General features: G+C 43.1%; 4 protein-coding genes, 1 long non-coding RNA gene and 1 pseudogene across 56 annotated transcripts; 5 read left to right on the top strand and 1 right to left on the bottom strand.

The window, feature by feature from the left end:
• Positions 1 to 28,537: 28,537 nt before the first annotated feature.
• On the bottom strand, positions 28,538 to 41,681 carry SKA1 (spindle and kinetochore associated complex subunit 1). The gene is made up of 7 exons (XM_058692086.1): positions 41,529 to 41,681; positions 40,845 to 40,943; positions 38,171 to 38,295; positions 36,271 to 36,368; positions 33,250 to 33,387; positions 29,645 to 29,814; positions 28,538 to 28,857 (listed from the first exon to the last, which is right to left on the bottom strand). The coding sequence occupies exons 2-7, from the start codon at positions 40,930 to 40,932 to the stop codon at positions 28,709 to 28,711; spliced, it is 768 nt and encodes a 255-aa protein (XP_058548069.1). The 5' UTR covers positions 40,933 to 40,943; positions 41,529 to 41,681; the 3' UTR covers positions 28,538 to 28,708.
• A 110-nt stretch (positions 41,682 to 41,791) lies between these two features.
• LOC131490075 (uncharacterized) lies at positions 41,792 to 52,907 on the top strand. The gene is made up of 3 exons (XR_009250934.1): positions 41,792 to 41,882; positions 44,685 to 44,721; positions 52,671 to 52,907. It is a non-coding gene; the product is annotated as an uncharacterized LOC131490075 (long non-coding RNA).
• A 2,797-nt stretch (positions 52,908 to 55,704) lies between these two features.
• LOC131489579 (probable RNA polymerase II nuclear localization protein SLC7A6OS) lies at positions 55,705 to 60,695 on the top strand (annotated as a pseudogene).
• A 13,101-nt stretch (positions 60,696 to 73,796) lies between these two features.
• CXXC1 (CXXC finger protein 1) lies at positions 73,797 to 79,584 on the top strand. 3 transcript variants are annotated; one of them, XM_058692136.1, is made up of 15 exons: positions 73,800 to 74,165; positions 74,945 to 75,063; positions 75,164 to 75,264; positions 75,566 to 75,801; positions 75,893 to 76,093; positions 76,509 to 76,535; positions 76,613 to 76,858; positions 77,023 to 77,130; positions 77,302 to 77,486; positions 77,779 to 77,986; positions 78,066 to 78,176; positions 78,300 to 78,349; positions 78,488 to 78,584; positions 78,902 to 79,054; positions 79,138 to 79,584. In XM_058692136.1, the coding sequence occupies exons 1-15, from the start codon at positions 74,163 to 74,165 to the stop codon at positions 79,282 to 79,284; spliced, it is 1,992 nt and encodes a 663-aa protein (XP_058548119.1). In that variant the 5' UTR covers positions 73,800 to 74,162; the 3' UTR covers positions 79,285 to 79,584. The 3 variants fall into 3 exon arrangements, with proteins under 3 accessions (XP_058548120.1, XP_058548119.1, XP_058548121.1); XM_058692137.1 differs by lacking the exon at positions 76,509 to 76,535 and having other exon boundaries at positions 73,797 to 74,165; XM_058692138.1 differs by lacking the exon at positions 73,800 to 74,165 and having other exon boundaries at positions 74,944 to 75,063; positions 75,566 to 75,640.
• A 978-nt stretch (positions 79,585 to 80,562) lies between these two features.
• On the top strand, positions 80,563 to 94,734 carry MBD1 (methyl-CpG binding domain protein 1). 50 transcript variants are annotated; one of them, XR_009250935.1, is made up of 18 exons: positions 80,563 to 80,778; positions 82,204 to 82,338; positions 84,752 to 84,866; positions 84,928 to 85,124; positions 85,212 to 85,294; positions 85,445 to 85,485; positions 85,858 to 86,004; positions 86,100 to 86,228; positions 86,401 to 86,475; positions 86,614 to 86,733; positions 86,816 to 86,884; positions 87,465 to 87,632; positions 87,989 to 88,288; positions 88,382 to 88,519; positions 88,871 to 89,005; positions 89,092 to 89,153; positions 92,024 to 92,342; positions 93,827 to 94,734. XR_009250935.1 is itself a non-coding variant. In XM_058692106.1 (18 exons), exons 2-17 carry the CDS (start codon positions 82,229 to 82,231, stop codon positions 90,333 to 90,335), a joined length of 1,929 nt encoding a protein of 642 aa, XP_058548089.1. In that variant the 5' UTR covers positions 80,563 to 80,778; positions 82,204 to 82,228; the 3' UTR covers positions 90,336 to 90,367; positions 93,827 to 94,734. The 50 variants fall into 50 exon arrangements, 49 of the variants coding, with proteins under 49 accessions (XP_058548089.1, XP_058548090.1, XP_058548091.1 ...); XM_058692106.1 differs by lacking the exon at positions 92,024 to 92,342 and adding an exon at positions 90,296 to 90,367; XM_058692107.1 differs by lacking the exon at positions 93,827 to 94,734 and adding an exon at positions 90,296 to 90,367 and having other exon boundaries at positions 92,024 to 92,159.
• Positions 94,735 to 107,288: 12,554 nt separating this feature from the next.
• CFAP53 (cilia and flagella associated protein 53) lies at positions 107,289 to 132,462 on the top strand. Its single transcript, XM_058692139.1, has 6 exons — positions 107,289 to 107,398; positions 115,401 to 115,704; positions 119,640 to 119,858; positions 126,694 to 126,910; positions 128,753 to 128,855; positions 132,066 to 132,462. The coding sequence occupies exons 2-6, from the start codon at positions 115,525 to 115,527 to the stop codon at positions 132,292 to 132,294; spliced, it is 948 nt and encodes a 315-aa protein (XP_058548122.1). The 5' UTR covers positions 107,289 to 107,398; positions 115,401 to 115,524; the 3' UTR covers positions 132,295 to 132,462.
• Positions 132,463 to 142,986: the final 10,524 nt, after the last annotated feature.

Raw genomic sequence — 142,986 nt, forward strand, 5'->3', positions numbered from 1 at the left:
AAAAGTAGTACTCATTTCGGACTCCTCTTGATGGTGTTACTGCTTAGTTGAAACATTAAATACCCTGCTCTGTGGAGAATCAATCTTAAAACGTGCCTCCCCCGAGAATGTCCACTGTGCAGGAAATGGAAGCAGTTTTCATTTCTCATTATTTGCAACGTCATTACATTCTGTTCTTTATTTCTTCAGAAAGTCTCCAGTCTCACTTTTCTTTCCCCAGTTCTGGCCACCACCTCAATCGAGACCCTCATTGATGCATACTTCGATTACTTTTGTAAGCTCTGGGATAGAAACTTAATGAAGAGGGTAGGAAATATTCTTCCAGGAGATCAAAAACCTTACAAGCTTACAAGGTGCATTGAATTTGCCGATCATTGCTGTAGACCAAGTGGAATGTTCTGGTCGTCTAGGATTAGTTGAACATTCTCCAGGGAAAAGACAGAAGAGAGATCCCCATCCCTAACCCCCATTCCCCACCCGCAATAGGTGCTTCTAGCTAGAGAGCATCTGTCAGCATCTTGGCTCAGGGCATTGGAGAGGAAGCAGCAGATGAAATCCGAGGAAAAGAGCCTCATCTTGCATAATCTGAGGCAGGCACTGTACCCAGGCAGGCTTCCTGGGCTGCCTTTGCAAATGCCCTAGGGAGATAGGTCATAGCCCTCTATATGTGAAACAGTCTCACTCAATATTTAGAAATCGACTCACTTTACGCTGATCCAAACGATGTAGATGAAAACTTTGCCAAAATGCAACATGGGACTTGGCTGTATGTTGAAATTTCACATTTTGCCACCAACACTTAAGTCAGACTCAGTCAGCATTCCATATAAAGTCACTTGGAATTAAAACACGGGATCTGGACGCCTGGGTGACTCTTGACTTGACTCAGGTCATGATCTCACAGTTGGTGGGATAGAGTCCTGTGTTGGGCTCCTCACTGGGCACGGAGCCTGCTTAAGATTCTCCCCCTTCCTCCCCCTCTATCCTTCTCTTGCTCGCACATGTGCTCTCTCTCTCTCTCTCTCTCTCTGTCTCTCTCTCTCGAAAATAATTCTCAGGTCACCTGGGTGGGTCAGTCAGTTAAGCAGCTGACTTCGGCTCAGGTCATGATCTCATGGTTCATGAGTTCGAGCCCCGCATCTGTCCTGCTCTGTGTTGACAGCTCAGAGCCTGGCTCCTGCTTTGGATTCTGTGTCTCCCTCTCTCTCTCTGCCCCTCCTCCGCTCACACTCTGTCTCTCTTTCTCTCAAAAGTAAATAAACATTAAAAAAAAAAGATATTCTCTAATTCCAGATTTTCTCTTCTCGATCTTTTACTTTAGAACAGGGGTCAGCAAACTACAACCCATAGACCCACCACCTGCTTTGGTAAATAAAGTTTTATTGGAGCACAACCAAACCCACTCATTCACATTTCCTCTGTGGTGACTTTGGCTCCAATGGCAGAATTGAGTCATTGGTACAGAGACCTTATGGCTCACAACCTAAAAATATTTACTATGAGGCTCTTGCCATCCTTTGTCCTAGAACTACCAAGAGACTCCCAATAAAAAACCTAAATGTTTTTAAGAAAACCTAAATGCAATACGCAGGGCCACAGGCCCAGAACACGGGTTTTGACTTCAGGCCAACTTAAATCCGGGGTCGGTCCCTTACTAGCTGTGGAATCGCATAAATGAGCAGCCTTGTCCTTCTCTGCTCAGGTTCCAGCCATAAGTAACATACATCCCAATTCAAACAGGCTGAAAAGCTTCTAAAAGATGTCATCTCGTATGAAAGGAAGTCTAAAAGTAAAACAGCCTTCCGGGGTTAGTGGATTCAAAGACTCAGCACTAACTCGGAGCCCCAGGGTGCTGCTGTCAGTGATATCTGCATCCTTAAGCTAACAGCAGTTCCAGGCAACAACCTAGACTCAGACTTCTGGAAGAAAAGAACCCCTCTTTCCCTTTGGTTCTCTCTTGAGAACAAGAACAAATCCCCCAAAGTCCAACAGCTGGTCTTCCCTCATCTGTCACTGGCAGCTGCCAGGTCACACGGCAGTGGTTATGGGTTGCTGAACTACGACATTAGTTTAATTCACAGTCTCATTCGTTCTTTTTAAAAAATTTTTAATTTATTTTTTATGTGTTTTTTTGAGAGCTAGAGAGCAAGCTGGGGGAGGGGCAGAGAGAGAGAGAGAGAGAGAGAGAGAGAGAGAGAGAGACAATCCGAAGCAGGCTCCAGGCTCTGAGTTGTCAGCACAGAACCTGACGTGGGGCTCGAACTCTCGAACTGTGAGACCTGAGCCGAAGGTGGACGCTTAACCGACTGAGCCACCCAGGCGCCCCTCGTTCTCATGTAAAAGCTTGGGGACCAGTCTGGAAACAGTGGATCAGGATAGAACGGGATATAATAGGAAGATCTGAATGCCTCGGAAACATCCAAACCCAGCAGAAGGCGCCTTTCCTTTGCCTTCCGATGAGGTTATTTCTGCCTTGCCTGAGGATGCCTGAAGATGATGGCTGAGGTGGGTAACTTGCAAGTAGGCTCATCCTCCTCATGATTTAGCTCAACCACCCCAATTTTTTTCTAGGCTTTTGACTAGATTCCAGCTTCCAGTACCAGCATAGCTTGAGATATCACTCTAAAGACAAATCTAGGAGGAGCACACACCAAAAGATATGCAAGATATTGCCAACGCTTACTTTCCTTCTTTTTATTTATTTTTTTTTTTTTTTTAATTTTTTTTTTCCAACGTTTTTTATTTATTTTTGGGACAGAGAGACAGAGCATGAACGGGGGAGGGGCAGAGAGAGAGGGAGACACAGAATCGGAAACAGGCTCCAGGCTCCGAGCCATCGGCCCAGAGCCCGACGCGGGGCTCGAACTCACAGACCGCGAGATCGTGACCTGGCTGAAGTCGGACGCTTAACCGACTGCGCCACCCAGGCGCCCCAACTTTCCTTCTTTTTAAAAAAAACATATTTATTTTTTGATAGAGAAAGAGAGCACTGTGGGAGCAAGGGAGGAGGCAGAGAGAGAGGAAGAGAGAGAATTCCAAGCAGGCTCCGCGCAGTTCGGAGCCCAACGTGACTCAGGGCTTGATCACATGGAACTGTGAGATCATGACCTGAACCGAAATCAAGAATTGGATGCTCAACCCACTGAGCCACCCAGGTGCCTCTGCCAATGCTCACTTTCAAAAACTCGCAGAGTATGGGTTTAGACCAAGGAAAGAGAAACTTAATTTTAGATCAGGCTGAATTTATTGCTATTTGGGTGTACCAGAAACCCTGAATTCAATATTCCAGGTTGAGCATCTGGAAGTGATTTCAGTTGTGCTTTCAATTAATTGACTGATACCTGGGCTCAGGGGTGGCCTAACTGCAAGGTGTTGAGACGCCAGAAATTTGCTGGCATACCTGTAGGTCAGTGCTTCTCGAGCTTTAATGTGCTTACGAATAGCATGGAGGTCTTGTGAAAATTCTAATTCTGTAAGATCTGGGAGAGAGTCCAAGATTCTGAATTTCTAACAAGATCCTAGGTAGGTGATGCCAGTATTCCTGGTCCTTACATACTTTGAGTAGTAATGATACAGAGAAATGATCCAATGCCTTGGGGGATATAGGAAAGTTGGAGTGGATTTATTATGGGCATCCCACTCATCCATCGTCTATGTGCCTTAAAAGAACCTACAATACATTCCCTTAACCAAGCTTTTGAGAATTATGTTGGTGGAGTATTGCCATAATCTTCAAAAGTAGCCATAGGGTCTATTCTATACAGGCTGAGGATGCTGGGGGGAGAACCTCAGATGGACACGAGTTTCTTGGTTTTTATGACAATGTTGGAATTCCAGGGTAGATGAAATCTAGGAACAGTATTTAACTCCTAGAGGTAAAGTGGAGGAGTTGCTGAATAGGATATGGGACTAAAGTAACAGAATAGTCTTACTCATGGGGATCTTTGGCAATGGTCATTGATTATAAGCAGCTTAGAACTTGAGTAGATGGTCAGTCTACTTAGTTCCTTATCGATCAATATAACAAACAAAATCTAAGTCTGATGCACAGAGACCTGAGCACCTGTAGTAATAGTTATAACTATTTATGGCAATAGTCTTAGCTCCTGTCTTAAGTCAAGTTCTCGGAAGCAGACCCTGAAATGAGGATTTCTATACAAGTTATTCACTAAGGAAGTACTCCCAGGAGAAACTGGTAAGAAAAAAGGAAGGAAGCATGACAGGCAAGGGAAATAAGCCAAGCAAGGTGCCTGATCCCACAGGGAAGTCTGGAGTTTAAATTATCTCAGAGCTTTTTCTTTGCTTCAGGCAAGGAAGCTGGGCTTCACACCCTTGCTCCAATCAGTCATTGACTGGGAGTCCCATGAAGGAGGGGATCATGAGCTCCCAGGCACCCCAGCTTTCTGTGCATGTGGCTATAGTGGCTCCAACAGCTAAAGAGCAGATGTCTGAAGAGCGTTGTAGGTAATGGGATGTTAGAAGCAGAAGAACCCAGAAACCAGGGGAGGGTGCACGGAAATTGTAAAAGGGATCCAGGGGGATATGGGTGGACACAGAATTTCTGCTGTAATACCGCATCCCACACTTAGTTAATTCACAGACTTAGAATGCTCTGAATGAAGGGACATTGCAAGGAAAAGATCCCACAGACCAACCAAAGTACATACTTCAAGTGTTCCTTTCATTCTTGTCCAGAGGAAACTGGGGCCACTTACCAGGGCAAATGGACTTTGAGGAATGGCAATTATCCAGCTTCTTGGGGATTATCAGACACAGGTTCTGAGCTGACACTATTTCTATGGTCCCAAAATACTACAATGGGTCATCAGTCACAGAGGGCACTTGTGATGATCCGGCACTGAGAACTTTGCACCGAGTCCATCTCCTGGTAGCTCTAGTGAGACCCCCAACACTGGTCAAGGTTATTTCCCCATTCCTGAGGGTAGAGTCTAAATAAATAGACTCTATAGTGGGCACAAGTTCCACATGGACTCCCCTGTCTGAAGAAGAAGGGCGATTATGGCAGAAAGAAATGAAAGGAAGCCCTGGAGCTCTGTCTTCCTTCCCAAACTATAAACCAAGACTAATACTGCTCCCTGAAAGAACTGAAGATCTATTGAAAGACTTGGAGGTAGTAACCACATATTTGGTTAATATAAAAGATGGCTAAGTCTTAGAAAAATGAAGCTAGCTTACGCAAGTGATGCAGCAATTGTGGCTGGTGTTCCAAAAGCTGTTTCTATCAAAACAGATTAACACAGTCTCCATGACCTGGTATGTAGTATTGACCTGGTGCTTTGTAAAAATATATTGAAAGAAAGAAAGAAAGAAAGAAAGAAAGAAAGGAAGGAAGGAAGGAAGGAAGGAAGGAAGGAAGGAAGGAAGGAAGAAAGAAAGAAAGAAAGAAAGAAAGAAAGAAAGAAAGAAAGAAAGAAAGAAAGAAAGAAAGAAAGAAAAGGAGAGAGAGAGAGACAGAGGGAGGGAAGGAAGGAGGGATGGGGAAGGAAGGAAGGAAAGAAGGAAGGAAGGAAGGAAGGAAGGAAGGAAGGAAGGAAGGAAGGAAGGAAGGAAGGAAGGAAGGAAAGAAGGAAGGAGGAAAATGCCAGGACGAAATTGTTTATCTTGTTAGGGACTGCAGTACACTTTCACAATTTTATAGAATGTCCCGCATTCTGGATTTGTTTAAATGTTTCCTTGTGGCTGTGTTGCTCAGACCCATTTATATGCCACAGCTCTGAGAGGGCCCACACTGAGAGAAGTCTCATCAGCCAGTCCAGGCTGCTGTACCGCAGCTCTGCCATTTGGTCCTTTGGCCAAGGAGATCTAATGACTGTGGCAGATCGGCATGCTATAAGGAGCCTATGACAAGCCCAAGGGGACACGTTTAGCCACAGTCCCGAAAGGTTTTGAAATAAAATCATGCCCTGTTTAGAAAGTAATTATTTTCCTTTTGAGATACGGTTCCTGGATTGCTGCTATACCTTGGTAAATGTTGAGTACCCGGTTGCCATGTGACATAGAATGTGTGTTGCTGCTCATTGATTGGGTGTTTTCTGATACATCAAACATTAAAGAAAGTCGCATGTGCCCAGAGCACTCCATCAACAAGAAGGAACAATATATGGTAGTCAGTCTCTAAGATGACCTCCAACGATTCCAGCTCGGATATTCATGCCTTGTGTAGTCCTCTCCCACACTGCATCAAGTTTGGTCTGTGGGGCCATTGGAATACAGCAGAAGTGACGAAGCTAGGTTATAAAAGACATTGTGATGTGCGCCTTGTTTTTTCTCTTGGATCCATTGCTCTGGAATAAGCTGCCTGCCACGTAATGAAGACACTCAAGCATCCTATGGGGAGGCCCGCCTGGCAACCAACTGAGGGTTCCTGCCAACATCAAGGGAAGACCTGAGACCTCTTGCCCTCAGCCATGTGAGGAGCCCTCAGGGAAGTGGGTCCTCCAGGCCCAGCTCAGCCTTCGGATGGCTGCAGCCCTGTGGACACCTGGAGTACAGCTTTGTGAGAAACCCTGAGCCAGAACCATCCACCTGAGCCGCCCCCACGTTCCTGACCCTCGAAGACTATGTGAGATGAGAAACGTTTGTTGTCTTAAGCTGCCGTGTTTTGGTGTAGTTTGTTAGGCAGCAATAATGGATACACACTGTCGTGTTATTAGAACAGGCCTTAAATCACACATAATTGTCGTGAGGAAGCTCACATTCCCATGGGCCTATGCGTCACTACTGCCTCCCTCAACGGATGGGGAGTTTCCTAGAGAGTTGGAGTTTTCAGAACTGTCTGCATGTTACGTAGGTACCAGTGGAGTGACATAATGGGCCGTGAGGAGACAATTCCTCCTGACGGGCAGAACTTAAAGCTGCACATCTCACTGTCTTCTTTGCCTTGCAAACCTGCCTTGTAGCTAGAAGACATGTCAACCAGTCTCTGCCATGTGGACACAGCAGAGTGGGTATTACTTAGCAACGAATGCCAGAGAAACAGAATTCCATTCTCGTGTAGGTAGTGGCAACAGGGGTGGCTGTGTCCAGTTTCCAGTGGTCACAACAATGTCCAGTGCCCAGTACCGATGGTACCAGTGATACCAGCGTAAGTGGTATATTTATGGAACAAGCTCCGTGGAACTATTTTGGACATGGTTACTGGACTTGCTCCTAGAGCACTCTGGGATATCCTGTAAACTACTCAATCTTTTAATAAATTCCTTTTCAGCAAAAATTGGCCCAAACTGGTCTCTATTGTTTTGATTTAAGAACCCTATGTAATAGATTGGCTATAATTTATTCCTTCCTATCACTACAAGTTTTGCCACAGGGCCTTTGCACCTATTTTCTTCCACCTGCCTAGAACATGCTTTCTTCTTGCTTCAGTCAGTTATTTACTATTCATTCTTAGAATCTCAGCTAAATTGTGCTTCTTTTCTTTTCTTTTTTTTTTAAGTTTGTTTACTTTCGAGAGAGAGTGAGCATGCATGAGCAGGGGCAGGGCAGAGAGAGAGAGAGAGGGAGAGAGAGAAAATCCAGAGCAGTCTCTGCACTGGCAGTGCAGAGCCTGACGCGGGGCTCGATCTCACAAACCATGAGATTACGACCTGAGCTGAAACCAAGAGTCAGATGCTTAACCAACTGAGCCACTTAGGTGCCCCTAAATTGTGCTTCTTAAGGAAGGCTTCTCTAGCCTATCATCAAATATTCTCACAGTGCCATTTACCTCTTCTTCTCATTATTTATCACCTTTACACGCATTAATGTACATATCCCCTTTAGCATATAAACTCCCTGAGAAAAAGGACCATATCTGTTTGGGTCACTATTATATTTCCAGGGACTAGTCCTGTGCCTGGAGCATAATAAGTGCACAACAAGCATGTATTGAATGAACAAATGAAAGAAAGAAATTGAAATGGTTTCCCCAAACTTTCGATGGATTATCACAAGAAATGAATGAGCATATACATAAAGCAGACATCAGAATTCCTGGCACAGAGAGGTAGATCGGTAGATGTCCACAGAATTCTTCCTGGCTTTTCTGCCCCCATTCCTTGCACTCAGCTCCAATCCCTTCTTGGTCTTCAGCTCTATTATCTAAACAGGTGAAGGATATTTTATGAATCCTCGAAACACAGTTGATCACACATACGGAAGCAACTAAATGGTGAAAACGTTGGTTACTCTGAATCCTCTGTAATCAACACTAAATTACTCAACGGACAAAGACTCTTTCAATTCTGTTCTACCTGCAGAAAGAATCCAAACTGTTCTCAGAGTTCTGGCTTGTTACAGCTATTACTGTTCTTGATGCCTCCACGTAAATTACATGCCTGTAGCGCTTTCTAAGCTTAAGAAGTGCCTTTTTGTTCTTAGGTTCATTCACACAGTGTAGGCTTGTGTGCAGACTTCTCCGTCCCCCTCACTGATAAATTTATTCAGGGTCGCTTCTTGTTCTTAGCTTGAAGTACCAATTAGAAGCTGCTTTGGGCCGGCTGATATAAGCATACGTGACTAAATATATACAGTTACATGAAGATTTACAAGGGAGACTGATCCAGGCAAAACGCCTGAGCACACATAGGGTGAACTTGCATGTTGGCACGGTCTCATCCGCCCACACGCAGCTTCACAGAGATGTTGCCATGGAATTTCTTTGACAATGAGAAAGACTCCCTGTCTGCGCGCTATTGTTCTTCCAGAGATTCTCCTGCACTTGCAAGTTCTGTTTAAATGTCAGGCCCCCAAACAAGGCCCTTAACTGCTTTATTATTCACTTTTGCCCTAACTGAACACAAAACCACCAGCCAAGAGTACGAGCTCATCAAAGGCATCCGTGGGGGAGATACTTGCCATTCAGAGAATTCTAATGGCTAGGTTCTGTTCATTCACTCTATCTTTTGTTAATTCAAAAATGGCAAAAAGCGCTTTTTTTTTTAAATCTGCAAATTTCTAGTCCTCCATTCAGTTTCATTTTGAAGACTAAGGCTAGGCAGAGGATCTAAACTACGTTTGCAAGGAAGCAGCTCAGTCCAAATTGCATTTTATGTAACTCACCCTAATTAGCCGGCAAAAGTGCTCAGCAAGGAATCCAGCTGTTTCGCCAGAGTGAACCTTTTGAAGTCTTCCCTCCCCAGCCCCGCCGAAATTAGAGCAGTCACCCATTTTTCTGTCACAAAAACCAGACATGTAACATTCTGTGACTTAGTCTTCCCACCAGTGTAGGAGGAAAACATAATAAAAGGAAGTCGTTTATGCAGTAAAGAACAATCTAGCAGCACTGAGAGTAAGACTCGCCCAGACTAATCCTAATTCAGTTTCTTTACCCCAGAAAATCAGTGCGCAAGATCAGGACCTTACTCCGCACCCTTATGGGTCCAGGGAGCTGGCAATAGATTGAGGGCCTGCCCCGATGATGGCATCGTAAAATCGTTGGAATCCAGCCTCTCTGAGATGCTGTACTGAAGTTTTATGAGGTGTGTGGGTTTTTTCTTTTTATATCCACTTCATCTGCAAGATTTATTTGCTGCTGTAGATCAAACCAGGACCTTACTGAACTGAGACCTGAAAACAGCAATTTAATCAGCCTTGCTTCCAGGAGCACACTTTTCTCTTTTGAGGAAAAAAGAATTTATCTTCATTGAAACAGGAGAGCGAATTGACTTTGAATTGGTAAACTTGAGTTCTGGTCACAGTTGCATCCACCGTCTAGTGGAGGCTTCAGCCAAATTACTTGTCCTCTTATTTGCAAAATCGGAGTTGGATTAGGTAATCTCCAAATATTGGAAATTGGAAGGGAATTCTGTTAGGCCAAACCTGATACACCTAATCTGTCCTAGTGAAATAGGCATGAATCAGACACATGACTTCAGAAAAACAGTAAATGACAGAGATGCCTGAATGTCCTATGCCCAGCGACAGGTCTACAAACATTTAATGAAGAGCTCTTCTGTGCTTGGCACTTTCATAAGTGGCTTTGATTCAGCTTGTTTTCCTTGTGGTCACCAGAAAAGGACGCTGAGGACCCCAGTTTTGCCCATGGCATTTATTACTGTTAAGCTCTCCAGGCCTGGTCTCTCTAGGACGTCTTAGCATGGAGTGGCTCTCAGTCCAATATATACCCTACAGACCCAACTCTCTGGGTTCAAGTGTGTTTCCTTTGGCTCTTCCTTCTCATTGGGCTCAAGTGTGCAACCACCTAACTGCCTGAGCCTAGCTGGCCTTCGGGCACATTCAGTGGGGGTGTTAAAAAATATTGAACAATTGGTAAAACCAATTGACAGTCTGCCCAGTGTAAACAGCTGAATGTCAGCCCTGAGTTTATGCTAACCTTGCACGATGCAGCACCATGTCCCGGGGCCTTTGCACATGCCATTCACCCTTCCTGGAATGAGTTGTCTCCCCTCTTTACCAAACTGTTGCCTACTGACTCACTCAGATGAGATGAATGCAATCAAGGAATGAATCCTATGCAGGGTACATTCATTTTCTATGCAGATTCATTGTCCTTGGTCTTCTTTCTGCAGCAGCAGCATTGATTAAACACTAGCAGTATGCATGACATGGTAACATTTATATTTGTAGTTCTCTATGTGGGCTGGGAATGAGAGGAGTAGCTTAGCAAAATTTCCCAGAGATTCCTTGGTTCCCTCACCTCCACCTCCCCTGCCAAAGAAAGTTATTAGTTTGGCTAGGCATGAGCTCTCATGTCAATGAATTTTGTGCATAGATCAATCGATGCTACTGAATTCAGGTATGCTTCATAGAATAACACTGATACGCTTTCAAAAGTGGTTTGTAAGACAAATGTTTCTGACAGCAATGATCATTTCCCATTGGTTTTCACTGGAATTTTAAAGTGAATGTTGCCACTGAGAAAACACTAGTCTCAAAAAACAAGTGGGAATACTATTCAACAATTAATTATAAAGCCATAAACTAGACGATGCCATTTATGTGACATTATGGAAAAGACAAAACCTCAGGGACAGAAAATAGATCAGGGGCATTTAGGGACAGGGAATTAACTTCAAATGGGCAGGAGGAAACTTTTTGGGGCAGTAGAAATGTTTTAAATTTCCATTATGGTAGAAGTTACATGGCTGTACGTAGCTGTTAAAATTCGAAGAAAGGTACACCTTAATTTACTAAGGTATTTGATCTATACTTCAGTAAACCTGGCTTACAAAAATAGTACAATTTAAAAGTGAAATAAAACTCCAAAACTTTCATGACTTTCTAGATAGAACAATACCTGGAGGTAATGAAATTGCCCTTTTTTAATGGGCACAAGTGTCCCCAAGCTCAAGAAGCACGACATCTTATGTGACGCTCCCTGCCAGGGCAGTGTCTGTGAAGGGGTGGGGTCTGGGAAAGAGGGGCTTGGCCCCCCAAAGCCAAGTCAAAGGCCGCACTGCTGTATGGTCAGGCCCAATGTGTAGGACAGGGATGGGGGAATAAATTCTGAGCTGAAGGGTAGGAAGCAAAGTATGGGGCGGGCTGGACAGAAGCACAGAGAGATCCAGATGCCAAGCTGGACATTGGGCAGAGCAAAGAGAAGTGATGGAATAAACTGAGAATCAGGATGAAACTGTGGCTCTAAAGATGTAGAAACCAGAGAATCCTGTTGCTCGAAAGAAATCCGTGCCCCACTGATTCTCTACTTCATCAGATTCACACAAACACACATTAGAATGAGGACAGGACCTTCTTTATTCACCACTGTATCTTTGTCACTTAGAATAGTCTCTGGCATATGTTAGCAACTTAATATACATTTCTTGGTGGAATGAATCATCCATATCATGTGGCGGGCAATAAATACAGGCGTTAAAACCAGGGGGCTGGAGTTAGCAAGAGTGGGTTCAAATCCCAGTCGTGTAACCTTAGGCAGTTTGTATAACTTCTCTGTGGTTCTGTTACTGATCCACGCAATGGGGCTAACACATCGCGGGCTCATACTGGGGACTGAGATGGGAACCTGTAGGTAAAACCAGTGCCCAGCAGGCAGGATGCACCAGGAAAGGTCACAAGTGATCAGTTACTGCAGCCCCAATCTAGCCCACAGATACGGATATGACCCACACAGAAAATTTTTAAAATACTTAATTAGCAACATTAATAAATCGGTAACTTTTACATAAATATCTGGATCTTGGGCTTTCCTTTATTTTTTACTTAAAAAATTTTTTTTAAGTTTATTTATTTATTTTTGAGAGAGACAGAGAGAGAGAGAGTGAGCTGGGAAGGGGCAGAGCGAGAGGAAGAGAGGGAGAGAGAGAATCCCACGCAGGCTCATGCTGTCATCTCAGAGCCAGACGCGGGGCTCAAACTCACGAACCATGAGATCATAACCTGAGTGGAAACCAAGAGTCGGATGCTTAACCAAATGCGCCACCCAGGTGCCCTCTTTTTAATAACTGAGCCTGCCTTCCCCCAGGGCAACCATAAACTGGTTCTCACGTAGAGACCCCTCCCTTTAGACAGGGCAAGTAGAGACCCCTCCCTTTAGACAGGGCAAGTGTTGTCCCCCTTTTGTGTTGTCCCGCCCACTTCCTTGTGACACCACCTACCTGGACGTTGTGGAAATGTGTTTGCACACCAGCAATAAATGGCAGTAGTATGGTTCATGTTTTTATGATTGCACTTTAATAAAGTGCATTTTGAATGGCTTTTCTTAAATTTTCATGACCACTAGAGGGCAATACAGATACAATTTTTTTTAAATAGCCGTTAACATTTTTTAAAACATTACACATATTTTTAAATATATGAATCATTTTCATAAATACTATTATATCTTTATGTACACACATATACAGAAAGAAGGTTTTTTTAATGAGGACAATGGTGATATGTGACAGGCCATTTTTATTGTTAACATCATCTGATGCAAAGAAGAGAGGAGACACCAATAGGACCCAGCAGAGACCTGATACCTGAATAACTGAGACTCACCACCTAAGTAGTTAATATGGAGGAAAAGCACAAAGAAACATCTCTTTGCTGTGGTTCCAGTCTCCTAGAGCAGGGAATTCCTACGTTTACTCCCCCCCCCCGATATTATGGGAGTGTCCTGCCCCATTTCAAATCTATATGCTATATGACGTTTGGCTGGTTACTTAGCCTTTCAGTGCAGTGTCTTCTGCATCAGTAGAATGAGGATTATAGGGGCACCTGGGTGGCTCAGTCGGTTGAGGGTCTGACTTTAGCTCGGGCAGTGATCTCACGGTTCATCAGTTCAAGCCCCGCATCAGGCTCACTGCTGTCAGCACAGATCCCACTTCGGATCCTCTGACCCCCTCTCTCTCTGCATCTTCTGCACTCATTCTCTCTCTCTCTCTCAAAAATAAAAATAAAAAGAGGATTATATGAATTGATATACTCAGCAACAGCTGCATGGAAGAGTGTGTGATCCCTGCGATCTCACAGACCCCCTTCCCTCTCCTCAGAAAGGCCTCATGCTTGGGATTTAACGCCCCTACCTCATCACCCTCTCGAAATTCTTAATAATTTCATCTTTGAGTTTGCATTTTGTAAGTGAAGTCTCATGGGACAATGGAGCAGGTGCCAGGGACTTGGAGCCTCCGTCCACACATAGTCCTGCCTCTCACAGGGAGCCCAGGATGGGTCCTCTGCCACCTGCTCCTGGCCCCGGCCCCTAGGACAATGACAACAGTGAGATAGTGGGAATGTGTCCTGTAGGAACACAAATCATAACAGCCCAGCCTTCGCGGTCAGGGAGGCGGCCTCCATGCTGAGTTCTGAACCGCACCCAAGGGAGGCTCAACGTGACTGGTAACCAGAGAGTGAGGAGTCCTGGAAAATCAGGCCGGGGGTGGGGGCACAGCCTGGAATCAATCTGTTCTAAGCCAGCCACTGCTGCCCCCAAAAGTACCATTAACTCTGGCAAGAAAAACTGGACTCAGGCGGAATCACAAAAGGTTTAGCACTTCCCTCAAGATTAAGTATATCTGTAGTACATGGCTCCTTGGTGGATCCTTCTAGATGATCAAACAATCTATGCAAGAAATTATATATTTTTTCTTGTGTATTTACTTATTTTGAGAGAGAGCACAGCAGGGGAGGGGCAGAGACAGAGGGGGAGAGAGACAATTCCAAGCAGACCCCTCGCTGTCGGCAAATGGTGAGATGACACTTAGCAGACTGAGCCACCCAGGCTTCACTGTGCAAGAAATTATCTTTGATCAAACTACTAATGATCTCAAGGGAGCATAAACCATATCCATTACTGGGGAAATAGAAATTTGAGAGAAATTAAAAATCAGATCAACATTAAGAAGGTAATAACATTTCAGCTTTTTTCATTATCATTTTAAAGTATTCATAAACTCCTATGACTCAATTGAGAATTCTCTATAAACTCATGTTATCACTGATGGTATTATAATAAGGAAAGCAGTAATAAGTTTATATAGCTTAAGATTTTTTAAATTTATTTATTTTGAGAGTGAGAGAGAGTGTGTGCATGAGTGGGTGAGGGGCAAAGAGAGAGAGAGGGATAGAGAGAGAATCCCAAGCAGGCACCTCACTGTCAGCACAGAGCCCCACGCAGGGCTCGATCTCACGAAATGTGAGATCGTGACCTGAGCTGAAACCAAGAGTAGGACGCTTAACTGACTGAGCCACCCAGGTGCCCACATAGCTTAAAATGTTTTACTTTATTTTTTAAAGTTTATTTATTTATTTTGAGAACGAGAGGAGAGAGACAATGAGCAGAGGAGGGACAGAGAGAGAGGAAGACAGAGGATCTGAAGTGGGATCTGTGCTGAGAGCAGAGAGCCCACTGTGGGGCTTCAACTCATGAACCGTGAGATCATGACTTGAGCCAAAGTCAGATGTTCAACTGACTGAACCATCCAGGTGCCCCAATGTTTTAAATAACTAACCTGAACGGGGAAGAAATCCACCTCCCCCTGCATTTACATGAAGTATTAGTTTTATACCAAATTCACCTATCAATTATTAAGGCAATTCTCTTTAATTATCCCTTTCTGTTTTGCAATGGTAAACATTTTAAGAAAACATGATTTTAATTGTATAGTTAAATCTAATATCCATGACTTTTCATTTTATTTCTCAGTTCTACAGAACCTTGGTAAATAAATATTAGTAAATGACAAAGTTAGGAAAATGTACATTGAAAATCTTACCTAGATTTATAAAAAATAAATTCATAATGCTTCTTCCTACTCAGGTTTACCTCCACAGCCAAGTTTTTTTCAAACAACTATTTTTTTTTTAATGTTTATTTTTGAGAGAGAGAGAGAGAGAGAGCGTGCACATGCGCACACGAGCAGGGGAGGGGCAGATAGAGGGGCTTGAGCTCATGAACTGTGAGGTCATGACCTGAGCCGACTTGCACTGCAAGGTCATGACCTGAGCCGAAGTCAGAGCCACAAAGGTGCCCATCAAACAACCATTTAAAAACCCTCTCTTTTGTTGTATCACGTAACCGATGTGTACTGACTGAATCTCAAATTCACCTTAACAATAGGAAGAATCACCTTATAGATGTTCCGAAGCTAGAAAGATTTAGCGACATAGCTTACAGACTTTTTTGGAAGCACTCCAAATGCCTAACAATAAGGAACTAATTAAGTAAATACATCATATGAGAAAGTATGCAGTTATTCAAATAACGTTGTAGAATAGTATTTAATGGCATGGAAAAATGTTTATGATCTATTAAATAAAAAGAACAAGTTATACCTTATTGCACAAGACTCTTTTTATACATTTAACAAAAAGAGCTGGAAAGAAGTAAGACTGGAAGAATGTATCCCCATTTTGAAAAGTGGTGGCCTTCGGTGTGGGGGTGAATTTTCTAATGACTTTTCTGGTTTTCTTTATTAGTTGCTATGCGTAAGGCACGACGTGTGGTACATTAAACCATTTCAAAGTGCATTGCTCAGCAATGGGTCATACCTGAACTCTTAGTCAACAATTTGCAAATAACTTATGATTTATCCTTTTAAAAAGTTAGAGCAGATTCGTATTTATGCCTACAATGACTTTCCTGCTCACTCGCCTTCTTTTTTTTTTTAAAGTATTTGTTTTGAGAGAGAAACAAGTTATAAGTTTATTTATTTCTTTTGAGAGAGAATGAGAGAGAGAGAAAGCACAGGAGGGGCAGAGAGAGATGGAGAGACAGAGAATCCGAAGCAGGCTCTGAGCTGTCAGCACAGAGCCCGATGTGGGGCTCAAACTCACGAACCAGGAGATCATGACCTGAGCTGAAATCAAGTCAGGTGCTTAACTGACTGAGCCACCCAGGCACCCTTCACCTTGCTTTCCGTATGTCCTCTTAAGCAGGAGAAAAAAAAATGTGGATACAGGATACAGTTGGAGGTTGGACATATCCCTGGATCCTCCCTGGGCATGCGTCCTGCACAGGGATGTTAGAGACCGCCCTGTCCCTTCTGCTTGAATCCCCTCTTCTCCTAACTGCTCTTAGGCCTTGGCCTATGTATCGCTTCCTCCAGGAAGCCTTCTTTAATCCCCATACATATATGTCAGGTGCTTCTGGGTGTCTCTACAATATCCTCTACACACAATCAACTCATTGATCGCATGTGTTTTTTATATAAGCTTCATGGAAAGGAAACTGGTATCTTCTTTATATCACTGATGCCCAGCCCCTAACATACCTGAGTCAAAGTAGATGCTCAGTAAATGCTTGTCAAGTGGATAAGTAGATCCCTCTTGTCTATCAGAGCAGAAAAGAGATAGAGGGCCATTGCAGTGAAGTTTCTGCCAGAGTCCTCTACAGACGCCGAAATGGCTGAAAGGGGCACAAGGGAGCACATCTTGGAAGACCAAGGGATCAGATCACATGCAGTCAGGAGAACAGGGCTGGGTTCAGGAATAGATACAGGATGTGCCAAAGGGTAGAGAGAAAAGATGATTCCAAGACAGCCAAACTAGGAGGTCCAATCGGATTAGGAAAAGAAGTGAGTAGCCAAGAAAACTGGGCCAGTTTCTTTCCATCCTTATAAATAATCCACATGATCCCTTATAGCAGAGAATAGACACTTCCCCATCTGAGATTACAGCCACCTAGAGGATGTCTTATCAATATAACGTGAGATTTAACCCTTCATAAAATTAAACATTATAGCCCAGCAAAGATCTTGGGGCCTAGTCTCCTAATGTTGCAAACAAATACTTCAAAAACAAGAAGACTGTTTAAAAACAAGAAGACTTTTCATTGTGTCTCTGCCCCAGCAGCATACGCAAGCAGAAAATCACACCTGGCACATGGATTCCCAGCCCACAGGGGCAGAATACTGCTCTTTACTGAACTCGAAAGGGTGCCCTGGGCCCCAGAACCAGGAAATGTAGCAGTTAACGTGGCATCGAGTCTCTTCTGACTCAGAGCAGGTCAAGGAGGGATAAAGAGCAAATTCCCTTGTCACTCCTCCCCCAGGACAGAAGTCAGCCCAAACTCACAAATGGCACAGGTGTTTGTGAATACCCGTCTCTGAATCCAACCCCACCTCCAAGGAGAACCTCAGAATAGGAGAGAACCACCCACCTCCACGCCCTGCCCACACGGAACAGCAGAGGCTTGGGTGTTTCAACTCAGGGAAGCCAATGATTGTACGCTTTCTCATGGTCTCTAACTTGGAAAGGATTATCAGAAGTGAATCACTATTTCTAGCTTATTAATACCAACAGCTTCTTCTGATAACACTCTTCTCTAACAAGAGAGCTCTGGCAGGGGTGCTGTCATCAACAAAAGTATAAACAGGAGCACAACTCTCTTGATATTCTTCCAAGCTCTGGAAACAGGCCAGAGTTAAGTTTAGGTCTATAAGTGTCCCACTTGAAGAAAATCCTAAACCCAAAATACAGATGTCTGAAACAGAGAACTGTAGTTTTTGTTACCTTCTACTCACAGAGCACAGCAGGCCCATGACATTTTGGATTACTAATGATCAGGGAGATAAGGGGTAATACCTACATTCTGAAAGGCTACGTTGGGACACCTGGCTGGCTCAGGCAGTAGAGCACGGGACTTCTAATCTCAGGGTCATGAATTTGAGCCCCATGTTGGGTGTAGAGATTACCTTAAAAAAGTAAATAAAAGGCTACCCTGCCGTTCTCATCAAAAAGGTCCAGAGATAGCTTCCTAGGTTCCGATTCCAATAATGGAGGAGTAGGACAATGGGCTAACTCTCCCACAGATAACAACTATAAACCCTATTCAAAATATTTTTAAAACCAGCTATTTGAAAAGTCAGGAAAATGGCCCAAAGCAGGCAAAACTAGAAAGAACATGCCCCTCAAAAAAAAGGGGGAGGGGGTTGCCCTGGGTAAGATCGACATTCAGACAGGTGTTAACCAGCTATCTGCAGGTAAACTAAAATCCAGGTAGAGAGCTGCAGTTTTACTTAATGGTTTGACGTATCAGAGGAAGGAAGGATTTGGGGAATTCTGGAGCAGCTGGAAATAGAAGGGTGAGATCCTGGAAATGAAGGAACCAGAGAGGGGGAAGTCCCCAAATCGATTTACACATTCCAGTGAAATACTTGCTCTGCCTGGGGGACAGGGAGAGCTTCCAGGAGCACAAGGGAGAGCAGCAGCTGGGAGGGTGACCGAGCTGAGTAAAGCCATCAGTCGCTACCCACAAAAGGGGAGACGAAGTGTAGACATCAAATCCCGCTAAGTCAGGGGGTTTCATCAAACATTGCTGGCTTTCCATTGAAACAGCAGAGGGCCTTAGGGGTAAATAGCCTGTGTCCCAAGACTGATGAATAAACAGATGGAAACACGCACACAGTGGGAATACCAGAAGGCAAAGAAAAAAAGGAGTGTGAAATGGCACCACTCACAGAGTTTTCCTTCCCGAGTGGGGAAATACCCATTTCTTCCCTACTGTGTATTTCTCTTCCCTGTATGTCTTCTTCACCTTTACCAAGAAGGCTTCCCTTCTGACACTCCTAGTCACCAAATATATGAAGGTCTTTCCCCACACCAGGCAATTCTCTGTGACACCAGGTGGGTGTCCTACAGTTTAAATTCTGGCACCATCTACCCAGAGATGGCATCAGATTCTACAGGTTAAGGGCTCAGTCCCACAAGACTGCCCTCCCCTGACCACACACACACACACACACACACACACACACACACACATTTCACACACTAGTTGCAAGTTGCAAGCTAAGGTTGTTACCTCAAAATCATAACAGTAACCATGTATTGGCTGATCACAGCTTATGGGCAAATGAATGAAATGAATGACAGCAATGTTCTATGAGACAGGAGGGGAAAATTGGGAATGTAAAAGGTACCTGCACTACCTGTGAACAGCAATTATGTTATTTGGGACTGGACGTCAATTAATTGTAAAAATATATCACAAATTCTAGTGCAACCACTAAGACTATTTTTTTAAACTTTTTAATGTTTATTTTAGAGACAGAGAGACAGAGGGAGTGGGGCAGAGAGAGCCAGAGACAGAATCCTAAGCAGACTGCAGGCTCTGAGCTGTCAGCACAGAGCCCGCCTCGGGGCTCGAACCCATGAACCACGAGATCATGACCTGAGCCGAAGTGGGATGCTTAACCGACTGAGCCACCCAGCACCCCACTAAGACTATTTTTAAAAGAAGTATGATTTCTATGCTAAGAGAAAAGAAAAAAACCAGAATCATAAAACGCTCAGTTAAAACCAGAGAAAGAGAAGATTAAAAAAACAAGAAATGAGGAACAAATGCAGCAAATAGAAAATGGTAACAAATATGACAGATATTAATCCAAATATATCAACAACCATTTTAAATGTGAATTGGCTAAATACACCAGTTAAAAGGCAGAGATTGACCAGACTTAAAAGAAAAAAAAAAAAAAAAAGACCCAACTATACCTTGTTTACAGAAACTCACTTAGATATAAAGACACATAAAAAAAAATTTTTTTTAAGGGGGCGCGCCTGGGTAGCTCAGTCAGATAAGTGTCCAACTTTGGCTCAGGTCGTGATCTCGCAGTTCATGAGTTCAAGCCCCACATCGGCCTCTCTGCTGTCAGCGCAGAGCCTACTTTGGATCCTCTGTCTCCCTCTCTCTGCCCCTCCCCTGCTCACGTGCTCGCTCTCTCTCTCTCTCTCTCTCTCTCAAAGATAAATCAACCTTAAAAGAATTGAATATAAAGACACGAATAGCTTAAAAGTAAAGGGTAAAGATACACCTTGCTAACATGAATCAGAAGAGACCTAGACTAGCTATATTAATTTCAGGTGAAGAAACAAGAAAATTTTTCAGAACAAGAAAAATTATCAGGGAAACAGAGGAGCGTTAATGATAAAGAGGTCAATTCTCCAAGAAGACATAACAATCTACAATGTATATGTGCCTAACAGGGCATCAAAACACACAAGGCAGGAACTGATGGACCGGCCAGGAGAAACAGACAGGGCCACAGTGGTAGTTGGGGACCTGTACACCTCTCTGTCCGTAACTGGTGTATGCAGAAGGGACATAGTTGAGCTAAACAGCAGCACCAACAAACAGGATTTAATTGACAATGCTTCATCACACAGAATGCTTCATCACAACACTGACAGATTACATACTCTTCTCAAACTCATGTGAAACATTCACCGAGATAGACCACAAGCTAGGCCATAAATCACACCTTAGCAAATATAAAATAGAAGTCACCCAAAGAATGCTCTCAAGCCGCCATGAAATTAAACTCAAAATCGGTAACAGAAAGGTAGCCGGAAAATCCCAAAACATTTGGAGATTAAACAACACCCTTCTAAACAACACACAGGTAAAAAAGGAGTCTCGAGAGAAATTCGAAAATATTTTGAAGGAAGGAAAATGAAAATACAACTTAGCAAAATTTGTGGCAGGCAGTGTAAGCAGGGCTCAGAAGAAAACGTAAAATGGTACAGCCACTCTGGGAAGCGGTTTGACAGGCTAAAAAAAACCAGCAACTAAATATGCAGCTGCCATGGGATCCAGCAATTGCACTCCTGGGAACGGCACTCCCAAGTAAATGAAGATTTATGTTCACACAAAAAACTACTTGACTGTGTACGGCAGCTTAATTCATGAGAGCCACAAACTGGAAACCATGCAGATACTTAAACAGGTGGAATGATTCAAGAAAGGATGTTGCATCCATATCATCTACACCATGGAAAACCACCCAACAATAAAAAGGAACACACTGTTGATATATACGATAACCTGGATGAATTTCCAGAGAATTATACTAAGTGAGAAAAAAGCCAATCTCACAAGGTTTTATACTACGTCATTCTTCTCTATAACATTTTTTGAGATGACAAAATTATAGAAATGTCAAATGGATGAGTGTCACGGGCTAAGAAGGGGGAGTGTTGGGAGGGAAGCAAGTGTGGCTAGAAAGGGCAGTAGTAGGGATCTTTGTGGTGGTGGCAATGTTTGTATTTTGATTGCATCAAAGTCAATATCCTGGTTGTGATCTTGCACTATATCCGTGCAAGACTTTGCCATTGAGGCAAAGACTGAAGGCTAAAATCTCTCTCTGTTATTTCTCACAGCTGTATGTGAACCTATAATGATCTCAACATTAAAAATTTAAGAAAAAAAGTGATAGGGGTGTGAATTACACGGGTATATGCACTGGTCAATACTCACTGATCTATATTCTTAAGATGTGCGCACTTTACTGTATGTAAATTGACGTACAGCCTTCTAATCATACCATAATCTCTCATAAATATTTTTATGTGTGTTCCTTAGAGATTTATCTTTTTTTAAGTTTTAATTCCACTGTAGTCAACATACAGTGTTATATTAGTTTCAGGCGTACAATATAATGATTCAACAATTCCATCACCCAGTGTGAGCTCATCAAGGTGTCTCTTAATTCCCATCACCTGTTTCATCCATCTCCCACCTACCTCCCCTCTTGAAACCCTCTGTTTGTTCTCTATAGTTAAGAGTTTGATTTTTTGGCCTTAGAGACTTAATTTGACTTTAACAGAGTTCAACTGACATTATATTGAATTATTTCTACTTTCTAATCATATGCATGGTCTTGGCTCCAGTTTGAGTAACACTGTTTGAAATATATCAAGGAGGATTCCTTAATAGCTTGAGTAACACTTTTTTTTTTTTTGCCACTTGTATTAATAGATATGTTTTGGAACAATGACAATGGTTTATTAGGAGATGGGCTGTTTCATAAAAGAAATATTTAGTATTATGAAACAAAACTGCATGCTATAACATATAGTTCTGTTCAATATGCCACCATAATGTCATTTATGATTAGGTATAACATTTATAAATTGTGAAATCTTACAAGTATTATCTAATAAGCAAAATAAATTAGAAAACAATATCTGTGCTGAGAAAGAATTATCAGGGTTTTTAGTTTTAGTCAGTGAAAACTTCTTTTTATTACTCAACTAGTAACTTAGAATTTTAGTATTTCTTTTTTTAAAATGTTTATTTATTTATTTTTGAGAGATAGTTGGGGGGGGGGGCGGGTAGAGGGGCCGAAAGAGAGAGGGAGACAGAGAATCTAAAGCAGGCTCCGAGCTGTCAGCACAGATCCTGACATGGGGCTCAAATTCCTGAACAGTGAGATCATGACCTGAGCCAAAGTTGAATGCTTAACCAACTGAGCCACCCAGGTGCCCCAGGGTGTCATTATTTCTTGAAGCTTAATATTCACAGATTCTTTGCTTAAAAGATAAGATTTCCATGTAATTATCAGCAAATATTTTTTATAATTTTTTATAATCCAGCCAGCCAGAATATCCTTTAATTTCAACACGAATGTATTTCCCAGAAGTAACTGGGAATATTAGAATCATAGAATATTAAAATTGGAAGGTCCTGAGAGAGATTTTTGTTCAACCATCTCTCTATATACAAAAGGAAACTGAGGCATGAAGTCCCTTACCCAAGCCACAAACTCTTTAATGTGCATTCAGAAATATTTATTTAGCACCCTCTACTGTAAAGCCCTATTAGATTGGCTGGGGACATAGCAGTAAATATTAGAGACAAAAACTCCTGGCCTTAGGAGCTGATATTCTCGTAGAGGAGAAAGACAAAAAATCGTTAACATACATAAACCATCAGATACACATACATGCTATAGAGGAGAATAAAGCAGGGAAGGGGATGTATTGCAGAAGGGAGATGTAATTTTAGACATAGCGTGGCCTGAGAAGGCCTAAATGATCAAATGATTTCAGATTTAAAGGTGAGAAGGAGGGGGTTCACATGGGTGAAGGGTGAGGAGCTTTCTGGATGGAGGCAACAGTCAGTGCAGAGGCCTGAGGGAGACTCCTATTTGACCTGTTCCAGAAATAGCATGGAGGCGAGAGAGGTGTCTGAGTCACAGAGGGGTGCAGGAAGAGGCTTCCAAGTCTTTGGAAGGACTCAGAAATGGGGAGCTATTCAAGGTTTTTGAGTGGCAGAGTGACCTGCTTTAACATTGGTTCAGTAGAGAATAGACAGTAGGGAGGCAAGAACAAACACAGAGACCAGTTAGGAAGCTTTGAATTAATCCAGGGGAGAGACGATGCCGTTTGGGACCAGGGTGGTCAATACGGAGCTTGTGAGAGGGGGTCAAATTTTTGAAGGTAGAACCAAAAAGGAGGAAATGGCCGACGTAGGACCAGAACCCAGGTTTCTGATGCCCTAGTTTTCTTTTTGATGCACCGTGTTGCTGGATTATTTTGTATAGTCCCAAGAAATCATTGGATATCTGAGTCACAATAAGGATTATAGTTGCAATTTTTCATATGCAGCTTAGGCACGGCTCACAATCATTCTGGCAAGACGTTTGTAACTGGAAATAACTCACATTTGTCCTGTTGGTCCATCAGAAAGAAGAAAATTTTAGTTGCCTGCACTTTTTGAGTTGAACTGATCCTAGACTTATGGTGAAACATTCTGACATTATATGCCTCCTAGCGTGGCATAATATGAAGTCGACAGGACTGCCTATGAAATATTATTGTCAAAGACTTAATCATGAATCTAATTAAGACTTTAGCTCTATCATCCAGTTTATAGGAAACACAGGGGATAGAGACACAAGCTAAATATCATCATAAAGAAACGATCAGACATCCAGATATAAATAACCTGGTCTCCTAAAAACAGTCCAGTAACAGAAAACAAAACCCAAACCAAAACCACAGGGGGAGCCTGTTCTAGCTTCAAAAAGACTTAAGAGCATAACCAAGGATAAACCATGAACCTTGATGGGTGTCTCACATCTTTATTCATTTATCAGTGGACACTTCAGTCCCTTCCATATCTTGACTGTTGTAAATAGTGCTGCGGGAAACATTGGGGTGCACACATCTTTGTGAATTAGTGTTGTTTATTTTCTTTGGGTAAATATCCAGTAGCGGAATTACCAGATCATAGGGTATGCCTATTTTTAATTTGAGAAACCTCCATACTGTTTTCCAGAGTTGCTGGACCAATTTACATTCCCACCAACAGCGCCCAATAGTTCCCTTTTCTCCACATCCTCGCCAGCACTTGTTTCTTGTCTTTTTTATTCTAGCCATTCTGACAGGTGTCGGGTGATACCTCGTCGTGGTTTTGATTTGCATTTCCCTGATGCCTAATGATGAGTATCTTTTCATGTGTGTGAAGACATGGGTTTCTTGAATTATGCTGGATGTAAATATTATGTTTATACACAAAACAGTGTATTTGGCATCTTGCTTATGCATGGAGAGATGATACACGTATATAAGCTTGATATCTGAAAAATATATCCCTTTTCATGAACTTTTACGTGTTTTCAAATAAGCTTAGGCAGGGCACACCCTCCACAGGTGATTGATGGGGACAGATTTTCATTTCCAATGCAGGTTTAACTTAATTATTATGAGCCCACTTGCTGCCTTTTCTCACAACTGTAGTGCAATTTCAGACTAATACTTTCATCATCTCTTGTTGTATGATCAATTATGCAAAAAAAAATAGTGTCTTTAAACCACTATAATTTATTTTTCATGATTTCTTCCAAGCCCTGAATTCAGTCAGAGCACAGTAGGGGGCAGCTTATCTTGACTCCTTGATGCCGGGGACCTCAGCAAAAATCACTGGGGGCTGGAATCATGTGTTCACATGACTGGTGGTGCTGGCAGTTAATGTGACCTCACCATGTAGCCTTGGCTTTCTCCCAACATGGTGACAAGGTTCCAAAGGCACACCTCCCAAGAAAGAGACAGATGGAATTCATATTGTCTTTAACAGCTAGCTTGGAAATCGTGCAGTGGTATTTCCTCTCCATTCTATTGGCTGAAGCTACAAAGATATGTCCAGATTCAAAGGCAGGGTACAAAGATCCCGCCTCTTGATGGAAGTGTTGATAACACATTGAAGGAGTATGTGGGATGGAATATGGAATTATCCCATCCATCCATCTTTGGAAAACACAATCTGCTACAAGTAGTGACAGCTAGATCTCTTCCCTTAAAGTTACATTTCACCCTTTGTCTTAGCAAGTAAGACAAACACCAGATTCACATCCAGAGACACAAATCGGATGAAGCCAAAAGGATCTGAGGGGACACCTATAATAGTTAGGAAATGTGAAAGGGGACAGAGTATCCTAAGGAGAGGTGAAACAGGACAGAGGTTGATCAAATGTACCCTGAACACTTTTAACTACTGTGTTACCTAGAAAAAAAAAAAATGTGTTATCTATGAATAACTAACTTAAAAAACAACAACAGAACTTTTAAAGGAACAGAAGAAAGACTTTATCACATAAAAATTGGTATCTCGGGGCACCTGGGTTGGCTCAGTCAGTGAAGCGTCCAACTTTGGCTCAGGTCGTGATCTCTTAGTTTGTGAGTTCAAGCCCCGCATCAGGCTCTGTGCGGATAGCTCAGAGCCTAGAGCCTGCTTCATATTCTGTCTCCCCTTCTCTCTGCCCGCCCCTCCCCATGCTCATGTTCTGTCTCTGTTTCTCAATAATAAATAAATGTTTAAAAAAAAATGTCTTTTTAATTAGTATCTCAATATAGAAGCCTGAGCAAGGTGCTGGGTCTCTGTTGCCTAGCCCTCTCCTCCCAGGGCCCACAGGCTGGTGGGTCTAGGAGGTGTGAGGCCAGGCCTCAGGCTCCGTGGCACCCAGCTGGAGACAGCCAGCCGGAATCTATTGCGCACCAGGCCACAGGACCCGTGGCAGAGAACTGTGGCAGAAGGGGCAAGGCCCAAACTTCTGGAGAGCCATGCTGTGGGGACCATGGGCTGCAGGGGAAAGGTGCTTAAAGACGCAAGCTACTGAAGAGAAGATGGAGAGCAAAGGGTGAGGAGTGAATCTGAGGGCAGAGAGACCCAGGACCACAAGATGCATCCAAACTTAGATTTTTAAAAATGTTATTTTTCAAAAATACGGAAGTCGAACAAACCTGTCATTTTTTTTCTGAAAATGAAGTTCAAGTAACAGAGGTTAGTTCTTGTTTGAAAATCAATGTCTTTTTAAAAAAAATTTTTTTTAAAGCTTTATTTTTACTCATTTTGAGAGAGAAAGCACGGATGGGTGAGGAACAGAGAGAAGGAGAAAGAACCCCTAGCAGACTCCACACTGTCAGTGCAGAACCTGATGTGGGGCTCGAACTCACGAACCCTGAGATCATGACCTGAGCTAAAGTCAGATGCTTAACCGACTGAGCCAACCAGGTGCCTGAAAATTAATGTCTTTATTCTTCCTTGAGGGACAGTTTACCAAATGTATGCCCAAATTAACGTAACAAGTTGATTACATGCTAATGATTAACATAGAGACTAACTGCTCCCCTCAGTATCCATTCTACAAGAATTAAACACATTTCTCGACAGTTCACTATGAGTTTCAGGAAGAGATATTTCAAGCAGATAAAATGTTTTTTACGGAGAAAAATGATTTATAGAGAAAAATCAAGCAAGACTTAAAGTAAAAGATAATGCCATTGTTTTTAAAGCAAGACATGAAAAATTAAACACATCTGCATTTAAATTAGGGAGGAAGAAAGGATAACAGTATGTAGTGCCCATAATATACTCCGTGGTCATCACAGTGACAGTGTTAACCAGGCCACCAAGACTTGGGGGTCATTTTTCCCTCTGCTACAAGGATAGACCTGCCAAGCAGATGGCCGAGACCGGGATGGTTAACTTTATGTATCAACTTGACTGGCTGTGGGGTGCCCACATCAAACCTTATTTCTGGGTGTGTCTATGAAGGTGTTTCCAGAAGGGATTAGTATATGAATCAGTGGACTCAGTAGACTATCCTCCCCAACGTGTGCGGGTATCATCCAATCCGTGGTGGACCTGAATACAAAAAAAGGTGAAGGAGGAATTCACTTCTTTCCTGCCTCATTGCTTGAGCCACAACACCTTGTCTTCTCTGGGTCTCAGGCCTTCAGACTTGGACTGAATTGCACCTGGCTTTCTTAGGTCTCCAGCTTGCAGACAGCAGATTGGGGGGCTTCTTGGCCTCCATAACCACACGCACCAATGTGTCATCACAAATCTGTGTGTGTGTGTGTGTATCCTATTGCTTCTAGAACTCTGGAGAACACCGACTAAAACACACATAGCCAGTCTCCCCAACTGTGGAAGAGAAAAAAACATCCTAAACGCTTGCAATCCAACCACCCATTTTCCATGACAACTCTCGACTTGCTTACACGTTATCATCTTTTTCATCTCAATATACTTTTATTACAATATCATTACAGGTTGATGTTTATAGATTGGTTTACACTGCATGTATTTCAGGTAAGCTGTTTCCAACAACATATGGGAAAGCAGAATCATCACAGGGAGGGGCTACCTACAAATCCAACTTTTGCCTGTTCACTGAAATGCCATTGATAGAATTTTGACATTCACGACCTTTAATTCTAATGAGCCTGTGTACTCTTGACCTTATCTTCTCGACCTTTTTCTTCCCTAATCATGTCTGTACCTATCTTATTGGGGTCTACAGCACTGTCACTAAACAAAAACAAAACCTGAACATTTTTTAATTCCATTACATGCCTAGCACAGAGGCTCATATGGTAGGGGGTTACCCATGTGCTGAAAGAAAGTGAATTTGGGACACCTGGGCAGCTCATTCAGTTAAGCGTCCAGCTCGTGATTTTGGCTTAGGTCATGATCTCATGGTTCATGGGATGGAGACCCACACTGGGCTCTGTGCTGTCAGCATGGAGTCTGCTTGGGATTCTCTCTTTCCCTCTCTCTCTGCCCCTCTGTACTCTCTCTCAAAATAAATAAACTTAAAAAAAAAAAAAAAAAGAGGAGTGCCTGGGTGGCTCATTCTGTTTGGTGGCTCACTCTTGATCTTGGCTCAGGTCATTATCTGTTTGTGAGATCAAGCCCCATGTCAGGCTCTGTGCTGACAGCGTGGAGCCTGCTTGGGATTCTATCTTTCCCTTTCTCTCTGCCTCTCCCCTAAAATAAATAAATTTTATTTATTCAAATAAATAAAAACTTAAAAATATATATCTGGAAAAAATATTTAAGGAAAGAAAGTGAATTTTAAAATACATATGCTTTATTTACTAAAAAGTTTCATTTTTATAGTCAAGCAGAAAAGAAAATAAGAAAAGCAAAGAAGTTATATATAAAGAAATTACATATAAGGAAACTATAGGAGTGGCCTCTATACCTGACTCTTGGCCAGTTCTAGAGCTCAGGAGGACTTCAGGTTATAACGTATCGGGTAAGGCCTCCCCCTCGGACCTCGGAGAGCCTCCGGCAGTGTCGTAAGATATTCAGTATTACATGAAACCGCTTGTCAGCTTTCAAAGTTGTGAACTCCTTTATGTCTGCTTCCACTATAAAATAATGACCTGAAAAATAAAAATATTTGTGCCAATTTTCACGAGGACAACTTTCAAGATGAATCTTTAATGTGGTACAATGTGAATATGAATAACATTAATCATTTTTACTATTAGGCAACTGGAGTGAGATGCGGTATTCTTGCTGAAATAATCATTGTTCAACTGCAGTTGCACAATGTTTGTGGTAGCATTTTAGAAATGCACTCATCTGGTGGTACCCACTTTCCAAGAGGGAATATAGTATAGTGGTTGAAAGAATGAAACCCCCGTAGCTCTATCCCTTAACTGGCTGACCCTGGGCAAGTATCTTAAGTTCTTTTTGCCTAATCTGCAAAATGGGAGTAATGGTACATACCTTGTAAGATGTGAGGACTAAAGCTCTCAGTACACTATCTGGTACCTGTTAAGTGCTATGTAAGTATGACCAAGTGTTTTTCATTACTATTCCAATTCTGAAAACCCTGGGTATAGTTTCATAATAGACTCTAAAGCCATGTTTCTCAGCCTCGGAACTACAGACGTTTCTTTTCTGTGGAAGCTGTCTTGAGCACTGTACTAAAGTGTACTTTAACAGCATCTGTAGTCTCTAGATGCCAGTAGCACCCCCACCCTAGTTGTAACCACCAAATTATCTCCAGAGATGGTAAAAATGTTCCTTAGTGGGAAAGCCACCCCTGGCTGAGAACTACCTCTCTAGATTTAGAATTTTCTAGAATAAGTTTTGTTTCTCATGAGTTAGTTACATTCCAAACGGCTGACGTGCACACATACATATATATGCTATCATTTTTACCTTTGGTATCCTTTGTTTCTTCATCAATAAATCTGTGATAGAGATTTCTGGCCACAGAACTCATAGACTTCTTCGGCTGATATAGGATCTTGTATTTACTAACTATTGCCTTGTTGATTTCTTTAATAACATCATTAATTTGACAATAAGTTAAGCGGGATTTCATGTACCTGCAAATAAGTATATGATTCATTTTTTAAAAGAATCATTATACAAAATCATTTTCCTTGAAAAAATTTATGATGACTTTATACAGTAGCAGCTATTAGAACTCTTTATGCCAAGGGGCGCCTGGGTGGCGCAGTCGGTTAAGCGTCCAACTTCAGCCAGGTCACGATCTCGCGGTCCGTGAGTTCGAGCCCCGCGTCAGGCTCTGGGCTGATGGCTCGGAGCCTGGAGCCTGTTTCCGATTCTGTGTCTCCCTCTCTCTCTGCCCCTCCCCCGTTCATGCTCTGTCTCTCTCTGTCCCAAAAATAAAATAAAAAACGTTGAAAAAAAAAAAAAATTAGAAAAAAAAAAAAGAACTCTTTATGCCAAAAAAATGTATATCAACTTCCAAATAAACCACACATCTCAACAATTGACAGATTAAAGACATACCACAACGTATCAGTTGCTTATCTTCCCTACTTACACCTAGATATATTAACCTCCATTACCTACAGAAATAATACTACAATTTAAAATAAGGTCTCAAATACTGACTCAAATGGATTGGTTAACTGCAAGCCAGAGGTTTAAACATTTTTAAATGTTTGTGAGCAATGGAAAGAAAAATTTAAATATTAATAAATTAAATAACTCACACCACTCTAGTTTTCTGCAAACTTATCTGTTCTGAGAGAGAAAGAAAGAAAAAGAAAGGAGGAGGAGGAGGAGGAGGAGGAGGAGGAGGAGGAAGGAAGATGCGCAACAAAGGCCACAACAGAGATGGTAATTCCCATCAGGACACAGAGCCGATCGATCGCACAGGATGATGGCAGAGAAGAGGGCTGGGGGTGAGTCAGAGGACGGACTCCACCCCATTGAGCACTGGTCTTTCTCTAAATCCACTCTTCCAATCCCTTCTCCCCCTTGCTATGCTCCCCGTCACCTATAGTCTTAGAATATAAAAACAGGAGACTTGATTTCTCCGTATACACCAAAACCCAAACCCAATGATCTGCCTCAATTTTTCCCTTCAACAAAATGTGGGTTCATTATGTGAAACACTGCCCTTCTCTTCTCTCCAAAGGGACAGATTTCTTTCTTTTTTTTAAATGTTTATTTGTTTTTGACAGCAAGAGACAGAGCGCGAGCTGGGGAAGGTCAGTGAGAGGGAGACACAGAATCCAAAGCAGGCTCCAGACTCTGAGCTGTCAGCACAGAGCCTGACGTGGGGCTCGAACTCATGCCACAAGATCATGACCTGAGCCAAAGTTAGACACTTAACCAACTGAGCCACCCAGGTGCCCCCAAGGGGGCAGATTTCTAATCAAAACTTATTTAATAAAAAATAATACATGAATATGTTTAAAGAAAAATGTTCACATAGATCAAAACACATTTTCATTGTTCTTTTCTAAATTCATTTTTGCTGTTGTTTCTTACCACAATTCCCACAAACTGTTGATCCCACAAACTACCCCCCCGTCCAAAATAATTCCTTTAAATCCTCTGAACTATCACCTTAATTTCCTCAATACCTGTCCCCCCTCTTCTGCCAATGTTCTCCACTTTAACTCCACCCTCAGTATTAACTTTTTAAAGATAAATAAATGAAAGCCCCATGCCTGGAATACATTCTTCCTTACCCCAACCTTCCAAGTCCTCTCATTCACTAAATATCCCCTTAGTTTAAAAATGAATACTCTGGGCGCCTGGACGGCTCAGTCAGTTGAGTGTCCGACTTTGGCTCAGGTCACGATCTCATTAATTTGTGAGTTTGAGCCCCACATCAGGCTCTGCGCTGACAGCATACAGCCTGCTTGGATCCTCTGTTTCCCTCTCTCTGTGTCCCTCCCCTGCTCTCTCTCTCTCAAAACATAAACATTAAAAAAACCCCAAAACTCTACCATGCCTATTCTGATTTCCTTCATCTCTTCATGGAAGCATTTTCTAAAAACCCAGCTACTCTACTGATCCTCACACACATTTGCTTTTCCCTTTAGCTCAGCTAACGAGCAACAAAAATAACAATTTAAAAAACTGAATAGCGCCAAACAGAATTATCATGAAAATAAAGCAATCATAAAAAGAAATGACTGACCAAAAAAAATAAAGATTAAAGAGAAAGGTCAGTCTCATTTTGATGAAATGTAATACAACTATTAAAACCCAAGTTTACAAGAATAGCTAACAATGGCAAAATGCTCATGATAAAAAAGGAAGTAAGTGGTATTTACTGTATAACTACATTGTTGTCATAACAATCAGAAACAACCTATTATATACGTGAAATTAAATAAATATCCGGGTGGCCGAACTACAGAGGAGTTATTTTCTGACATCAAATATTTTCTAACATGTATTATTTGTATAATGGAAACGTAGTAAGAAATGCAGTAATATAGAGCCAAGAAATTAAGCAAAGCCCTGGAACTACATTAGTTTAAAAACATGAGGTTCCATGACGGGCTCTCCATTACTGTCCTCTGTAAAGAGCAAAGACCTTCCTCCAGGGAAGTTATCTGGTCTTACTCGCCCCTGTATTCTCCTCAGTGACCCAGGGCCTGGAAGGAGCATGTGGCAGAAGTTGAGTAGCAAACAGAAACCAAACACAACACTTGCCATTCCAATTCTCACACCTACGCAGCACGCTTCCCTTAAAAGTACAGCGAAACTGAGGCTACTTCTAAATTTTTTTTTTTTTTTTAATTTTTTTTTTTTTTTTTTTTCAACGTTTATTTATTTTTGGGACAGAGAGAGACAGAGCATGAACGGGGGAGGGATAGAGAGAGAGGGAGACACAGAATCGGAAACAGGCCCAGGAGCCCAGAGCCTGACGCGGGGCTCGAACTCACGGACCGTGAGATCGTGACCTGGCTGAAGCCGGACGCTTAACCGACTGCGCCACCCAGGCGCCCCAATTTTTTTTTTTTTTTAACGTTTATTTATTTTTGAGACAGAGAGAGACAGGGCATGAACGGGGGAGGGGCAAAGAGAGAGGGAGACACAGAATCCGAAGCAGGCTTCAGGCTCTGAGCCGTCAGCCCAGAGCCCGACGTGGGGCTCGAGCTCACGGACCATGAGATCGCGAGATCGCGAGATCGTGACCTGAGCTGAAGTCGGACGCTTAACCGCCTGAGCAACCCAGGCGCCCCCTGAGGCTACTTCTAAAATGTAACTGGATAAATCTCTATCACAAAATGGTCCTGGAACTCAGCAACAGACTGACCCATCTCTAGATCTCGCTATGAAAAGAGGTTTGACAACTAAATAAAAAATGATTGTAAGCATCTTCAAGAGACTTCCTGCATTTTCCTAGTACAATGTTAAGACTATTTTAGAAAAAAATCAATATTTGAACACAGCACACTATGAATATAATCAAGCTTTATGATTTAAACAATCATGTACGTCGACCATTAAAGAGTTGAATGTTAAAATTTATCTTAAATACTTACGCTGGAATGCCATTAAACTCATCGGAAGTTATAAATGACATTTCTTTAATACTTCTTTGTTCTTTTGGGTGCTTCTTTGTGGGTGCAGGTACCTCAACTTTGACTGGTTCTCCAGGGTCAACATCTGGCACATTAACACTAGGGAACAGAGATGCACACAGTTGTACAAGTGATGATCAGAATTCCGCAGCATACTAGAAAGTTTTCCCAACTGAAAATACTCAGTAACAAATACAAGATTCATCTTGTGATTGTTTTAGTCATTTTTTGCTGCCCCGACTCCTATGGTTCATGAAGATCTGAATAGTGAAGAGAACACTGAAAGATTAAATCCCCAAATCTTCAGTAACAGAATTTTATTTATATACCCCAAACATGGTGCATGCAGTAAATATGCTAACCATCTTTACCAGTCATTCCTCTGGCTCAAGCCAGTATGTGCAAAGTTGAACTTATCTTAACCTCTCAACAGCTTCTCTTCCTGACTCCCTATTTCTGGATGTACAAGCATCAGTCAGCTTCTACTTCTATTTTTCTAATTTATCCCATTGGTTGCTAGTATCAGTCCCTGCCTGTTGCAGACTCATTTTAGTTGCCAGCAATGAGCATGGAACTCTTGGATTCAGTCCTACCCAAATTTTGGAGTCAGTGAGAAGCCTAATATAGCTCCTACCCCACTAGCAAAGAGTCTAGAAATAGGTTGTAGCTTCTGGGTTATTTAGCTGCCAGGGAAGGAACAGACCCTTGTTTCTAGCAGCAAATGAAGCCACACTGGCTCAACTGTTCCAAAAAAGAAATGGGTTATAGGAAAGAGGAGATCGAACCCAGGAGTGAGTGAAGGGAATCCCAAGAAAGACAGGGAAGTGAGACCCCAAGATGACAGCTGAGCACCAGACACAGGGCGACCAGGCCTGACTGAGGTGGTAAGACTAAGGATGGCTGTGTTGTGTGTTGTCAAGATGAAGATGCTCAATGCTATGGTCCCATCGACCTTCTATGAGTGTTAACGTGAGACATCATGGTGAGGGTGGCTGACTTTTCTCTGTGCTTATCTTCACCAGGTGCTAAGGAAGCTCATGATTTCTCCTTCATGCCCTGCTGTGAGTATCAGCTGAAAAGAACCATTTCCACCTGCAGAAATGTTCTGCTTTGACTTTGGCTGAAAACTGAAACTAAGCCATAGCGAAGTCAGAAGAAGAAAAGTCCTCCTATTCCCCAGACCATATTCCTGCTGGATATCCGACGTCTAGTTCACACTACCATCCTGGCAGATCTCCTGTGAGGACCTGTGATCCTAGCATTCATTCATGACCTTGCCCATCACTTTCTCCTTGTAGGGAAATCGCAGGGCACCCTGACCACGCGAGGCACTCTGTTGAGCTTATCTTCTTCTGGAGAACTCCAGCCATCAGCAGAAATGTGGCTCTTCTACATAGCAAGGCTCGTGCCTTCCTTTAAGTTTTTCAAATTTAAACAGTATATTGTTTATAGAAACACTCAGGTAAGAGTATGATTATCATAAACACCAGGATGACTACCTCTTTGACAGAGGAAGGGTCTGCAAGGGAAGAAGGGTTGTAAGGTACCAGGAATATCCTATTTCTTAATCTGACTGGTAGATACACTGATGTTTGTTTATTCTTCTTCTTTAATTTGCACAAATAATGCTTTAGTCACTTCCTGTGTGTGTGTACACATATATATATATATTTCAAAAGTTAAAAAATTTTAAGTTATCCACGGCGTGTACTTGGAACCCTGGAAGAAGAATCCAGAAGCCTAGAGAGGTGGAGGTGGTGGAACCCTGGAAGGGCAAAACACAGGAGCTCTCAAATCACACAGACAAATGATGATGGGAGATGGCATTCAGAGCCAGGCAATGAGAGCAGAAGGGAGGCCAGGGACAGACAAAATCTTGCAGGGACAGCAGCTTGGCTGAGGGCTACAGAGAGCAAGACAGGCTGAAGGCACGGAGTTCCCGTCCCGGTGATGGGCGGAAGGCAGCAGGCATGACGGGTGGGTAACAAAGAACCAGTCAGTTGAGCCTCGGACACGCACAGTTGGAGAGAACAGCTCATTTATCAAGCTCCCAGCAAGCAATTAAAACAGCAGAACCAGAGGTCACGTCAAGGCTGGAGTTGGACATTTGAGAGCATTAACAGTGGTGTAAAGTATGCGTAAGCAAAACTCAGCAAAACCCAGCTGTAATTTAAAGGAGGGCAGCCAAGTCAGAGACGCGGGACAACAAAGCACCGTGGCAGAGCAACAAACAGAATTTCAGGAACAGAGAGACAGAGAGATAAAATCTGAGAAGAAGGATCAGGGCTAAAGGGGGGATTTCTTGATGAGTTTCCTCAGTGTGGCAGTAATAGCAGCCCAGAGCCAGGCTCAGGTCAGGGGCTCTGGGCAAAGGGGAGGCACAAGCATATACAGGCAGGGAACACAGCGGGGACACGAGTTTGAGGGGGAAAGCGAAGCCAAGTTTTTGGTTCCTTCGGCTGTTTTTAAGATGGGACGTGTATGAATCTTATTTTTACCCTAAAACAATGGTTCTCAGGAGAGAGACTGTCCCCCAGAGGACATATGGCAATGTCTGGAGACATTTCTCATTGTCACAACCGGCCGGGGGCGGTGAGGGCGCCACTGACGCGTAGTTGGTAGGTAGAGATCAGGGTTGCTACTGAACACCCTCACTATCCTCATAACAAAAAATCATCTAGCCTAAGAAGGCAACACAGCCGAAGTTGACAAACTCTGCTCTAAGGGAAAGAAATGAGAAAAAGTAGGAAAAAAGAGCCTAGCGGACACTCACCCATGGGAAAGAGGGACCTCATCGTCCAGAGGCAGCAGAATAAGACTGGGGCAGACAAAGCGAAACACTACTTCCAGTGTAAGTGACAACAACACTAACACTAACATAATCACTAACAAAATCACAAGCACATGAAAACGCAAAAGAGAGCTGAGGTGTTTAACGGTTTTATAAATGCAGACAGCAAGAATAATTATAAATACACTTACAAGTTCTGGGTTACTGTTACTTGAGGCAAATGGGGAGGAATGTTTTCTTTGAGATGTTCCACATCTTTATAATCCTCTTCGAGAGATGCACAGAGTTCCTAAAATTTAAAAAATGCTCCCCAATAAGCGGCTGTCCTGCCTGTGTGTTTTAAGACATTTTAAAGAGCACAAAAGATTCAACCACAATCACCATGACTGGGAGTGTTCAGAACGCAGAAGAGGTGGAAAAGCACAGGTAGCAGCAATATTTTTTTAAGAACCCTTTGGTTTCTAGAGCTGTTTTTGGATGGCAACATTGTATCTTTCTCTACTGTTTTTTTGTTTTTTGTTTTTTGTTTTCAGAGAAAACTGCTATAATCACATTACAACAGCTAGGGTTGACATTTAACTTCAGCCTTGGCAAGCAACTAAAAAATGCATGAAAGATTTATGTTTGTCATTCCGGTAAATTGCCTTTGTTGACTTAGCAAACCTTCCCCGGTGTTATCTGTGCAACAGCACCAGGGCAACAATGCATGCCTGGAACGCATGTACGAGAAGCTACACAGAATGATTTCCACTGCTGACCTGCATAATTCTCTAGCTTAATGGAAATTTCCACTGGATCATAATTGCTTGTGTTTGTTTTGTGTTGCCTTTATTTTACCTTTCACTAGAACTTGAGGCTATGAACTCATGCAAATGTAATAAGAAAAATACTCTACACCTTCGGAGCCCTGTCATCTGACTCTCAATCAAAACATGAACAAAAATTCTACCTAGGCTTCACTTCTAAATTTAACATTCACTAGACACACACTTAACTTTGGGTACTCCCAGGCAGGTTAGAACTGAAACCAATATTGGTTTCTGTTTTGAAACCAATCTCTCTTTCAAAGGACATCTCTCTTTCAAAGAGCCAAATGATGCTCAAGCCGCTAATTTCATTTCAACGAATAGTAGGATAGGCATATTCATGCCCATTCCTATGAAAAATCTTTACAGAGCTTAAGGATTATGAGGCTGAAAGGGTCCATAGAGGCCCCTGTTCACTCCCACTGAACACATCAATGGCTCTCAAAGCTTGAGGCAATGATGGACAAATTTGAGTATTTTCTCAGAAGTATACAAGCACTTTCACTAGCTTAGTCAATTAGAAAGCTTATTTAGAGGGGCGCCTGGGCGGCTTGGTCGGTTAAGCGTCTGACTTCGGCTCAGGTCATGATCTCACGGTCCGTGAGTTCGAGCCCCGCGTCAGGCTCTGTGCTGACAGCTCAGAGCCTGGAACCTGTTTCAGATTCTGTGTCTCCCTCTCTCTCTGCTCCTCCCCTGTTCATGCTCTGTCTCTCTCTGTCTCAAAAATAAATAAACGTTAAAAAAAATTAAAAAAAAAAAAAAAAAAAAAGAAAGCTTATTTAGAACAAAATGGTGTGTGAATGGGGCTCAAGTTTTTCTTGAGAATCCTTGTATTACATTTTATAGAACAGAGAAATGCAGAATGGAAGGAACCTAAGAAATAGTTCAGTATGCCCCATTAATTTCCAAATGAGGACAACAAGACCCCAAGGCGTAAGATGGCTTTCTCAGCATGGCAGAGGGTTCTAAGGGCAGCCAGAGTGAGACTCCACATCTCCTCACCCCAGGGCTAGTGTTCCTTCCACACCACTCTACCAGATCATTTGTTTCAATTAAAGCTACCAAGAATTATTCAGGAAATCTTCCTTTTTAGTAAAGTTCAACTTCAAGAAGAAAGAAACACCTGTGGAGTTCTGGAGTCCTTTATATTAATACAATGTAAATGACATTCTATACCATTAATAATTTACAAATCTAAGAACATTTGAAAGTATCCTTCAGAATTCCCTGGATTAGGCAATTTGTGTTTATTGCCCTTTTGTTTCTTTACTGAAAAAAATGTTACCTTGAGTGAATGGTTGGTTTGTTCTTGATACTGAATTTCCAATTCCAATTTATTTAGAAGTTCATTTACTACAATGATCTCATCTCCTATTTTATCTAATGTAGTCTTCAAGGTAGGTTCCTGACCTATCAATAAACAAAGATAAAATAGCAAATAAAATATATAGAAGACTATAAACAAAACTGTACTCTTTAACTCAATTGTACCCAATTAAACTCTTGGACCAGAGCTTTACTTTAGATAGAGATGCTTAGGGGAAGAGAAAGGACTATTGTTTCAACCCTAGGACCTGTCTCCATGGATAATCTTAAGATCTCATTTCTAAGTAATTGGAAGAGAAGGAAGGGAGAGATAAGTACAAAGCGTCCCCTGAGTCTTCTGTTTCTGGCAAATTCCTCCACCATAATAAAACACTTAGAAATGCCAGATAAAAGAAACACCCTTCTACATGCATAGCTGAGCTTTCATGAGAATAAGGTAAATCCCCAAGGGCTTCAACATGAAGGCAGACACACAGACTAGGCAGTGTGTGTGAGTCAGTGTTGCAACAGCCCTGACTGGGAGTGCAGAGGAAACCTGGGGAGAGAAGGCTGCCAGTCTCAGCAACCTAACACATTTGGTTTTAATGGGGATAAGAGCCAAGGCTTTGGGTCTTCAAAGTACAGGGTGTTAGAAGTTAGAATCCCAAATGAGGCTTCTTCATGGGATATATCTTCAGCAAAAGTGTAAACCTTAGAATTCTAATCACTGGCCAGGGAGAGAAGCTGATGTTTTGGACTGGCCCTCAGGGATGTGTGGAAATGGGGGAGAGCTTCTCTTCAGAATTTGTTAATAGCGGCTTGGGATTCACTTGGGTTTGAAATTCATATTTACACTATCCACACTATTCACTAAGCAGAAAAAGTAATATAAAAAGTCACAGGCTAGTAATCAGTCTGGGGCACTTGAAAGAAACAAACACCAGACATCTGTAAAGTAGCATGCTCTCGTATTCCCAACCCCACCTCCTGGCACCTCTCTCTAGCTCCATAGATTTGAGGATGGGAAAGCCAGAGTCTCCTCCTCCCTAGAAATAAAAGAAGTAATAAAAAAAATTTTTTTAAGAACAGATCAAAGGCACAAAAGAAAAACTATTCTCATAATCAAATCTTTCCATCTTTACTTCTAGTAACCAATGAAATACACATAAAAAAAAGCGTAATTAGGGAGGCAGGAAAAAAAAAATAAACAAAAGCACAATTTGACCCTATCCGTAGATTATGAAAGCAGAAGAGTGAAATGGTCAGAAGATTCAAGGCCTAAAGTCAGAGATGCCAGTACCTACTTTAAGGTTACTATGAAGATAAGTGAAAAAGTACATGTAAGATAAGTTGAACACTGTGCCCGGAATCTAGTAAAACATTCAGTAAATGCTAACCCCTACTCATCATTATAATGACAAACAACGTATAATTCTACCTGATAGAGCAATGCTAATTGCATTTGACAGGTTCATAACAACTAGAAGAAATTAGTAAGTAAATGAGAGTACTGATGTCTCTACCAAGATTAATTTCAGGGGATTAAATAACTAGTTTCGATACACTGGTATCTCCAATAACTTTTAGTCATTCAGGGCCTTATCTACTGATCTGTAGAAATATAATCAACTGAGCAAATATGCTACTTTTGATAGTAGTAATCTAGTACATTACAGCAGTCAAAAAATGTGTAGCAAACAAGTTACTGGGCTCTATTAAATAAGCTATGGAACCAGAAAGTCAAATTATTCTTCCCACATACACATGATGGTTACCCGGTATGTAGTAATCTAATAGGTCACATTGCTTCGGTCAGGTCTCATGCTTTGGTGGGGTCATTTGAATTCAAGCTTTAATAGTTTTATAGATCTCCAAATTTTAGGTGTTTATCCCACAATAATCACGCCTCCAGAAAGAGATTCTAAACAAGTTATTAACACACACAAAACCAAGCAAACAAAAGGTTTAAATTATCAATTCATACTACAAACTACAGAAAAGTTTACCACGATGGTGCCAGCAGATAGAATTCTGCCTATCAGTAAACCTTAAGCTTGCCTAGAGTGGACTGGGGAGCTCATAATTTTTATAAATAACATTTTCCCAGACTTGACAAAGATCACCTATTTCTTTGCACTGTCCCTGCCACATCCTTTCAGCACTTCAACACATTCTGGAAGATGGTTCCAACCTCCAAGTTTCCTGACCTTAAAAAACTGGACGTTTTCAATTGTTTGCTAGTCATACACACAGATAAGCTTCCTCCAAAGTAGATTGTGAGATGGGTTATGGGCTATTTCTACCTCTGTGGGTGTTTTCCACTTCTATATTTCTCCCTTACCTTTCAGTATCTCCATTTAGGTTTAGAACCACAAATGCCCCATAACCTTCAAATCTTACTATTGTGCCTTGTGTATCTCAAAAAAACATAAGCAATTAAGTCTAATTAATATCCAGTTCATTGTTCAGTATAACTGGCATTTTAGTACTTTCTGCAATAGTCAAAATATTAATGCTGGAAGGCTTCAAAAAAACACTACTCAAAAAGTTCAAATTACTGGTCACTTAACTAGGTAGGTGTAAGATATTGAAAGTGGAACAATAATTAAAATGCATTATCTATGTATAACGTCAGTGAAATCTGTTCTACTTACCACAGTTTCTTAATGACAGCATTCTTTTAATATTGCCAATTTTCTCATTAATATGAGAGCATAACTGTTCCAGGTCTGAGGAGGCCATCCTTTAAGCCTCTGAAGAAACAAACACACAACCATATTTACCAAGAAAAGGCCAAATTTCTGTTCACTTTCAAAATCCAATAATGGTAAATACCCATTTCTTGAAAAGAAAGTACAAAAACTCAATTTCTTTTAATTTTATAAAATTCAGTTTCTAAACACAGTCCAGCACCTGTCTCTGACCCTTCTGTAATCAACGCATCCCAAACCAAAGTACAGGGAATTTACGGGGACAAATGCACTGTTTACATATAATGACAACGTTGAGATCTTCTTTAAAAATGCAAAGTACACATAACTTTTAAGAAAAAACACAGTTAAGTGCACAGAAGTAGGTCCAAGTAAGCATGTCTTCCATGCTGTGGGGGTCTGGCGCTTTACGGTTTGGGGTCCATAAGAAGGCAGAGGGAGGGGAAGGAAGGGAGTCAGTTAATCACTCGCTCCGAGGGTAGGACAGAGTCTAAAGCAACCACTCCAGCTAACCGAGCGGTGGAAAGACAAGGCCGCCTCCACGGCTCCGCCCGGCTGCCCCGCTCCCGCACTCCGCCCCAGGAATGCCTATCGCCGGCTCCCGAGGGCACGACCCCCAATTCCAACCTCGAGAGGGTCCGGGAGCAAAGCGCCCACTCGCTGCGGGTTCCCGAACCGCCGAGCCCTTGAGTCCCGTCTCGGCCAGAAGCCCAAGATCGCGAGACGCGACTCAGGGCGAAATTCAAAGCGCCCGCCAGTATCCGGCGCCACGCAGGCGCACTTCGGCGTTCCCGGAACGCGGGCTTAAAGACAGTTCGAGTTACAGCGCCTTCCGGGGCCGCCCCTGAGCGGGGGGAAAGGGCGGGGCTGAGTGGGCTTTGAAGCGCCCGGCTGCCTGGGCCACTGCTCCTCCTAGCGCAGGCGGTGAGGCGTGATCCCTGGCCGTCACCACCCACCGGCCAGGGGCCGCGAGCTCTAACAGTGAGTGTCCAAGCTGGCTGCACGTTAAAATCACCAAGGGCAGCTTTTACAAATTCCAATTCCATTGAAATCAGGCACTCTGGAAGTGGGGCCCACTCCCTGATATTTTGAAAAGCACCCCAGATAACTCCAAAAAGCACCCAAGTTTGTGAACTTAGAGACGGGGAGGGACCTTGTCCTCATAGAGTTTACAGCCTCTGTGAGCGCGAATACAAATTTAAGATAAAAAAGGTTAGGGGCGCCTGGGTGGCTCAGTCGGTTGGGCGTCTGACTTCAGCTCAGGTCATGATCTCGCGGTCGTGAGTTCGAGCCCCGCGTCGGGCTCTGTGCTGACAGCTCAGAGCCTGGAGCCTGTTTCGGATTCTGTGTCTCCCTCTCTCTCTGCCCCTCCCCTGTTCATGCTCTGTCTCGCTCTGTCTCAAAAATGAATAAACGTTAAAAAATTTTTTTTAAAAGATAAGAAACGTTAGTTACCCCTGTTGAAAAAAAAAAAAAAAAAAAAAGGGAAAGTATCCCCGAGCTGGCGTGGCATCTCCACAGTCATCAACTATGCAGATTCCTTCTAACTTTTGGCACCACCCTCCACAGCGTCATGCATTCTGGTCTTCAGGTTGTCTGTGAAGCAAGATGACCCTGCCAATTCCTTCCTCAGGTCTTGGTCTAAGGCAGCAGAAAAGAGACCAGGGTCACATTCATGGAAGCCACACCCAATGGCTTCTATCTGATTTCACAGGTCATTCACATCTGCAAGCAAGACTGGAAGAAAAAAATCATCAAAAAGGTTTTTGATTTAGATAGCTACATTGCATCCTCAACCATGTAGGGGTTCTGCTTGTAAGGGAGAAGGAGAGCATAGGTTCTGGATAGGCACATAGCAGCCTTGGCCATTTCTACTTACTACTTTTAAAAATCTCTGAGGGAAAATTTCAAACTTATAAAGTTAGAACTTAAGATAATGAACCCCATGCTCAACCCATCACCCCAGCTTCAACCATTATTAATTTATCTCACATTTTGTTTCATCTGTACCTCCTGTCCTCTTACCTTTTACCTACTGGAATATTTTGTTTATTTTTTATTGTTACTATTTTTATTTTAGAGAGAGCATGCAAATGGGGGAGGGGACAGTGGGAAAGAGAGAGGGAGAGAGAGAGAATCCCAAGCATGCTCCACACTCAGTGCAGAGCCCTACTTGGGACTCAATCCCATGACCCTGGGATCATGACCTGAGCCAAAATCTAGAGTTTGGCTGACTCAGCCACCCAGGGACCCCTGGAATATTTTGAAGCAAATCTCAAATATTGTATCTTTCCATCCAAAACATCTACATATTTATCTCCTGAAAATAGAAACTCTTTAAAAATTACCATGTTAGCATGATCACACATAAGTATTTTAACAATTATTTCTGAATACCAAATATCCAATGTTCAATCCCCTGATTATATCATCATTTATTTTTAAACTTTCGTTTGTTTGAATTAGAATCCAAATAAGAGTCACACATTGTTATTTGGTTGATACATTTTTAATGTTTCTTTTAATTTTGACATACCTACTTATCTAAGGCTAAGTCATTTAACAGGAACAAAGCCTTTCATTGTAGGAATAAATGTAAGGCCTCAAATGTCAATATTCTAAGAAAAATAACACAGCAACACAAATTCACCCTGTAGCATCAAGGACAAACATTATCAGATTATTTCCCATGAGAAAATAAATAGGAAGATGAGAGCATAAAGGCACTGAATTCAAGAGGAGAGGGGGGGAAATGTGGAAAAAATATAGAAATGAGTAACTGGATTACACTGCCTAGTTCATATTTCTTTCTAAGACAGGATTATTTATCAAGACTTCAAATACAATGACAGAAACTCAAGCCAAACTGACTTAAGCAAGAAAAAAAAGACTTCATTTGGCTTATAAAACAATAAAGGGTACATGTGTAGGTCTTCAGTTACAGCTGGAGCCAGAAATTCAAACATTTTATTAAAGAACCACCTCTATCTCTCAGTTCTGCATTCCTCTGTGCTGATTCCATTCCCAGGCAGCCTTTTCCCTATGGTGACCGCTGGTACCTCTAGACTCAGACTCTAATAGGTTAGCAGTTCTTGCTTTCCTATGGAATCTAGCAAAATCATTGGTCTAATTTGAGTCATCTGCCCAGTCTTAAACTAAGCAGCCTGTTTGGGGGGGTGGAATGGTCAGGTTGGCCACATATCCTGGAGCTGGGAGTTAGGATAATCCTACCCAAAACACAGGGTCTGAGAGTAGGACAGAAGTGGTTTCTGGAATGTAATTTTACAGACAAGGATGAGGAAATTGGGAGGGGTTGTTTTGAACAAAAGTTTGTTGGAGAAAAGCAAGAGTTTCTCATTGGCTGAGTTGCAGAGGGAATTGATTTCTTGTAGGGGATGCAATGTACATCTTTCTCTGTTGGGGTCTGTAATTGATGATTCCTTCTTATTGATGATTCTTCTGCTGGGGTCTATAATTGACAATTCTTCCTATAATTGACATGGAATGGTAAGGCTCCTTCTAGTCTCCTGATTCCATGTCAGAGAGGTTTCCCTTTATTTTTATATGAGCAAGATAGAAGAAATTGCTGGACTGGTCCTTGCAAGAAATATAAGCAAGAGTAAAAGCAATGTGAACTCTAGTCTTCAGGGAAAAATAATAACAATGATAACATCAATAAACTTTTAGTGGGTACTTAGTCTAATTCAGGCATTTTGCACAGATTATCCGATTTAATCTTTGTAATAAACATGAATACTTACAATTATGATCTGTAATTTACAGATGAGGAACTGAGGATTACAATCACGTACTTGCACAAGTGAGTATCTCAGAGCCTGTCCTCTTTTGATGAAACTCTCTTACCTCTCGGAACCAAAAGGGTCTTTCACTCACTCCCATGTTTTATGTTTTGAACCTAAAGACTTCCATCATTGTTTCATTCTCTCATGCCATGCATATTCCACATGTGCAATTCTGGATTATTTATGAATTCTAAGTGTTTGATACTCAACTGACTTTGACAGAAAATACTTTTCTTTGTACTTTTTGTACTTCCTCTTTGTCCTTTTCTTGCAGCTAGGGGTCAAGTTTAATTTATTTCTGGATGTCCCCAAGTCAGAATCAACTAAGATCCGCATTGTAGAATAAAGATCAAAATCTCTTTAAGCAATAGGACTCTGCGCTTCTGGGAAGCTGGAGAAATATTTAACCCTCTGGTTTTAACGGTGGATAGTGACCAATAAGTTTGGGGACAGCTTCATAGCTCTACTTCCTGAAGAGGGAAAGCTCCCAGTGTAATAGACGGGGTGCATTCTGAGATACCTCACGGATCAGAGATAGGCCTGACCCTTTGGGGAGTTATAACATTCAAGGCAGATGAGTTATAACATTCAAGGCAGATTGTGTTTTTACATTCCCTGCTAAACTACGCTCCTTTATCTTGTTCTTAAGTCATTTTCCAACTGACAATATTAAAACCCAAGGCATATACTCATTATACAGTTCTCATGGGGACCATTTCTCAATTCTCATTGCCTGTCATAGCAGCTGAGGTGAATCAGCCCAGAAAATCAAACTCCTCACTTTTACAATGTTTCGTACCCTAAAATGATTTATGCCTCTTGGTGGCATTTTTTTTGGTTTTGTTTGTTTGTTTGTTTGGTCGAGGGTTTTTTTTTAAACTAGAGAGAAAAAGAGAAAGAAAAAAGCTTACACTTTTCCCCTAGTGTTCTCTCCTCATTTTATGGAGTCTTTATCCAGTGTGTGCTTTTTTAGTGTTATACTTAGAGCCCCAATTTCCGGGCCACCAGGGTGTCTTTTACGAAGACTCAGAGGGATGTAGTATGATTAGAGGCAGGGAAGGAAAGTCACCAGCATGAAAACTACACACATACTTCTCTCTCTGAGAGAATTCCACCCATTCGTGAGAAAGAGAAAGACGGGGGGAAAAAATATCAAGAGACCTTTAGGTAGTCCCAGCTCAGTCATTAACTAGCTCTGTGAACTTGAGGGAGTGGATGACTTCTGACATCATGCTCAGCTCAAAGCATTAGGGTTTGTTCCTTTTGAGAAGTATTTCCTGGGGAGCCTGGGTGGCTTAGTCAGTCAAACACCTTACTTCTGGTTTCAGCTCAGGTCATGATCTCATGGTCGTGGGATTGAGCCCTGAGTCAAGCTCTGTGCTGGGCATGGAGCCTGCTTAAAATTGTCTCTCTCCTTCTTCCTCTGCCTCTTCCCCACTCGCACGCATGTGTGTTCTCTCTCTCTCTGTCTCTCAAAAAGAAAAAAAAAAAAAAGGAATTCCCTCTCCTGTGACCTGCTTTTAAATATAAACATGACAAGGTGGAGAGTAATAGACTTTTAAGTGAAAAGGGAGAATTAAGACTGACCCACATTTTGCTTTCCCTACTTCTTAACAAATGTCCTCCAAACAAGTTTTTTTTAAATCCTTGCCTCCCAAAAAATCATTAATAATTGGCAATAAACAGAGATAATGTAAGGCGATAAACTTCAAAAACTGACGTCAAGGAGGGAAGTAGAAGATTCTGGAGCAAAGTGGAAAGGCAGAGGCCTGACTCCTCACCACACCACCACCTGAAATCATATTGGAAAACCCACAAATCTAAGAATTGCAAGCAATCTGAAGATTACCAACTGAGGGATAGCCTTTCTTTCCCCCCTATTCTTGGCAATCACTCCGTCTCTGAGTCCAGTTTCCCATTGGGAAATGACCCAAAGGTTGAGCGTGTTCCTCAAAGGGATGGACTATTCGTTGAAACTGCGTAAAGCTGAACAATGGCTCGGTGCATTTAACAATGAAAATGGGAAAGTGGGAGAGGCAAGGAAGGAGGAAATCATGCAAGGAATGCTAAAGAAAATGATCTATAGGAATACATAAAGGAATAGCAAGACATTTTATATCTCTGTGAATTGTATATATACTAATTAAAAATAAGACCTCATCAAGAAGAGAGTAAAGAGAAAAAAAAGAAAATGATAAAAAGGAGAGCTTCAGACTGAAAAATATAAATTGAGGGGTGCCTGCGTGGCTCAGTATGTTAAGTGTCTGACTTTGGCTTAGGTCATGGTGTCACGGTTTGTGAGATCGAGACCTGCATCTGGCTTTGCCCTGACAGCTCAGAGCCTGGAGCCTGCTTCGGATTCTGTGTCTCCCTCTCTCTCTGCCCCTCTCCTGCTCATGTGTGCTCACTCTCTCTCTCTTAAAACAATACACACACACACACACACACACACACACACACACACACACTTCTTTTATTAAAAAATTAGTGGTTTCCCTAGAATTTGCAATATACCATAATATTTGTGGAGCTAAAAAAATTTTTTTTAACGTTTATTTATTTTTGAGAGACAGAAACAGAGCATGAGCAGGGGAGGGGCAGAGAGAGGGAGACACAGAATCTGAAGCAGACTCCAGGTTCCACCTGGAGGGGCACCTGGGTGGCTAAGTCGGTTAAGTCACCAACTCTTGATTTAGGTTCCAGTCATGATCTCACACTAATAGAATTGAGCCCTGCGTTAGGCTCTACTCTGAGCTTTGAGCCTGCTTGGGAATCTCTCTCTCCCTCTCCCTTTGCCCCTCCCCCTCCCCCTCTCAAAATAAATAAATAAACATTTAAAAAATATACGTATATACATATAAATTGAGGGGCCAAAAACACGATTACAGAATTAATACACTGAATTACAAATAGCAAGGAATAGAAGAGACACCTTTGGAAATCAAGTTAAGAGAAAAGCTTAAGATGATCAGAGTACATGCAGTTGCAAAAAAAAGAAATTAAAGAAAACACAGAGAAGCCCACAGAAACAGAAGATAGAAATGATCCAACGTGAGGATAATTTGTGTCCTAAATGCAAAGTAACCCCCATAATGGCCAGAAGATTTAATAAAGGTGATTACCCAGAAAAAAAAAATTGAGCTTCTAGGTGGAGATGCACACCGCATTCAAGGAAAAGTTATTAAGGGACGCTTTACAACTGTAAATATCAGAGGTAAGTTATTCCACCTTAAGGATAAAGAAAGAATAATTCAACCATTCAGGTGAAAAGCGAATTGACTACAAGAAAGAAAAAAAAAATCAGGCTGGCTGGCTGGCCTCCAACAACGGTACAGTAGCATTCCTCCCCCCATATTCTTTTTTTTGAAACATTTCAGCCATACAAAAAAGTAGAAAGAATTGAACAGCAAACATTCATATACCCTTCACTTAAATTCTTCAAATTGAAACATTTGCAATTTTTTCCTTCCTATATATCTGTACATACACAGTGGTGGTTCTAAAACTCCACCAATACAGAACCTGGAGCCTGCTTCAGATTGTGTCTCCCTCTCTCTCTGCCCCTCCCCCACTCATGCTCTGTCTCTGTCTCTCAAATAAACATTAAAAAAAATTTTTTTAGCCCCACAAATATTATAGTATATTGCAAATTCTAGGGAAACCACTAATTTTTTATGAAAGAAGTATAACTGTTTACTAATAAAAAATGCTCAGGGCACCCGGGTGGCCCAGTCGGTTAAGTGTCTGACCCTTGATTTTGACTCAGGTCATGATCTCACAGTTCATGAGATCAAGCCTTGTGTCAGGTTCTGTGCTGACGGTGCCAGAGTCTGCTTGGCATTCTCTCTCTCCTTCTCTCTCTGCCCCTCCCTTGTTTTCTCTCTCTCTAAATAAATAAATAAACTTAAAAAATAAACCATGCTCAATGAAACTCAAAGAAAGTAGAAAAAGAAGCCTCTGGCAACAAATAGAAAATACTTACAAGCATGACTGATATTAACCCAAATATATGAATAATCACTTTATTTTTTTTAATATAGCCTTTTTAAAAAATTTCTTAATTTTATTTAAATCCAACTTAGTTAACAAACAGCATAAAAATAATTTCAGGAGTAGAATTTAGTGATTCATCACTTACATATAACACCCAGTGCTCAATAATCACTTTAAATGTGAATGGGTCTAATTATGCCAATTAAAAGACAGAAATTGTCAGAGTGGATTAAAAAAAAAAAAAGTAAGACCCAACCATAAGTTGTCTACAAGAAAACCACTTTGAATATACAGAACCCAATAGATTAACAGTAAAGGTATGGAGAAAGATTACAACGATAATGCTAATCAAAAGAAAACTAAAGTAGTTATATTCATTTTGGACAAAGTAGACTTCAGAACAAGGAAAATTATCAGGGATAAAAAGCGACACTACAGAATAATAGAGGGGTCATTTTCCAAGAAGACTTACATTCTTAAACATGCATGCACCTAACAGCAGAGCATCATAATATGTGAGGCAAAACCTAATAGAAAAAAAAGAAAAATAGACCAATGCGCTATTATAGCTGGAGATCCAACATCTGCCCATCAATAACTAACAGATCAAGCAGGCAGAAAAATCATTTACGATATAGTTTAACGGAACAACACTATAAATTGATCTAATTGACATTTATGGAATATTCTGGCTAACAAAAGCAGAATACACATTCTTTTCAAGCTTGCAGAGACCATTCACCGAGACAGACCACATTCTGGGCCATAAAGTACACCTTCTTATTTATTTATTTATTTATTTATTTATTTATTTATTTATCTTTGAGAGAGAGAACTCGCTGGAGGGGCAGAGAGAGAGGGAGAAAGAGAGAATCCCAAGCAGGCCCCACATTGTCAGCGCAGAGCCCAACACTGGGCTCAATTCCATGAACCTTGAGATCACAACCTGAGCTGAAATCAAGGGTAGGACACTTGACCCACTGAGCCACCCAGGCACCCCATGGGCTATAAAGTACACCTTAAAAAATTTAGAAGACTACAAGTGATACAAAGTATATTTTTAGACTACAATGGAATTAAACTCTTAAAAGTCATATCTCGAAATTGAGTCACATTGTTGGGTTAGGGCTTCAACACACGAATTTTGAGGGGACATGACTCACTATATCGTACACACACACACACACACACATTTTCAACTATGAGAGGCTAACTTATGTCTCTGGCTTCTAGAGTCTAGCATTTTAATGCAACAGAATATGTCCATGTAATAAAAGAATAAGGTGAGAAGTTCAGCGGCCTGTTGAGGGGAAGGGACAAGGACGCAAATAAAAAACTTATTTTTTCAATAATATTAAGAAGGAAATCTTTCTTCCCTCTACCTCACATATTCTAGAGGATGGTTGTTGCACTTGGGGGGCATAAAATACCCAACCCAAACAATAACAAAGTATAAATAGCCCCTTGAATCCTGACTGGTTGTGGTTAAGCTGACCTCAAGAGAGACTCAGAGCTGACTAGAAATTGGAGCACCGGTTTCTACTAAAAGAAAAGGAGGACGAGATGTATTAATAGAGCAGCTTTATAGTACAAAATCTCCCCAGTTTTTCACAGAGATTGTATGTTACTGTTTTCTGCCATATGCTTAGTTCACACAAAGAGTAAACACACTATATAATCAATGCCTTGACAAAAATAAGACGGAAAAAAACCTGGGTAATTTGAGGAGAATTTAATCAAAGGGACTGCTTGAAATACATGGCAGAGTTTTCAGAAGGTGACAATTGATGGTGCAGTTCCCTGGGGTTTATAACCTTAAGGAACAGTTATTATCTCTAAATGTGAAGACTTAAAGTCACATGAGTTTGGGGAGGCAGCTCTGTGGAAGCGGCCACCTGGCAGGAGCTGTGGCCTCTGGTTAGGTTCAGAGCACCCCTGTCAGAAACTCAACAGGAAGGAAGCTAGGAGAATAAATATCTGCCTGTATTTTCCTCCCACCTGTGGGTCTTCTTCTGATAACCCCTACTTCCATTGGCTGGACCCATCCTGAAGCCAGGAGGCAAAGGGATATCTTGAAGCAGTCCATATAGGTCAGGCCCCCTCAGTCCAGGACTGGGTGGACAATCATGGAGAGTGGATCTTGAGGAGAAGTTAACTAACATGTACACTTAGGTCGTGGCTTTCACATATCGATATACTTTGAATTTGGTAAAATATTTCTTAGAACAGAGCATCAGTACTTTATGTATAAATATTTGAGATCAAGTATTATAAGTCACAAAAACCATATCTTTTGACAGAGACTTTTCCCAAAACATTGAACACGTAAAGGACACTGTTATATTCATAGTTATAAACTGGGCCTTTTCCAATTCTCGAGGCAGAGAACAGCAAGCCTTGCCAAATTTTCTAGAATCAATTAATTGCAGAAATACCTGCCAGTCAGATGTCTACTAATGGGTCACAGGAAAACCAGAAAGAACTGTTTGTATACCATTTATATAGATGTGTTCATTTTGCTGAATATGTTCTAATCTTCTAGAACCAAGGTGTTTTTCTTGCTTATCTTCTGCAAGTTCTTCTCCTTAAAAAAAAAAAAAACTTAGCAATAAAAATGAAAACTCAAGGGGCACCTGATTGGCTCAGCTGGTTAAGCATCAGACTCTGGCTCAGGTCATGATCTCATAGTTTGTGAGTTCAGGCCCCGCATTGGGCTCCGTGCTGACAGCTCAGACCCTGGAGCCTGCTTCGATTTCTGTGTCTCCCTCTCTCTCTCTCTCTGCCCCTCCCCTGCTCATGCTCTCTCTCTCTCTCTCAAAAATAAATTAACATTAAAAAATTTTTTTAATGAAGACTCAATTAGAATTTCATTTTATTAACTGTCATTATGATGTCCAAATCTGTATAATGAGGTGATTTCCACATTTTGGAAAATTCTATCTGTGTAGATATGACCAAGCAAACAGAGTATGCTTCTACATCTTGTGTAAGCCTTAAAGCTAAATTAATAATAATTCATGTATTTCCAAGATGCTTATAAGATTTTAGATCTTTACATCAAAGATTGATCAGACCTCATTAGAACACTCCCAGGATTTACTATATCTCCCAGACCTCCAAATAAACTTCCCAGACAACCTAGGAAATGGTTGAATTACATCAGAAATCTCTCACATGATGTTAAATTACTGTTATAGCAGAGGGGACAAACCCAAGCACAGATTTATCCTCCCGGTTGCTATTGACGTTTGAGAGAAATGGAGGCTGCCTAGAAGGGTTCTGAGCCGCAAACAACTCCCCAGAGCCTAGCCGCACTCATAGGAAGCAACACAATCATGCCAGCTCAGATGTGCCCATGCCACGGTGGTGCCTACAGCAGCAAAGCTCAATCCTTCCCCTGTCCACAGCTTAGCGGTTCCATGCACATTCTGCAGGTGAGTGGCTCAGCTCTTCCCTCATCACACCTCAGTGAAGCTGCTCCCAGGACCTACACTGGCCCATTTTCTTCTCTGCCCTACATGGGTCCCTATACCCCACTGCCAGACCATGCACTTTCCGTTAATACCTGGGCCCAGCTCCCCGCCCCACTTCACACGATGCATTTCCACACTACCTGCCCCGTTGCCTGTCGGAGCAACAATCCCCACCATCCATCATACTTCACGGGTCTTGCCCAGCTCTTGGTTATGCCCTTCCATCCATGGCAGCTATGGAATGGTAACAGCACCCTTCTTCGTACTGACTGCCTCATGCTTATTGTTCATCAAAATAGACTGGTGATTCAGCTCATTGAAGGCCAAATCAGAGTTCAACTGTGCACGGACCCCTCCCCCAATTCGGATGTTGAAGTCCTAACCACCACTACCTCAGAGTGTGACCTCATTTGGAAATGGGGTCTTTAAAGGGCTAATCAAGTTGAACTGAGGCCAATAGGTGGGTACTAATCCAATATGCCTGATGTCTTTATTAAAAGGGGATATTTGGACACAGAGATACAGATGAAGGGAAGACACGGTAAAGACGCAGGGGGAGTACAAGCCAAAGAGAAGGAAGCGTGGGACAGATCCTTCCCTCACAGCCCTCAGAAGGTACCAATGCTGCCAGCACCTTGGTCTTGGACTTCCATCCTCCAGAACTGTGGGACAACAAACTTCTGTCATTTACGCCACCCACTCTGTGGCACTTTGTTACAGTGGGCCTAGCAAACCAATATAGGATATACTGCTACACCGGGCTCTGGATTTACTGATTCATTACGATGAAACCGGGCTCTTCCCGGTGATATTGTTTTGTTTTGTTTTGTTTTGTTTTTTAATGTTTACTTATTTTTGAGAGAGAGAGAGAGAGAGAGAGAGAGAGAGAGACAGAGCATGAGCGGGGGAAGAGCAGAGAGAGAGGAAGACACAGAATCCGAAACAGGCTCCAGGCTCTGAGCTGTCAGCACAGAGCCCGACGCGAGGCTCGAACTCACAGACCGTGAGATCATGACCTGAGCCGAAGCCGGACAGCTCAACTGACTGAGCCACCCAGGCGCCCCTTGTTTTATTTTTTTCAACCATGAGCTCTAAAAGAAACGTTGTTTTGTTCAATATATTCAGTTTAAGAAATGGTTTAATTTAATTTTTATGTAGGTCCTTGAGAGCTAAGCTTTGAGTGGAGAGGTTTTGTTCCTTGATGATGTCAAAAGGATGAGATTTTTTACCATAAAAAAGAATGCTTGACCTGTGTTTGGTATCCATAAGGCTTTGGCAAATCAAAGTTTTAGTCAGAACAACGTATAGTTGCTGTCTTCTTCAAAGTCGGTAAAGCAAATGTTTGCTTTGCTGAAACGCTGGTTGGAAGGTGCCTCTGCCATGTCGCCACTAGATGGCAGGGCAGCAGCATTCTTCCTGAGGCCACAGGGAAACCAGAGGCAAATTCAGACCTGCTGGGAAAGTTTGCGAAGATAGACCAAAAAGTTTAGTTTTAGTTACTTTTTAGCTTATCTTCATAAACTTCACTGTCTTCTTTCTCAGCACTTGCTTTTTCTTTTATAAAACAAGCACATGTTTTTAGCTGCAAATCTGAACAACACGGAAGAGTGTAGGGCATAAAATCAAAACTCTCCTTATTCCACCTGTCAGAAGCAAATAGCTGGAGTCCTGCTCCTGGGGATAACATGGCTAGAGCATGGACCCTTCCCTGAATTCTGTGTAAATACCTCTGCTCAAGGTTCCCTCCCCACCCATTTACTATGTATGTCACTCAAACCTCACAGAATCCCAACCCCAATCCAACCCTAACCCCAACCTACAGTCCCCCCTTGGTTATTTTTAGAAATTTGTTAGCAGTGTTCCCAGTGCTCACCATAAATACCAAATCTTGTGACAGCTGCAGCATCAGATATTAATCTTGGAAAGACTGATAAACTTTGCCATTTTTAATTATAGGTAAAACACTGACATCTGAAGAGACATCACAGAGAAATCAGACTTTGGTTAAGAAACAAATGTCACTTTGGGTGGCCAGACATAGGAAGTTTACTTATTTCGGGGTTAAATTGTAAATTCCTATTTTTTGAATTAAAATACAGTAAAACTGACTTCTTACAGGTTTAACACATGTATTGATTTGTATAAATTCCATCACGATCAGGATCCAGAGAAGTTCCAGCACCCCAAAACAACTCCTCTGTCCCTTTGTCATTACACCCTAATGGCCTCTAAAATCTATATATAATTCTCACGTGGCTTAGTCACTTACCGGTTCTAACGCCCAGTCCTCTGGTGTATACCTTCTGCCTCCTCTCCACCCTAGCAATGCCCTGCCTAAATCAACCCAAATCTAGGTATGGGTTTAGTGCTCCTTAAGCCCTGAATCTTTCACCAAGTTTTTATATTGATTTGCAAACTATAACAAGGTAAGTAAATGTATTTGATCCTCAATATGACGGAAAGATTCTCAGATAAACACACACACACACACACACACACACACACACACAATCCAACTATGCAGTGTGAGACACACCCAAATATATAGAAAGAACAGGCTGTGTGCAGACAGCATTGTCATTTCAATCTCACCTCCAGAGTAAATCTAACCCCTTCAAGCTCATAAATTGTCTTGAATTTAGATTTCAAAGATACTATAGATGTATGTAGGACATGCGTAGACTTCTTCAGACTTTCAGGGGAAAACCTGGAAATGCTGAGCCTCCTTTCCTCCTCCTGCCTACACCCAAGGAGAAAGCAGTGATCCTCCCAGAAAGATCAATCTCCCCACTCTGTACAGGATTTTGCCCATTAAATTCTGCCTCCTGATTACTGTGTAACTGGTATCCTATCCTATAGGATTTATATTTTATTTTTTTAATGTTTATTTATTTTTGAGAGAGACAGGGAGAGACAGAGCACAAGTGGGGGAGGGGCAGAGAAAGAGGGAGACACAGAATCCGGAGCAGGCTCCAGGCTCTGAGCTGTCAGCAGAGAGTCTGACGAGGGTCTAGAACTCACAAACAGTGAGATCATGACCTCAGCCTAAGTGGGATGCTTACCCGACTGAGCCACCCACGTGCCCCGGATTTATATTTTAAATAAATCTTCTAGCTCTGATCAATTAATCAGTCAATCAGTGAATCATTCAGTACAACTAAATGTCCCTGGCTTCAATTCGTTTGCTTTTTTTTTTTTTTAATTTTTTTCCCCAACGTTTTTAATTTATTTTTGGGACAGAGAGAGACAGAGCATGAACGGGGGAGGGGCAGAGAGAGAGGGAGACACAGAATCGGAAACAGGCTCCAGGCTCCGAGCCATCAGCCCAGAGCCTGACGCGGGGCTCGAACTCACGGACCGCGAGATCGTGACCTGGCTGAAGTCGGACGCTTAACCGACTGCGCCACCCAGGCGCCCCCAATTCGTTTGCTTTTAGCACTGTTTTTCACAAACATTTTTTTCTGGTGTCTGCTTAAGATTCTCAATAAAGCCTCTTGGTGAATTTCCTAGCAACGTTACCTGCAGCTGGCGAATATGTCTTTCAATGGCAACAGGGCGCAATACAGCATCCACTATACCTGTAAATTCTATTGCTAAACTATTTCACCCCCAGAACGGAATGTGTGGATTATCTGTCCCATTAGCTATCCTGCCCTTTCACCTGGACTGCCCCACATATGTTCAGGACAGATTTGGAATTGGCAACATTGTCTTATGAATCATCACAATCAGATTTGTTATTGCTTAGAAAAATAGGGTCAAATTTAGAGTCCAGCTCTCAGGAGGGGAACCAGATTAGGAATGGTTTGAGACATATGGTCAGGGGGTGAGCCGGGTGATTGTGGCAGGACTCCATGCTTCCCGGACAAAGGTGCCTTCGTGGCTGTCATCTTCAAAGGAAAGCCCAGGTTCCTTGGAATGACACAAAATTCTACTGCTGACCTGGCTCCTGCCTACCTCACTAGCCTCAGGAACTACCCCTCTTGTCCAGCAGTTGATGCCATACAAGCAGCTAGTAAGATTTGACAGACGAGTTCACCACTTAACCCACCACCAAGAAATAACCCCCATGAGTCAGCTTTAATATATAAATGATCTCTCTGGAAAACCATCATTTGTGGTCTTGAAGGCCCTTCAGTCTCCATGACATTGACACCCGGGAAGGCTGTCGCCTTGTGATGGGGTGTGTATGTCCCAAAGGAGACACGGGGCTGGGAAGCAGATGATCTGGGCACGGAGCTGGCCATTAACCAGCTTGAGATATGGAACTAGTTTTTCATCTCGTGGAGCGTGGGCTATGGAATCTGATGGAGCTGTGGGAGTCATGCCTTTATCTCTCAGTCTTCTCCCGGCTGTCCACCACCGCTTTATGTGACCTGCTAGCTGCCTGGCTGAACCCACCCTGCAGACCTGGACACTGGAGGAAGGATGGAGGGCTGGAAGGACTGCAGTTGTGTAGAAGACCAAGGGAATGCTGCTCACCATAGAATATCGCTAGGCTCTGCATTCCACTGTAGACTGTTGCTGTAAGCACCCTATATTCCTTTGTTTCTGCCTAGCCAGTACAATACTCCAGACACTACTCCATCCACACTTGTGCGATCACAGAGACACTGCCTTAGCCCCTGCATTGTGTGTGGCGCAATGGAAGACCCAGGTGGTCACAGTTATCCCAGGCATTACTGGTGGGAATGTAAAATGATGCAGCTGCTTTGGAAAACAGCCTTGCAGTTCATTGAATGATTAAATATAGAGTTATCGTATCATCCAGCGATTCCATTCCCAGGTAGTAATTCCCAATAGTAATGAAAACACGTGTCCGTGCAAAAGCTCATCCACGCATGTTCATAAGCATTATTCATAATTGCCAAAAAAGTGGAAATCCAACCCAAATGTCCATCAACAAATGGATGGATGAAATGTGTTATATCCAAACACTGGGATATTATTTGGCCATAAAAAGGAATGAAATACTGATATATGCTACCACAAGAATGAATCTTGAAATTGTGCTAAGAAACCAGTCACAAAATGCTAATACTATATGATTCCATAAATATGAAATGTCTAGTCTAAGCAAATCTACAGAAACAAAAAGTCGATTTTGACTGCCTGGGGCTGGAGAAGTTGGGGAGAAATGAGGAGTGTCTACTAATGGGTACAAAGTTTCTTTTTTGAGCTGATGAAAATGTCCTCAACTGATTGTGGTAATGTTTGCACAATTATGTGATTATACTAAAAGCCATTGAATTGTACATTTTAGATGGGTAAATTCTGTGACTTGTGAATTTTACCTCAATAAAATTGCTTCTTTAAAAAAAACAGGGAGATAAAATAAAATACATTGTTGGTCAAACTGGTACAGCCCCCTTGGAAAAGCTCGGCAGTTTAGAAAAGTTAAACATCCTCTTATCATATCACCCTGCAATCCCACATAGGTATCTACTCCAGAAAAATGAAAATTCATGTTCACACACAAAAAATTGTAAGCAAATATTTGCAGTGGCTTTATTCATAACTACCAAAACCTAAGGCCTTTCAATAGACAGATAAAACACGGTACACCTATACAAATCTACCGCAATTAAAAAGAACAACTGATAAATGCAACAACTTGGAATTTCACAAAACATCCATCCAAGGGAAAGAGGCCTAAGTAAAGGGTTCCTTCTATATGACATTTTGGAAAAGGCAAAATTATAGCAGTAGAAAACAGATCTCACACCTTCCAGGTGGTAAAGATGGGGGGAGAAGTTGACTACAATGGGGCAGCACCAGGGAAATTTCTGGGAGGTGATGAGCCAGTTCTGTATCTTGATTATGGTGGCTGTGTACACATTACCGTGCATTTGTAAAAATTCATGGAACTGTACAGGAAAGGAATGAATTTTATCCCATGTAAACTAAAACAAGTGGACTAAAAAAAAACCAGGGGCGCTTGGGTGGCGCAGTCGGTTAAGTGTCTGACTCTTGATCTCAGCTCAGGTCATGATCTTGTAGTTTGAGCCCCACATTGGGCTCTGTTCTGATGGTATGGAGCCTGCTTGGGATTCTGTCTCTCCTCTCTGCCCCTCCCCCACTTGTGTGTTTTCTCTCTCTCTCTCTCTCTCTCTCTCTCTCTCTAAATAAGTTAATAAGCTAATTTAGTTTGTCACTGGGATAGTGCAGCAGTTTTCGGGACACAACAAGGATTTTCAGTGTTACTTTCAGTGTGAGTACAGCTCATATACTGATATGTAAGGAGGGTTGCTAAAAAGCAAGGAAAATGAAATGTGAGTTGGGGTCTAGTTGGGCAGGGTTTGTCTGCCATCTCAGAAAGTGGTCAGTAAAGAAGACCCTGGGACATCTGTGAGACAAAGATGTGGTCTTGTAAGGCCCAGATATACAGCAACTAGAGAGGTGGGGCTGACAAACTAGACAAGAGATGCTGACAATGATTTTCAGACGTAACTAAGGGAGAGTGAACCTAATCACAAGAAAAACAAATGAGGGGCGTGGGGGTGACTCAGTCGGTTGGGCAACTGATTTGATTTTGGTTCAGGTCATGATCCCAGGGCTGTGGGAGACAGCCCCCTGTCCAGCTAGGTGCTGAGCTCGGAGCCTGCTTGAGGTTCTCACTCTCTCTCTCTCTCTCTCTCTCTCTCTCTCTCTCTCTCCTCCTGATCGTGCTCTCTCTCTCTCCAAATAAATAAATAAATAAATTTAAAAAATAAGTAAGAAAGAAAAATGACTTATTTTAAAATTTCAGTTTATTAAGGAGAGGAGAACAGATTACAGGGGCCCTTTTTCCCTCTCCAAGGCCAGAAGAAAAGCTCAAGTTCCTACTGCCCTCCTAGCAAGAAGCGCCTACATTGTTCCCACTTCCGGACAGGCAGACATATCTAAAGCCAGCTAGCAAAGAGTCTGCAGGATCTCAGCATGTAGTCAGGGACTAGATCTAGTTTTTAGGTAACACGCAGGCTGGTGGCTGCTTTGCTCAGCCATTGGGTAAAGCTTTGCAGGTCTGCAGTTCTTATTTGTGTTGTTTTACATAACCCACACAGGTTTTAACCTGCTACTTGTGTTGCTTGCCCTGACAAATAGTGAAATTGTTAACATGTTCCGAACACCCTAACAGTACGGGTCAGGCCCAAAGATTCCTCCTGATGGATTGAGGCAGCTGCTTGTTCAGTGCTGAAATTAAAATCACTTACCTTGTTAAGGAAGAGCTGTAAGAATGGTTGACTCTTGAACAACATGGTGATTAGCAGCATCGATCCTGTGTGAACTCGAAAATCCACATGTAAGTTTTGATTCCCCCAAAACTTAGCTACCAATAGCCTGTTATTGACCAGAAGCCTTATGGATAACATAAACAGTTGGCTAACATGTATTTTGTATGTCATGTGTATTCCATATTGTATTCTTATAACAAAGTAGGTTAGGGAAAAGAAAATCATATGGAAGACTAAATACTATACTGTATTTATACTATACTATGTTATATTCTATATTGTATTTATTTTTAATCGTGTTTAAGTGGGCTGACTGATGCAGTTGAAATCCCCGTTGTTCAAGGGTCAAGTGTAATCTTAAAATACTACAGCAATAAGAGGCTTGGTGACAGCTGCCCTGGAGGCAGACAGGACAGGTGTCTGCCTGTGTGAAGCCAGAGTGCAGTGGGGAGCCTGCAAAGCTCTTGTCTTTACTTGTGAAGACCTTGGAACCCTGCAGTCCAGGAATGGCCCAAAAGATGCCCACAAAGATCTGGAGAGAGCAGTGGAGAATAACATCTTGTGGGTGGTGGCCCCAGTGCACTCCCAAGAGGAGCCATCCAGTCCAGCCACTCCTGTAAACCACCCTGCACTATTCTGGGCACCCAGGGGCACATCCGGCACAACCTCTATGCTTTGTCTCAGGAGATCTGGCTGGAAGGCCACTGCCGGGTGATCTCTAGACACTGATCCCAGAGATTCCCTCCAGTGGCCTGGAGTCTGATGATGCGTGGGAAACCCAGAAGCCGCTAAGGATGCATGCTTCCAGCTGTTGACCTGGTCCACAAGTAGGGAGTCACCTCCAATGGCTCCTGGAAAACATCTGACTCAGATGTAATCCTCTGCAATTGCATAGAGTTGATCCGTGAGCAGTTGACTGTATCCAAGGACAGATGGATCAAGAGCTGGGCACCAGGAGGAACAGAAGGATAACTGTGTATGACAGTTACCACTTGGAGATGGCCACTCCAGAATGGAGCGAGGAATTCCTCTGTGCAGCACGACAGCCAGAAGTGGGAGCTGGTGAGTGATGGCCAGCAACCACAGGACATTTACGAAGATGAAAATGATGAGAACAGTGAGGAAAACTGGCACAGTGGGTGCCCACAGGAGGTGAACAGTGCCAGAGATGAAGATTCCAGAGGCTCTGATGAATAGGACAGCCTCAGGGAAAAGGAAAAAGGCAATGGCAGACCAGAGGTGTGAAGCAAATATCCTTCAGATGTGCAGGAGTTTGGCTCTGACAACCCCAATGACCTGGATTCAGACTGATGATGATCCTGTGATATCTATGAGGTTCTATCACAGGTCCTTGGGGGCTCTGTGTCTGCAGTGTCAGCTGTCCTGGTTATGCCTTCTTGGGTTTCCTAGCTTAACACATGGAAGGAAGATGCATGGCCAACATCACCATCCTACCAGTGAAAACTTGTGCTGAAGAAGTTTGTCTTTTCCAGTAACACCAGGACTCCTTTGCCTCCATCAAAAATGATACTATAGTTAAAAAAAAAAATAAGCTGTGAAAATGAAGCTTCTTGGCTCAGGCATTTTCCCATTCTCCTCCTGTGCTGAAGCCAGTAAGTGGAGGAGAGGCTCCTGTTTCCTCAGCACTGGGACTTCCTACCTCACCAGGGCACCTGCCTCCAGTAAAAGCCTGTTTCTCTTAATAGAGGGAATCTAGAAGGGCTACAGTGGGACCCTTATGGCAGCACAGGCTAGATAGTAATAGTTATTAGTGAAGGAAATAGAATCTGCCTGAGCTCTGAGAGGCTTTGGTTAACAGCTGTCTCCACCTCCCTGCTTTCTGACTTTGATAATGGTTGTAAATATCGCTGTCTTCCTCTGGCAGTGGTGCCAAGAAACAGGGAATGTGTGAATGTGATACTGTGTTTAGTGAAAGCTAACTTTAAACATGAAAAGGAAACAGCAGAGCAAAAGAAAAAAAAATCAGTGACTTCCCTCTTCTCCTATTTTTGTTTGATTGAAGGAAAACATCGGTTCAAACGAAAACGTAAGCTTTCTATTTGTTACACTTCTTTGTAGTATTACGAAGATTTCTCGAAATCTTTTGTATCATGAGCAAATATCAGCATGTATATTGTAAATTCATATAGGATGACATCGAATAATACATTTAAGAACAAACAAAACATTTTATAGCTGCGTTCGTGTTTTGAAATGCAAACAATAGCAGTCCATATGAAGAAACTTAAAAACCATCCCAAACTATTTCAAAGAAATCACACAAGAATGATTTTATTTTTGTTCTTTGTTTTCTTTTCACGGAATTCCCTGCTTTGCTTGAGATCAAAAGAATATTAGAACAATAACAGTTTTTAAAACAGCACGAAACAAAGACATAACATGGCAGCCTGCCATAAGCGTTCTGAAAACTGCAAACCTTTATTTTCCTATTTTAGTATATGTCCTGCCAAAGTGAGAGCTTGTTTCATCTCCCTAAATCATCAGGAGAAGAAAGAGGAGTAAGCTAGGAAACACCGCAGGGGGAGAAAGTCGTATCACAGTGCTAGAAAAAACAAGTCAGCAAAGAGTGAGAAATTTAATTCGGTTGTGGTACGAAAGGCGATGCCTGGCAGAGAACAGCAGTTATCCGGAGCAGGCTCCAGTAGGCGTCCCATTTCGTGAAGGGATTCCCCCCCTCCTATCCTAGTACTCAGGGCCCCCACATAGTAGGGAGGACAGGGGTTGGGGCAGTCATATCCCAGAGGAAACAGCCTCAGGTTCCCTGCTCCAAAGAGCCAGATTCCTGAAGGGCTGCAGACGCCAGCCTATGAGGAGGCGGGTTTTCTCCGCGTTTTGCTCCCCATTGTGTCACAGTCCCCTGAGGTCCGTGATATACTTCCTGGCCTCCAAGAGGTCAAACTGGTTCCCATCCAGAGATCTTCTTGTGCCACCTGTCCCCAGACCTGAGCTGGCTGGGTTTGGTCTCTGTGATCTTCTCACCACATGGCGGCAGAGGGTTGAGTCCTTGAGGGGGTTAAAAGTGGCTTGGCCATGGGCTCCCATCTCATGCCACTGTGCTAGGACTTCATAAAATTAACATTTGTTAAGTGGAGCACGGGTTGCTGGACGGTGAGCCCCCTGCTCCCCAACCCTATTTCAACAACAGACCTCAAGACAAATTGCAATAGAGAAGTTTATTACTCACAGGTCCTGAGGGAAGTACCCCGCTTTCCTCCAGGGGTGGAGAGATCAAGGCAAAGTGCAGATGGGGAGGTGGGACCTGGGCCACATGCCTTTAATTAGGGTCCCTGGGTGAAGTGCTTTGGGGTTCCCAGGCTGAACTGATCAATTCAAACCAAAGAGTGGGGTTTTGGTAAGTCCCAGGAGGTCTTATCTAAGTAGTGAGTAAGGCTTGGGGAGGCAGGTGAGAATGTTGGCCACAAGGGCTGTTGGGGAAGTCCTATCTGGAATTTGCCTTTGCTTGTGACTCTGTGGCTGCTATCTTGGGCCTGCGCTTGCAGGAGGGGGCTAGTGTCAGTTCGAGGCCCTTGCAAGCCCCTTGGCCAAACAGAATGGATGGGGGCGGGGTGGGGGGGGGGAGGGAAGGCAATACCTTGGAGTAGCTTAGCTAAACTCTCCATAGAAAGCCTGCCGAAGGTCTGCTGCAGACCACGGCCTAGGAAGGCGCGCAGCCCCCACCGTGACCCTGGCTCTGCTGGGAGCCACCCTGGCCATGGGCAACGTCTGCAGGGACAGTGCCAGCCTGGGGGACAGCCTAGGTTTCCTGTAGCTGAGCTGAGGCCCCTCCAGCTCCGGGTGCACCCGACCGCCTGGGGATGCGGGATTTTTATTATGGAAATCCAGCCTTGGAGAAGCAGGTTCAGAGGTTGGACAAACCCGGAAAAGGCCCACGGACCCCACGCAGGACTCGATTTCAGGTCGGTTCATTTGCGAGATGCGGCGCTCTTGGAACACCTATGGTCTCTGGTTGGGGCCCCTCCTGCGGATACCACCGCGGGGAAAGCACCCACCGGCGGCGGCGGAGGGGACCAGGCAAAGGGCAGGCAGAGCGGCGGCTGCCCTGGGACTGGGGGGGGGGGGGGGGGGGGCGGGGGGGCGGGGGGGCAGGACGGCGGGTGCACCGTGACCGCCACCATCACCTCCGCTGTCCCCAGCCTCTTCCGAGAGGGCACTCTAGCCCTCTTACCCCCATTTTCAGCCTGTACAGTAAATAGCCAGATAACAAAACTCTTCCCGAACTGCTAAAAGAGCCGAACTATGCACTCTTGGAGCCAGATGAGAGCGAGCCATACCTTTATACCTATCATAAGATACAATTCACTGTATAAATTGGAGTTGTATTTAGACCTTCAGCCTTTCCAAAGGAAAGATGTACTAGGAATTAGTTGGCCTTCCGGGCAGAAGGGTATAATATCCAGTGAGGCTGGCCTGGGAGGAGAGAACAGCGCAGAGACTCAGCTTCTCAGAGTCAAGAGAAAATAGCTAGTTTTGGCGTTCTCGGTTCCCATGGTGACACTGCCCACTCTGGCAGGAGCAAACACACTCACAACCATCCTCCTCAGGGAGTGGGGAGTCCGGGGCCACCCAAATGCCACACCTTAAAGCAGTCCTCACTTAGTTACTATGATTTGTGGGATCGTCCCTCTATGGGGTAGCTGCTGGTATCAGAGGCCCGGAAACTTAGAGACAACTAACCGTCTGGTTTCATGGAAGTGAAAGGCCTCATACCTGCTACTGATTGTGGTGGTAATGGTGGCAATTCAAAGGTAGGAGGGGAGGGGACTTGGAGGTGGTAGGAGTAAGGGAGGAAAGGGTGTTAATGACCTGTACCCTAGACTCTAGAAACTTGTCCAGGCTGCCCCCAATTCCTAGACCCAGCCTAGCCCAACTGGATCTGCAGTCAGGGCTCCTGTTAAGAGGAAAAGGTGACATCTCATGTGTGTAAATTGGAAGACTTGATGTTGCTACTGTGGCAGTACTACTCCCAAACTGATCTACAGATTCAAACAACCCCTATCAAAATCCCAGGCTGACCCCTTTGAAAAATTAGACAAGCTGATCATAAAATTTTAGGAAAATTTAATGAATCCAGAAGAGCTAAAACAGTATTTTTAAACAATAATTTAAATATTTTAAATACTTTATTCTTTAAAGAATAAAGAGACTCACACTTCCTGAATTTAAAACTTACTACAAAGCTACAGTCATCAAGACATATAGAATATGGTACTGGCATAAGGATAGATGTGTAGATCAGTAGAAAAGAATCGAGAGTCCAGAAATGAACCCTCATGTTTCTTGTCAATTGATTTCTGACAAGGATGCCATAATTATTCATTGAGGAAAGAATAGTCAACAAACATTGCTGGGACAACTGTATATCCATATAAGTATGAATGAAGTTGGCCCCCTACCTCACACCATATAGAAAACTCAAAATGGATTTTTTAACTCAGAATGGACCAAAAATCTAAATGAAAGAGCTTAAACTCTAAAACTTTTTGAAGACAACATAGGTGTGAATCTCTGTAACCTTGGATCAGGCAGTAGTTTTTTAGATATGACACCAAAAGCACAAGTAACAAAAGAAAAAATAGATAAACTAGATATCATAAAAATTAAAAACTTTGTTTTTCCTTTCCCATCCCTCCACCCACCTCCCCTCTGGTAACTATCTGTTTGTTCTCTACAGTTAAGAGTCTGTTTTTTGGTTTGTCTCTTTTTTCTTTTCCTCTGTTCATTTGTTTTGTCTCTTAAATTCCACACATGAGTGAAATCATATGGTATTTGTCTTTCTCAACTGGCTTATTTCATTTAGCATTATACTCTGTAGCTCCATCTACGTCATTGCAAATAGCAAAATTTCATTCTTTTTTATGGCTGAATAATATTTCATTGTATATACATAAACTCCATCTTCTTTACCCATTCATCTATTGATGGACATTTGGGCTGCTTCCATAGTTGACTATTGTAAATAATGCTGCAGTAAACACAGCAGTGCATACACCCCTTCAAACTAGTGTTTTCGTATTCTTTGAGTAAATACCCAGTAGTATGATTACTGGATCATAGGGTAGATCTATTTTTAATTTTTTTGAGGAACCTCCATACTGTCTTCCACAGTGGTTACACCAGTTCGCATTCCCACCAGCAGTGCATAGGTTCATTTTTCTCCATATCCTTGCCAACGCTCGTTGTTTTTTGAGTTTTTGATTTTAGCCATTCTGACAGGTGTGAGATGATATTGGGGTTTTGACTGCATTTATCTGATGATGAATGATGTTGAGAATCTTTTCAGGTGTTTCTTGGCCATTTGTATGTCTTCTTTGGAGAAACGTCTGTTCGTGTCTTCTGCCCATTTTTAATTGGACTATTTGTTATTTTGGTGTTAAGTTGTATAAGTTCTTTATATATTTTGGATACTAACCCTTTATTAAATATGTCAATTGCAAATATCTTCTCCATTCAGTAGGCTGTCTTTTAGTTTTGTTGGTTGAAGATTAAAAACATTTGTGCTTCAAAGAACACCATCAAGAAAGTGAAGATTTGGGGCACCTGGGTGGCTCAGGAGGCTGAGCGTCCGACTTCAGCTCAGGTCATGATCTCATGGTTCATGGGTTTGAGCCCCGCATCGGGCTCTGTGCTGATAGCTCAGAGCCTGTAGTCTGCTTCAGATTCTGTGTATCCCTCTCTCTCTGCCCCTTCCCTGCTCTCTCAAAAATAAATAAAACATTAAAAAATTTTTTTAAAATAATAAAAATAAAAAGAAAGTGAGGACTTAATTGACAGAATGGAAGAAAATGTTTGCAAATCCCACATCTAATAAGGGATGTATCTAGAATATTTATAGAACTATTTCAGGCAAGTATTTAACACAATGAACAATAGGCAAAGGGGGTGATATTTCTCCAAAGAAAATATTAAAATGGCCAATATACACATGGAAATATGCTCAATATCATTAGCCATTAGGGAAATGCAAATCAAACCCACAGTGTGATACCACTTCACACACACTAGCATGGCTATAAGCCAAAAGACAGATCATAAGTGTTATTGAGGAATTGGAGACATTAGAATCTGTACACACTACTGGTGGAAATAAAAAACAGTGAAGCCCCTTGGGAAAACAATTTCTTCAAATAGTCAAACATAGGGTTATCATATGACCCAGTGACTCCATTCCTAGTGTTATGCTTAATAAACCTATATGTTTATCCTTAGCAGGGTGATGGTTTGCAAGCACCCATCTTGTGCAGCAGGTGAAGGACCCCATTCCTGGTGGGACATAGTAGTGGAATTGGTCAGGTGCTATATGATGCACATGCTTACACACAACAAAGGAGCATATATTGGGTCAGAAACAAAGATATTCCCACACGATGCCATAAGAGCCCCACTGGCTATGAGGAACCAATTGGTGAAACTGATCTTGCTTTGTCCCTTCTCTATGTGAGTAAAGCATTGTTTTATCTAGTGCCTCTCTAAGTCATGTCTTTTTTGATGACCCTGACAGGAACAGACTATGGAGTGTGTTGATCTCCAGAGACTTCTCCTCTTCATTTCACATTGCTTGTTTCCTGACTAAGATCCTAATCCCTAGAGTCTGATCACCTGGACTATTGATCCATTTTCTGACTTAGGTCCACTGTGTTCCTCAGTTTTCAGAGCCTGCTGCATTCTGTGGCTCCCCCATCAGGCTTTTCATTTAGCTGGTCCTATGCTGGGCTTCCCTTAGTCTGTGCCGAGCAGCACTCAAAGCAGGAAGAGTGTTATTAATAACATCAGATTTATTATTACTGGCTGTGTGGCCTGGCAAAGACTTAGGCTCCCTAAGTCTTAATTGCTTTCACTATAAAGTGGGGATAACAATCCTAACTTGCAGGGATTAAAAAAAAGCATTGAAATTAGTTTAAGAATTATTTTTAAAAAATATTTATGGACATGGAAAAGTATTCCTCAAAAAACATTAGATCAAAACATTAAAATATACGCCTAGAAATACCACAGAAGCCCAAATCTATTTCTTAATGTTTATGTACCTATATGTACATATGTAAATACATTAGCAAGTTAACAATGCTTCTGTTTAATGGTAGGATTATTGGTGGGTTTTGTTTCACATATTCCTAGATATTCTAGTTTTTCTTTAGTGTGTTAGTATTACAATTAGAAGAAAAGTAAAGGAAAAATATCGCAAATCATACTTTCTTTTCCTTGTAAGTTTTAGGACTTTACTAAGTTACAGTGTTTTGCTACAATAAAACTCTAGATTAGAAAGACCTTGAGGGGGCCTGGGTGGTTCAGTTGGTTGAGCTTCAAACTCCTGATCTCCTTGATCTCATTCGGCTCACGTCATGATCTTACAGTTCTTGAGACTGAGCCCTGTGTCCAGCTCTGTGGGTGTGGAAGCTGTTTAGGATTCTCTCTCTCCCTCTGCCCCTCCCCTCCTCAAAAAAATAAATAAATAAATAAATAAATAGGAAGACCTTGAAAAGTTACTCTGCCTCTTCTGACAGGATTTCATTGGTGTATTTCTTCGCTGACCCACTGGTGTATTTAAAACATAATTTCTCCTCCCATTTCAGAACATTTTTGTGGCTATCTAGCAACTTTTTGTGTTCTCTTCCTGAGTCATTTACAGAAAGGTAACTGCTGATTATTTTTAAGATCCTAATGAGCATGATTATGTATTAACTAACTGACATTTATCTATGAGGCACCAGGTAGATGGTGCATCACATACTAACAAAAGTAAAGAGCTTGTGTCCCTGACTTCAAAGAGGTTCCAGTTTAGTTAGTGCAATGAGAATAATATATGTTAACCAATCAACGATATTCAGCAGTATTTGATCAATAGTAATCTTTATGGTATGGAAAATTAGTTCTCAAAGTGTTGTCTGTGGATCCCTGGGGATTCCTGAGATTATTTCAGGTGGTGCAAAATCAAACTGTGGTAGGGTCCCATCCCTAAGGGGGGAAAAAAAAAAAAAACCCTCAAGGCAACCTGGTTATAAGTGTATGTGACAACATCCTTCATGACCTTGTAACATAAGACCACTTAATCAGACTACAGGTTTGTATGTTACCATCTATGGGAGACAAAAAAGTGGAAAATATGCAAAAAACTATACCATGTGGTGCGTTCAGGGCTCAATTCTTCAGTACGAACCCAGGTGAGCAGTGCCGGCAGGAATAAAGTTGCTTCCTGGAAAGAAAAGCCTCGGTGTCACAACTCTCTGTGCAAGAATCCCAGTACAAAACCTTTTCATAATATTAAGGCTCCCTCCCCCTTCTCAGCTTATTAATAGTTGCACCAATGGGGTAAAAGCGATGGTTGGTAAAACTGGAGACACTTTAGCACAAACACAGGCAGTTTCTCCACACTATACAGTTGACCCCTGAACAACACATGTTTAAGTTTACGTGCAGATTTTTTTTCAATAAATACAGTAGAGTACTGAAAATGTGTTTTTCTTACTTATGATTTCCTTAATAACATTTTCTCTTCTCTAGTTTTATTGTAAGAATACAGTGTATAATACATATAAACACACAAAATACATGTTAATAGACCATGTTTTCAGTAAGGCTTCCAGTCAATAGTAGGTTTTTAGTAGTTAAGTTTTGGGAGGGTCAAAAGTTACGTCAATTTTCAACTGCATGGTGCTCAGTGCCCCTAACCCCCACGTTGTTCAAAGGTCAATTGTAATTAGTGTATTTTAAGATGGGAATTTTTAACTTTTTGGTCTTAGGATTCTGTTATACTCTAAAAGTGGCAGCCCAAAGAGTCAGTTAAAAACAAAAACAAAACCAGCCAAGCAAACAAACAAACAAAATAAACATAGGTTCATGAACGGGAATATTGGCTGGGGCTGTGTAATGGCTTCTTCCCACATAGCACAGTAATCGCACCTGCTTTTTAAATTTTTAAAAAATTTTTAAATGTTTATTTTTGAGAGAGAGAGACAGACAGACAGACAGCATGAGCGGGGTCGGGGGGAGGAGAAAGAGAGAGGGAGATACAGAATCAGAAGCAGGTTCCAGGCTCTGAGCTGTCAGCACAAAGCCCAAAGTGGGGCTCAAGCCCATGGACCAGACCACAAGATCGTGACCTGAGCTGAAGTCGGACACTCAACCAACTGAGCCAACCAGGCACCCCAACAGCCTGTTTTTGATTTACAGCTGACAGTGAGGTTTAAGAGAGGTAATAGAGTAGCTTACAGCCTTTCAAGCAAAACCAGGACAACCATAGGGCTAGCTCAATTGCATTCAGCAACACCTGTCTTGTAAGGCACGTTCTATCTGGGGAAGAAAGAACAGTTTTTCTTTTTTTTTTTTTTTTTTTTTTTAAATTTTTTTTTTTTTTCAACGTTTTTTATTTATTTTTGGGACAGAGAGAGACAGAGCATGAACGGGGAAGGGGCAGAGAGAGAGGGAGACACAGAATCGGAAACAGGCTCCAGGCTCCGAGCCATCAACCCAGAGCCTGACGCGGGGCTCGAACTCACGGACCGCGAGATCGTGACCTGGTTGAAGTCGGACGCTTAACCGACTGCGCCACCCAGGCGCCCCAGAACAGTTTTTCTTGATGGCCAGAGTGATTATGCAGCATAAGCACATAAACCCAAAAAACTTAGCAAATAGGCTCCTAAATTTGGGAGGTGGTTTATCAGTCAGTCCTGTGGGCAGCCTGTGATGATGCTTTGGGACACTGACACTGAGGCTTTGACTTGCCAACCAGTGGGTTATCTATCATCTATTAACAGGTTGGACAATGGGGGGACCCTTACTCATCCACCACTTAGGCAAGAGCATTTGCTACTGGATCCCAGGGAGTTTTCATGTTCACTGTCTTAAACTATCAAGTGGACAAGCAGTCCTTCAGCTTAAGTAGTGTGGTGGCTAGTAAGGCTACATGTATCACTACTATAGCTGTTCAGCATGGCTTGCCATTCTTCCACAGAGTCAGTTAATTAGGAGACAAAAAGCTCAAACACATTCAGACAGTTTATTTTACAAGGTCATCATGGTATCAGTTTCCTGCATCCCTAGTCCCATTAAACAAACAAACAAACAAACAAACAAACAAACAAACAAACAAACAGTAAATCAGAGGAGCCATATGGGTAGTACCAGTGGTGGTCACTTTTCTGCTGAAAAATCACCTCTAAACTTGAGTCAAGTGCTTCTATAACCAGCAGTCATTCCCAAAGGAGAGGTGAAGTGGTAAGTCTTGTGGTCAACTGCAGCTGGGAAGATGGATGAGAAATGGCCTTTGGGCTATTTCTCAAAAGGCTGCTTCTCTCCCTTGGTTTTGGGGAAATCCAGGGCATTTCACCGAGACTCAGACTGCAACTAAATGTTGCGTACTTGGCCTGTATGGAGATGTATAAGGTAAACAGAGTGTCATGGTATAACTAGTCACTTGCAGTATTTCAAACGTTAAATCAGTCTTGCATTTGGGTGATCATTCCTGGCATAAATACACTTCTTCATGGTGTATTATCAGTTCTATAAATGGCTAGATGCAATTGCTTATATTTTGTTAATGGCTTTGCATCTATGTAGTAAAAAATTTAACTTTGCCTAAAGACAAGTCTGTCTTTTACTCTCCTTGGCTTCTGGAAGGTAATCTCTAAGCCCTTTAATGTCATTCCCGATAGAAATGTCTTTGCCTGAGGGCCTTTAGTCACCGGACAGTCTAACAATGTGACTTAGGGTGAGGACTCTGAGTCACATGGTATGATCTCCTCCTCTTGAGGGGACAGAAACTGTGATCAGGCACATGGGCAGTCAACAGTGCATAAGTAATGGAACTCCAATAACGACTCTGGACAGCAAGGGTCAGGTGAGCTTCTCTGGTTGACAATTCTCCATGTGTGTTGTCACATATTGCTCCTGAGAGCAGCTAACTCTGTCTATGATTCCTAAGGGACAGGATAACTCAAAGCTCTGTATTTGGAACCCTTCCAGACCCTCTTCTATGACAGATTTTGATCCTCTCCCTGTGATACCTGTGAATACAATTTTCAGTAAGTTCTGTGAGGCCTTCTAGCAAATTAGTTGGGAACCCCTGAACTTGCAATTAGTGTCAGAAGTAAGCATGGTTTGGGAGAACTCTAAATTCTATAGTGATGTCGAAAGTAAAAGCAGTCTTTTGGAGACTGTTTCTCAAAATTTGTAGCATTTATGCTTGTGGGGTAGGTTGGCCTGTAATTTTCTTTTCTTGTCTTTGTCTAGTCTGGTATCAGGGAAATGATTCTGAAAATGAATTGGGAAGTATTCCTTCTTCCTCTATTATCTCAAAGACTTTGTATAGGATTGGTCTTTTTTCCTCCTTAAATATTTGATGGAATTTATTAGTGAAGCTATTTGGGCTTGGGGTTTTCTTTGTGGAAAAGTTTTTTAATTACAAATTCGAATAATCTAATAGCTGCTTGGCTATTCAAAATTTCTATTTCTTCAAGTGTTAGTTTTGCTAAGTTGTCTTTTTCAATGAATTTGTTCATTTTATCTAAGTAGTCAAATAAATATATTGCATTAGGTTGGTATAAATGTGTGAATAATATTCTCTTTTTAATATCTGTAAGATCTGTACTGATAGCTCTTTTTGCATTCATGAGATGAGCAATTTGTTTTCTCACTGTTTTTTCTTAACCGAATAAATCATATTTAATTTAATAAATTATACTTAAATATTATAGTAATTGAATATAAATTTAATTCATTCAATTTAGTTATGTAACATTGAAATGTAATGAATTAGGTGAATTTGAATTAAAATTTAAATGTGTTAAATTAAATGGAAATTGAATTAAATTAAATCATATTAAATAAAACGTAAAATATCAAAGTAAAAAAATTAAATTGAAATTAAATGATACTTGAACAAACTGAATTAATATTAAATTATTTTGAACCAAATTAAATTGAGTAAATCAGAAGTCAGTAATGTTAAATTTGAGTAATTACATTTAAGTTATACTTGAACTATATTCCCTTAAACTTATTTTCATACATCAAATTGTAATTAACTTAAAACTGAATTATATGAAATTCATAAATTGATGTTAAACTAAATTTATCTGAGTACCTTACCAACACATATTCATTTATACTAAAACTAATACATTAAATGAACAATTAATTTGATGAATTAAATTGTTTATTAAAATAAATTACAATCAAATTAAGATAACTCAGTATTAATTTAAAAAAGGAGGCAAGTCTGGATCTGAAGTTCCATTTTGTGGATTAAAAACCTGTTTTAGGAAGAGAGGGTCACAGAATCCATGTTGTGGCTTCTGTGTCTTTGGTGTCTGTGATGGTGTGTAGGGGACAACGAGTAAAAACGTTTAGGAAAGGCGAAAAAATAACACAAAACCCCAGATATCTGAACCATACACAGGACAACCATCAGTAGCAAAGAAGTTGCTACGTCCAGAGCCAAGAAATCCAGAAAAAATGTTAGCAAAGAGTGAAAATTTTCATTTTCCCCAGACCCTTCTCTTCAACCCGAATCAAGTCATTCTGACTTTGAATGTGGACATGTGGACATTTAGTATGACCACGACTCGCGTATCCCGTGGGATTTGGGGTGATGGGGGCACTGACCTTTTGTATGTCATTTGACCTCCGTGGTTGCCAGAGTTAGATCATTACCCTGAGATGCCTAGCTCTCCGATCTGTCCAGATTTTTTTTTTTTGTACTTAATCTAATTTAAAACAGAATGTTAAAATTAATTTTATAGGAAAGAATTGAATGTGTATGAAACAAGAGAACCAAAGCGGACGTCACCAGGAACCTGTCAAATCCACAGGTCGGGGAAGACTTGGTGAAGCCAGTGTCTCGGATTTCAAAATCTACTTTGGTTAGGCCACTTCTCACCAGAGTCGGTCAGTCCACCACCGTTCATGGCCTTGCACCGTTGCTTGGGACTAATTCTGAGAAGCGAGAGCACTCCTGCAAAAGCCCAGGGGCTGAACCGTGCCAGGCCTGGCTGAGCGGGAAAGAGCGGTGGAAGGTAAACGTCGGAGACATAACAGGGGGAATGGTTTCCTTCGCAGCGCACGACACCCAGTCTGCTGGCGTCCCATTTATACATGTGAAAGGGTAAAGTGATTGAATAGAAGAATGAGTGTGACTTGATACAGGTAGTGTTTCCGGAGCCACCACTTTTTCTGTGAACTTCTCAGCAGGACAAGCCTCCGGCGTACGGAATCGATGGTCAAAATGGCGGCACCCTTGTGGAAGCCGCGATTAGGGCGCTGCCATGTATTGCCTGTAAACGTACGGACTCGGCCATCTTACGGAATCAGATTCCAAGATGACGGCATATGCGTGGAAGTGGCGCATAGGCGCGGCCATGTTGCCTGTAACGTTGTGTCCGTACAAGTGGTCACCGTACGGACTCGGCCGACAGAGTGGCGGTGATCTCGGGAAAGCGGCGATGCAGGTGCGGCCATGTTTCCCGCACTTACGGATTCGGCCGCCTTACGGTCTCAGTAGTCAATAGTCAAGATGGTGGCGTCTGAGAGACTTGTAGCGGCTCTAGGCGCCGGATCTACTTGTTTGCTGCGGAGCCGACGCATTGGGCCTGCGCAATAAGAGTACGGTGCCCGGGAGGCGCGACCAAAGCGGAAGTAGTTGTGGGCGCCTTTACAACGGCCGCGAACGCCAGCGAGAGATCTGTGCAGCAGGTTCGCGGGTCGCTGGCGGGGGCAGCGGAGGGGTGCGCCGAGAGCGGAGAGATGGTGAGTACGAGTCCCAGGAGGGGGTCGGCAGTAGAGGTCAGTGGTATTGGTAGAGGCGGGGTCCGTGCGCAGAGGCAAGAGAGTCTGTGGTGAACAGTAGGAAGAGTCTGGGCAGTATGGTGGGCGCCCGTGGTGAGCCTTAACAGGGGTCTGTGGGTAGAACGTTGGGGGTCTGAGGTTCTGAAAATTTTCTGATGTGTGAACCATCTGGGAGTTTTGTGATGAGCCATTTTAGGGGTTCGCAATGGAAGTTTGGTGGGGGTCTCTCGATAGATAGTTCCGTGGCAATCCGAATGGGAGATTGGGCAGAGCCGCACCGGGCAGTGTGTCATAAGCTGTGATGAGTGTGTCAAGGAGTTCGTGGGGAGTCGTGATGGGGGGCGGGGTTGTCTGTGGGGTTAATAACGGGAGATCTATGGGAAACGGTGTTGGGAAGTATGTAGACTATATCCCGTGGTGTCTGTGAGAAGAGATGGGGGTAATATGTGATGAGCGGTAGTTTATAAGTAACCGTTATGAGTGTGTGGATAGAGTAATGGGGTGTTAGTGATGGGAAGTCTGAGACAGAATGATGGGATCTGAAAGAACGGTACTGGGGCGTTAGGGGTGAGTGATGGGAGTTTGTGGGGACCGTGATGCAAAGATCTATGAGGAACTGTGATAGAAAGTTTATTGGCAGAATGTTGGGGTTTGTGGTGAGCCACGATGGAGCTGTAGCAAGGAATGAGACACCATGATAGGGGTTCTCTAAGAAGCCATGATGGGGGGGCGTCCCACAGGAGGGTGACGGCTCAGACCCAGAGCCTCCAGATGCTGGAGAGGACAGCAAATCGGAGAATGGGGAGAATGCACCCATCTACTGCATCTGCCGCAAACCAGATATCAACTGCTTCATGATGTGAGCCGGGGAGAGGCGGGTGGGGCTGACACCTGCAAGGTTGGGTGAGGCTGATGGGTCCGGCCCCTCACATCTGCACCACTCACCCCATCCTCTGCAGCGGGTGTGACAACTGCAATGAGTGGTTCCATGGGGACTGCATCCGGATCACTGAGAAGATGGCCAAGGCCATCCGGGAGTGGTACTGTCGGGATTGCCGAGGTGAGGGGGTGGTGCCTGGACAGGGCAGGCAGGTCCACCTGCCTTGAGGGAGAAGCCATAAAGGGAGGGTGGGTCATAGGGAGTAGTGATGTGTGTCTGTGGGTGATTGTTGGTTTGTGGTGAGTTGGAATGGAGATTCCACTGTGAGCCCAAACACAGGGTCCCACCAGAGGGGTTAGCCTGCCCTGGAGTAGGGGGACAGAGCAGGTGAGTGGGACAGAAAAGAAGAGGAAGAAAGAGTTCTGGGACCATCCAAATCCCTCATTGTTAACCCGTCCTGGTCCCACTGTCTGCCCCGCAGAGAAAGACCCCAAGCTGGAAATCCGTTATCGGCACAAGAAGTCACGGGAGCGGGACAGCAATGAGCGAGACGGCAGTGAGCCTCGGGATGAGGGTGGAGGGCGCAAGAGGCCTGCCCCGGATCCAGATCTGCAGCGCCGGGCGGGGTCAGGGACAGGGGTTGGGGCGATGCTTGCTCGGGGCTCTGCTTCGCCCCACAAATCCTCTCCACAGCCCTTGGTGGCCACACCCAGCCAGGTGAGTGGCTGCCACGGCTGGGATAGGTAGGGTGATCCCGTGTCAGGCCCTCCTTGGGTTCCTGATTTCTGTTCCGGGCCCCTTCCCCCAGCATCACCAGCAGCAGCAGCAGCAGCAGCAGCAGCAGCAGCAGCAGATCAAACGGTCAGCCCGCATGTGTGGCGAGTGCGAGGCCTGCCGGCGCACTGAGGACTGTGGCCACTGTGACTTCTGTCGGGACATGAAGAAGTTTGGGGGCCCCAACAAGATCCGGCAGAAGTGCCGGCTGCGTCAGTGCCAGCTGCGGGCCCGGGTGAGCATGGGTAGAGCTGGGCAGGGCCAGGTGGGGGCGTCAGTGTGTCCAGGAGGAGCTCATTGAGGCTAGGAGGGGTGGGCCAGGTGAGGTGGGGCCTACTGCACATAGACAGGTGGGAAGGAGCCTGACCTGTCCAGACGAATGGGGCATGATCAGGTGTGCAGGGCTAGCAGGGGCGCCTCCAACCCCAGATGGGCAGAGTAGAGCCAGATGTTTCAAGGTGGTCAGGCATGTCAGGCCAGGTGGGGCAGGGTTCAGCATGTCCTAGTGATGAGAAGTAGGAGTAGTGGGTGTGTTTCTGGGGAGGCGAGGCAGGGTTAGTTGGTGGGGCTAGGCTCTTGTGGGAGGGGCTAGGGCAGGGCCACCCTCCATCCACTTGGGGCTGACCTGGGCCTTCCTCCTGCCGGCACAGGAATCGTACAAGTACTTCCCTTCCTCGGTGAGTCCAGCCCCCCAGGGCGGGGCGGGGCATGCGGGCAGGGCGGTCAGGGCCAGTCCTGAGATTCTGCCCTGCAGCTCTCGCCAGTGACGCCCTCAGAATCCCTGCCAAGGCCTCGCAGGCCACTGCCCACCCAGCAGCAGCCACAGCCATCACAGAAGCTGGGGCGCATCCGTGAGGACGAGGGGGCAGTGGCATCATCAGCGGTCAAGGAGCCACCTGAGGCTACGGCCACACCTGAGCCACTCTCAGACGAGGACCTACCACTGGATCCTGACCTGTACCAGGACTTCTGTGCAGGGGCCTTTGATGACCATGGCCTGGTGAGCAGGTGGAGCGTGCCATGGTGGAAGGGTGGAGGTTACAGAAGCTGAGTTTCCATGATGAGGAGAGAGAAGGCAGAGTATGGAAGGCTGATTTGGGAACTGAGTAGGTGGTGGGGTAGTCACAAGTGGGGCAGGTGGGTCAGCGTATGCCTCACTTGCAGCCCTGGATGAGTGACACAGAGGAGTCCCCGTTCTTGGATCCTGCCCTGCGGAAGAGGGCAGTGAAAGTGAAGCACGTAAAGCGTCGGGAGAAGAAGTCTGAGAAAAAGGTGACGGGAAGGGTGAAGTGGGTGTGGGAAAGCAGAGGGCAGGGAGGCGAGGGAGAGGCAAAGGTCAGAGGCTGGATGGGGCAAGAGCCAGAAGGGGGTGGAATACGGGGGGAGGCAGGCATTCAGGGCTGACTTCAACTCCACCCTGACCTGACCTGCTTTGTCCCATAGAAGGAAGAGAGATATAAGCGGCATCGGCAGAAGCAGAAGCACAAGGACAAATGGAAACACCCAGAACGTGCCGATGCCAAGGACCCTGCGTCGCTACCGCAGTGCCTGGGACCTGGCTGTGTGCGCCCTGCCCAGCCTGGCTCCAAGTATTGCTCAGATGACTGTGGCATGAAGCTGGCAGCCAAGTGAGTCATTCCTGGAGAGTTCAAGGGAGTCGGGGAGTATAGGGTCGGGCATGACCAGATGTCTTCCGGTCAGTCACCTGCACACTGTTCAGTCCATGAAGCACCCCCCATCCACCCCTCATCCATCTACCATTCTGGTGCTCATCTGCCTTTTTATCTACTGCTCAGTCACTTATCCTTTTGCCGTTTGGTCACCCATCCGTTCTACCATTCTTGGATCCACCCCCCCGCCCCACCTATTTTGTTGCTTGCCACTTTCCCTGCCTGCACCCAACCAACTGCCTCCCTGCAGCCGCATCTACGAGATCCTCCCCCAGCGCATCCAGCAGTGGCAGCAGAGTCCCTGCATTGCTGAGGAGCACGGGAAGAAGCTGCTCGAACGTATTCGCCGTGAGCAGCAGAGTGCCCGCACCCGCCTCCAGGAAATGGAGCGCCGATTCCATGAGCTTGAGGCCATCATTCTTCGTGCCAAGCAGCAGGCTGTCCGTGAGGATGAGGAGGTGAGCAGGCACAGGCCCAGCAGTGCGGGGCCCAGTACCTCGTCCTGACTGGCCTCATCGTTCTTTCCGCTCCACACAGAGCAATGAGGGTGACAGCGACGACACGGACCTGCAGATCTTCTGTGTCTCTTGCGGGCATCCCATCAACCCACGTGTTGCCTTGCGCCACATGGAGCGCTGCTACGCCAAGGTCAGGGTGTCAGCCTGAGGGGGAATCATCAGTGGGTCCGTGGGGGAGAGACGTGTTGTCTGGGGGGTGTCTTGGGATGCAGCACACATCCACAGTTCCCTCCATTTGTGCTCATCCCTCCAGTATGAGAGCCAGACGTCCTTTGGGTCCATGTACCCCACACGCATTGAGGGGTGAGTGTGGGCGCTACGTGGAGTTAGAGCAGGGAGGTCGAGGCTGGGGTCAGAAGTGGCATGTTGGGGCAGGATACGGGCACGGGCAAGAACAGGTGGGTCTCCCTCCACTACCCTGTCTTTACTCCAAACCCCCAGAGCTACCCGACTCTTCTGTGATGTCTACAATCCTCAGAGCAAGACATACTGTAAGCGGCTCCAGGTGCTGTGCCCCGAGCACTCACGGGACCCCAAAGTAAGGTTTTCCCTCAACTCCCCGCCCTTCTGTCCTTTCTTCCTCCTCACTGGCCCACATTCATCCCTTGCTCCCTCCTCTCCCCTCCTTCCTTACCTTTTCCCTACTTGACCACTTCCGTGACCCCTGCTTTGCCTGCCTCATCATCCTTCATTCCTTTCCTTTTTCCTCTCATCTCCTGTTCCTCCCCTTTTCCATTCCTCTCCTCTCCCTGAACTTTCCATTCCTTCCTTCCTACCTCCCTGACCACTTCCCATTCCTGTCTTCTTTCCTGCCTCACCACCCAGATTCATCCCCGACCCCCCATCTCGCTGCAGGTGCCAGCTGATGAGGTATGCGGGTGCCCCCTTGTACGTGATGTCTTTGAGCTCACAGGTGACTTCTGCCGCCTGCCCAAGCGCCAGTGTAACCGCCACTACTGCTGGGAGAAGTTGCGGCGTGCTGAAGTGGATTTGGAGCGTGTGCGCGTGGTAGGTTTTGATGCTGGATGTGGCTGGGGTCAGGCGGGGCTTCTGGAGCTCCTTCTCACGGCTCTTTTCTGCTCTCCTGTCAGTGGTACAAGCTGGACGAGCTGTTTGAGCAGGAGCGCAACGTACGCACAGCCATGACTAATCGGGCAGGATTACTGGCCCTGATGCTGCATCAAACGATCCAGCATGACCCACTCACTACCGACCTACGCTCCAGTGCTGACCGCTGAGCCTCACAATGGTGCAGAAGTCCTCACACCCTGCATTCCAGGCTGGGGAGCTGCCCTGAATCCCCCATTTGTCTGTTCTGCCCTTTATATGTTTCTCCGGCGGTCCTTGAGTTTCTCCCTGTACCGATCCACCATTTGACTGCCCGGCTGTTACCAGGGGGTCTCAGAACTTTTTCCTGTTCTTGTCTGTTCCTTTGTTTCTCCATTCTCTGTGCCTGGGCGGGACTGTGGAATCCGCTCACTCTTGCCTCCCCCCTTCCTCGTTTTGTTAATAAAATTTTGAAGAACTAAGAAAGATGACTACTGATGGTTTCCACACTTTATCCAGCTGCGACTGCATTTCCAAAGCCCTTGGGTAGATAGGCTGTGGCACACTTATACCTCAGGAGGGGCTGCAGTATACAGCTTCGAGTGCACTGTTGGCATTTACTCTGTGCTCTGCAGGAGCCCCCGTGGGCGTGGGGGATATGACTTGCTGAGAGCCCAATCACCTACATTCTCAGCCTTTCATTTTGAAACTGGGTATCCAGTTAGCGCTAATTCAGCGTGTGGCTCATTTACCACTTGTGTCAGCACTGACATTCTCCAGACTAGATGTATTCAATGGTGGACACAAGGTCCCTTGTTCCCCACAAGCCTCTCTTTTGGGACACGTATGTAACAGAAGTCTCCATCCCGCCCTCTTGATGTCAGTCCGGGAGTCCCCACAGCACTACGTTTCCAGAACGGACCCGCCCTTCTCGGTTGCACGGACCTTCTGTTTACCTGCAGCGAGGCACGCCCCCTTCTCCAGTTCCCGCGGAAGGAGCTGGGCTCAGCGTGCGGCAGTACCAGTCCCCGCGCGCTCCTGTAACCGTTCGGCGGGCCTGAGAGAGCGGGACACAATAGTCCTGGGGCAGATGTTCGGGGAACCGGAGAGCACAGGCGCGACGTAAGCGAGAGGTGGGAGAGGAGGGCTACGGCACAACCTCAGGCTTCTCCGCCCCTTCCGCTAGGTTACCCCTGATGGAGACCGCCAGGGAAACATCATAGGGCCCCAACCTTCCTCGCCCCCTTAAGAGAGCGCAGGCGCAAACCAGGTGGGCGGAGTGGGGCGAAAGCGTCGGTTGGCGAGGTGAGGAGCTCAAGTGTTGCAGGTCTCCGGTGGGGGTGCGAGCCGTAGTTGGATGTTAGAGCGCAAGCGCAGTAGTGCCGGGACGGGAGGCGCGCGCCGCTGTGGGACTGAGCACGCAGGCGCGGAGTCCTCCCCACTAAGGGCCAACGCTGGCGGGGCGTTAGCGCGCAGGCGTCTTGCCGGGAGCGGAGCCCTAGAGGTGGGCAGCGGGTTTCCGGTTCCGGGAGCAACGAACGGCCGCGGCAGCGACAGCTATCGCTTCAGAGGAAGCGTCTGCGGAGGAGGAAGAAGAGCAGGGCAAGGCGGGAGTCACAGGCGGGACCCTCGCCATGGGTCCGCGGACCTAGAGCGGCGGAAGCTACCGGCCCGGTGCCGAGCTGGTGAGACAGTCGTGAGGGTGGAAATGGAGAGCGCTCAGGCGTAGGATGGGGAAGAATTGAGGCTCAGAACGCTGACGGAGAGGAATGAAGGGCCCTCAGGCCGACGAGTGGGAGGAATGGCGGCGTCGGAATATTGAAGGGAGGAATAGAGAGGTTTTGGCGGAGGACGGGGAGGAATGGGGCTCAGAACGCTGACAGGTGGACGTGTCGGGAGCCTGGACGAGGACGGAGAGGAATGGGAAAGGATCTAAACGCTGAGGAGAGATCTCGGGGCCTCTCAGGTTAAGGAGAGAGAAACGGGGGTTCAGAACGCCGAGAGGGAGAAATGAGGGGTTCTCAGTTTGATGACGGGAAGAGATGGAGGCGTTGGGATGCTGAAAGGGAGCGACGGGGGCTTCCTCTGGAGAACGTGAAGTAAGAGGGGTTTAGAATGCTGAGCTAGGGATGGGCATGATCTTGGGACAAGAACGGGGACGAAAGGGGGTTGGTTCAGCATGCTGAGGGGAGAAATCAGGGTCTCTTCAGGTGATGAGCAGAATAGAAGGTAGGAGACACGGAAGGGAAGGGAGGGGATGAGAAACTTTTTAGCTGGACATGAGAGGAACAAGGAGGTCTGGGGACTGAGATTGGGGAGGACTTGTGGCTCAGAACACTGACAGGGAAGATGAGGAGGCTTTCGGGCTGAGGAGCAGAAGGAATGAGGGGTGTTCAGGGTAAAGGTGTGGAGAAGCTGCGGGCTGTCTGGCAGAGGACACAGGAAATTGAGGCAGTAACAGTGGAGGTAGCAGGTAAGAGGACGTCAGAAAGGGAAGGAATGGGAGGGCTTTTGACTGAAAGGGAAACTGGGGACTCCTGGGTCAAGGAAGGGAGCGAACGGGAGGTCAGAATACTGAGGCCAAGTGCTGGGACCTTGGTGTGGGGACGAGCAGAATGGGGGCCTCTTGGGCTGACGATGGGAGGAATGGGCCCTCTCAGGCTGAGGATGGGGGGTATGGAGGTTTCAGGGTGACAGAGGGGAGGAATAGGGGTCAGTGGGTCAAAGATAGAGAATGTCTCCTGGGGGGAATGACAGGGTCCTAGGTTGGCAGTGGGGAGAAGTGATGAGTTCTCAGGCTGAGGATGGGGAAGAATTGGGGATCGGGACATTGAGGGAGGCATGAGGATCTTTGGGTTGAGGACGGGGACTTTAAAGTTGGAGACAGGGCTGCCAGGTCAAGAAGGGGTAGGAATGACAAGCTCCTGGGCCCAGGACAGGGAAGAATGAGGTGGGAAAGGGGATTTTTCTCTTTCTTGTATTGGCCAGTTGCCTGTGGTAGGTCCCAGGTCTTGGAAAAGCATTACTAAGTACCGGCGGTTTGTGTGGTTAGGGCCCAACATGTCCTCCCCTAGAGCCTCAGTTTTCCCACTGCCCCCTCCGTGTTGCAGGCCGCTGCTCCTTCCTGTGGCCCCCATGGCTGAGGACTGGCTGGACTGCCCAGCCTTGGGCCCCGGCTGGAAGCGCCGTGAAGTCTTTCGAAAGTCAGGTGCCACCTGTGGACGCTCAGACACCTATTACCAGAGGTACTGGGTGGGTTGTGGACAGAGTCACGGATAGGGCTAAAATCAGGGGGTGTGGTTAAATTTGTGGATGGGTTGAAATTATGCAAATATAGTCGATTCTTATTATTTGCAGATTCCATATTTCCAAATTAGTCTACTCACTGAAAGTCGGTACTCACTATACTTTTCATGGTCATTCATAGACATGCACAGAACAGCAAAAAATTTAAGTTCCCTGATACACTCATTCCCAGCTGAGGTTGAATGAGGCCTTCTTATTTTAGTTCATATACTGTAAACAAGTATCTTTTTCGTGATCTGCTAAGTGCTGTGTTTTTCACATTTTTGCACTTTTTATTGGTGATTTTTGTATTTACAACGCCCCCCAAGTATAGCCCTGAAGTGCTGTCTAGTGTTTTAAGTGCAAGAAGTCTTATGATATGCTGTAAGAAGAGAGTAACACGTTAAATAAATTTTATTTGTGAGTTGCAGTGTTGTTAGGTGTGAGTTCAATGTTAATGAATCAAAAATGTGGTACATTTAGAAAAAGAAAAGGAAATGTTCTGATTTGTACACGAGTCTGCTCTGGAAAATGCTGAAGTAACATGTATAGTACGTGATGAAGTTAAGGGAAAGGTGGAAAAGTAGCCAAATTTGAAGATGCATAAGGAAATACTTAATAAAATAAAATGTAGTGGACAGTGTGAGAGACTGGAAGCCAAGGACATTGATGGTTGTGTTACCCCTGATTAGGAATATGTTAAACCTGTCTCAGCTAGTACTGACTGGCTCACATGTTTCAAAAGGCGTACATTGTGAAAGATGTTAAATTTGCATACAAGGCAGGTCCTGCAGATCAAGAGTTTGCAGAGGAATTTTAAAAATACCTGGTAAGTGTTACGTGTGAAAAGTGTCATGCAGAATAGGTTTTACTGAGGAGACTGGCTTGTTTTACAAGGACCGTGGTAAAGGTAGCTGTGTAACATAAATGGTCTCCGAAGCTCCTGACTTTAAATCATTCAAAGGCCATGCTGTCAGTCATTCGTAGGAATGTATTAAGTAGAGTGTCTTTAAATAGGAAAACAATAAAACAAGGCTACATATCGATTAGTTGACAGAACTGTCCCCTGGGGCTCACATTACCTTAAGCTATAGTTCCACAAGAACAGAGGTTCTAGATTCACTAATTCAGTGTTCAGCGTGACTCTATAAGACATACCAGGAATAATGGGAATCGACTATAAATGCACAAAATGTACATGTTTATACGCAATTCACGTTTAAGGATCTAAGGTGATTATTGAATTTTTTTCACTCTTCCTGAACTTTTTTTTTTTTTTGTCTAAGTAGTTGTTTTTGTGGAGGAATATAGCAAAATCATGAATATAATTATGTTTGTTTATACTTAATTATATGTTTATCCCCATATTCATAATTTGTGTGAAACTGTCAAAATTTTAAATTTTAAATACTTTTGTCAAGAACCGTAAAGCAACAGGTTTTATCTTAATTAGGGCAAGATAACGAATATGTTACAATTTTGTGGATGCTGGTAGGATATAGGAGACTCCTGGGTCAGAGATGAAAAATAGTTTATTATTCACAGTAACAGCAGTATCCAGAATGTCATTATTTTTGTGCCAGTTCCCCAAATGCCAGTTCCCATAGGGTAACCTGAAGAGAACTGACTAACATCTGCCCATGCATTGGGTTGTAGGAAAGGAACCCTGAGCTTAAGGAATCCAATCTTTTATAATGTTAGGACAGTAAGGATGCCTTCCCTTTGCTCTGGAAGGAGAACTTATCTCTTATCTTCCAAGGCTGTTTGCTGTACAAACATCCTTGAAAAGATAGTTCATAACAAAGGACTATCAGTGCCTCTCTTGCAAGACATGCAGAAATGCTAGAGACCTGTGGGGTATTCTCTCCGAGAATATTAGTTGCTCCTACTTTGTTTTACATGTAGTTGCATTTGTTTGTTTATGCATGTCTTTATATATATATATTTATATGTTCATTTATTCACGTGTACGTTTTCAGACGCTTCTCCTGTGTTTTTCCTTTACGTATTTAGTATGTTAACTTTAACGCATTTGTACATCATTCGACAAGTTTGTATTTCTGTCCGTGTTTATGTTTATTTACATGAACAGACTACAATTAGTAGTGTATGTTATAAGCAAACGTGTATTCATTTATGTTTATATTTTTCATTTGTGTTTGTATATATGCTGGTATTTATGCACATTTTATATTTCTGCTATGCAAGCTTAGTTGGGGTAAGACCTGGTAGGGCTCACAGGCCAATCCCAGGCTGCCAGCCCTCTATCCCCTGCCAGCCCTGCAGGTCTGTTCACGAGCCCAGTGGGAGGGTTGTGTGGGTGGTGTGGCCATGGCTCCACCGGGGTACCAATCCATCCTGGCCCATTCCCAGCCCCACAGGAGACAGGATCCGAAGCAAAGTTGAGCTGACCCGATACCTGGGCCCTGCGTGTGACCTCACTCTCTTCGACTTCAAACAAGGCATTCTGTGCTATCCAGCCCCCAAGGTACTACACAGTGTGGGGTACCCAGGCAGGGGTGACTGAGCCACCTAACACCCACCCACAGATCTCTTCCTGCTTTCCCTCTCATTTGCAGGCCCAGCCCTTAGCTGTCCCTAGCAGGAAGCGGAAGAAGCCTTCACGGCCAGCCAAGACTCGAAAACGTCAGGTTGGACCTCAAAAGGGTGAGGTCAGGAAGGAGGCCCCAGGAGATGAGACCAAGGCTAATGCTGACACAGCCCCAGCTTCACTCCCTGCACCTGGGTGAGTGTTGGCCTAAAGTGAGCCAAGAGGGTGAGGGTTGTGGTTGGAGATGTACTCAGCCTCCCACACCCATGTTTCCTATCCCAGGTGCTGTGAGAACTGTGGAATCAGCTTCTCAGGAGATGGTACCCGAAGGCAGCGGCTCAAGACATTATGCAAGGACTGCCGAGGTGAGTGGCCCCAGAGCCCTGGGAGGTAGAGGTGGAGCAGATCTGATGTCAAGCTGGGACACCACTGTCAGCTTTCAGGTTGAATGGTGGATGAGGTTAGCTATCTGATGCTCCTTGTCCACTTCTCTTCTTCCGCCTCCCTTTCCTCAGCGCAGAGAATTGCTTTCAACCGGGAACAGAGGATGTTTAAGGTAAGCACGACCTGCCTCCTCCTCACAAGTGTGCGGTGGGAGCAGGATGTGATGGGGGCTGGTAAGAAGGTCTGAAGGAATGATGATGGATCCATAGGGTGTCAGAATCATTTTGTAGGGAGCTAGCTATGGTCAGTGGACAGTAATGTGTTAATGGGATGTCAGCAGACACAGCGATGAGGTTAACCGGGCACTTGGAGACTTTGGGGATGGCCTCTGGTGACAGCTTGTTAGTAGTTGTCAGATACAGTGATGAGGCATATGGTGGACTACTAGACATGGCAGTGGGGGCTCAAAACATACACGTAAGGGGCAGCATACCTGGAGCTACTCTGTCTGGGCCTGTGACCTCGCCCCACCCATTCCTGGCAGCGTGTGGGCTGCGGGGAGTGTGAGGCCTGCCGGGTAACCGAGGACTGCGGGGCCTGCTCCACCTGCCTTCTGCAGCTGCCCCATGATGTGGCCTCGGGGCTGTTCTGCAAGTGTGAGCGGAGACGGTGCCTCCGGATTGTGGAAAGGGTGAGTTGGGCAGGTAGGGTGGGCCCAAGGCTCACCCTGTCCTCTGGCTCTCAGAGCCCTGGCCCCATACATCATACCTCTGGCCTCCCTGACAGAGCCGAGGGTGTGGAGTGTGCCGGGGCTGTCAGACCCGAGAGGACTGTGGCCGTTGCCGAGTCTGCCTTCGCCCTCCCCGCCCTGGTCTCAGGCGCCAGTGGAGGTGTGTCCAACGGCGCTGCCTACGGGTGAGTAGAGGGGCCAGTGCTATTGGGGCCAGGGCTGGGGCAGAGCTCATTCTGCTATTAAAGTTGCTACTGCTGCTGCTGCTTCCTCCCAGCCTTGCCCACCTCATGTCTTCTTTTCTCCCCCACCTCATGCTCACCTCCCTGGCCTCACCTACCTGCCCCTGTCTGCCAGCACCTTGCCCACCGTCTCCGTCGCCACCATCAGCGATGTCAACGACGCCCTCCCCTAGCTGTGGCTCCCCCTGCTGTGAGTGCTGCACCCCACCTTCTGTCTGCCTGTCCCACGCATGCTTTCTGTACTCCTTTTGGGGGTGGGGGTGGGGGTAGGGGTCCTGTGTCTGCCTGGTTCCACCAAGCCTAAACTTCTGTTCTGGCTTTCTCCCAGGGTAAACGTAGCCGCCGTAGAGGAGGCTGCGACTCCAAGATGGCTGCCCGGCGGCGCCCCCCGCGAACCCAGCCATTGCCTCCAGTTCCCCTGTCACAGCCTCCAGAGTCCCCAGAGCTGGTGAGGCCCTGGTGGGCAGGGGGAAGGCACAACTATAACCTTACCCAGTACCTGCCCTGACCCCACCCATTTGCCTCTGCAGCACCCCAGAGCCCTGGTCCCCTCGCCACCTGCCGAGTTCATCTATTACTGTGTAGACGAGGACGAGCTAGTGAGTGGCCCCACCCTACCTGGACAAGCCTAGACCCTCCCAGGGCACTTGGTTAATCCCAAAGAAGCAACTGCTGCAATGGGCCTAATAGGGGAACAGCAAGACACAGTAATGGGTACTAGTATGGGATAAGCAGACAATGGGGGAGGGACTAACATGGGATCGACAGGTGCAGTGATAGTACCTAATGTCAGATGAATCAACACTCTGGTGGGGCTAATAGGAAAAGCCAGCATAGGGAATGGAGTTCACATAGGCTGAGCAGATACAGCAGGCACAGCATCGGCAGCTATAGAGGGTCAGCAAAATGCCACTGGAGGTGGGGGTCAAAGACGTTGTCTTGGTAACCACTGGTCTAGCAGATGAAGTGATGGATACTTCGTTGGAACAGCCACAGTCCTAATGCTCTTGGGCACTGTCCGGTGCAGTGATAGTGCCTGGTGTTGGAACTACCAGATGCTGAGGTGTGACTGAGACCAGTGCACAGCCAGTTCCCTCTGATGGAGCTAGTGAAGGGGCAACAAGAACAGCACTTGAATGGTGCCAGTAACAGCACCCCCCCCTTTTGCCTGTCCCCCAGCAGCCTTACACCAATCGCCGGCAGAACCGCAAGTGTGGGGCCTGTGCAGCCTGCCTACGGCGGATGGACTGTGGTCGCTGCGACTTCTGCTGTGACAAGCCTAAATTTGGGGGCAGCAACCAAAAGCGCCAGAAGTGTCGTTGGCGCCAATGCCTGCAGTTTGCTATGGTGGGTGATGCAGAAGAGTGAGGTGGGTGGGCTACGTTGACCTAGGGCCACCCCCCCCCCCCTTCCCCGCCATGCCTGGGAATGGTGGGCAGTCCTGGTGGGTAGGGCAGGCCAGATTCTGCATCTTCAGAGGAGTAGATGGAGCGGTGGGTTCAGCCAAAGATTAGCAAACATTGTGCTGGGATGAACGAATCTGAGTGGCAGTGGCATTAACAGGAGACTAGCAAGCTCAGTGATGAGGGCTTCATGTGAAAGCATGTTCTGTGCCGTGACTAATGGGGATTAGCAGGCACATTGATCAGGGCAGGGTGGTCAATCATTGCATCAGGTGGCCATAACATCCTATCTTTCTTCAGAAGCGGCTGCTGCCTAGTGTCTGGGCAGGATCTGAGGATGGGGCAGGGCCGCCCCCACCTTACTCTCGTCGAAAGAGGCCTGGCTCTACTCGAAGGCCCCGTCTGGGTCAGATACTGAAGACCTCCTTGACCACACCCACAACCCGACCAGGCCATGCCCAGACTCCAATGAAACAAGAAACAGGCAGTGGCTTTGTGCTGCCTCCACCTGGCACTGATCTTGTGTTCTTACGGGAAGGTGCAAGCAGTCCCGTGCAGGTGCCTGGCCCTGCTGCAGCTTCCACAGAAGCCCTGTTGCAGGTGAGGATCCCATCTTAGCTTGCCCTTCCCAGAACTACCCAGCCTTGTGCCAGGAAGCTGGGACCAAGACTGCTGCAATCCTCCTTCACACAGGAGGCCCAGTGCCCTGGCCTGAGTTGGGTTGTGGCCTTACCCCAGGTGAAGCAAGAGAAGGCGGATGCCCAGGAAGACTGGACACCGGGCACAGCCATCCTGACTTCTCCTGTATTGCTGCCTGGCTGCCCCAGCAAGGTGGGGGTCAGTGATGGGTGGTCTGTGAGCAGAGTGATGGTGAGCCATGATGGTGGTTCTTTGAGCAGAGCAACAGATATGCGGATTGCAGCCTCACCACAAAATTACCCCACCTGTCTGACAGATGCCCCACCTTCCCCAGGCAACTAACTTTGCCTGCTTTGCTGCCCAGCTAACAAAAATGGAACTCTGAGGAATGGGAAAGGTTTGTAGGCAGAGAGATGGATTTTCCAGGCTGAAGTGTGACAGAAGTGGGATTTGTCAGTATACTGACAGGTTGGCTGATAAGGAGACTCTTTTCTTAGGCCAACCCTGTCCTTCTGACTGCTGCCTGTTTCCCACCTCTCCCAGGCAGTGGACCCAGACTTGCCACCTGTGAAGCAAGAGCCACTGGACCCTGAGGAGGACAAGGAGGAAGAGAGCAAGGATGACTCCGCCTCCGACTCGGCCCCAGAGGAGGAGGCAGGAGGGGCTGGCACACCCGTGGTCAGTGCTGGGGGACATTTCACCCTGCCCTGAACCTGCTTTAGCCCCATTGGCCATGATGACCCATGATGTTAATTCTTCCCCAGATCACGGAGATTTTCAGCCTGGGTGGAACCCGCCTCCGGGACACAGCAGTCTGGTTGCCAAGGTGTGCCCCGCACAGTGAGGGGTGGTATGGGGTCGGTGCTGGTCAGATATGGGCCCTGAGTGTTAAAAATAGAGCCAGCAATTTGGCATGAGGCAGTGGGAGGTAGAGGCTTCTGTCACTGTGCTGATCCCGGTCAGTGAGGGGTTATGTGTAGGACCCTAGAGATTTCTCCTGAGGTTCAGATTAGGGCTTTCCTTGGGTGTATGGGGTGGGGGCTGGGGAGTAGAGAGACAGGGGTTAGTGGAGGTTAAGGATTTGATGCCCTGTGATGAGATTTGAAAGAGATAAAAGCCTGGTCCATATCTTTCTAAGAAAATCCAGAAGGAGTCAGATTTAATATATAAGTTTTTATCCAGTGAATCATCATTTGGGGTTTTGTGGGTGTCTGGAGTCTCCAAGAGATGACAGGTGGGCTGGATAGTGGTGGGTGGGCAGATCTGGGCCCTGAGATGTGCAACTGTGCAGTCTTAGGCTAGTCCACCTCCTGGAGCGTCCTCTGTGGAGAGAGTTGGGCTGTGTTTCTTGAACCTTTCCTGAGCCTGTTGAGGTTATTAAGAGTTTCAGCTGCTTCACAGAACTGTCCCTGCAGGCCTGGCAATAGGATGAAAGATAGTTGTCCCTAAGGACAGGGCTGGTGGGAGGAGGACAGAGGAATACTACCTCCTGCAGAATGTTCGCAGGCTGTGCGCGTGGTCCCAGATACAGGCGACATAAACTGTTGGCCTAGGCACCTGGATTCCTTTGTCCCTACACGCTAGTTTCTGCCGGCCGGAAACTCCTGCATCTGCCTTGGGCAGTTTGCAGGTACAGACTGAGTACCTGCTGGGTATACTGTAGTGTGAGAGAGAACATGATGAATGCAATGATCCTGGAAGGCTTATCCTTCAGGAGACATGGATTCCTGTCTTCAGGGAGCTATCATCTAAGGAAATAGTTTCCTTGTGTGTGAAATCATTATATGTTAGTGGAGAAGGTAATGTTTAGTTGGTGGTATTGGAATATTTTAGCAGAGAGATAAGAGATAAGGGATAATTATGGGGAAATGGATTCCAGGCACAGAATACTAGGAAATGGTTTTGTGATGCTCCATTTTACAATGAGCGAACCTCATTCAACATATAGTCCTGCTCCCTCTTCTCTAGGTCCAAGGACCTTAAAAAACCTGGAGCTAGAAAGCAGTAGACTGGAGGCTTCTGCAGACTGTAGGATTCAAGGTGATAATTTACAGACTGGCTTTATGAGAGACAACACTGATCTACTCAGAGCTGGACCATAGGCTGAGGGGCTTATGTAGGATTCAATAGGAACTGGAAAAACCCACCACCAAACCTGAGAATGAGGCCTGTTCAGTACTTTGAGATTATAGAGGAAGTAAGCAGGAAAGGAAGAGAAAGAATAGAAAGTTGTATCTGCTCCAACTGGTGCGAATCTCAGGAGCTTGACTGATGAGAAGTGTGGATATTATGGGTGGGGGATCTGGGGTGGAAAGGGGATGTAAAAGCCACCACAAAACAGCCTATACAAGCCATCTTCATAATTTTTCAATGGCTTCTGGATGAGACCTGGTAGTGTTTCTGAACATTTCCATTTCCACAGAGAGACAGCATTTGAAAATGTAATGTGAATAAATGAGGAAAGGAACTGCTATTTGGTTAGTTCCTCCTACTGATCTATGTAATTCTCAAGTCTTTTTAGGAAGACAATGATTTTTGCCCATTTTTACATACGGGAAAACAGACTCAAAGAAATTACATAACTTGTCCAGTGTCAAACAGCTAGTATCAATAAGCATAGAATCAAATCCAGGTTGTAAAAACCTTGTTTAAGCCACCAAACGGTAAGCCGTAATACTATATTCGATAATGTGTAATGTTATAGTAACAGAAGTTTCCAGTGACCTTGAAAACAAGGTGGACTACTCTAAACAGAACAAATCCTTTACACTGCTGCCTCTAGCGTGGTTTAGGGAGTGCCAAGGTTGTATGGATGGGGTCACCTTGTCACAACACCCTTGCATCCAAGAGACTGGGTTCTTCCCAGGCCTTGGGTGTCGTAAATATTTCTCAAACACTAAAGGACATCCTTCCCCAGTGGACACTTCGTTTTGCTTGTTACCCTCATTCTCCTCTGCCAAAGCAGTCTTCAGAAGTAAAGCTGCCAGCCTGGCTCATCTTTGCCGACAACTTACCTCCCTTGCCTATTGATGACTTTTGTGCTTGGTTTCTGCTCTTGGCCCCTCTCTATTAGGAGTATGAATTCCTGCTTCCAAGTCCTGCATAAAGGCCAGTCTTGACTCATCCCTGTCTCACTTCCCAGTTCTTCATAAAGTGCCGGAAAGTTCAGGCCTGCAGTTTGTTATGTAGCCAGCTTCACAGGGCTGTGACTGAGTGCATGCCTCCTTAAATTTTGTAGCTGTCTGTCTTCCCCTGCCTTTTTCTAGTCCCAGCCCTGCAGCTTTAGGTATTTTACATGTAGATTAGATATTTCCCTACCCTTAACCCTTTCTGCTACCCTCCTCTGTTCCTTCCTTTGCCTTACCTACTTAAGCCAGAGTCAAGACTGGATAATTTACTGATACTGTTTTGCCCTCCCCAGGACCCAGCCACCCAACCCTAGTATTCTGTAAGGTCCTAAATGAAATTTATTTGATGGGCATTCAGACTCTTCTAAGAGTCTGGCTACAGTGTGTATCACAGTACCATTGGAAAAGCAGCACCACTAATTATATATACATATGCATATGTAGGTATATATGTGTATATGTGTATATTTTAAGGGACTTCTAGGGATTTGACCTTATGTAGTAGTGGGAGCTGGTTAAACAGTCTCTGTAAGGCTGTTGTCTTTACATCTAATGCTGGAGCTTGAAGTCTGCAGGGCAGGCAATCGGGAAGGGAAGATGGATGTAAAGTGTGGGAGACGGAGGACGCTTTGGCGCGCAGGAGCACGAGCACGAGCACGAGCACGAGCACGAGCTGGAACCGGCGAAGATGGCCTAGAACCCATGTCAGTCTCTCACCACCTCCAACTTCGATAATGTGGGTGTCCTACAGAAGAAGCTGGTGCCCTTCATCACAGACTTAAATACTCATCTGACCCAGGAATTAGAGACGCTGAAGGAAGATCCCAGGGAAAGTGGAGCAGCTGCAGGCCTGGCTGCAGGCCTGACTGCTGCCCCACACCAACGAGGTGAGCCAGCAGATAAGTGACAACATGTGTGAACTGCAACAGTGCCTGGTGCCCCGCACCAACCTTCCGAGTGTAAAAACAGTATGCTGCTGCTTGACTTCTGCCCTCCAGTTACCAGGCAAAATGTCTCTTGTGGCCCATCCTAACCGGAAGCATACGGGGAAGGGAGTTCTGGGAAACGTAGCCTAGTCAAGGTGACACATTACAAAGCCACCCTGCCATGAATCAGCTCCCAAGGGTCTCACTGCTCACCTGAGGATAACTTGATAAAGCTACGTTGCTGAAAATGCAAAGCTGAAGACCATGGATTTCATGGTGACCCCAGCAAGTACAGAAATTCTGTCAAGCCCACCCAGAAAAAAACTTGCTGGTCTCGGCTATTTTTGTATCATTCATTCAAGTATTGAGAACCTGGCCCATGGTAGGCACTGTACTTGATACTGGGATACAGGAATGAAAAAGATATAGTCCATGCGATTTTATTAAATACATCAATATGTATTACAAATGGTGAATGGATATCCAACTTTATCGTGGAATTTAATGGTGAAAATCTAGAATTCAGGAAAACTGTCGGGAGGACAGCCCTTGCGTGAACCTTGTTGGGGCACAATAGGAATTGGAAATAATATAAATAGTTTCTATCTCTGAGCTGTTCTATTTTAAAATTATTTTAAAATGATTTTTATTGTCCTGTTTACTGTTTTCATGCATTTAGTGTTTATTTGGGGAGTGTCTTGATGGTGGTAACTGTTAACTCTGAGAAAGCGGGATGGTGGGTGGCAAGATCTAGGTCAGGTTCTGTCCTAGGACCAATCGCTTTCTAGGCCTTGGGGCAGCTTGGCTGAAAGCTGAGGCTCCCCTAGCTGGGCTCTAGCCCTGGCCCCGCCCCTCCACCCTCCGAAGAGGCCCGCCAGGGGGCGCTGGGGCCGCGGTCATCCCACCAGGGCTCGGGAGACAAGCTGCCCCCCACCCCTGGCCTCGGGGGCCCTGGGGCGTGGCCTTTGCCCGGCTCAGAAGCCAATCCTTGGCGGGACCCGGAGAAAAGCCGACTCTCCTTCTTCACGTAGTGGTAAAACAGGCAAAACCGAACTGGAGTTAAGTTACGGGGAGCGCCCAGGGTGAGGGTGCGGCACGACGAGTTCTGACCGACGCTGGGACGTTCGAGGGCAGCAAAGTGTCGCCAAGGGTCGCCTTCCCCTGTCGCCGACCTCATTTCGACGGGATCCTTCGGGCTGTACGACCTCTGGGGGTGCCCAACGGGCTCTCTCGTAACTCCGCTGCTGTTCCCAACCCCCGTGCCCGACTGAGGGCCTTTTAATTGCCTCCCTTTTTCCCCAAAGGTGTAGTGTGAGGGGTGGTTCCACCCAGATCAACCGGCGGGCCAGTCGCCCGTGGGACTTGAAGATCAAGGAACTGACCCTCAGGACTTTGTCCAGGGAACCGAGACGACCTCTAATTTCTTTCTTTTTTGTTTGTTTCAGGCTACGTAAACTCTTAGCAGTAAATGAAAATGAGTATTTTACCGAACTGCAATTGAAAGAAGAAGCATTATAGGAGAAAAAAAGACAAAATGACAATTATTAAAAGAGATTATTAAAAAGAGAAAAAAAAGAGACATTATTTTGTGGCTGAAAAGCTGAACCAGCAATTCAGGAAATGGAATCCAAATCTAGAAACGTACCGCATACAAAATCCGAAGTGGGTGGATTACAAATGATTAAGGAATGCTAATTTACAGTAAATTGCAGCCTTGCGACGGTATACACATTAGTTGTACTTTGGTTGTTAGATGTCAGTGACTAGGTTCTGATTTTATTCTGTGCTCTAGTGTTTTGTGCTCGTCCCACTTTAGGAGGAGAGTACCAAAGTGTCATTCTTAATCTGCTTTTTAGTTACCACCACGTTGCTTTTGACCAGAAGTACAGCTGTGGTCTCCACCTGTGCTGAGGGCCCCTTCTAGGTTCCCTGATCTGTGTTGCCTGTTCCCCTTCCTGGGATACAGATTCTCAGGCCTCATTGCCTGCACTTCTTACTCATGTCCTGACCCTGTTTTACTGGGATCCTTAACTCAGACTGTTGGCCTTTATTTTGCCCAGCCATGTCATGCCATGCCCTCCTAGCCCATCTGATCTGCCCCCTCCCCCCATCCTAAGGTACCCCGAGTCAGCTCTGGTTTCTGCCCAGTGCAGTAGGAAGATTTTATTAATAACAGGTTTATCATTATTGGTTTGGGTGGGCTGACAAGACAGGCCGTCTAGGCCTTAATTGTCTTAGCTGGCAAATGAGAATACCTGCTGTTCCCATCAACCCTCTAAAGTATTTGTGAGGCCCAAAGGTTTAATGTGTGAAAGTACCTTGCAAATTACCGTAAAGAACTACACAAATAGAAGGTTGTTGTCCTGTGATGATTACTACCATCATCAAGATTCACTTAAAAATGGCCGCAAAATTTAACCTTCCCATAAAATATCCACTAACTTTTCTCATGCTTTTAGGCTGATTACAGGATATAAATAGCAAAGTCATTTGGAATGTAATTAGATCTTCGCCTTCACTTCGGGTTAAGGAGGCTTATTTCTGTTATTCTGATGAACCCTAGAGGAAGGGAGCGAGGTCGCCGGAGGCCTGGCCAAGGGCGGGGTGAGGACCGCGCAGACTCAGCTCCTCGGCTCCGGGAGGAAGTTGCGAGCTCCGGCGTCTATGGTCACCATGGTGACGGGACCGACTTCGGCCCCTCCCACCTGCCCCTCACCCTGCAGGGCGCACCATGGCAACCAGACCTCTGCATTGCGGAAGCTGGTCCGGCTGGTCTCCACAGTCGGGAAACCCGCGGCGGAGGCCGCCCCCATCCCGAGGGACTCGAAAATGTACAGCCAGCGATTTGGCATCATACAGCGGGAGGTTAAGGGCCCCACTCCCAAGGTGGTGATCGTGGTAAGCACGGGATGTGTGTGCGGGACCCTACCGCTTTCTGCATTTCCCTGCACTCCAAGCCCAGCCAAGCCCATCCTGGCCCCAGCCGCGGCTCTCATAACGGGAGCAGGTGCCTGATGTAGTGGGGGTTGAATTTTGAAAGAAGGAAAGATAGGTCATTCACCTAGCTCCTGTACTCTGTCCCTCAACCCACCCCCTCCCGCCCTCGCACCAGTTATATTTAGATTCTGTATTTGTAGAATCACCACTTGGGATACTGAGAGTTTTCAGTCTCCAAGACACCCAAGGGAGGTCTGTCCCCTTGTGATGTGGCGTGTCTGTCACGGAAAGGGTGCTGGGCTGGGGCAGGACAGGAAATCGGGTCTGGGCTGGTGGTGATTCAGCTGTATGCTCTTGGGCTGGTCCTGCATTCCCTGAGGAAATTGTATAAGAAAGGGGGATTGGGCTGTGAGGGATTGTGAGGGGTTATAGTGCCCTTCCTGTACCAACTCCACTGTAACAGAAGTGTCCTTGCAGGCCTGGAAATAGGACGGTTGGTTGCCTCTAAGGCTCGGGTGGTGGTAGGAGGCTAGGCAAATGTTGTGTGCTGCAGAATTTGATGGGTCTTGCTCAGAACCCCAGACACTTGGTCTATGCACCTGGATTCCTTTGTTCCTACAAACTAGTCTCTACAGGCTAGAAAGCCTTCATGTGTAATTCAGCAATTACAGAGGTATATTCTTGAACCCCTGCTGTGTCCACAGCACTGTGGGAGATACAGGAGTAAATACAATGACCCTAGGAGGTTTATTCTTCATTAAAAGTCGGATCCCTGCCTTCCTCTTGCTTATTTTCTAATTACAGAAACAATTTGTTCATTCATAAAACCATTAAAGGCTAACATGATAGATAATCATGTGCTATATTATCTGTGATGGTACTTAATGGAAGAAATATCAGGAATAATGAAGGATGCAGTTTTACTATGCACCACAGTGCACATAGCGTTTCTCAGTCCACTTATAGACCTGCTCCCTCTTCTCTAGATCCAAGGACTGTGGGTCCTGGGTCTGGAAATCAATAGATTGGAGGCTTCTACAGACTGTAAGTTTCAAAGGGATAATTACATATTTCATAAAGGACAGAAACTGATCTATTCTGGGTTCTGTATCCCAACACAGAGATCAGGGGCTGGGCTATTTTTCTTGTGCCATTACTTGTGATGGGAACCAATAAAGAACAGGAAAAAAAAATATTACCACCAAACCAGAGAAGCAGACCTATTGAATACTTTGAGCTTATAGAAGAATAAAGAGGAAAAGGGAGAAATCAGAGTTGTGCATCTCAGATGTCAGAGTGTGATAAGAAGCGTGGATGTTAGAGATTGCAGAGTTTCGGTGGGGGAAGAATTAAAGCCGCCAGAGATGAGACTTGATGCTAAACAATTCCTCCAGGAGAAAGCCATAAATGATATAACATCTGAAGTAATGGAGAAGTAAAAGAGCAGTTATTTGGTGAGTGCTGCTGAGGGACCCAATTACTTAATTCTCAAAATAGTTTCTTAGGAGCGCATTTATTTTGCTCATTTTGACAGGTGAGAAAACTGAGACTCAGATTAAGTACCTTGTTCAAATTCATAGAGTTATAATGGGTAGAGGCCAGAATCAAATTTAGACTGTAAAACATTGTTTTTTAAGACATATAAACTATAAACTCTATTGTTAGAAACTATAATTGAACATGTTACAGTAACAAAAGACTTCAGTGACCTTGGAAACACAAAGTAGTTTTTTTAAATATAATTTATTGTCAAATTGGCTTCGATACAACACCTAGTGCTCATCCCAACAACAAGGTAGTTATTAAACCCTATGTTCTTCTGCCTTTAGCATGGTTTAGAGTTGCAGTGTCCAATGTGGTAGCCACTAGCCACAATGGCTTTTAAGCACTTGAAATGTGCCTGCAGTCACATGTTGAAATGACAATATTTTGAATTTATTGGTTAAATAAAATACATTATTAAAATTAACTTCCCGTTTCTTTTTACTTTCTAAAATGCAGCTACTAGAAAATGTTGAACTATAGATTTGTTTTACATTATATTTCTGTTAAGCAGTATGGATATTGAGTAATGCTGAGACTGTGCATGGATTGGTATCACCTTGTTAGAGAACTCCAGGTCATATCTTACTCATCCAGACACTGGGCCCTTCCTGACTACTGAGTCCTATACAGGATACCCCAAACCTTGAAAGGTTTCCCGATCCCTGGCTACTGCTAAGGGTGTTTCCCACCACGCTTCACGTCCATTCTCCTTTTCAGTCAACATGTACTTCAGAGCCAGGCTCCTGCTCTGACAACTCAAGATAATTGATTCTTGGTGACTTTGGTGCTAGGTTCTCAGCCCATAAGTCTACTGGGAGCCTGAGTTCCTGTGTATATCCTGCCCAAGGTGTAGTCTTGACTCTGCTCTACTTTATTATCACTGAATCTGTATTCATAAAGTGTCATATATATTAGAGAACAGTAGTTTGCTAATTAAGTGGCTCTAGGCTGTAAATAGTTCTGATATGGATTAGCTATCTACCATGATATAACCTCCAACATCATCTGTCTCCAACCCATCTCAGACCTGTCTTATCTTGTTCAACTAAATTTAGGTACCTGTATGTGTACCTTGAACCCGGAACCTTTTCATCAAGTTATCTGCAAGTGTTGATTTTCTTTTCTCAGGAGACTCCTTTACCAAGACCTAACACTAGTATTCTGGTAATCCCAACAGTGATGTTCTAAGTGTAAATTAGCAAATTGACTTTCTGCCTTATGAGTAAGAATTTTGATACTTGCAAATCAGTATCCCAGAGTCTCACTATTCATCTAAGGTTGACTTGCTAAATATGGCTGAAAATACAAAGCTCAAGACAGTGGGTTTCATGATGGCACCAGGAGGAGCAGAAATTGCATCAAGCCCACCCAGAAAGCTTTCCTTTCTCTCTTCTTTCCTTCACCTTTCACACTGAGAACCAGTGGTGGTAAGGCATTGTGCTCAAAGCTAGGAATATAGAAATGAGAAAGATAGTCCATGTGATTTTATAAAATGTATCAATATGTATTCAAAATGATGTATGTATTTCCAACTCTTTAGTGGAAGTTTGTGTAAAAAGAATATAGAAATTTAAGTTATTCCAAAATGTCAGGAGCACTGCCCTTACATTGGGCACAATAGAAACAAGAATAAAGCTTTGCCATCAGTTTTTTTCCCCCTTTTTTCTCTTCTCTTTTCCCCTTCCCTCCTTCCTTACCTTCCTTTCTTCTTAGTGGAGGGTGTTTTTTGTTTTTTGTTTTTTTTTTATTGTCACAACTCATTAGAGAGAGTAGCCTCTTCTAGTTGAAAGTATTTTGATGGTAACTATGTTGTCTACCCATGGAAAACAATGCAGATCAGTGGGGGGCAAGATGAAGGTTACGAACTAAAAGATCTCTAATTCTTATTCTATTTAGGTTCACCCTGAGTATTTAAAGACTATTACAGCACTTAATGTTTCTGAGTTTGACTAAATAATCTCTAGAGTCCTGCTCAAAGTTTTAACTTCATAATTCCATGAACTTTTACTCAAATGGCTCTTAAGAAATATTTGAGACTGATTTGATGACATTGTAAGTATAGGCTTCAAAGAATCAAGTTAAACCTTAGGCACTTGAGCTCTTTGTGGTTGTAGCCAGTTGCATTACTTTGATATACCCAATTTTATTTAGTATTGGTGGAGATCATGATTAATTGAAAATATGCAATTGATTTTTGATCGATTGTGAGTGATTATTATTTATTTTCAGAGAGCTAAGCCTCCTAAAGTTCAAGGGGCTGAGCAAATTCTGCAAAGAATCCAACGCAGCCATCAGAAACATCATGCTATCTTGGCTTCCATTAAGTCAAAGGAGCGGGATCGCTTGAAAGTTGACTGGGACCAACACAATGATCACAAATTTGTGGACAGTCTTGTGAAAGCAAGAATCAAGGATGCCATGCAAGGTTTTATCATCAACACTGAAGAAAGACGAAATAAGTAAGGTTCACAAACATGGTGCTTCAGACTATAAAACAATCCCAAAACCTTAACATCAGATTGACCAAAAATCAAGTGAATTTTTAAAGTAAGGATCATGGCTGAGATATTCATATCTCTACCAAATCAATAGCTACTGCTTGTTTGTATTCTCATTTGTGATAACCCACATTTGATAGAAAGCAAAAGAATGTGTTGTTTAATATTGTTACTTTAATTAAAATCTGTTTATATTCTTTTGCTGAAGATGTACATTATGTATCTAATTTGTATGTGATCAAATAAAATATGGCAAATAGTCTGTTTATTGCGTTAAATGGTGACTAGTATTATTTTATAGAAAACTACAATGATCTTTTCCTTGCAAAATATATGTGCTTTGGGAATCATATAAATAGTCAGTTGGTAAAATGGTCCCTGTGGCATGACAGTTTTAATTTTTTTGTAATTTTCTTTCAGGCTACGTGAACTTTTATCCTCAGAAGAAAATGGGTATTTTACTGAAATGCGGTTGCAAGAAGAAACAATTGAGGAGAAAAAAGATAGAATGAGAGATAAAACCAGATTATTGAAAGAGAAGAAAGAAAAAGAGAGACAGGATTTTGTGACTGAAAAACTAGACCAGCAATTCAGGTAATGATACAGAAAAACACACACAGAATCTGAAGTTGGTGTATGAAAAACTGATTTAGGAATGCTAATTTATAGCAAAGTATGGCCTTAAGATGGTATACACAGTAGTTGTGCCTCTAAGTCTTGGTAATTATACACATCATTGGATAGTACAGGCACTGAGGGTTTACTGTTGTTTTGTAGTGAGAATGCTTAGGACCTACTGAGTTAGTAAATTATAAGTATTTAATATAGTGTTATTGTCTATAGTCATAATACTGTACATTAGATCTTCAGAACTTATTTATTCATCTTATAACTGGAAGCTTGTGTCCTTTGATCAACATTTCCTCATTTTTCCCACCTCCACTCCCTGGGAACCACCACACCTTTCGACTCTGTATGCATTCAACCATTTTTTTTTTTTTTTTTTTAATTGGGAATACAATATTGCTCTTTCTCTGGCTTAACCCACTGAATAGTGTCATCCAGGTTCATCTGTGTTGTCTCAAGTGGTAGGATTTCCTTTTTTATGTTGAATAATATTCCATTTCATATATCTATGTGTACATACATAGATATGTGTGTGTATGTATATCTACATATATGGCATATATGTCACACATTTTATTTATCCATTCACATATCACTAGACACTTAGGATGTTTCCATATCTTGACTATTGTGAATAATGCTGCAGTGCACATGACAGTGCAGATATCGAGATACTGATTTTATTTCCTTTGGATATATGCCCAGAAGTGGGATTGCTGGATCATATGGTAGTTCTATTTTTAGTTTTTTTTTTAACTAATTTTTTTTTTTTAATTTTTTTTCAACGTTTTTTATTTATTTTTGGGACAGAGAGAGACAGAGCACGAACGGGGGAGGGGCAGAGAGAGAGGGAGACACAGAATCGGAAACAGGCTCCAGGCTCCGAGCCATCAGCCCAGAGCCCGACGCGGGGCTCGAACTCACAGACCGCGAGATCGTGACCTGGCTGAAGTCGGACGCTTAACCGACTGCGCCACCCAGGTGCCCCTATTTTTAGTTTTTTTAGGAATCTCTATACTGTTTTTCATAATAGCTGTACAAATTTATATTCCCACCAATACAAAGGTTTCCTTTTCTCTACACCCTTGCCAACATTTGTCATCGCTTGTCTTTTTGATAATAGCTATCCTAACAGGTGTGAGGTGATATCTCATTGTGGTGTTGATTTGCATTTCCCTGGTAATTAGTAATGTCAGGTACCTTTTCATGTACTTCTTGGTCATCATTTGTATGTCTTCTCTGGAAAAATGTCTATTCAGTTTCTTGGCTCATTTTTTTTTTTTTTTAATTTTTTTTTTTCAACGTTTTTTTTTTTATTTATTTTTGGGACAGAGAGAGACAGAGCATGAACGGGGGAGGGGCAGAGAGAGAGGGAGACACAGAATCGGAAACAGGCTCCAGGCTCTGAGCCGTCAGCCCAGAGCCTGACGCGGGGCTCGAACTCACGGACCGCGAGATCGTGACCTGGCTGAAGTCGGACGCTCAACCGACTGCGCCACCCAGGCGCCCCTCTTGGCTCATTTTTTAATCGGGTTTTTGGGGGGCTACTGAGCTGTTTGAGTTCCTTATATATTTTTATTTTATTTTATTTTTATTTTTATTATTTTTTTTAAGGTTATTTATTTTGGGAGACAGAGACTGAGTGCAAGCAGGGAAGGGGCAGAGAGAGAGGGAGAGAGAGAGAATCACAAGCAGGCACCACACTGTCAGTGTGGAGCCTGATGCAGGGCTCTAAATCACTAACTTTGAGATCATGGACCTGAGCCGAAATCAAGAGTAAGATGCTTAACTGACTGAGCCACCCAGGTGCCCCATCCTTATATATTTTGGATATTAATCCTTTAACAGATACATAGTTTGAAAGTATCCCATGATTGCCTTTTCATTTTGTTGGTTGTTTTCTGTGCAGAAGCTTTTTAGTTTAATGTGGTCCCACTTGTTTATTTTTGCTTTTGTTACCATTCCTTTAGGTGTCATATCCAAAAAATCATGCCAAGACCAATGTCAAGGTGATTTTTCCCTATATTTTTGCCTATGTGTTTTACAGTTTACAGATTTATGTTTAAGTCTTTAATCCATTTCAAGTTCATTTTTATGAATGGTATATATAGTAGTCCAATTTTATTCTTTTTCATAAGGATATCCAGTTTTCCCAAGACTATTTATGAAGAGACTATTCAATAGTGTGTAATACTTCCAGCTTTGTTCTTTTTTATCAATGTTGCTTTGGCTATCTTGATAGCCAATGGCACAGGGACCGTTTATCAAGATTGATTTGCTTCTTTTGTGGTTCCATCTGAAATTTTGGATTATTTTCTCTATTTCTGTGAAAAATTTCCTTGGAATTTTGGTGGGGATTGCATTAACTCTGTAGATCACTGCATAGCATGGATGTTTTACCGATATTGATTCTTACAGGGTGCCTGGGTGACTCAGTCAGTTGAGCGTCCGACTTCGGCTCTGGTCATGATCTCGCAGTCTGTGAGTTCGAGCCCCGTGTCGGGCTCTGTGCTGACAGCTCAGAGCCTGGAGCCTGCTTCGGATTCTGTGTCTCCCTCTCTCTCTGCCCCTCCCCTGCTCATGCTGTCTCTTTCTGTCAAAACTAAATAAAACATTAAAAAAAAAATTAAAAAAACAATATTGATTCTTACAATCCAAGGACAAATGATATCTTTCCACCTATTTCTGTCTTCTTTTTTTTTTTTTTTATCAATGTCTTACAGTTTTCAGTGTATTAATCTTTAACCTCCTTGGTAAAATATTTTCCTAAATATTGTGTTGTTTTTGATGCTTTTTTCAAGTGGGTTGTTTTCTTAACTTCTCTTTCAGATAGTTCATTTTTAGTGTATAGAAATTGCAACTAATTTCTGTATGTTTTCATATCCTGCAATATTACTGAACTTATTGATTAGTTCTAACAGTTTTTTGGTTGAGTCTTTAGTGTTTTCTATATATAAGATCATGTCATGTGCAGACAGTTTTACTTCTTTTCCATTTTGGATGCCTTTTATTTATTTTTCTTGCCTAATTGCTCTAGCTAGAACCTCCAGTACTAAGTTGAATAAAAGTGGCAAGAGTGGGCCCCCTTATCTCATTCCTGATTTCAGAGGAAGAGCCTCCAACTTTCTACCATTGAGTATGAAGTGAGCAGGGAGCTTCTCATATATGGCCTTTATTGTGGTGAGCTACATTCTTTCTGTACCTAGTTTGTTGAGAGTTTTTATCATGAAAGTATGTTGAATTTTTCAGTTGCTTTTTCTGCAGCTATTGTGATTATCTTATAATTTTTATCCTTCATTTTGTTAATGTGGTGCATCACATTTATTGATTTGTATATATTGAACCATCCTTACATTCTAGGGATAAATCCCACTTGATCATGGTGTATGATCCTTTTTTTTTTTAAGTTAATTTATTTATTTTGAGACAGAGAGAGAGCAAGAGAGAGTGAAGGGGAAGGGGTAGACAGAGAGGGAGAGAATCCTAAGAAGAGCCTGATGCAGGGCTTAATCCCATGAACCATGAGGTCACAACCTGAACTGAAATCAAGGGTTGGATGCTTAACCAACTGAGCTACCCAGGTACCCTAGTAGATCCTTTTAATGTGCTATTAAATTTGGTTTACTAGTATTTTGTTGCGAATTTTTGCATCTATGTTTATCAGGGATATTGGCCTGTAATTTCCTTTTCTTGTAGTGTCCATGTTTGGTTTTGGTGGTAGGGTAATGCTGGTCTCATAAAATACATTTGGAAGTGTTCTCTCTTCTTCAATTTTTTGGAAGCTTTTGAGAAGGATTGGTATTAATTCTTCTTTAAAAGTTTGGTAGAATTCACCAATGAAGCCATCTAGTCCTGGGATTTTATTTACTGGGAGATTTTTGATTAGTGATTCAATCCCCGAGCTCATTATTGATCTTTTCAGATTTTGTATTTCTTCATGATTCAGTCTTTTTTTCTTTTTCTTTTTTTTTCTTTTTTTTTTTTACATTTATTTATTTTTGAGAAACAGAGTGAGAGAAGGCATGAGCAGGGCACAGAGACAAGGAGACGCAGAATCTGAAGCAGGCTCCAGGCTCTGAGCATAGCGGTCAGCACAGAGCCTGATGCAGGGCTCGAACCCATGAACTGTGAGATCATGACCTAAGCTGAAGTCGGACGCTCAACCGACTGAGCCACCCAGGCACCCCTTCATGATTCAGTCTTGATAGGTTTATGTGTTTAGGAATTTGTCCATTTTTCCCAGGCTATCTAATTTGTTGGTTTGGAATTGTTCATAGTAGTCTTCCATGATCCTTTGTGTTTTTGTAGGATCAGTTGTAATGTCTCCTCTTTCATTTATGATTTTATTTATTTGAGTCTTCTCTCTTTTTTTCTTAGTCAAGCTACAGGTTTGTCGATTTTGTTAATTTTTTCAAGAAACCAAATCTTAGTTTGATTGATTTTTTTCTATCATTTTGCTAGTGTCCATTTTATTTGTTTCTGCTCTAATCTTTGTTATTTCCTTTCTTCTGGTAACTTTGGGAATAGTTTGTTGTTTTTCTAGTTCCTTGAAGTAAAGTTATATTGTTTACTTGAGACTTTTTTCTTACTATAGGTGTTTATTGCTCTAAAATTCCCTTTTTTTTTTTTAATTTTTTTTTTAACGTTTTTATTTATTTTTGAGACATAGAGAGACAGAGCATGAACGGGGGAGGGGCAGAGAGAGAGGGAGACACAGAATCGGAAGCAGGCTCCAGGCTCTGAGCCATCAGCCCAGAGCCCGACGCGGAGCTCGAACTCATGGACCGTGAGATCGTGACCTGAGCCGAAGTCGGACGCTTAACCGACTGAGCCACCCAGGCGCCCCTAAAATTCCATCTTTAAACTGCTTTTGCTACATCCTGTAGGTCTGGTATGTTGCATTTCCATTTTCATTTGTTTCAAGATATTTTTTGATTTTCCTTTTTATTTCTTCTTTGACTCATTGGTTGGTTGTTCAGAAGTGTGTTGTTTAGTTTACACATTATTTGTTAGTTTTCCAACTTTCGTCCTGTTATTAATTTCTAGTTTCATACCATTGTGGTAAGAAAAGATGCTTGATAAGATTTCAGTCTTTTTTTTTTGTGACCCAGCATATGATATATCCTAGAGAGTATTCCATGTACGCTTGAGAAGAATGTATTCTGCTGCTGTTGGATAGACTGTTCTGTATATGTCTATGAGTTCCATTTGATCTAGAGTGTACTTAAGTCCCATGTTTCCTTATTGATTTTCTGTCTGGATGATCTATGCACTGTTGAAAGTGGAGTATTGAAGTCCTTTACTATTGCTGCATTGCTACAGTTTCTCCTTTCGAATCTGTTAATATTTGTTTAATATATTTAGGTGTTACCTGTATATATATTTATAATTGTTATATCCTTTTGATATATAAGGACCGTCTTTGTCTTTTTTTTTTTTTTTTTTTTTACAGCTTTTGAGTTAAAATTTATTTTGTCGAATGGAAGTATAGCCATCTCTTCTCTTTGTGTTTCTGCTTGCATGGAATATCTTTTTCCATTCCTTCACTTTCAGCCTTTATGTGTCCTTAAAGCTGAAGTGAGTGTTTTGCAAGCAGCATATATATGGATCTTGTTTTCTTTCTGTTCAGCCACTCTGGATAGTTTCAAATTTCCTGTCTTCGAGTTCTCAGATTTTTTATTCCACTTGATCAAATCTGGTGTTGATGCCCTCTCTTGCATTTTTCATTTCATCCATTGTGTTCTTTAGCTCCAGAATTTCTGTTTGGTTCTTTTTTATGATTTCTGTCTCTGTTGAAACTCTCATTTTGTTCATGTGTTGTTTTCCTGATTTTGTTGAATTGTCTGTGTTGTCTTGTAGCTCACCGAGCTTTAAAACAATTATTTTGAATTTTTTGTCTTTAGGATTGCTTACTGGAAAATTATTGTGTTCCTTTGATGGTGTCATTTTTTTCTTGTTTTTTTTTGTGTGTTTCTTGAAGTCTCTTGTGGCTCTTTTCACATCTTGAAAACAGTTACCTCCCTTCACAGGCTGGCCCAGCTAAGAATTCTGAGGCTTTCTCAGACCTTTTTACAGATGTGCCTACTCCATACTTTTTGTTCTTTCTTTTGGGGGAGAGGATTCTCTCAGTCCTGCAAAGCTAGGCCGGGTGCTGAGAGACTCCTGTTTGTTTTTCCTAGTATGGCACCCCAAAATGACTAAATTTGTGCATCTTCTTCCAATCCCACAGAATTGGGCCGGCTTTCTGTACATGCCAGCTAGCCATCTGCAAAGGCCCACACTCAACATCCAGTGGAGCACAAGTAGGAAGCTGGCCACAGGGGGTATGCCATGGAGTATCCGGGGTGTTTGTGGCTCAGCTGGAGGGTCTGCAGGCAAGCTGTCCCCAGCAGTTCATGGGCAGGCTTCCTGATGGAGTCCATGTGGCAGTTAGGAGGCTCCGCATCCCATGATGATTTCCAGACCCTGGTTGCTGTGCTCCTCGCCTCTTTCAAGCCCTCAGCCGTGCATCTCAGTATTTGGGGTGAGGCAAGAAAGAAATGGGCCACTTGGGGGAAGTCACATGCTCGCTCATGTGTTTTCACTTTCCCCTGTAAGAGAAATCATGGACTGAGGGGTGTCTGTCTTGGCACTGAGTTCTGCTACCTTGGGGGAGAGGTGACAAGGATAAAATGAAGCTGTTCTTACTCTCTTCAATGTGTCTATTACCAGATTTTTGTCTCTAGTGGTATGCCATAACTTCTCCGCCAGACTCCTGGACTCCCACAAAGGTACTCTCAAACTACCAAAATTGATGGTTTTTAAGGGGATAACAGTAGAAAATTGCTATTCGACCACATTGCTCATGTCCACTTATGCAGGTACTGAGTTGGTGTAAGTACTGTGCTCTAACATTCTGTTCTTGTCTCCCAATTAGAATGGAAGTACCAAGTGAGATTCTGTTACTGAATTTTAGATATTAATCTCAGACATGCTATTGGCAGAAAGTTCCTGTCCCAGGAAGTCTTTGGTAGAGTTGAGTTTTCCCCCTAGTGCTGTAGTCTCTACCTGTGCAGCATGTGTGCTTGGTTCCCTGTTCTTTATTGTTTACTTGACTGGCCTCTTGGTCCTTGGAGTCTTAACCTTGACTTTTGATCCACTTCCTGACCCAGACTCACAGTGACTCTCAGTTTTCAGATCTCTGGTCTTCACTATACGCACTCCAGTCCTGTGGTTGTCTTCATCAGCCCTTTTTGTTTTGCTTTTTCCCTTTTGGGAATACCCTGAATTTATACTCTCATTTCAGACCAATACTCTAGTTACAGAGGGAAAATTTGAATGGAACTACCTGAGATGATTTATATCATGAAGAGCTTGACGAAGGCTTTTAATTTCACAAAGTGTGAGAGATTCCTTCCTTCTAAAGCAAAGGTATACTAAAAAGCCTCAATGTGTTGTATTCCTTCTTAGATCTACAACTCTTAGAGCAAGAGCACATTTACATATTTATAATTTCATTATATGTGTAATTCCTCAGTTATATTTTCAGTGGCTCTAATAATGCCTTCTAAGAGTGCGCATCAAGAATTACCATTATGTATCTCAGGATGGTGTGTTCATTTTGCCCCCTTTTTTTCATTCATGTCTCTTAATATAGTGATGATCACATGATGTGACCCATGGAATGCCCCCAATTATCCACTTTATCAGTCTCTTAATTTTGGAGTAACTGATTAAGACTTTTATCTTCAGAAGGGATTTTTAAAGTTCAAGTATCACCTGGCAATGCTTAAAACATAGCCATTATCATTCAGTAATTAAATCATTATTTCTGGTCCCCTACTTTGTGCCAGGTTCTGGGATTGAATAATAGACTGATTGGCTTCACACAAAAACAAATGTCACTTAGGCTATCAGGTCACCAAATGTGAGTGGGACAGCTTGTGTATCATGTTACTCTGGATTCGGGAACAGAGTAATGTAACAAAGTAACAAAACGAAGTTAATGTAAACCCCGAATTAAAGTCTAGCACAATTCAGAAGGAATGTAAGAGTTCATTTTTCACAGCATGCAGAATTGGAGCCAATGAGAAATCCAGAGGTCAACAGGTGTGAGAAAACAGCAAAACCAGGCATGTAGAGAGATCAAAACATGGTTTCAGAGGCAAGGCTTTTGCCATCTCCTCTCTCTCTGCCATGAAGTTGCTGTTAATCATAGAGACTGCCCTAAATCCTCCTGGTAGAAGCCCAGAGGACAAGTAAGCTAATTCAGTGGGGAGTTCATACAGATCGCAGATACAGCTGTGCCAACAGAGTAAATTAAACTGCTCACACTGGAGGGAATGGCAAGTTCCAGGGCTTAGGGCCCTGCTAGAGGAGGGCAGTGAAGAAAACCAGAGTGGTAGTAATGCATATGTCCAGAAGGGACTTGCTGCTTTCCTCATCTAGCATATAGGTAACTTGAGTTCCACAGGTATTAATTTTCTTGACTCTTCAAGCTTGTAGTAACCAAGACAGGATTAGACTTGGATTTTCTAGCCTGTGTAAAGTATAGCCTCACGCCTTGTCCTTGATAGGACTTGGACACTCCTACCGGCTTCTGGAGGGGAAGATGCAGGGAGAGACAAAGGGGACACTAGCAAATGAATTTCAATGGATCATTCATATATTTTCCACTCCTTGGTGAATGCTTCTGAACACAGTAAGGACAATGAGGTTCAAAACTGATTTGGGCCGTTAAAATACCTATCAATTTGGTAACATCTTACAGATTTCATAGACAAATCTTGTATAGCTAAGTATATAGCTTCACAGAGAAGTTGTACAACATGCTAGTTAGATAAGTTGTTATCTTTTTGAAGAAACAGTTATATCCTACAGCTTTATAATTTATCTGAAAACAAATTGTTTATAGTGCTTTTAACATAATACTGCCAACTCTTTAATACAGAGCATCAAACATAGTGTTCATTCATTATGAGAGTGAAGGGTCAGGGTTAAATTTTGACCAAGGATGCTAAATCAGGCCCCATTATTAAAAATTTAAGTGGAGCTTTAGCACATATATGGAGCAAGATGAAATTACTCCCCCTCCTCCACTGCTTTCTCCTCCGCCTCCTTTTTGTATTCCATTGTATGAATATGCCACAACGTATTTGTTCATTTTCCAGACAATGGGCATTTCGGTTATTTCCAGTTTGGAACTCTTAAGAATGAAGCTGCTATGAACATGCTTGTACATGTCTTTGGTGGACATGTGCATTCACAGGGACATGTGACCCATTTGATTGGGTCATTTTTAGTGTTCTTATTCTTCCAAACAGAGACATTATTTTCAGTAATAATTAAATGAATAATAAGATAGCCAGTGATTTCTCTCTTTTTTTTTTAATTTTAAATTTCAAAATAATTATACATTTACAGAGGTGCCATGTACCCTTCTCCCGGTTTCTCCCAGTGGTTATATATTACATAACTATAGCCACAATATTAGGGAAATTGACAGTGGTGCAACATGTGTGTACAGTTCTGTCTCCTTTTATCACACGTGTAGGTCCATCTAACTCACCACCACAATCAAGATACAGACCTATTCCAGTGCCACAGAGATCTCCCTTGTGTGGTCACACCCACCCCTCTTACCCCCATCATTCTCGGCCTCGGGCAGCCACTAATCTCTTTTCTTTTTCCTTTCACCATTTCAAGAATGTTACATGCATGGAATCACACAATATTTGTTCTTTTGAGATTGGCTTGTTTTCATTCAACATGGTGCCTTTGTAAGGTCCATCCAAGTTGCTACACGTATCAGTGGTTTGTGCTTTGTGTTCCCTTGTACGGATATACTTAGGTTTGTGTAAACCATTCACTACTGAAGGACATTTTGATGGTTTCTACTTTTTAGCTATTATAAATGAATCTAATATGAACATTTGCATACAGATTTTTGTGTGACCATAAATTTTCATTTCTCCTGGATAGTTGTCCTGTGCTATTGCTGGATCTTTATATGTGTGTTTAGTTCTTAAAGAAACTGCCAAAGTGTTTTCCGGTGTGGTTGTACCATCTTATATTTGCACCAGTAATGTATAAAAGACCAAGTTTTTCCATGTTCTTGCCAAGATTTTTATACTGTCACTGTTAGAGGTATGCAGTGATATCTCATCATGGTCTTAATTGGCATTTCCCTAATGACTGGTGATGTTGAACAACTTTTTATGTGCTTATTTGGTATCTGTGTATCCTCTTTGGTAAATGTCTCTTCATGTCTTTGCCCATTTTCTAATTGGATTTTCTTTTAAAAACTTTTATTAAGTTTTTAAAGTTTTTTATATATTCTAGATATGAGTCCTTTGTGTAGGATATGTGCTTTGGAAATATTTTTCTTCCTAGTCTGTAGTTCGTTTGTTTTTAATCCTCTTAACAGGGTCTTTCACAGAGAGAGAATTTTTAAATTTGATGCAATTCTGTTTATCAATATTTCTTTTATGGATCATGCTTTTGATGCATCATGAACTTTGTTTTTAAGTGTCCTATATTTATATATAGTTGTGACTGGATCCCAGATTAAGGTAGGCATTTTTTGGTTTTGTTTTGTTTTGGAGTGTTTTTATTAAATGAATACACTAGGATGTATTGTCAGAACACTTGAGGATAGTCTTGCCTCTGTTAATTACTGATAGAGGTGACAGAATGAAGTACCAAAGAACTCAAACTCCAGGGCCAGACTGCCAGGTCTTCAGTCCCAGTTCCACCACATATGAAATGTATGAACTTATCTAAGATGTTTAATTGCTCTGTGCCTCTATTTTATCTGTAAACTGGGGACAATAATAATAATTAAATTGCAATAATGTTCATTGCAACATTGGTTGCTATGAAGATTATAAGAGTTCATACATGTCGAGGGCTTAGAATAGTGCCTGGCAAATAATAAGCACTCCGTAACTGTTGCTTATATTACAACTATTGGCTATGTGGCTTGAAAGACCATAAGGTTTCCTGAGTTTCAATTACTTTAACTCTAAAATGGAGATATTACTTGCTGCTCTAAGTTATAAGACACATGTGAGGATAAAATAAGACTTTTTTCTTAATTTTATTTTTTTAAATTTACATCCAAATTAGTTAGCATATAGTGCAACAATGATTTCAGGAGTAGATTCCTTAATGCCCCTTACCCATTTAGCCCATCCCCCCTCCCACAACCCCTCCAGTAACCCTCTGTTTGTTCTCCATATTTAAGAGTCTCTTATGTTTTGTTCCCCTCCCTGTTTTTATATTATTTTTGTTTCTCTTCCCTTATGTTTATCTTTTTTGTCTCTTAAAGTCCTCATATGAGTGAAGGCATATGATATTTGTTTTTCTCTAATTTTGCTTAGCATAATACCCTCCAGTTCCAGTCACATAGTTGCAAATTGCAAGATTTCATTCTTTTTGATTGCCGAGTAATACTCCATTGCATATGTCTACATCTTATCCATTCATCCATCAATGGACATTTGGGCTCTTTCCATACTTTGGCTATTGTTGATAGTGCTGCTATAAACATTGGGGTGCATATGTCCCTTCGAAACAGCACACCTGTATCCCTTGGATAAATGCCTAGTAGTGCAATTGCTGGGTCGCAGGGTAGTTCTGTTTTTAATTTTTTGAGGAACCTCCATATTGTTTTCCAGAGTGGCTGCACCAGCTTGCATCCCCACCAACAATGCCAAAGAGATCCTCTTTCTCCGCATCCTCACCAACATCTGTCATTGCCTGAGTTGTTCATGTTAGCCATTCTGACAGGTGTAAGGTGGTATCTCATTGTGGTTTTGATTTGTATTTCCCTGATGATGACTGATGTTGAGCATTTAGTCATGTGCCGGTTGGCCATCTGGATGTCTTCTTTGGAGAAGTGTCTATTCATGTCTTTTGCCCATTTCTTCACTGGATTATTTGGTTTTTAGGTGTTGAGTTTGATAAGTTATTTATAGATTTTGGATACTAACCCTTTATCTGATATGTCATTTGCAAATATCTTCTTCCATTCTGTCGATTGCCTTTTAGTTTTGCTGATTGTTTCCTTCACTGTGCAGAAGCTGTTTATTTTGATGAGGTCCCAGTGGTTCATTTTTGCTTTTGTTTCCCTTGCCTCCGGAGACGTGTTGAGTAAGAAATTGCTGCTAAAATAAGACTTTACTGTGAGAGTTGCCTGGGTGGCTCAGTCAGTTAAGTGTCCTACTTCTGCTGAGGTCGTGATCTCATGGTTCATGGGTTTGAGCCCCACGTGGGGCTCTGTGCTGAGAGCTCAGAGCCTGGATCCTGCTTCAGATTCTGTGTCTCCCTCTCTCTCTGCCCCTCCCCTGATTACTCTCTGTCTCTGTATCTCTCTCAAAAATAAGTAAAATTTTAAAAATGTGTTTCAGTCTGGCTTTCTGTATTTAAAAAAATAAGATTTTGGGGCACCTGGGTGGCTCAGTTGGTTGGGCGGCCGACTTCGGCTCAGGTCATGATCTCGTGGTCCGTGAGTTCAAGCCCCACGTCGGGCTCTGTGCTGACAGCTCAGAGCCTGGAGCCTGTTTCAGATTCTGTGTCTCCCTCCTTCTCTGACCCTCCCCTGTTCATGCTCTCTCTCTCTCTCTCTCTCTGTCTCAAAAATAAATAAATGTTAAAAAAAAATTAAAAAAAAAAAGAAAAAAGAAAAAAATAAGATTTTACTGTGAAAGTACTATGTAAAGCACTGACAAACAAAAGGTTTTTCTCTTATCAATGATTATTATCATTAATATAGATATACTGTCTGTAGATAAAGGTGACCATCCCTGAATCAAGTGTTCTTCAAGGTTAAGAGAGTAGGTGAATCATTAGGATGTAGGGAAGCAATATTTGATGTTTTTTTTTTTTTTTAAATCTCATCTGTCCTTGGTTTTTTTACTTTTGCATATATTTAATAATTTATGTGATATAGTAACATAGTAATAATTGCATATGACTTATAAGTAATAATCCTGTTTGTAGGTACATAGAATTTTTTTTACTGAAAGGGATACATAATCAAAAAAGTTTGAAGACATATTGATCTAAAGAAATACTTGATATGGGCATCTTCATACAGTGTTAATTTGTGATTTCTTGACAGCATACATCCTCAAATGCCTTACAATGTTTTTGTACTCTGATTTTATATTAAGGGAGGGAATTACCTTAAGGAAATGATCAGAGATAAGCAGAAAGAGCTACACTTAAGAATATTCATTATAGGGGCACCTGAGTGGCTCAGTAGGTTGGGCATCTGACTCTTGATTTCTGCTCAGGTTATTTTCTCACAGTTCATGAGATTGAACCCTGTGTTGGGATTTGCACTGACAGTGAGGGACCTGCTTGGGATTCTCTCTCTCCGTGTCTCTCCCCACCTCCCCAGCTTGCGTGCTCTCTCTCTCTCTGTCTTCCAAAATAAATAAATAAACCTAAAAAAAAGAATATTCATTGCAACATTATAGTAAAAGTCAGAAGTAACCAATATGTTCATCAAATAAGGCAATGTTTAAATAAGCTGATATATTATAGGCTCCAGCCTCTATTCCACAGCTTAGTAAATTATAATAAAGTTTTGAGGTTAGGAATTACTTTTAAGTAGACTTCATGAAGAAACATTCCCAATATAGCGTTAGGTGAGAAAATTAAGATATAAGGAGATACCAATATAGGTATGTAGATATGCAGAATGACCCCAATTGTAGTAAAAATGCACATACACAAGACTGGAAAGAAATATGCTAACATGCTAAAACCAGTTGTGTTTGAGTAGTGGGATTAAGCATATTGTTAGTGTCTTCACACTTTTCTGTATTTTCCAGTTTTTCTGCATGTGTTAGTTGTGTAATTGGAAAGAGGTTTTCTTTTTAAGAAAAAAAATATCATAAGTCATACTTGTTATTCTTAGGCTTCAGATTTTCATTAATTGAATAACTTTCCCGGAGTATAAGTCATAAGATTTGGAAGGACTTTAGTTAGTTGTCATGGCCAATTCTGATAGAATTTCACAGATGAATCCCAGACAGATGAGTTCATTTTTCAATGTTAAAATGTTTTGGTTTTTTTGATAATGTAACAATTTCAGCTTCTGGAATCTCTTTCAGCTTTTCATAGAATGTAGGTAACTGCTAGTTGTCACAATTTTGCTAATAAGTGTGACTGTATATATAATCAATTTAACCAAGAATTATTTATTGGACATTGGGTAGGTAGTATGGGGCATATATTCCTGAAGTGTATTCCTGAGTCCCAGCCCTCACAGAGATTCCCCTTTAGTTAGGGAAATGGGTCTAGTCTTTATTAAATGTTGAATGATACTCGACAGGGTCAATTTCTGTGGTATTGACCACTCTTGTAATTTTAGATATCATTCTTTCTTTCAGCCTTAGCAACTAAAATTCTTCAAAGTTCTTTACTAAGCCCATTCTCAAATTTTAGCTTCTTGATGTTGAATTTGATGAAATCAGGAAGACTTGATGTTTATAAACATTGCCTTGAATCAGAGGTTCTCAAACTTGGTTGTATGCCAGAAGTTCCTGAGGAGCTCTGAAAAAATATAGATGCCTGGGTGCTACCCCCAGATATTCTGATTTAACTAATCTTTGAGTAGCAGGGGGAAGAAGTGGAGAGTAGAACTTTAAAGATACCTCTATGTAATTCTAAAGTGTAGGCAGTATTGAGTATTGCAGCCCTTAAATTAAAAATGGGCTCAATGAAGAACTTTTGAAGAAGTTTGAATTACCAAGAGTGAAAGAAAGGATGAGGTCTAAACACTTACTGAAAGAGCATTTCTTCTGGAATGGTGACAGAAGCCTGGGTATGAAAAGGCAGCATTTGGGCTATTTTCCCAGCTCTGGCAGAACCCCCTTCAGTGACATGTATCCTGCCAGGAAGCCAGGGGCATTGGGTCAACTTCACCATGACATGCTGACCCTTAGCTCTTTCTATGGCATGCAGGGTCTCTTCTTACCAAAACCTTAATCTATTTGTAACAGTGCAGGGATCCTTGCCTCGTCTGTTTCCTCTACAGTAGTAATAATAGTTACCATTTATTTAGCTTCTATTATTTACCAGATATTTCCATCCATTTTCTCTGATCCTTACCAGAACCTTGAAAAAGAGTTGTTTTACAGATAAAGAAACAGGCTCAGAGAGGTCTAGTTTTTGATCCAAGGTCACACAGAAATGTCAGCTCTCAGATTCAAAGCCTGCTCAGCCTGACTCCAATGCCTGTGTTTTGTCTATGACATCATGGTGCCTACGTCCCTGCTGCCCCTCACATGTCTCCTCGGCTCTGGTGGCCTACGTCTAGGTCTTTCATTTTTCTTACTCCAGTGTCTGTGCAGATGTGTGCCTAAATAGAGCCATGTCTCATGCAAGGCTAACTTTTGCCTTTTTAAAATTCTCCTTTCAGGGAATGCTGCGAGGAACTCCGTGTTCACTTGTTTTGTGTCCATCAGAAGAAGGTGTGCGAGGAGCGGAAAGCACAGATAGCTTTTAATGAGGAACTGAAAAGACAGAAACTGGTGGAAGAGCAAATGTTCTCAAAGCTCTGGGAGGAAGACCGGTTAGCCAAGGAAAAGCGAGAAGCCCAAGAGGCAAGGAGGCAGAAAGAGCTGGTGGAGAGCACACGCCTGGGGCTGAATGCCCAGATCACCAGCATCAAGGCGCAAAGGCGGGCCGCGCAGCAGCTGAAGGAAGAGGAGGCACGCTTTGTGGTGGGCCTTTTACAGTGCTTGTCACAGGATGATCTGCTCAGTGGGTGTAGGACATGGTTACATGCGGTTTGCCCAATGGCCTGGCTGCTTCACAGGGGCAGCAGACCGTGGTTAGAGTCTGGGATTCCAAGGCCCAGTTAACAGTGCTGTCCCATTGCATAGGGCAAGTGACTTCACTACTGTGACTTGGGTTCTTTATCTAAAAAATGAGTCAGGAGCGCGTGGGTGGCTCAGTTGGTTAAGTGTCCAACTTCAGCTCAGATCATGATCTCATGGTTCATGAGTTCGAGCCCTGCATGGGTCTTGCTGCTGTCAGTGTAGAGCCTGCTTCTGATCCTCTGTCCTTTTCTCTCTGCCCCTTCCCTGCTAGTATACACATCTCTCTCAAATATAAACATTAAAAAATTAAAAATTAGGGGCACCTGGGTGGCTCAGTCGGTTAAGCGTCCGACTTCAGCCAGGTCACGATCTCGCGGTCCGTGAGTTCGAGCCCCGCGTCAGGCTCTGGGCTGATGGCTCGGAGCCTGGAGCCTGTTTCCGATTCTGTGTCTCCCTCTCTCTCTGCCCCTCCCCCGTTCATGCTCTGTCTCTCTCTGTCCCAAAAATAAATAAAAAACGTTGAAAAAAAAAAATTTAAAAAAAAAAAATTAAAAATTAAAAAATTAAAAATGAGGCAAAAGACACTTGCCTTTGTTGTGAGGGTGAAATGTGAGAATCATGGGCAGTACCGTAGAGGGTAAGTGGCAGTTTGGCAACATTCCCCAATTCTTTGATATGGATAACTCCATAGGACTTCCATGACCTATGTAAAGCATTATACAACAGCTACAGAGGCTCCCTTCACCCCAGTCACCAAAATCAGTAATTTCAGGTCACTGCCCCTCCTATATAGAAACTAGAGGGGCGCCTGGGTGGCTCAATCAGTTGAGTGTCATACTTCAGCTCAGGTCATGATCTCATGGTCCATGAGTTTAGGCCCTGCGTGGGGCTCTGTGCTGACATCTTAGAGCCTGGAGCCTGCTTTGGATTCTGTATCTCCCTCTCTCTCTGCCCCTCCCGTGCTCATGTTCTGTCTGTTTCTCTCTCTCTCAAAAAGAAAAAAAAAAGAGAAAGGTGTCACTGGAAATGTATGAAAGCATTAAAAAAAGTAGCAATTTTATACGTATATAGAGCTTCTAGCAACTGATACTTTAATACCACCAAATTTAGGAAGAAGGTATATTTTCCTGGGAAATCCCAAGTTCTAAGATTTGGAACCATAGTAAATGTTAAAGGTAAGCTTTTTCAGAGCCCCTGAAAACCTTCCCTGGGTTTGAAACTGTTTTCTCTTAGAGAGTTTAGTGGAAGATGCCTAAATATTTTAGCTTTTCTAAGAAAATTGAAACTGCTTCTGTTCTGAGATATCAACACATTAGGTATAGAAGGAGGTGTCTCAACATAATGACAATATATGACAAGCCCATAGCTAACATCATACTCAATGGTAAAAGGTGTCATTGAGGTGTCTCAACATAATAACAATATATGACAAGCCCATAGCTAACATCATACTCAATGGTAAAAGGTTTTAAGCTTTTTCTATAAAATCAGGAAAAAAAACAAGGGTACCCATTGTCACCACTCCTGTGCAACATAGTACTGGAAGTCCTTAACAGAGCACTTAGGTAAGAAAGAGAATAAAAGTCATCAGAATTGGAAAGGAAGAAGTAAAATGGTCTCTATTGCAGATGGTAATATTTTATATAGAGAAAATTCTAAAGATTGTACCCCAAAACCATTAGATCTAATCAACAAATTCAGTAAAATTGCAGGATAAAAAATAAACATGCACAAAAAGTGCATTTGAAAGAACAAAACGGGATATTAATATTGGTATAATACTTTCAATTAAAGTTATTCTTTATTTAAATATAGTAAAACCTTTGGATTTCACCAGTTTCTACATGCACTCTTGGGGGGAAGGGATATGGTTCTATGAAATTTTATCACATGTATAGATTTTGTAAGTACTACCAAAATCAAGATACAGAACTGTTCCACCATTCAAAGAAACTCTTTTATTTTTTTTTTAAGTTTTATTCATTTATTTTGAGAGAGAGCGTGTGTACAGGTCGGGGGAAGAGCAGAGAGAGAGGGAAAGAGTGGGGGAGGGGGAAAGAGAGAGGGAGAGAATCCCAAGAAGGTTCCTGGCTGTCAGCACAGAGCCCAATGCAGGGTTCAAACTCACAAACCTCAAGATCATGACCTGAGTGAAAATCAAGAGTTGGATGCTTCACCAACTGAGCCACCCAGGTCCCCCTCAAAGAAACTCCTTTAAAGTTACTCCTGTATAGTCATAACCTCCCTCAATCCTAACTCCTGGCAGCCACTGATATATTCTTTATCATTATCATTTTGTAATTTCGAGAATGTTATATAAATTTCGCCCCTTTTAATGTTTTATTGTAAACATTTTCAAATGCACAGAAGAGTACAATGAATCCCTCCTCTACCCATCTCCCTGTTTTAGCAGCTGTGTAATTTTGCCACATTGATTTCTTCTACCTGCCCCCAACCCCACTGCATTTTTACGTTTTAAAACATAAATACCAGGAGGGTCATTCCCCCCTTAAATACATGTCAAGTGTGCATCTCAACAAAGGACATTTCCTGACATGTGCCAATATCAGACCTAAATAAGCTAACTGTGACTCCTTTTTATCATCTAAAATCAGCATCGAATTTCCATCATAGCCTAAATTATTTGATATTTAGAGAAGAATCCAAACATGGGTCTTATAGTCTCTTTAGAGGGAGTGACTGTTTCTTATTCAAGCCAGGGTGCATTTGAGATGGGAAGGATGCAATAAATTCATTACATCAGCACAATAGGTGTGTCATCAGAACCACCCCAGGGAAACCAAGACGTGGCCAACTGCTTTTAGATCTCTTAGTCTTGAACAGGTCTCTGCTGTCCCATCCCATCTCCCCCATGTCTCAGAGTCTGGGTTTGGCTGATTGCTTCCTCCTGGTGTAGTCAGACTTACTGTTAAAAAAAAGTGTGTCCGGCTATTGCATTGGCTTTCATGTTTGATAGCCATTACTTTTCCTTAGGTGCTGCAGCTCGGTTTCATATTTTCGTTTGAACCTCACAATTCAGGATTTACTGTTCATGGCATTACTGGGAAAGTCTAGCCTATAACTCTCTCTCTCACAAACCAGGGATCATGGCGATCATGGCTGTTGTGAGTCTCGGTTAAATCACATTGGGAATGCACACCATCCTCACTATTGCCACGTCGTCTCTTGTCCCAGCTGGGCAAGTACTTATCTATCCCTCTAGGACGGCTCAGCTGCCTCTGGCAGGAGGGCTAATGCTTCAGTTTTTACCACGCCCAGGCATTTTACCAAACCCACAATGCCCGACAGCATTGGTGCCCCAGTTGAAACTGCTTGATTGGCCAGGCAATTAAGCCCAGAGGGTTAGAAAGAGAAGAAAATAAGAGGAAGGGGGGGAATACTTTTAAAGGAGTATTTGTTATTGGTAATTTTGCATATGTTTAATTTTGTATATGCAGCTGATGTGCACATTTCCATTTTTGAGCTCCTATTGCTGCATAATAATAGATCCATATCCAGAAGTTGCAGGTGTATATAGAAAAGTCTGGAAAGCCAATGCACTGAAATGTTGAGTGTGGTAGTGTGGGAGGGATACAAGGTTAAAAGTGATTTCTCTTTATATTTTTCTGCATTTTAAACTGTAAAACCATTTATTATTTTATAATCACAGCACAAAGCCTTCTTGCTGACTCAGCAATGAAAAGGCAAGTTTTCTATCCTACAGTCCCTCTAAATTCCAAGAAATCCTTGATTTTCATCTTTTAAGTGAAATGCTTGCACTTATTTGTTTTGTCCAACTGTACTGATACATTGTCTTCATTATTGTTTTACCTTAGGAAAATGACAAAGCACAGGTGAAACTTGAGAATGAACAGGATAAGCTAAAGAAACGAAAGACAAAACAGGAACTTAGGGCTGCTTTGCAAAAAGCGCTCCTAGAGAAGACAGAGCATACTCAGCAGGAATACAGAGAAGAGCAGGACTTGAATATGAAACTTGTGCAGAGGGCCCTTCAAAACTTACAGGAAGAGGCTGATAAAAAGAAGCAAAAAAAGGTAAGATATTTATTCAGTGCCTACTATGTGCTAGATGAGATTCCTTGCTGAGCTTTTAGTCTTACAGGAGCCAGCCACATGTAGAATGAACCATACCCATGCTACTCTTTATCTTTTTTTTTTTTATTTAAAAAAAAAAAATTTTTTTTTTTTAGAGATAGAGAGCACGCATGTGTTGGGGAGGGGCAGAGAGAGAGGGAGACACAGAATCTGAAGCAGGCTCCGGGCTCTGAGCTGTCAGCACAGAGCCCGACGTTGGGCTCAAATTCACGAGCCGTGAGATCATGGCCTGAGCTGAAGTCAGATGCTCAACCAACTGAGCCACCCATGCACCACCCATGTTACTTTTGAGTGTGGTTCACAAACCAACAGCATCAGCATCATCTGAGAGGATGTTAGAAAGAGAAATTCATAGGCTCCAGAATTAGGATCTCCGAATTGAAATCTTGGCAGGGGCAAGAAATCTGTTTTAACAAGCTCTGCCAGGGGATTCTGATGCTCACTGAATTTAGAGAACTCCTATAACGTGGTGTTGGGACTGTCATAGCAGGATGGGAGTGAAGGAAATGAGTGACTAAGTATGCTGGGAAGCTAGGGAGGACATCAATGAGAAAGTGGTATTCAAGGGACCTCAAAAGATAGGTAAAGTTTTGTCAAGCAGAGAGCAAGAGAAAAGCATTCCAGTATTCAGTATTCAGCTGTCTGTTTCTTTAAAACTTGTATTGAACTCTTGAGGGTGTTGTGCTTTTCCTATAAGTACTATTTTTTGTTCCTTTTTAAAAATTTTATATTTCAGAGCGGTTTTAGATTCAGAGCAAAATTGAGCAGAAGATATAGAAATTTCCCACGTAATCCCTCCTCCCACACATGTACAGTCTCTCCCATATCAATATACCCCAAACAGAGTGGTACATTTGTTATCATCGATGAACCTATATCGACACGTCATTGTTCCCCAAAGCCCATAGTTTACATTTAAGGTTTACTCTTGTGTTGTACATTCTGTGAGTGTGAACAAATATAAAATGTCATGTATCTACCACGAAAGTATCATACAGACTAATTTCACTAGCCTTAAAATCCTCTGTGCTCCCCTGTTCATTCCTCTCCCGACTCCAAACCCTTGGAAACCACTGATCTTTTTACGGTCTCCACAGTTTTGCCTTTTCCAGAATGTCATAAAGTTGGAATCACATAGTACGTTGCCTTTTTAGATTTGCTTATTTCACCAAGTAATAGGCATTTAAGTTTCCCCTATATCTTTTCATGGCTCGATAGCTCATTTCCTTTTAACTCTGAATAACATAACATTGCGTGGTTGCACCAGTTTATCCAGCTACGTACTGAAGTATATCCTTGGTTGCTTCCAAGTTTTACTGATTGTGACTAAAGCTGCTGTACATGCTTGTGTGCAGGTTTTTGTATGGCTGTAAGTTTTCAACTCATTTGGGTAAATACCAAGGAGCGTAGTCGCTGGGTCATATGGTAGGAGTATGTTTCGTTTTGTAAGAAACTGCCAAATTGTCTTCCAAAGTGGCTGTGCCATTTTGCATGCCCACGTTGTTCAGGGTCAACTATACACACTAGAGGCCTGGCTCAGGGCGGAACTGCAAGTAAGGGCTCTACTGCTAGTTGAGGCAGATCTCAGTGAGCTCCACTGGGTCAGTAGGGGTGCACCTTGCAAAGGAATGTGGGGTGTCCTCCACTGAGCTTAGAATCACTGTAACTTGGGCTTGGGCTTCTGTGTCTAATAGAGCCAGGAGTGTCTGGTTATTGCATTTGTCCCAGTGGACCACCAGAGTTGTAAATGGGCGATTGTGTAGGCAGCAGTCGCTGCCAAGTCCGTAGCGTAATTCTCTGGGAAAATGCCAAGCCTGCAGGTCAGGGGAGTTGTTTGGGAAAGAGAGAGCCTTGGGACTCTCTGAAGGCCTTTGAGCCATTAGGATTGGGCTCTGTAGTGAGATAGTCACTTGTTTTAAAGACAGGAGCTTACTTCATGGTTGTCCCAATATAAGATCATTTGGCACCCCCAATTGGGGGAGCTGCCAGTAGAAGGCCTCCTGCTATTTGAAATGTCCCAGACATTGCTTCCTGACAGCTTTGGCATGGGAGCTCCAGGCCCAGGAGGTGTGACGTGGGTTGCAGAGCCTGGCACCTGAAGGCTGGCTTGGGGGCTGTGGGCTGCCTTGGTACTGTAAAATCTGGTAGTCTGGGTAAGTGTCTCTTTCACAGTGTGGCTATCAAGTCTACTCCTTCCAGTGACTCCTGAATAGTATGGGAGGTCCCTACAAAGTGGAGGAACATGGCCTTGTAATTTTGGAGGAGGGTTCCCTATAAAAAGAATTCTCTGGATATGGGGAGAATTGGGACCTCTTCAGGATTGGAGATGAAATCTGGGTCATCTGGTTACTATATTCAGAGAAGAGATAGACCCATTGGACCATACCAGTCTTACCAAGGAGTCAGGCCCCATCTAGTGTGTTCCGCTGGCTTTGAGCCTTTGTGGTAATAAGTATAATAGAAGGGTGAGGTCAGCTCCACACCATAAAAATCCAAGCAAGCAATGGAAGGGATTCTCCCTCGATCTTTAGAGCTGGTGCCTTAGAGTTTGGACTGCCTCGCCATTGGAATCCTTGATTATGGTGTTTCCCTTTCCCAGGTGGAAGGCTAGAGGGGCCCTGCATTTGGGTATTTCCCTTCTCCCAGGTCAGTTAACTGGGATAAAACCCCAGCAGTTTAGGCTCTGGTTAAATAGTTTCTCCTGAGAACAACCTGAGAATAGAATGCTCTGGTGTATTTCAAAATGATTCCTTTTCTCCTCCCTCTGCGAGAAACATGAGAGGATTTTTCTCTGATTTTCACTATGAGAACCTGGTAGAGCTTCAGGAGGTAAAACTCAAGAAAGTGTGGTCTCCCGCACTCCTCAATGACTGAGCCCCCTTAGAGTTTTTAACTCTTAGAGGTGTCCACACTAAGCCTCCAGAAATTCATCAATTACAGGTTTTCCTACCCGAGCACTGGTTCCCACAGATTTCTGCTCAGGGGTTTCCACTGTGGTAAGTTGTGATTCTTTGTATTTACCTGTATGTTTCTCTAATTTGGGGCAATGGTTTGCCCTGTGACCTTGCTTCTCTTATGGATCTAAGGTTAGTTCTTGATGTTTTTAAGTTTGTAAGCTTTTTCCTTGATGTTAGGATGACAGAGTTGCAACTTCTAAGCTCCTGACATGCCAGACTGGAAACCAGAAGTCTGCTACTATTTCTTAAATTATACTTTTTTATTTGGGGATAATTTTAGATTCACATGCAGTTGAAAGAAATAAACAGAGAGATGCTATGTACCCTTTATTTAGTTTCTCTCAATGATGCCTTGAAAACCTGTAGTCTATTATCACAGTCAGGATACTGACACTGAACTGTCAAGATACAGAACATCCCCATCACCACAAGGATTCTTCATGTTTCCCTTTTATCTGTTCTCCATTTCCCTAATTTTGTCATTTCAAGAGTGTTATGTAAATGGAATCGTATAGTGTGTAACATTTTAGGATTGACATTTTCCTTCAGCGTAACTCTGGAGATTCATCCAGGTTTTTGCATGTATCAGTAGTGTGTTTATTTTTATTGTTGAGGAGTATTCATGCTATGACTGCACCACAGTCTGTTTTTACCATTTACCTGTTAAAGGTCATCTGAGTTGTTTCCAGCTGATGGCTATTATGAGTAAAGCTCCTGTAGTCATTCATGTACAGGTTTTTTATGTGAGCACAAATTTTTGTTTCTCTGGGAAAATGCCCTGAAGGGCAATTGTAATTGCACGTTCGGTTTTTTAAGAAACTGCCAAACTGTTTTTCAGAGTAGCTTTACCATCCCACCAATAATGTACATTCCTACTAACAATGAATGAATAATCCAGTCTCTCTACATCCTTGCCAACATTTGATGGTGTTATTGGTTTTTTACTTTAGCCATACTGATAGATGTATAGTTGTATCTCGTTGTTTTTACATTTTATAGTTCCATAATAACTATGATGTCAATCAACTTTTCACATGCTCATTTGCTATCTGTATTTCCTCTTCAGTGAAATGTTTTCTCATAATTCTTGCCCATTTTCTAATTGGATTATTTTATTTCTTTTTTTTTTCTCTTGAGTTTTTGTTCTCCGTTTGATCTCCATAGATCATTTTATTTTGTTTTTTAATAGCTTCATTAAGGTAAGTCATATAACATATGATTTGCCCATTTAAAACATACATTTTAGTGGTTTTGGGTATATTCACAGATATGTACAACCATTCCCACAGTCAATTTTAGAACTTTTTTATTGTCTTACTATTCCTTCTTCCCCACCCCCTACCCCCATTCCTAAGCAACTACTAATATATTTTCTGTTTCTATAGATTTGCTATTCTGGACTTTAATATGAATACAATTATATATTCTGTGACTTTTTGACTGGCATCTTTCATTTAGCACAATGTTTCAAGGTTTATCCATGTTGTAACACGTATGAGTACTTCATTCTTTTATGCGGCTGAATAGTACTCCATTGTGTGGATATACCACATTTCCTTTATCCATTTGTCAGTCTATGGACATTTGATTTGTTTGCAGTTTTGGGCTATTATGAATAATGCTACTGTAATCTTGTGTAAATTTTTGTTTGGACATAGGTTTTTTTATCTTTTTTTCCCCCCTCTTAGGTATATACCTAGGAGTGGAATTAATGAGTCCTAGGGTAACTTTATGTTTAAGTTTCTGAGTACTTGCCAAATTGTTTTCCAAAGTGGCTTTACCATTTTTTGTTCTCACTAGCAGTGTGAGAAGGTTTTGATTTCTGCACATGCTTGTTAACATTTGTTATTGTTTGTCTTTTTTAATTTTAACCATCCTAGTGTGTCTAAAGTGATCTGTTTTGTGGCTTTGAGGTGCATTTCTCTAATGACTAATGATGTTCAGCCTCTTTTTCTGTGCCTATTGACCATTTGTATATCTTTCTAGAGAAATCTATTTGAATCCATTTGAAATTTCAAGAAAACAATTCCAGTCATTTCCCCAATTTTTAATTGGGTTATTTGTCTTTATTATTGAGTTGTTATAGTTCTTTATATGTTCTAGATACAAGTCCCTTACACATAAATTGTGTGTGTGTATGTATATATATATATATATATATATATATATATATATACATACATACACACATATATATATACAACCCACAGAATAAAAAATATATATATAAATATATAAAATATATATATATTTTTTATTCTGTGGGTTGTAGTTTCACTTTCAAGGGATGGTATCCCTTGAAGTCCCAAGTCCCATTCATCTATATTTTGTTTTGTTGCATGTGCTTTTGGTGCCCTATCTAAAAATCTGTTCCTAAACCAAGGTCAAGAAGATAGTGGTCCTATGTTTTCTTCTTAGAGTTTTATAGGTTTAGCTCTCACATTTAGGCCTTTGATCCATTTTGAGTTAAATTTTGTATATGGTGTGAGGTGGGGGTCCAACGTCATTCCTTTGCATGTAGATATCCAATTGTTCTAGCACCATTTGTTGAAGACACTATTCTTCCCCTATCAAACTGTCTTGGTACACTTGTCAAAATCAATTGACAGTGAATGTGAGGGTTTATCTCTGAACTCTCAGTTCTATTTGATTAATCTACATGTCCATCCTTAGGCCAGTGTCACATATCTATTTGTCTTGATCACTGTAGCTTTTGTGGTAAGTTTGAGATCAGGAAATGTGAATCCTCCACCTTTGTTCCTTTTCAAATTGTTTTGGCTTTTCTGGCTCTCTTGCATTTTCATATGAATTTAGAAGCAACTTGTTGATTTCTGCATAGAAGCTATTTGGGATTTTGATAGGGATTATTTTGAATCTGTAGACCAAATGTAGACTATTGCCATTTTAATAATATTGCCTTCTGATCCATGAATGTAGGATGTCTTTCCACTTATTATTTCAATTTCTTAGTTTTCAGAGTATACGTTTTGCACTTCTTTTGTTAAATTTATTCCCACATATGAGACTATGAATGCAAACCATTCTGAGGGTACAGTTCAGACCTTGCTAGCCCCCCCCTCAGATCTATGATATTCTCAAAAGAGATCAGACCAGAGACTAGACAGAACAGCACAAGTATAATACCATGAACAACAGAGAAGCCAACTAAAATGCCAGCATAATAAAGCCCAGTTTGAAGCCTTAGCTGCACATTAAAATCACTTGGGGAACTTTGTTCATTAGACAAGAATCTCTCAGGGTGAGATTCAGTCCTTGGTGCTTTTTTAAGCTCCCAGCTGATTCCACGGTGTATCTAAGGCTGAGAATGTCTGTCTCAAAGCATCAAGTGACTTGGCTTCTAGTCAGAGACTGTGCCATCATAGTAGTAATGACTTACTTTGTTTATCAGGTTACAATTTCATAATCTACATAAATGAAAAGCTGTATAATTGAAAATTATCTGGGAACTGCTTTGAAAAATACTTTGGAAATGTGTTTGAAGTAACTTGTTTAAAAATGTATTATAAAGCACAGGTATAAAGAATAGTACAATAAAACCCTCCTGTGTCCTTTACTTAACTTCAATAACCACCAACTACTGGCCATTCTGTATTTCATCTGTGCCCCACCCATTCCCTACCACCATCCCTGGATATTTCGAAATGAACCCTAGACATAATATTTCATCTGTAAATGTGTCAGTATGTAGTTCTAAAAGGTTGGGATTGTAGCTTTAAAATATTGTTTTAAAACTTAATTTTCCATACCATATCACATCTACATATTTGACAACATGAGGTAATCTTTCTGTTGTGTAGGAAGAGATGGCAAGAGAACAGGAAATATATCGTCGATATGTGGCACAGAGGCGTGAGGAGGAAAGAGCTCAGGAGAAAGAATTGGACAGAATATTAGAGGCAGAGAAGGAAAAGAAGTTGGCTGAGAAGGACAAGGAGCTGAGACTTGAAAAGGAGGCAAGGAGACAACTTGTGAATGAGGTCATGTGTACAAGAAAACTTCAAGTTCAAGAAAAATGTAAGGAAATGAACTATAATAATAATATAGTGGGGCCTTAATTCAACTTAAACAGCAACCAAAAAATTTATTAAGTAGGTATTATATGTAAAATGGTATGAGGATTAAGGCAAGACCCCTGCCTTGGAGAACTTATCTAATTTAGTACATGGAGTATAAACATACGAAGAGTTTTATATCCTAGCAGATTCTAAGTAGTCATGTGGGAGATGTTTCAAGGTTAAAGGAACAGTATGTCTATTGAATGGTCTGTGTGCCTTAGTGATTATAAAGGAGAATGAGGAGGTAGGGCACAGCACGCATACATACCCCTCCTCCCTTTTATCTGTCCTTCTTTTCTTTCTGCAGGTGTCTCTGTACCTTCATACCTGAATACCTTTACTTGGGTAGTCTTCCCTGTCTATGATGTTTCTGATCTTGAGAAATCCTGGAGATCCTTCAAGACCAGCTCAAATGTCTCATTCCTCAAATATGTCCCCTTATTCATAATAAATCCTCTTTCTGGGGCTCTCCCTGTGGCTTGCTCAATCTCTGTCTTAGCATGCCTTTGTATGCCCTCAGCTCCAAACAGTGCTTGGTCACAAAAGGAAATATCTGTTGAGAGGGTAAACAGCCACCTCCAGATTTCCATCATTCCATGTCCAGCCCAATGAACCGGAGAGGCAGTAGATGGACACATTTACCATTTGGGTACCACTAGACTCCACACTAGTTGTCTTTGCAGGAGAAAGCTCATCTTGGTTCCACTAATTGATTCTCCACTCCATGAATTATAACAGCCATTGAAAATTATTAGGCCCATGTTGGGTGGAGTTGTAAGAAAATTAGAAGAAAGCTTATAAGCTAAAACGATTTCCGTGTTTACCCATGATAAATGTTTTAAAAGCTATTGAGGCAACATGGAAAATTTAAGTATTTGGGGCCATTTTTAAACAAATAAACAAAATCAACCATAATTCTACCACCCAGTGATAGCCACTATTCACGACTTCATGTATTTCCTTCCAGTATTATTACTATGTATATCATTTCCCTTCACAAGTTAGGATCATGTTGAATATATTGTTTTAGAGCCAGCCTTTTCCACCTATAAACATTTTTCCAGGTCATATTTCTTCAATTATAGAATTTGTAATGTTGCCTAGAAATCCATTATAAAAATGGACCATAATTTATTTTACCTAAACACAACTAATGGACCTTCAGATTGTCTTGAATCTTTTTACTACTATTTTAGCATTGCAGGTTACTATCTCTGTACATAGTTCTTTTTGGCTCATGTATGATTATTTAAGATAAGTTCCTGTAAATGGATTTGGGGACCAAAGATACATACATTTCAGATGTATATTTCCCAATTGTATTTATTCTTCTGTGAACTCTGTTTTCTTTGTCGTTTTCCCCCCTTACTGGATGCTTATGTTTTTAAAATTTAATTTACAAAAGCCTTATATATTATATACTAAGGCTTTTTCCAATATTTATTTTGTCATAAATAAACTCTCATTAACATAAATGACAATAGAACTGTTTGTCCTCAAGAAGAAAAGGGTGAGAAGTGTTCTGACAGTGGTAACCTGGTTTGAAAAGGCTGATCATAGATTTGCAATGAAAAATGGTTAAGAAAAATATGTGTAGATCACAGCACATTCAAACCTAAACCCTCTTCTTCCCTTGATGAAGATGACTACTTGATAAGATGACTACTTATTGACCTAAGATGCAGTCAGTGAGTGTAAGCTCTGCCTCTCTAAAGACAGGATGGCATTGATGCCCAGAGGGATGGCAGCAAGTCTTGTCTGAAGAAGGTCATTTAGCAAAAATTACTTTTGTCTTTCTCAGTGCAACGAAAGGCAAAAGAACAGGAAGAGCGTGTTATGGAACAGGAACGTATAAATGAAGGTCTTAAAGAGCTTAATCGTGAAGAGAAGGAGAATTTTGCAAGGTATGATTTTGTTTTCTTTATTATTGTTTACTACCTAAAAAAAGGAAGATTTTTAACATGGAAAGAAGACAATGTGCCGTTATTCATGCATTATTGACATTTTTTAACATCAGTATTAAATTTGTCTTAAAAGCTCAAGTCGGTTTACAGAATTTCATATAGAAATAAGCACCAGCCATCTTGGTAAAAGTAAATTTTATTGCTATTGTGTATATTGTGATTATAGACATTAGATATTAAACCGGACAAACATCTTAAAAAATAAAATACACTAGGGGCGCCTGGGTGGCTCAGTCGGTTAAGCGTCTGACTTCGGCTCAGGTCACGATCTCGCGGTATGTGAGTTCGAGCCCCACGTCGGGCTCTGTGCTGACTGCTCAGAGCCTGGAGCCTGTTTCCGATTCTGTGTCTCCCTCTCTCTCTGACCCTCCCCCATTCATGCTCTGTCTCTCTCTGTCTCAAAAATAAATAAATGTTAAAAAAAATAAAAAATAAAAAAAAAATACATTAGAAACAATTTTTTAAAAATAGGCCCCAACATTAAATCCTAATGAAATAACAAGAAGACTATTCTCCCCCATGAAACAAACCCTGAAACACAGTGTGTCTTCATTAGTTGGATTAGCAGAAATGGCTTATGGGGATAGCAGTCCATGCAAAATGTCCTCAGGAGAATTTTTGCAGCTTCACTAGATGGCAAAACTGAAGTGTTCTAGGCACTTCGGGAAATACCAGTGCCTTCCTTTGCTAAGTGGCCCTCTGATCACCACAATCAGGCTGTGGTGGAGGAAACAGACAGATAGATGCCTCCTTGCAACATTTCTTGGACCATAGCATAACCTTTCACTGATGACCAAGATACCCAACTCAGGTGACCAGTGTGGTGGAGGAAGAAGATTTGGCTCTTCTAATTGCTGGTCACCCTTCCTGTCCCTTGGGCCTGTCCGCTGACTTACACACTCACTTGATGCGTAGAAATAAGCTCTTTTCACTCTAGAAAGACTGTGGTTTATGTACCTGAACCTATTGTTAGTTTGGGGGTACTCACTTTAATATCTGGCCTACCCTACTGACTTCCTGCTACTGCCTCTGTTCTGGAGGTCTTCTCATTTTTAAAAAGTTTATTGTTGGAGATGTGAGGGGACTTGACAAATAGAAACTTTCTTCCCTGCCCAATTTCTGAATCAACTGAGAGAGAAGAAAAACAAGTGTGTATGGAAGGTGTCACAGCTACCTATTGGTGCACAATAAAATAACCCCAAAATTTGTGGCTTAAAGTGAGTTATGATTATCTCTCATGATTGGTTGACAAGGCTCAGCTAGGTGGTTCTTGCTTAGGGTCCCTCATGTGGTTCAAGTCAGTTGTTGGACGGGGCTGCATTCATCTGAAGGCTCAACTGCCCTGGACTCCTCCAGTATCTTCTCATATACGGGGCAGTGTATGTTGAGTTGGGGAGCTCATCAGTATTATCACCCAGAACACCTTCATGTGGCCTCTCCATGTGCTTGGGCTTCTCCCAGTATGGTGGTTGGTTCCGACAGGGAGAGTTCCAATAGTGAGCATTCCAGTAGGCAGGAGGGGAAGCTGCCAGGCCAGGTAAGGGCTACGCCTAGGACTGACATAGCATCAATTTTGTCATATTCTACTGGTCATAAAAATTGTCACTGGGCCTATGCAGATTCAAGGGGATGGAGACATAAGCCCCACCTCTTGATAAGGGGAATAGAGGTTCACATTGCAGAAGAGCATATGGAGGGGAGATATCACTGTAACCATCTTTAGAAAATGGAATCTGCCACAGAGGCTTATGCATCTTTATTTTATGATAAAAGTTTCATTTCTGATAAAAGCTGATAAAAAATGTGGCTTATAGATTATAAAATGGCATGAGCACTATGGAGAAAAGTAGGAAGTTTCCTCAAAAAATTAACAATAGAACTACCTTGTGATCGAGCAATCCCACTTGTGGGTATATATCCAAAATAACTGAAAGCAGGACCTTGAAGAGCTACTTGCACAGCTGTGTTTATAGCAGCACTGTTCACAATAGCCAGGAAGTGGAAATAACCCTCATGTCCACTAACAGATGAATGGATGAACCAGATGTGATATATATGTACAATGGAATATTATTCAGCCTTCAGAAGGAAGAAAATCCTGTCAGATGTCACTGCATGGATGAGAACCTTGAGGACACTATGCTAAGTGAGATAAGCCAGTCACACAAAGACGAATACTATGATTTTGCTTATACAAGATATCTAGACTATTCGAATTCTGCACGGCAAATAGAATGGTGGTTGCCAGAGGCTGGTGGGAGGGGGAGAGAAGGACCTATTGTTGTTTAATGGGTATAGAGTTTCAGATTTGCAAGATGAAAACATCCCGGAGATCTGATTCACAACAATGTGAATGTACTTAACACTGCTGAACTATTACACTTAAAAATTGTTAAATGGTCAATTTTACATTATGTGGTTTTTACCATAGTAAAAAAAAATCACACTACAAAATTTAATATGTGGTTTATATGTTTAAAATGTGGCTTGTATGTGGAAGAAATTGTCTAGTTAATACTGAACAGAATGAGTCACCTTTACCCACCCAGTCACCAGCAGTACCAGACCAGCGCAGGTCTCTCCAGCAGAAAGCAGGGGAGAAAACAGGCAGACCTAGCCTGTTCCGGTGTTACCATTAGCAAAGTCACTTCTTGGGGCACCCCGGTGGTTCAATCAATTAAGCGTCCAACTCTTGATTTTGGCTCCAGTCATGATCTCACAGTTCATGTGATGGAGTACCGGTGTTGGGTTCCGTGCTGAAGGCGTGGAGCCTACTTGGGATTCTCTCTTCTCTTCTCTCTGTCTCTGTCTCTCTCTCTCAAAATAAATAAATAAACATTAAAAAAGAAAAGTCACTTCTTCCTTGGGGAAGAGTGGAAGAAGAGATGGAGAGAGGCCAAGGACTCGCTCCAGATAGCAGGAAATATTCTGAGTGAACCAAATCAATATTTGTTCTATGTCTAGCTTAATTATTATTGTGTAATAAACACATTATTGAATTTTCCATCTATTTCTTCCCCTCTCACCCTGATTTTCACAGTCAAATTATTTTAATCTGACTTCAAAAATTCCATTTGAATTGTAATGCCTTAAGTGAATCCAAATGCTTACCATTTGTAATTCTGTACTTTAACATTTCTAATATCTTAGACGTTCCAGTTTGGCCCAGGAGTACAGGAAGCAACTTCAGATGCAAATGTCCTACCAGCAGCAGGCCCGGGAAGCAGAGAAGGAAGAGGAACGCAGAGAGTTTGAAGCAGGGATGGCAGCAAACAAGATTTGCCAGGACAAGATCCGGGAGATCCTATCAGTCCATCCCGTGCTGCCCCGAAACATTCATCCCATGCGGAGGGCATGCCCTGATAAGCTCCCACCATAGTCTCACAGATGTTAATATATTTTTTCTCAGTCTTTTAATGTTTTTAACTACAGTATGAGTTCCTTTCAACTCACAGATAAACTTTCCTTTATTTCTGAGTTTGCATAATTCCACATAATGTTATTCCTTCAAATTAAACTTCATGCCTTTTTTTTAGGCTTTATAGACTTTCAAGTCTGAATGAGCTGTTTCCTATCACACAGTTACTTTCCTGACTTATCCCCATGCCTCTGTTTCATATTCATTTATTAATAGCTACACTTTCTTTCCCCCATTTCCTCTTGCCTCCTTTCTCTTTTGTCTCATATACATAACTCACCATATCAACAGGGCAGAGCTGGGCCTAGGAACCACTTTCATAGGCCCACTTATTTAGATACTACACAAATATGTACCGTCCATGTGCCAGGCACTATTCTGGTTCTGGGACTTTAGCAAGATCAGAACAAACCCCTTGCTTTTGTGGAGCTTACTTCCTGGTGGAAGAAACCAGGCGATGTGTTAAGTGTTATAAAGCAGGAAATGGCAAGAGTGCTCAAAGATCAGTTTGAGCAGCTGATACTTGAATGAGCCACCCATATGTTTATCTGAGGGAAAACATCCCAGGCAGAGGAAAGAGCCAATGCAAGGGCCCCGGGGCAGAAATCTGCTTAGTGCATTTGAGACATAGAGTGGAGTGAGTGAGGAGAGAGTGGTAAGTGGTTGAAGATTAATCAGAAAGAAGGGGCCAGATGATGTAAGGCCTTGGAGCCATAGTAAAGACTGGCTTTTACTTGGCTGTCATAGGGTTTTGAGCAGAAGAGTAACATAGGATGTAAGAGGATTGCTGGCTGCTGTGTTGAGAACAGACTTTAGGCAAAACAGACAAGAACAGACTCAGTTAAGGAGGGATCATAATAACCCAGGTAAGAGGTGGTGATAGCATATGGTAGCCAGCCTCCAAGATGGCCCCTAATGATCCTCTCCCTGTATTTCTGCCCTTGTATAGTCTCCTTCCACCCTGAACCATGGCTACCCTGTGTGACAAAGTGTTCTAGGATCTTCTAGCGAGTCTCCTTAAAAGAGAAGGGAAGGGATTTTTGGAATGGTCGAGTAAGGGGCTCTGGAAATCCTCTCCCAAAATGCAATGATAAAATGGACACCATTGTCAAAAAGAGCCATTTCAGGCCTGGAAATTGACCAAAGGCATGCAACAGATTGAGGCATTTATTCAAGAAAATCTACCAAACCTTGGTAAGAATGGTGAGAATCTGTGGCATTTTAGCCTGGAGCTGCTGCCATATCTCCCTCAGCTACGTGGGGCAATGGTTCTACCAAGGCAGGGCATGGTATGAGGACCTGCAGCCTCACTGCCAGATGACGCTGACTTGATTAGGAGCAGAATTTGGAAAAAAAATCCATGCTTGGGGCATTGTCAAAATAATAGTGATTTTAAAAAAAAATATTTTTAGAGTGTGAGTGGAGGAGAGAGGCAGAGAGAGAGAGAGAGAGAGAGAGAGAGAGAGAGAGAATCTTAAGTAGGCCCCATGCTGTCAGTGTAGATCCTGATTGTGGGGCTCAATCCCATGACCCTGGGATCATGACCTGAGCTGAAATCGGGACTTGGGTGCCCAACGGACTGAGCCACCCAGGAGCCCCAAAAGAATAGTGATTATAGTGGCAGTCAGGGAAGGCCAACATCACAGCTAACCTGAGGTTGTGATACTGATTGGGACAAGCAACAGACAGACCAGCCAGAAATTTAGAGGAAGATTTGGGGAATATGACAGCCATAATGGACTTTGATGTTTGAATGGGCTTCCATATATTCTTGGTAGTCTGGAAGTCTGTATAGGCATAAAGCTATATGCTTGCTCATGAAAGACCTGAGTAGGTCCTAGTAGTCTATGGATCCTTGGCCAAATGTAAGGTCTTAAACATACAGAAGGTAAAAGTTGGGGCAGATTTGCAAATGGCCTAAACTTTAAATGAGTTCCCTAACCTTTACACAGATCTATCAGCAAAAGGTGCAAACCTTACAAGTTTAATCACTCACTGAGTAGTAAGCTATAGTGACCCAGGGCCACCCCTAGGAAGCCAGCCTTAAAAATAAAACAGGAATTAAAAAAAATGAGCGGACATCAGCGCTATCTAGCCAGGTTGTATAAAGGTTTAAATGAAGTCTAGAATGTGTATGTAATTTGATTAACTATAGAGTGTTACAGACATGTGGGTATTAGTATCAGATTCATCCCCCCATGCGAGGGTTCTCTCCTCGGTCTCTCATTTGTGTCCACCTTGCTCTTTTTGCACTCTTCCATTAATAGGGAGGTTCAGGGGCGTCTGGGTGGCTCAGTCAGTTAAGCGTCTGACTTCGGTTTGGGTCATGATCTCACAGCTTGTGAGTTGGAGCCCCGCATTGGACTCTGGGCTGACAGCTCGGAGCCTGGAGCCTGCTTCGGATTCTGTGTCTCCCTCTCTCTCTCTGCCCCTTCCCCGCTCACCCTCTGTCTCTCTCTCTCTCTCTCTCAAAAAATAAACATTAAAAATTTTTTTTAATTAAAAAAATAGGGAGGTTCTTTATATCAGACTGAAATCTATCTCCTCAAGGAGGTGTTTGCAAAACACATATCCAACAAAGGACTCATTTCCAGAATATATAAACAGCTGCTACAATAAGAAAAAGATAACTCAGTAGAAAAAAATGGACAAAAGACTTGTACTGACACTTCACAAAGAGAATAAGAAAATGGGTAATAAACAGGGAGGTGCTCAACGTTATTACTCACCATGGAAGTAAAATTAAAACCACCATGAATCTACACACTCAGCGAAATGGGTAAAATGAGAAAGACAAGCAAACAAGTATTGGAGAGAATATCAAGCAACGGAACTCTCATACACTGATGTTAAGAATATAAATTTTAAGGGGGCGTTTGGGTGGCTCAGTCGGTTAAGTGTACGACTTCGGCTCAGGTCATGATCTCATGGTTCATGGAATAGAGCCCTGCATTGGGCTCTTGTGCTGACAGCTCAGAGCCTGGAGCCTACTTTGGATTCTGTGTCTCCCTCTCTCTCTGCCCCTTCTCCCACTCACACTCTCTCTCTTTCTCAAAAATAAACATTAAAAAATATATATAAATTTTAGGGGCTCCTGGGTGGCTCAGTCGGTTGAGTGTCTGACTCTTGATCTTGGCTCAAGTTACGGTCTTGTGGTTAATGGTATCAAGCCCTGCATTGGGCTCTACACTGACAGCACAGAGCTTTCTTGAGATTTTCTCTCTTTCTCTCTCTGCCCCTCCCCTGCTCTCTCTCCCCCCAAAAAAACATAAAAAAAAAAGATTGTTCATAGCAGCACTATTCATAATAGCTCAAATTAGAAGTAGCCCAAATGCCCATCCAGAGTAGAATGGAAAACTATACACAATGAAAATGAATGAACTTTGCTGCATGCAACAGCATTGATTAGCCTCACAGACATAATGATGAACAAAATAGGTCAGATATGTGCTATGATGTTCCACTTATGAAAAACTCAGAAGCAGGTAAAACTAAGTTTTGGTATTATAAATCAGGTGATTACCCTTTTGGGGAGAGTGCCTGGAGAGGGAATTCTGGGTATTATTACTGTTCTGTTTCTTGATTTTTGGGTGGTGGTTACTCAGTGTGTTCACCTTGAGCAAATTCTTCAAGCTGTACATTTAAGATTTGTGCAGTTTTCTATATGTGTGCTGGGCTTCCATTAAGAGTTTAAAAACAACCAACCTTCCTGAAATAGCTACCATTGGTGATAGTGCTGCTTTCTGGATCTTTACAAACTGGATCTAATATTTGGAGACTACTATCCTGTCTCTTGCCATTCTCCAGGTAAACATCTCTCATTGGTCTATGCACTGCAGACCCTTCATCATCAGCTTGCCCTCTAGTGGTCACTGGACATTTTCCCAGATTTATATTAAAACAGGATATTCAGAACTAGATAAAATCGGTCCAGATGAGGTCTGCAGAGACCAATACAGTGGGACCATCACTTCCTATAATCGGCACATTATACTTCATTCAATGCAGTCCACAGTTGAGTGCCCACATTCCAGTCACAATTGTGAAAAAGTGGGCATAATTGTCTTGTCCTTGGCAGGCCCTACCTGCTTATTATAAACAATAAGAAGCTAGAAAGGGGAGAGGCTACAGATTGAGCTGTGTGTAAACCTTTGAATAGCAATGTTTGGTGTTCGGAAAGCTCCAGTTGGGGAACACAGGTGGGGAGGGTGGCACACCCAGAGAAGGCATGGACCCTCTGCCTTCCCCATACTTAGCTCTACCTGGCTACTCTGTTTGGCTGTTCCTGAGTTAAATCCTTTATAACAAATCAGCAAATATAAAGAGTGTTCCTGAGTTCTGTGAGCTGTTCTAGCCAATTATTGAAACTGAGAACAGGGGCGCCTGGGTGGCTCAGTGGGTTAAGCGTCCGACTTCAGCTCAGGTCAGGATCTCACAGTCCGTGAGTTCGAGCCCCGCATTGGGCTCTGGGCTGATGATGGCCCAGAGCCTGGAGCCTGCTTCTGATTCTGTGTCTCCCTCTCTCTCTGACCCTCCCCCGTTCATGCTCTGTCTCTCTCTGTCTCAAAAATAAATAAACGTTAAAAAAATTTAAAAAAAAAAAAAAAAAAAGAAACTGAGAACAGAGGGTCATAGGAATTCCCAATTTATAGCCAGTTAGTCAGAAGCATAGGTGGCCCAAGACTTGTGACTGGCCTCGGAAATGGGGCGAAGGCAGTCCTGTGGGACTGAGCTTTTAATCTGTGGGGTCTGCACTAACTGCAGATAGTGTCTGAACTGATTTGAATTGTCGAACTTTGGTGTCTTGGAGAATCACAGAATTGGTCATTGGTATTGGGAAACACCCCAGTTAGTAGGTGGTGGTACTGGCATTTGAACTCTGTCTGGATACAGAGTCTATGCATTTAGTTTCTTTGATTCACTGCCTCCCCACAAACAGGTCAAAATCAATGAATCATAGGCTTTTAGAACATAAACATCTATCACAAATATTTTAGTTTATTTTGCAAATGATAAAGCAGACCCCCCCCCCCAATCTCCTATCTCTTGGTTCAGCACTTTTTTCATATAACATCATGATTTGTTACCAAAATCCAATGTATCAAAGCAGTCAATCAACCATATGCCCTTCAAGCGTGGCTGTCTAGGCAATATATAGCATGAGGCTATTTCACTCCATTTCCAGCACTTTTCGGCCTCTATCCACACCTTTATGTTTGCTAACAGCATCTTGGTGCAAATCCATCAAGTACACTTATGCATACACATTCCACAAATTACACGAGGCATGAATATTTTTCTTTCTACAAAGCATCCTTCTCATATTTTGATTACCTTATATAAACTGGGCAAACAGTCTCTCAGAATATAGATGAAAATTTCATTTAATAAAAAGAATAGCTTCCTATATAGGGAAGTCCCTGAGATAACAGGAAAAGATCAAAAGAAAAAGATGTGATTTAGTTTATGCCTCCTGAGAAGCTGTTGGCTGGATGAGGGCTCTAGGAGCCAAAAATTGCCTCCAAGTATAAACTCATTTCTATAAAGTTCTAAGACGTGTGTTTTGGATAGAGGCTGAGTGTTATTAACTTAGTGCTTCCAAGCATTGTGATGTGGGATTTTATTTGAAGTGGCTTTATAGATAAGGTTCTGGGAAAGCTGACATAACGAGACAGTTTCCTGTTAGGTTCTTGCCCCGTGGGCCATTAATCTGCTGTGTGACTTTGGGTGAAACTGTCTGGGATGCACTTTTCTTGCCTAAAAACCAAGGTGCCTCTAGGCCTGGGAGAGACCTGAAGGAGTGTCTAGTCCAAACCCTTCACTTTATAGATGACAGAGTGTCTCACGCTATGAGGACTTGGCTGCACTTAGGTTATTTGGTAGGTTGTCCCAGAAGCAGAAGTTCGGGATGGGCAGAGTAGCAAGGAGGAACCAGTACAAGAATGTGCTAGAGGGAGGTTACTACTGCAGGCGACTGGGTCTCATGCCACTTGGGAGCCTTCTGAGCATCTGTGGAGAAAGCCTCACAGGTATGTACTGTCCAAGGTGGATGCCAGGCACTTACCACCCCACTCCTGCCCTCTTTTGTTGAGGGGTGCCCCTGTAGTAGTTGGGAGGCTCTGGGGGCTGTGGGAAGGCCCTGGGTGAGAACCCAGAGTCATGTGCGGTATGTGCCTGAGGCATCCCCTGGTGCCTCAGACAGAACCATCGCTAGACTCCGGGGGGCTGAGGGAAGCAGTGATACAGGGCACCTCAAGGCCAGAGAAGTTACGAAGACTTCTGATCTGGCCTGCAGCACACAGCTAGAACTATACTTTTTGTGTGTGTACATATTTTCCGTGTGTGTGTGTGTGTGTGTGTGTGTGTGTGTGTTCTAACTAGACAGATGCTCGAAGCAGGTGCCAAGTCTTAGACGTCTCAGATGACCCTAAGCTTTCAGCACAAGACTTTGTCCAGAGCAAGTCCTCAGAAAATATTTCCTCATTTGTTTTGGGGAGAGAAAGGAAGCATCAGTGGCCAGGATGAAAGGATGATCATGGAGTCTTCTTTCTGATTCCTTAGCATCCAGACCTAAGAGGGCCTCACAGGACTGAAATGGTATAAGGCCAGGCCGAGAGAGACAAGCCCCAAAGAACACCTACAATGGCCAGCAGCAAGCCATAGCTGAGTCAGGAGGCAGAGAACCCTGACAACGAAGAGGCCACGCAAGACCTGAAGCAGGCAGGCAGCTGGGCGGGGAGATGTCATCTGAAGGAGCAAGACTTGGCCATTCTATGGCTCCCAGATCTGGACAGGAAATGTCTTGCAGTAGCCACAGACTTTGGCATAGAGCAGGTAAGGGGCTCCTGAAGGCAATGCGATATGTTTGCACTCTCTCTCCCCAGTGGGGGAGCTAGAATTTTCAGAGACTCACATCTTGATCAGACGCCCAAGGCTGGTGACCATGGTACACGTCTGCTTTTGCTGTGCCTCTAGATGCAGAGCCCAACTCTAGGGCTTTCAGGTGAGTGACTACCTGGAGCCAAAAACAGGTTATCCAGATTGATGCGGACAGTGCGGGGTTAAAATGAAAGGCATTTTGCCCCTTCGTGGTCTTCTGGTCACTGAGGAAGGGTCCTCCCTTTGATGGCAGGCTCCCCTCTGCCTCTCTGCAGGCATTGGTGGATTTGGGGTTAGTGAAGGAAAGAAGATACAACCACAACCACAAGGGGGCGATAGCAAACACAAGCTTCAGTGTGGGGTGGGGAGGGGGGCAAGGTGCTTGGACAGGGTTGCTGGAGAGACTATTCCCGCACAGCAAGAGACCCAGACAGTAGGGAGAAGGAATAGAGGACAAGGGAAATCCCGGGGGTAAGGGGGATCAGGGTGGGGCTCACATGTCCAGGTGATGTTGGCCAGCACAGTGGGAAGTCTCTGGGTCAGAGAACTCCAAAGGGACTCTGGCAACATGGGGCTTGACTACTGCAAGGCCCTATCTTAGTAACAGCAGTTGGGTGGGGTGTCTTTTGAGAGAGAGACAGAGAGAGTGTGAGGTGGGGAGGGGCAGAGAGAGAGAGGGAGACACAGAATCCAAAGCAGGGTCCAGGGATACACAGAGCCTTGATGTGGGACTCAAACTCACGAACTGTGAGATCATGACTTGAGGCAAAGTCGGAAGCTTAACCAACTGAGCCACACAGGTACCCCTGGTCTATTTTTAAGATAATTGGCTGTGAGTATGGCACGGGAAGGCTTTTGAACTAACAGGTTTCTGCCTTCAGTGAAGAAACAAACAACCCAGGGGCCAATACACAGAAGGCACCTTGGGTTCTTTCCTCACTCTGAGCACCAAGAATGCAGCCGTCACCCATCCCTAAACAGACACACACCCTTTTCCCCATGCTATGCCTTTACTCAGTAAAGGCATCCCCCCACTGTGGGATCACAGCCTGCTCTTGGCTGAGAGCCCAGCTCAGATGCTGTCTATTCCATAGCGCCCCCTCCCACCCACCGCCCACCCAACTCACTGAAGGTGCCAGGCTCCCTGCTCAGCCCCAGCTCTTTGTTTCTCTTTCTTTTTCATCACACATGGCAGTTTAGCTGTGATCTGGCCCGCGTCTACCGCTAGATTTGGAGCTCTCTGAGGGAAAGGGCCTGCTAGGAACCAACTTGTGTCCCCCTCAAATTCATATGCTAAAGCCCTAACCCCCAGTGTGACTATTTAGAGATAGGGCCTTCATGAGGTAATTAGGTTTTATGAGGTCCTAAGCATGGGGCCCTCATCAGACAAGGCTGGTGTCTTTATAAGGGGGGGGGGGGGGGGGAGGGACACCAACAATTGCTTCCTGTCTGCGTGCATGGAGAAAAAGCACATGAAGCGCAGTGAAGAGGTGATGATCTTCAAGCTGGAAAGGGGGCCTCCCCCAGAAACAAGCAGCCTGTCGGCACCTTGATCTTGGACTTCCAGTCTCCAGAGCCGTGAAAAAATAAATGTCTGTTGGTTAAGCCACACAAACCGGTACTTGGATATGGCTGCCCAGGCAGACTAACGCAGAACCCTATCTTCTTCCCCTTAAAAATCTCCCACAGTGCCTAGGACAGGGCCTGGCACATAGAGACTCCTCCACAAACGTTTGCTGAATTTAATTGTGATGTCCGAATGAATGAGTGAAGCGCGGTGTTGGTGGTGCCCAGAACCTCTCACAAACCCAGTGGCCTCCTCCGTGGACACAGCAGAGGGAAGACCAGCCCACCAACGCTCATCTACAGCTGCACCATCCAAAAAGCTTGGAAACCAGAAAGTCGGATGCTAAAACTCATTTAGCAGCAAAACCTGACCTGAACAAGTGTGAAAGTACCTGAAATGATCTCACTAGGTTTTACTACAGAACTACTAATGTTTTTGATTACTGCCCCAGCTCTCGCTGAGAGTATTATAAAATCTATGGCTGAGGCATTCTACTACCTGTCTAAAATCCAAAAAATTTAGAGTTTCAAAACATATCTGGCCCCAGGGATTTCAGATAAAGGACTGTAGCCCTGTGGCACCTAAGGGGTTAAAACCAACCCCGCAGCTGTCAACCCGAGGAAGACCACCGCTAATTATCCGGTACGTAAATAAACTTCAATTGCTTTTTGAACAGAATGAGAAATAACTTAATCCTATACTAGGGAGATGTGTGATTGGAATGAAAACGTGTTTATTGATATACATGCTACAGATGAGAAGTTTATTTCATCAGCCTACAAAATGTGCTGAGTACAGTTTTTAAAGATGTAATGAAAAAGTGGAGTATTACCTTGGAAAATAGCAGTGGCACAGCTTAAAGTCCAATTGGTTTTTTATAAATTGCCTTTAACAACTGGAGAAATCAATAAAAAATGCAATTATAAGAGCACCAAAGATTACTCTTTATGACTATCGGCAATACTACTATAAATAATACAATACAGTTAATTTGCTGAATGTACAAAGTATAGTATGTTTTCAGCAGAAAAGTCAGTCTTTAGTAATTAGTGCTCTCTTGGCTATGTCAAGCCCCCTGCAAGACCCTATGGAGACGATAGAAGACTGATACAGTTTCTTCCCTTGAGGAGTTTAGCTTTGTCAAAGATCAAGACCTTGGAAAAGAAATAAGTTGGAAAAATACAAGGCAACATATGATAGTGCTGTGTCAAATACAATCAAGTGTGTAGAACAAACTTACTGCTCAGCCTTCTTTTAAAGGCTCCAGAATTTCCATGCGGCTTGGCTGAAGGGAGAACCAGGTTGGAAGACAGGCATAGAGATCATGTCTTGAAGGGGCATTTGAATAGCAGCACGCACTTCTTGTTTAGATTTTGTGTTTCTTGGGAGTACTTGGAGGAGGAGCTTTTGGTGACTGGGAGGAGGGTGGTATCATCCAAGTTATACTTTGGAGTCGCACCATTGCTACTCTGCGTTTCTGGAAAAGGGAGAGGTTTATTATGGCTGAGGCTCTCAAGGAAGATTTTTGGGAAAAGGTGGCACTTGAGCTGGACTTACAGGTCATGTGGACTGTAGATGGCCTTGAGAAGGAAGAGGATATTTGGAGGGGAGTCTGTAGGGGGCAGGTCATAGTCAGACGTGGACTCGACTCGGTTGGGGAATCTGTCCCATTTTCTGAAAAAGAAAAAGGAAAAATTTCCTAAACTCCACCCGATCTCAACAGAAATTGCCTACAGAATTTCAGTAACTGCGTACCCCACCTCGGGCATGCTTCATGAGCAGACCACCCTACCTCCCTTCTCACTAAGGGTGCAGTTTTGAGTATACGGTTAACACTATTAGACATAATCATTTGGACCACTCACTGCAAGAAGAAAAAGGTGAACCATTGGGTGATGGGAAACAGGGTGCCTGCTGGGCCTTTGTAGCTTTCAGACTCGGGACCTGGATACCCTACTGACATCCAAGGTCAGGTGAGAGGTCAGACAATTGAGGGCAGTGGGGACATCCCTGCCATGACTGTTAGGAAATTAAATGAAATGATATACAAGGTCAGCACTCAACAAATGCCACATACTATCATTCAACGTCAGAAATTTCATAGGCCATGATACGTATCATATCCTTCCAGTGAAATTACGTAACAGCCCAAAGGTGCTCAGTTTCTACTCCTAGTCATGTTAGTGCTGGTTTAGAACAGTATGGCT

This window comes from Neofelis nebulosa, chromosome 11 (genome assembly GCF_028018385.1).
Source record: "Neofelis nebulosa isolate mNeoNeb1 chromosome 11, mNeoNeb1.pri, whole genome shotgun sequence".
NCBI lineage: Eukaryota > Metazoa > Chordata > Mammalia > Carnivora > Felidae > Neofelis > Neofelis nebulosa.

Coding starts and splice junctions, on each gene's coding strand:
- SKA1 (XM_058692086.1), bottom strand. CDS start 40,932: ATGGCCTCCTCAGACCTGGAACAGTTATGCTCTCATATTAATGAGAAA. Junction 38,296..40,844: donor GCTGTCATTAAGAAACTGTG/GTAAGTAGAACA, acceptor GTTTATTGATAG/GTCAGGAACCTACCTTGAAG. Junction 33,388..36,270: donor GTAACAGTAACCCAGAACTT/GTAAGTGTATTT, acceptor TCTGTTCCCTAG/TGTTAATGTGCCAGATGTTG.
- CFAP53 (XM_058692139.1), top strand. CDS start 115,525: ATGTTCTCAAAGCTCTGGGAGGAAGACCGGTTAGCCAAGGAAAAGCGA. Junction 119,859..126,693: donor ATAAAAAGAAGCAAAAAAAG/GTAAGATATTTA, acceptor TCTGTTGTGTAG/GAAGAGATGGCAAGAGAACA. Junction 128,856..132,065: donor GAGAAGGAGAATTTTGCAAG/GTATGATTTTGT, acceptor CTAATATCTTAG/ACGTTCCAGTTTGGCCCAGG.
- CXXC1 (XM_058692136.1), top strand. Junction 75,064..75,163: donor GATATCAACTGCTTCATGAT/GTGAGCCGGGGA, acceptor CATCCTCTGCAG/CGGGTGTGACAACTGCAATG. Junction 78,585..78,901: donor AGCACTCACGGGACCCCAAA/GTAAGGTTTTCC, acceptor ATCTCGCTGCAG/GTGCCAGCTGATGAGGTATG.
- MBD1 (XM_058692087.1), top strand. CDS start 82,229: ATGGCTGAGGACTGGCTGGACTGCCCAGCCTTGGGCCCCGGCTGGAAG. Junction 86,734..86,815: donor CTCCAGAGTCCCCAGAGCTG/GTGAGGCCCTGG, acceptor TTGCCTCTGCAG/CACCCCAGAGCCCTGGTCCC. Junction 87,633..87,988: donor AATGCCTGCAGTTTGCTATG/GTGGGTGATGCA, acceptor ATCTTTCTTCAG/AAGCGGCTGCTGCCTAGTGT.